This window comes from Lepus europaeus, chromosome 1 (genome assembly GCF_033115175.1).
Source record: "Lepus europaeus isolate LE1 chromosome 1, mLepTim1.pri, whole genome shotgun sequence".
In the NCBI taxonomy this organism is placed as follows: domain Eukaryota; kingdom Metazoa; phylum Chordata; class Mammalia; order Lagomorpha; family Leporidae; genus Lepus; species Lepus europaeus.
In genome coordinates this window covers 48,787,049-48,931,227 of record NC_084827.1, presented here as the reverse complement: position 1 = coordinate 48,931,227, position 144,179 = coordinate 48,787,049, and the positions used below count along the sequence as shown (strand labels likewise).

Here is a 144,179-nt window from a genome sequence, read left to right as displayed (position 1 = left end):
AAATTAAGAATCTCTAGTGCAGGGGCCATTGTCAATAGACCCTTAATCTTTTGAAGACCTTCTGGTGTTTTCCTGTCCATTGGAGTGGGTCAATATCAGGCCCTTAAAGCCTTCACAGAGGGATTTGACTATCAGTTCAGATCCTGGAGTCCAGATCCTGCAGACGTCTGCCATTCCCAGGAATTTCCTTAGCTGCTCCGTTGTCTCTGGCAGCTCTATACACAGTTTTGCAAGCAAAGCCATAATTTCCAGGGGACAAGACGTGTCCCAGATGGGCTACTACCTGTTTAGAGATCCCCATTCCCCTAAAAAATTTAAGACCTAAGTGGTGTTTTCATCTAGGTTCTCCTTAGTGGGACTTAGATGAGGAAGTCATCTACATATTACAAAATGGCTCCAGCCTTTAATTTGAACTCTCTGGGTTCCCTGGAGAGGGTGTTCTAAACAAGTGAGGGCTATCCCTAAAGCCTTAAGCAAGCACTGTGCAGGTGTACTGTTGAATCATATTTGGGGATGGACCAGTCCATTGAAAGGCAAACAGATATGGGGATTCTGGGTGTATGGTTATGCAAACGAAGGCATCTGTCAGGTCTAGGGCTGTGAGCAAAGTGGTACCTTCAGGTGTCTGGGCTAAAATAGGATAGAGATTTGGATGAAATGAGATGACAGTCTCATTTATGGCCATGAGGTCCTGAATCATTTGGTATTTCCCATTTGGTTTTAAAACAGGCAGAATGGGGATATTGCAGGGGGACACTGACACTATTACTCAAAGGTTGGAGTCCCTACTCCTTGGTTTCTGGTTTTAAGACGTGTCAGTGTTGATAAGGAAACCTTACCTTGACTTTTCAGAGCACTGTCATGGGGCTGCCATGTGTATCCCATGTAGGTTTGTTCTGAACCCAGATCTGAGGATCTAGTGTATTTTGGATTTCAACAGGAAGATTGACCAGCTTGGATCTTGTCTTGGTACTCATTAGCATCAAAATAGAAGATTTAGACTTAGGGATGGTTAATCTGAGAAAAGCTGAGTAAAGGAATCAGACATTATGGTATCACTAAAAACTGGTAGAGATGAAAATATCATCTATGTGGTAAACTAGGGGCAAAGTGATTAGGCAGGAATGGGAATTGCCTTAAACTCTCATGATGACACAACTCTTTGAGGATAGGGATCCCACATCAGAATTTAGAAGCGGCTTCTGAATCTATTAGAAAATAGATATTCTTAACTGTAATGGAATGCTGTAGTTTATGTGAGATAAGGTATATACCAATTAGTTTGACTTAGCCATTCCACAATGCATATATATTTATTTCAAAATAGCATGTTATACATGAAAAATATGTTCAGTTTTATCTGTCAGTTTAAAAACCATACAAATATCCTTCAGATACCTAGGTAACTATACTAAACAGGCAGCAAAGCTGTTTATAAATTTTTGGCTTACATTGTTGGTTAATGTATTCCTAACATTAATAGAATGACACATTCATATGATTATGCTGTTCCAGCTGTTCTGAAGTTTATTCTGAGACAGAAGATTGTGCCCAGTGATCACCCTATGTCCTAGATAATTTTTCTTTCATGGGGATCTCAGCCAGTCTTCCTTATGCTTTATTCCTTATAGATTGGTCTTTACATCCCTCCCCACCCCACCCCCCAAAAAAAAAGAAATGGAAGAAATCTACAACAGAGACCCAAGGTCTCAATCAGAAACTTTGGCTATTGACTCTCCTTTTGTAGAAGGCAAATTACACCTGCTTCAAAGATAAGAATAGGCAAGTTCACTAGTGATCACCCACATGGTTAGTTATCTTGCACCTTTTTGGTGAGGTAAGACCCTCTCCCTACTGTTACTGGACAAATGGAGAATTCTCCCTGGCTCCTGGTATTTGCCAACTTATCCTAGGAAGCATTTAGAGAGAGGGGGTAGTAGTGGGGATGGGTTCTAGTGTGATTTAAACTGCCTGCCCTCCAGAGAAAGGGTGCATGTCTCTAATAAAATATACCATCAAGCAACAAGAGGGGGTACAATAAATATCTGAATCCATGCAAAATGAACTCCAAATAAGTTTCTTTTGCATCCAAACTAATGGACATTTGGACATTTACATTAGTTTACTTCCAGTTCTGAATATATTATGCTGATGTACATTTTCCATGTGACATTGAGTAATTGCTAATAAGTGCATTTTAATGTGAGAAAATAGACAGCAAAGGGCTTGCATGAGCAAACCTCTTTTTATCAACTTTATATAAAATTTCCTATTTAGAATTTCTTAAGATTTCAAAACTCAATATACCGGGACCCTAATGTGTAAGATGTGTCTAAAACTAATAAAAATAACATTGGGTCCTCTAGACACTGAGGCAGAGCAGAGAGAGTGTTGCACATGTAGTAACAGAGTGGCTGTGAATCATGCTTCCTATTTAATAGCTAAATGTCTGTAAAATGGGAAGAGCTTCCTTCAGAGGGTTTGGAGGATTAAATATATTACAAGAAAATACTGAGAAGAATGTTATGTATTAATCATTCAATAAATACTGTCTCTTCCTCTTCCAATCTTTTTGTTCTTTTTTTCTACTGCTCTTCCCTATCTTCCTGCTCCTGCTCCCTGTCTTCTTCTTCCTCTTTCTCTTAGTGTTGTTCAATTATCTAAGTGAGCCCTACTTAAAGCAATTGCTTCATTGAATCTTCATGACCATTTTTCACCTAATGGGGATGAATGTGATTTCTGAAATGGTCACCCAGAAACAGTCCCACACGAGCAGGTGAGGCTGATGAGTGTTGTCCTAAAGTTTTGACCTGCAAAGCATTGCTGCTGGACACAACCAAACCCTCCACCTGTTCTGCAAATGGTTGAAAAAATATCACTAGAAGACTGTTTTATGATGTGAAAGTTATGTGAATTTCAGATTTCAGTGTCCATAAATATACCTTTTTGGAATATAGCCATGCACATTTGTTTAGTATTGTCTCTGGCTGGTTGCACATAATAATGACACATAAGTAGTGCTGACATGGATTGTATGTCCCATAAAAGGTAACAAATTGCTATCTGACCCCATGACAGAAGAAGTCTGTGACTCTTGTTCTAAAGAAATGGAATAGGTATGCATTCTAGTTTGTTTCTGGAGCTTTCTCTGGACAGGGCATTTTGCAGTGGGGGTGTGAACAGCAGGGTTAGAATGAGTATGGTGCTTCCTAAACTACTGCACAAGCTTTCCAGGAGACAGGGGATGGGATTTCTGATACAGTTGCCTATAGTTCTGATACAAGACCTAAATCCACCTCTGCTCTTCTCATCATGCCATTAACTCCTGAGAAAATGTAGTGAATGACACATATATCCAAAGGAGTTTTGTTACCAGCTTCCTCATGCTTTTAGACAACTTTATCTACAGAGAGATCAAGGCATTGGTCTGTGGCAGATTAGTACAGTAAGGTTTCACTGAAACAGTCCCTGTGGACAGCTGAAATGGACCTGCATTTCAGAAGCATCCAAATCCTTCCCCGCCCCTAGTCTGTTTCCTTGGGCAATCCATCCCCTCTCTCAGCAGGCTGGGAATTCAATTGTTTTTTTAGCAGAAGGACTGACCAGATAAAATATCCACTTTCAGACTCATTGTAAAAGAAAGAAAAAGAAACAGACCGAAACTGATCACATATTCCCTGATAGTACCTCTGATGGAGCCATACTGGTGTTTTACCCATATAAGTAATGCATGTTGTTTCCAGTTGAAGATAATCAGCTATTCCTGTGAGGATTCGTAGACTAGATTTTACTCCAAAAAGAAGGGAGCCAGGTGAGTAGGAAAGGGTCGGAGGTCCCTCCCTCCCCCCACCCTCGCCAGAAGCCTGTGCCATTTAGTGTCCAGTGACTGACACTGAGGAGATAGGATGAAAGCCATTGGATAGACTTAAAGCTGAGATAGTCAGACTAGACAGGCCAGTGATTTAATAAGTTAGAGCACACTGTTCACTGATTGCATGGGCTCTCCTGACTTTTCACAGTGGCATCTAATTCCTCTCCTTTCTCGTTGTTTTGCCCCAGTCTATTGTTCTCATTGATGCCCCAGTCACTCACTGGCTAGAATAAATGAGTCCTTCTCTGCACAGCTCTGATTAGCTGGACATTCATTCAGCGGAGTGCTGATCCTGTGCCAGGCGCCACGCTAAGTGGGTGAGACACAAAGCAGAACAAGGAGTATGCCCTTGTTCTGAGCACCCTCAGTGAGGTGCTCCCAGCATCCCAGCAGAGGCAGATTTGTAAACAAGTGTAGTGCAGCGTGGAGGGCTCCCCAGAGATGCCTGTCTGTGCATATGAAAATCGCAGGCTGGGGAATGAACCAGTTGGTGAGTGGTTGCTGCTCAAGAGAACTGACCTGCGCTGGGCACAGAGGAGGATCTTCATCTGACTCAGAGCAGGTGTCTGGAGAGGCTTCCAGGGAGAAAGTCGGGACTTGAAACATGGGAACTGGAGGAAAATAAGAGCTATGCAGGAGAAGCGATATTTAGGAAGGCATGATCCCGAAAACAACAGTGTACTCCAGCAGCTGCAGGTGGATTGGGATGCCTAGAACAACATGTGTAGGTGGCAGGGGATCACGTTAGAAGCATAAGGTGCTAGGTAGAAAGCCTGAACGTGAACCTGGGGACCCAGAAACCCGAGCCTGGGAGTCGTGTGGTCAGGACACGTGTAATGATGCATGTGGCCGGAGGACTGCAGGAACTGGAGCTGGAGGCGGGGAGCCTCATTAGAGCTTTAGGGTGCCCTGGTGTGGCTGCCACCATCCACAGCAGGTGGAACTCGGGGGAGGCTCAGCCCTGCCGATTTCCTTGGTGAGACTGGTAGGGCGGGCTCTGGGAGTCTCCTCAGATGTTCTATTGTGCAGTGGAGATGAGCTGATTTACATTTGAAGATCGCATCTTTTCCTAGTGATGATTTATTGTTTCTACTTTGAAACATGCGTGTTGTTAATAAAGCAGAAAATTTGTCTTAAACTGTAGTCTCTTTCTTTCTCTTTTTCCCCCCAAAGCTGTCAATCTATAAGAGAACAGTCCCCAAAGGATGACTGACAGAGCTCTCATCTCTGCTAGGGGAAAAATACCAATCTCTTTCATAAATGCGTTGCTTTGGCCAATTGCCAGCAAATAGCACAACCTTGAATGTTTAAAATGCTCATGTCTTGCTTGATAGAAAATCTCTCATTTTATGCTGAAATTCTTAGGTTCACGAATGTTGTTCAGAGTGCAAAGGTGCAATTTCAACTTTGTTCTTAGTAAATTCTAGCTAAGCAAAAAATTCCTTTTAAAAAAAAATTGATGAATGCTACTGTTCAGGTATTATACACTTCTGATAATTATGTCTCCTGAAAAAAAGCATATAGAAAGAGTTCTTTCTTTACAGAGACATGAAGGAGACGGCTGGATAAGCACTCAGATATCCATCAGTTTAACCCAGACATTGCTAAAGCACCCCAGCTGTGTTTCCTAACCACAATGGTGGCAGCGAGAGCTCCTGCTTACTTTCTCCATTAAAAATCTCAGTGTTGGTCATTTAGTTAGAAAGGGAGTAGTCGTCGTGTCTGTTGTTGTTCTTTGTGCTGTGCTGTATTAGGATGCACGGAAGTCGGGGTCTTTTAAAGTACTAAGGGCTGCTGCTACTTAGCTTTCCTATGTTTATGTAGCTTTATGTGAGGGGGTAGTGACCAAGAGAATCTTCACTTTTCCCACTGTTGCCCCTGCAGCCTGCTATGCCAGTTCTGCTCCCAGAAGAAATCTCGGGCACTTAATCCACTCACTGGAGGTTCATCAGAAGTCTTCCAGACATTTGAGTTCCTGGAACGCTTCTCCTTTCCATCATTACTGTGTCCAATGTACCCATCAGATACTGCCAGCCCGACTCACACCAAAGCTTTGCTGTTCTCTGGCTCAGCCTGCAAGCTCGGCAGCCTTTGCTTCCAGAGCGCTTTAGAAGAGCCTCAACTCTGCCTTCCACTGCCAAGGGGGTCTTGAACCTGCCGTTTCTGGTGGGTGGGTTTTAACCCTTCCCTCGCCCCAGCAGTCACGTGGACCTCTAGCGTTCTTTCCAATCCTTGTCAAGCTCCTGCCCCCATGAAAGCTTTTTTCTTTAAACTTTTGAATTTTTTTAAGGATCTATTTATTTGAAAGGCAGAGTTACAGAGAAGCAGAGACAGAGAGAGAGAGAGGGAGAGAGAGAGAAAGAGAGACCTTCCATCCACCAGTTCACTCCCGAAATGACCACAATGGCCAGAGCTGGGCCAATCTGAAGCCAGGAGCCAGAAGCCAGAAGCTTATTCCGGGTTTCCCATGTGCGTGCAGGGGCCCAAGTACTTGGGCCATCTTCTGCTGCTTTCCCAGACTATAGCAGAGAGCTGGATCAGAAGTGGAGCAGCTGGGACTCAAACCAGTGCCCATATGGGATGTCAGCGCTGCAGGGCGTGGCCTTACCACGGCACAGCCCTGGCCCACTCATCATGCTTTTTTTTACCTCTGTGTGTGTGTGTGTGGTGTTTAAATAACAAGATACTAAGGGGTGTGTGTGTTTTGCAGCCATTGAGCTGTTTGGGATGCCCACACCCCCAGGTTCACTTCCCACCCAGCTTCCTGCTAGTGCACATCCTGGGAGGCAGTGGTGATGGCCCAACTACCTGGTCCCTGGCACCCATGTGGGAGACCCAGATTAAGTTCTGGCTCCTGACTTCAGCCTGTCCAGCTCTGGGTATCGCAGGCATTTGAGGAATGAAACAGCAGATGGAAGATCTCTCTCTCTGCCTATCAGATAAAATAATACATATGCATGTGTATGTTAAAATTAAGGTATATATAAGATATTTAGCTTATTATCACAAGTTATTAAATATGTGAAAAAGAATATAATGACGGCATGAGGAAATTGCTCAAGTATGAGGGATCTTCAAAACATCAGTGGAAAAGGCACATCATCTTCCAGTTCCATTTTCCTATGAACTTTTTGAAGTACCCTTGTATTTAATTTTGTTTATTTTGTCAGCTTAAGAGGAAAAAGTAGATTTGTGTTTTTATAATTTTATATATTTTGAGAAAGAAACCAATACATCCATTCAAAGCAGTTTGTCTAAAATAATTTATGTTGTTTCATGAAACAATTACCATATTTATTGTGTTATACCCAAGAGCAGGCATCGAAGCATTTATTTCCTTTACCAAGAAACCCCCATCCAAAGACTCTCGGGACTTTAGAAAAACGGGTTTTTTACCATTTAATTTTTAACTGTATTTAATTTCTCCATTTTAAGAGCTTTTAACTTAATAGGCCCATTGCCTTTCTGTCTCCCCTCCCTGCCTTCCTGTAGAAGATAATTCATTGTTTTGTTATCTTTATTTGCCCCAGCGCTGGTGAGCACACACACTCAGACTAAAACCCAGCTTATCAAATATTTAAGAAATCATATTAAGGTGGCATTTGTGTCTTCTGTGTGGCAGCTGCTGGCTGTGTCACCCGATCTCTGATTCCATTTTGCAAAGAACAGTGACTTGGCTGTTCCCCTCACTCAGGTTTAAAACGGCGGAGGTCAGACTCATTCCCGCAGCACCAAAGAAATTAAATAATGGGAGTTCTGGGTTGACCTCATCATGATTTTTGAGACAGTGCAGTGAAGACAACCCTGGGGTGCAGAGTGTTCCTTGTTCAGTGGGGTGGCTCCACTCCAAACTCCAGTGGTCAGTGATGTCAGCGGCTCTTTTTCAAAGCAATTGTAGCACAGTTGATTGCCTGCTGGACACCCTTAGGGTGGTTGCTGTTGCCATTTGCCAACTATCCTTGGCCTAAAGGCAGACAACGGCAGGGGGCTTTGATGCCATAAACTCAATGTATCATTTTTCCTCATCTAGGAAACTCAGCCCTGTTTCTGTTTACTGCAGGTTGGCCTTCATTCTGGTGGAGGGAGCCAGAGTGACTGGGCATTCGTGGCTCATCAGCCCAGTGGGAAGAATAATTTCATTCTAAACTACCAAAGGAAAGATAATGATGAATTTACTATCACGAGGTGGCCAGCCCTTAGCCCAGAAGGTTCCATTGGAGGTTTTTCACTCTGGTCTTCTTCTTATGGTCACTATTCAGTTTGGCTATAAAAATTACCTGGAGACACAGGTAATTGGTTAGGTTTTTCATTTTTGTTTATTAGAGAAAGATGTGAACGAAGAGAGAGACCTCTTTTCTACCTGTTCACTCTCTAAATGCCTGCAGGGTTGCAGGGGGCAGAACCAGGAGCCAGGAACTCAATCCAAGTCTCTCTCGTGGGTGGGTGGCAGGGACCCAACTACTTGAGCCATTGTCTGCTGCCTCCCAGTGTGCACATTGTCAGGAGCCAGGGCCTGAACCCCAGCACTCAGGGACGGAGTACGGGTGTCCTCACTGGCGTCTTAACTGTTAGGCTGAACACTTGCCCCACGACTCTTGTTTTTTTTTAATTTTTTTTTATTTTTGACAGGCAGAGTGGACAGTGAGAGAGAGAGACAGAGAGAAAGGTCTTCCTTTGCCGTTGGTTCACCCTCCAATGGTCGCCGCGCCTGGCGCGCTGCGGCCGGTGCACCGCACTGATCCGAAGCCAGGAGCCAGGTGCTTCTCCTGGTCTCCCATGCGGGTGCAGGGCCCAAGCACTTGGGCCATCCTCCACTGCACTCCCTGGCCACAGCAGAGAGCTGGCCTGGAAGAGGGGCAACCGGGACAGGATCGGTGCCCCGACCGGGACTAGAACCCGGTGTGCCGGCGCCGCAAGGCGGAGGATTAGCCTATTGAGCCGCGGCGCCGGCCAACTTTTGTTTTTGATAGAAATTGTTGGCAGTGTTGTTTCTGAAACCGAGCGTGCAGCTGAGAATGCACAGTGCAGTCTTTGGTTCAGCACCGATCCTGAGACAACTGCACTTTAGACGTGCTCTGCCCGTTACCCTGCCGTAAAAGTACAGATAGAACTCATCTCCTTCAGGAAGCCTGGGCTGCACACGTCTGCTCATGGGACAGGAACTAAGTCTTCTCCCATCCCCAGATTCTCATCCATGGAGAATGTAATATTCATTTGACGTATTTTATATTCTACGTATATAAGAGTTTAAAGGCCTATGAAATAAACCACAGTAATTGTGAAGCACAAACCAGAATCCTACTTGATTTGTGAGTGCATAAAAATTCCAAGTTTTTTCATCAAGATAGGGAATTAAAATGAAATAGAATGGATAACCTTGTGATGAAGCTCATGGAAAATCCTACCATGTTCCCATTCAGCTAATCAGTGTCTTTCCTACTATTGTAGTCATACTGCATTTATACCAGGAAGCCCACTTAGTTTTGTTTTTTTTTTTTTGTTTGTTTGTTTGTTTGTTTTTTTTTTTTGGACAGGCAGAATTAGACAGTGAGAGAGAGAGACAGAGAGGTCTTCCTTCCATTGCTTCACCCCCCACATGGCTGCTATGGCTGGCACGCCGCACGGATCCGAAGCCAGGAGCCAGGTGCTTCCTCCTGGTCTCCCATGCAGATGCAGGGGCCCGAGTACCTGGGCCATCCTCCACTGTCTTCCCAGGCCACAGCAGAGAGCTTGACTGGAAGAGGAGCAACCGGGACTAGAACCTGGTGCCCATATGGGATGCCAGCGCTGCAGGTGGAGGATTAACCAAGTGAGCCATGGCACTGGCCCTGAAACCCACTTAGATTAACAGCAAATACCTAATCTCTTGCACTGGAATCTTTATATGGATAAATATCTCACTACTGTCTGGTGTAATGGGAAGGCACTGGCATTGTAAGTTATAAGCACACAGCTCTCTTTCAGTGCCTCCAGATCTTACTTGCTATGTGGGCTTAGCAAGACTGCTGCTCTCTGAGCCGCGGTTTATCCATCTGTAAAATGGGAGCTCATCATTTTTTTTTTCTGGAATGAGTTTTAGAATTTAGTGTAATTTTAGAATTTTGTTTAGAAAGTGAACTCAGTGCCCATGTGAGTGTGAATGTTAGATGACACCTTCAGTGGGATCTAGAACAGCACCCTATAAGTAGTTCTTCCCTAAGATGTACAATATTTACATTCAGTGAACTAAATGACAACTATAAACAGATCAGTTTTGTTACCAAAATTTGTGTTTTTCAGAGATTTTGGAGAAATGACCATGAGCCTGAGTGAGCCCCTACTTTGAGGGTGTTGGGCAAACAGCAGTTACTCCATCAATAGTGGCTGTCATATTTATCCAAATTAATGGTAGATAATGTGGCTCTCATCTCTTACACACATTAGAATGTGAATAAGGAATTCTACTCATGATACATTTCTGATTCCCACTGGATTTCATGAAAAGCCCTGTGGTACTGTAAATAATGATGGTGAAGTTCATTCCTCAAAAAAATATTCAGAGGGGCACAGATGCCTTCCTGAGTAATTTTAGATCTGCTACTCTACTCTGTGATGATTGATAAGGTGAGAATTACAGATTTAGAACAGGAAATGAGATTTCAATTGCATATAGTTAAAATTAGAACCAAGACATTTTTAGCTTTTTTTCTTCTCCCCATAATTCTTACTTGAGGGGGTAAAATCAATCACCCCCGTAGTCGGCGAGTGTCTGAACACCCTGCAGTGCCTTCGGTGTGTGTGTTGACTTTTTGCCTGTCCAGCTTAGGCTCCATGTGCCTTTTGTGCCATAGCGGTCCGTACACTGGTGTACCAGGCTCAGGATGAGGTGCCTCGTGAGAAATTCTACCAGGGATAAAATACCAGAGATTGTCAATTATTTTGATTTCAAAATAAATGGGCTACCCTCTGGTTACTACCCTTTCACTTTGTTAGATTCGAATATACCGTATTCCAAAAGGAAGCAACATGGTGCAAGAATGTGCTTTGGACAAATGCTATCCATTGTGTCCAGGCAGAAGAATCTTTTTTTTTTTTTTCTTTTGAGAACCTCTTTTCTAGTATATCCTCCTGTTTTTGGAAGTATGTAGATCATAATCCTGTAAAATGTTTTGTGTTTGAGAGGCAGAGGTATAAACACAGAGAAAAGCAGAGAGGGTGCTCCTCTCTGCTGATTCGCTTCCCAGATGCTGGGCCAGACAGAGCCTGGGAGCTGGCAGCTCAATCCAGTCTCCCTCCTAGGTGGCACAGACCCAGTGACGTGAGCTGTCGCTGCTGCCTCCCGGGCTCTGCATTGGCAGGAAGCCAGAATCAGGACCCAGAACTGGGAATCAAACCCAGGCACCCCACGGTCGGACGTGGGCATCCTAGCCAGCATCTCAGCTACCGAGCCAGACCCTCACTCCTCATTCTTTTCTTAAGTTACCTGTTTTGCATTATATTTGGAAAGAATAAGTTTTTAAAATTCACTTTTTAGTGGCAACTGCTTGATCTTTTAAAAAACATTTTTATTTTAGTTTTTAATTATTTTTAACACATTCAGTGTGATTTGTAGATACAATTCTAAGAACATAATGATATTCCCTTCTTCTTCCCTCCCTCCCTGTGTCCCCCTCTCCCTCCCACAATCCTTCCTTCTCCCTTTTTTTTTAGTTCTTGAGATGACATATTTTAAATCTGTATTACAGTAAGAAGGATTAATACTTCATTGAAAAAGAAGTTTAACAAGTAAAAAGCCAGAAGACCCTAGTTTAGTGAGAATATAGACAATGCCTATAAACAGAAGTTGCATGGAAAAATGAACTTTTCACCCATATATAGTAAATTTTTTTAAGATTTATTTATTTGAAAGGCAGAGTTAGAAGGATAAGGAGAGAGGGAGAGAGGAAGAGAGAAGGAGAGAGAGAGGGAGAGAGAGAGAGGGAGAGATATCTTCCATCTACTGCTTCACTTCCAGATGGCTGCAACAGCTGTGGCTAGACCATAACAAAGCCAGGAACCAGGAGCTTCTTCAGGTTCTCCCACATGGTTGTGGGGGCCCAGGAACTTCGATCATCCTCTGCGGCTTTCTGAGATGCAGTAGCAGAGAGCTGGATTGAAGTAGAGCAGCCAGGATGTGAACCAGCACCCCCTACAGTAATTTTAAAGTAATCACAGATCATGGAAACTGGCTATTGTGAACAGTGCTACCGTAAACATGGTGGTTCATGTATCTCTCTGATACATTGTGTTCAAGTCTTTTGGGTATATACCCAGTAGTGGGATTGCTGGATCAGATGGCAAGTCTATTTCTAGCTTTTTAAGAAATCTCCACACTGTTTTCCACAGTGGCTGCACTAATTTACATTCCCAACAGTGCATAAGGGTTCCCCTTTGTCCATATCCTGGCCAGCATTTGTTGCTCTCTGTGTTTTGGATTTTAACCATTCTGACCGGGGTGAGGGAATATCCCACTGTGGTTTTGGTTTGCATTTCCCTGATGGCTAATGATATTGAGTATTTTTTTCATATGTTGATATGTTGGCTGGCTGTTTTTATTTCTTCTTTTGAGAACTGTCTATTGAGGTCCTTTGCCCATTTCTCAACTGGATTTTTTTTTCTGTTGAATTTTTTTTTCAGTTGTTGATATATTCGGGATATTAATCCTTGGTCAGATGGGTGGTTTGCAAATAGTTTTTTCTGTTCTGTTGGATGTCTCTTCACTGTTCTGATCATTTCTTTTGCTGTGCAAATGATTCTGAATTTGATACAGCCCCATTTGTTTAGTTTTACTTTTGTTGCCTGTGCTTTGGGGGTCTTGTCCAGGAAGTCATCCCTACACTGTCTTGAGATGTTTCCCCTACATTTTTCTTCCAGCAACTACATAGTCTCAGGTCTTAAGTTTAGATCTTTGATCCATCTTGAGTTGATTTTCTTATATAGTGAGAGTTTGTTCTTCTACACATATACATACAGTTTTGCCAACCCCATTTGTTGAAGAAATTGTCCTTACTTCACTGTATGGTCTGAGCACTGTTGTCAAAAATCAGTTGGGTGTATGTATGTGGATTGATTTCTGGGCTCTCTATTCTGTTCCACTGATCTATGTATCAGGTTTTTATGCCAGGTCTAAGCTGTTTAAATTACTATGGCTTTGTAGTATGTGTTTTCTTTTTTTGAACAGCAAATATTTTATTGGGGGAAGCAAAGATCTATACTCCACAGATTGCATGGGGGCCTACTCAGAGGGGAGTGGCCCCTTCCCTGAGTTGTGATGTAGAAGGTTGAAATGCAACCTGTGATGCTGGCATCCCATATGGATGCTGTTTGAGTCCTGGCTGCCCCACTTCCAATCTAGCTCCCTGCTTATGCACCTGGGAAAACAGCACAGGATGACCTACTTGCTTGGGCCCCTGCAGCCACATGGGAGACCTGGAAGAAGCTCCTAGCTCCTGACTCCTGGCTCCAGCCTGACCCATCTCTGACCATTGCTGCTTTTCTATGAAGTAGGTAGAGATATCCCAGAATCTAGCTATACTGCTCTATTTCCCTCCTCATATGGTCAATGGGGGGGGGGAGGTAGGGGTGTCATTTAGCATGCTAAGATACCACAATTAGCACATAATAAGCTATAGGTCAGTGTAGGTGAGCCTTGGTCCCCTAAACTGGTATGAGCTGGACCCAGGCAGGGGCTCTGCTTCTCCTCAGGTCCAAGAAATGAAAGCTGTCTCCTGTAGGCCTTGAGGTGATAGCCAACAATGGTCTCCAGGGCTCTGCACGTCTTCTCCCCTGGTCTTGACACTTTTCTCTGGCTCACCTTGTCTGACTTTTGACAATTTGATGACAATATGCCTTGGAGAATACCTTTTTTTGGTTGAGCCTGCTTGGGTTCTTTGAACTTCTTGCATCTGGATGCCTGTGTCTCTTTTAAGACCTGGGAAATTTTCAAGTATTATTTCATTTAGCAGGTTCTCAATACACTTTTCCTTCAGAAATATCTATAATATGAATATTTGTCCTTTAATGGTATCCTCTATTTTGTTTGAAAGGCATAGTTACAGAGAGGCAGAGGCAGAGAGAGAGGGGGAGAGAGGTCTTCCATCTGCTGGTTCACTCCCTAGATGACTGCAACATCGGCTGGAGCTGCGCCGATCCAAAGCCAGGAGCCACGTGCTTCTTCTGGGCCTCCCACGCAGGTGCAAGGGCCCAAGGACTTGGGTCATCTTCCACTGCTTTCCTTCAGTTCGGGATCTAATTTTGGAGGAGTACTGTGTTCTTTTGGAGGCGTCATGCTACCTTGCTTCTTTGTGTCTCCTGTGTCCCGACATTGATGTCTGCCCATCAGGTGTATTTGTCCCTTCTGCTTTATGGAGTAGGTTTTATTGTAAAACAGTTTTTGGGGGGCAGTGCAATGGCACAGCAGGTTAATGCCCTGGCCTGAAGTACCAGCATCCCAAATGGGCGCCGGTTCTAGTCCTGGCTGCTCTACTTCCAATCCAGCCCTCTGCTATGGCCTGGGGAAGCAGTAGAAGATGGCCCAAGTCCTTGGGCCCCTGTACCCACGTGGCAGACCCAGAGGAAGCTCCTGGCTCCTGGCTTCAGATCGGTGCAGCTCTGGCCATTGCGGCCAATTGGGGAGTGAGCCATCAGATGGAAGATCTCTCTCTCTCTCTCTCTCTCTCTCTCTCTCTCTCTCTGCCTCTCCTCTCTCTGTGTAACTCTGACTTTCAAATAAATAAATCTTAAAAAAAAAACAGTTTATGATTTAGTGGGAATTCAGAGTATCGCTTGTTGCTTTGGCTTTGGTTCTGGGTGAGCCCAGGAGTGTAGTGTCTGAGTGATTTCTTTTGTCTTAATCAGTGGCAGCTGTGTCTATTAGTGACACAGTGAACTTGTCTTGTGCAGTTCATAGGGATAGAAGTATGGCTTCAAGATGAATAAGGGTTTTGTTGGATCTGCATCTTTGGTCTACAGAGAGTTCAGTGTCAGTCTCCCTGGTGAATGTGATAGCCAGGGTGGCTGTCCTCTTGTGCTGCTGGCAAGCCTGCGTGATGTTGAGATTTGTGGCACCAATTGCTGTGGCTCTAGGGCTGTGTGCTACAGATGGATTGATCCTTCCTTTGGTCCTGCTAGGAGAGTCCAGCTGATGCTGTGGTTTCTAATACCTATAGCCCCAGTCCTAGGACTACAGGATGTGAAGTGAACCCTGTTCCAGAAATATAGAGTGACTACAAGGTATACAGGAGGCTTGACTCTGGAGGGGAGGAGCCCAGAGACATGGAGCAGATTCTTCCCTATGTCCACTGGGTATATTCCAGTGGCACCAAGAAATCTGGAACAAATTATTACAGTCCTGGTGTTGCAGGGTACAGTGGGGTCATTACCCAGACATCCCAGGTGGGAGCAGATATTTTTTATGGGGCTGCTTCTGGTATTAGTCCCAAGAAGCTAAGTTGAATCCCCCTTGCTCACATAGCATGTGTGAGCATGGCTCTTGGGCTGATGCCCGATAACTCGCACAGTTGCGGGATGCAGGGGCTCTGTCCTTTGCCTGACACGTTGCCCTGACTCAACCGTGATGCTGATAGAAGAACAGAGGTGTGCTGTGACATTGAACTGCTGAATATGGCGCTCTGTGTGGGGAGGGGGGAAGGAAGCAAGGGGGCTTCTCTGCTCCAGGCCCACTAGTGGCTCAGAGCCCAGTCAGCTCTCCATACTGAAGTAAAAGTCAGTAGGTAACTCTGGAATTAACCTTTCCGCTAAAACTGAATGGCTGTGCACGGCGTCTTCCTACCTTGATGTGGCAAGATGGCGGCTCACAGCCAGCAGCTGGCCATACCATGTGCCTGGTTGCAACAGTATCTTCATCTTTTCTCCTCTTGTCTCATGGAGTCTTTTTTTTTTTTCCATTTCTTCACTGAAAATTTCCATCAGTGAGTTCCCTGGAAACATAATCTTTCCTTTGTTCTTTTCATATCCCAGAGCAGCTGCAGTTAGTGTGGCCATGCCCTATTCAGCCATCTTTAATTGGTCTTGCTCTTTTTTATGGTGATAAAATATATATAACATAAAATATACTGTTTCAACCATTCAGTTCTGAGCCATTAAGTACATGCACATTGCTGTGCAACCATCACCACCATCCATCCAAAATGTTTCCATTTTCCCCAGCTGAAATTTCATGCCTACTAAACACTTAACTCTACTGCATATAGGAATTTAGCTATCCCAAGCAGCTCATAGAAGTGGAATTGTACAATATTTGTCCTTTGTGACACTCTTATTTCACTTAGCAAAATGCATTCAAGATTGATTCTTAATGTAACAGGAGTCAGAATTTCCTTCCTTTTAAAAAATTTATTTGAGAGGCAAAGAGAGCGAGAAAGCACGCTCCTGCAGTTCACTCCCCAAATGCCCGCAGTGTATAGGGCTGGGCCAGGCTGAAGCATTAAAGTCTTGACGGTAGACATTCAGGATAACTAGCAACTTTAAATTTCAGATTTGACTGGGCAACTCGGATCTTTTAACCTGTTGCCTATCTGTGAGTTGTATAGTGGCTCTGCTCCACCGGCAGGGAGCCTTCAGAAGGGAACGCTTGACCCTTTCCCTGGCTGTGAGACTACACCAGGGCTGCACCAGATAATCAGTTCAACCTCAGGCTCCAGGCCATACTAGACACGGAAGTAGTTGGCTTTTCCCCGAGATGAGTTTCACGTGATTGCCCTTCCTATCTTGTTGCCTTTTACCAACAGAGGCTTGCTCCTTCATGTAAGCACCCAGATAACTCCTTACAAAATAGGGTAACAGAGATGCACAGAGGAGGGAAACATGTTCTACTCCAAGCTCAAGGTGGGCTGTGAAGAAAGAGAAGTTGAATCTATTGAACACATTGCACTCTAATGCACATGGAGTCCTTGTGAGGACCAACTTCTCTCTCAGATCCTGGTGTAAGGATGGCTGCTATTTAAGGAACGCTTGCTAAATTTTCCAGCATTTTCTTTCTTTCTTTTTTTTTTAAGATTTATTTACTTGAAAGGCAGAGAGAGAGAGAGAGAGAGAGAGAATCTTCCATCTGCTGGTTCACTCCCCAAATAGCCAGCCAGGAGCCCCCTCGGGGTCTCCCACATGAGTGTAGAGGCCTAAGCACTTGGACCATCTTCCACTGCTTTCCCAGGTTCATTAGCAGAGAGCTGGATCAGAACAGGAGCAGCCATATGGCACCCATATGGGACGCCAGTGTTGCAGGTGGAGGCTTAACCTTCTATGCCACTGTTCCCAGCATTTTTAAAACTTTTTATATGGCTTCAACATTCCATTCATTTATTCCTGCTCCTACAGGTGCTGTAGTCATAAAGGCTGGACCATACAGCTACAGGATGAGCTACCATCTGGGTTATACTTTCAGTTTTAATAAAAATTCCATCTTCCTTTCAGCCTAATTTCTTCTATGATTTTGACATATAGGTAGGTCTTTGGTGATTTACCTGCTTGATGATACAGTGTACTGTTCCACCATATAACTTGTTACAGTTTTGTCTTTGAATCCATTGTCTTTTCAATGTGTAATCATGTGGTGGTTGAATGTGTATGTGGGAGGACTGTCTCTTACCTTCTTAAAGCAGTGGGCCATCTCCCCGTCACTCATCTCCTCCTTCCCACTCAGATCTTTCCTTTTGCCTAACTTGGATGAAAGATGTCCAAACTCATCGCACTTTGACAGTTGCACACTGAAATCGGAGCTATGAAGGAAGAGATGTTGTGAAGCAGGTCGTGTATAATAATAGTTTAAAGCACAGGCTCCAATCAGTGCTGTGCTAAGCCATATTAGGGCTTGAGACACAAGGGGAAAATGGGCCAGGCATCAGTACAGTGGTTGTCAAGACCCCACTTGGGATGCCTGCATCCTGCATGGAGTGCCTGATTGGAATCTTGGCTCCTTTGCTTCAGATCCAGGTACCCGTTAATGTGCACCCAAAGAGACAGCAGATGATAGCTCAAGTACTTGGATCCCTGCCATCATGGGAGATCCAGATAGAGTTCCTGGCTCCTGGCTTTTGCCTAGCCCAGTACTGGCTGTTTCAGGCATTTGGGGAGTGCACCAGCAGTTGGGAGATGTCTCTGTCTAATTTTCTATTTTTTTAAGAAACAAGAAAAGGAAAAAAAAAGGTGTGCGGGGGAATGATTAATACTGATCCTGTCTTTATTTAAACTTTATTTTGTTCAGTGGATGTTTTGCATTAATTTTTTTCCCAAATACTGCATTGAGTGTTACTAGTTTTGAGTTTCTGGTGCCTCCATAACTTTTGTATCTCAGGGAATTGCCTCACATGTATCACCTCTCCCACCCATATTCCAAAGCCAGATTTCCTGGGTTCAAATTCTAGTTTTGCAGCTCATAAGCCATGTGACCTTGAACAAGCTGGTTATACTGTGCCTCAGTTTCCCCTTTTGTAAGGTAGAGATAGTAATAATACATACTGAGTATTCCTTATCCAAAATGCTTGAGACCTTAAATGCATCAGATTTTGGAGCTTTTGGTGTTCTGGAATATTTGCACAGACTTGACTGGTTGAGCATCCCAAATTCCAACTCTGAAATGCCCACAGATCCAAAAGTTTCTGTGTGTAGTGTTCAAGAAGTTGAGAATTTCGGAGCATTTTAGATTTCCAGATTAGGGATGCTCAACCCATACTTTATAGGCTTGTTGTGATGATTAAATAAACTAAGGTTTGTAATGCAGTAGAGGTGATCCCTGGCATAAAATGCCAGACATGCATTTAAGAAGCGCATCCGAGGACAAGGCCTCTAGACTGTTCCAGGTGCTGCGTGATTCATTGTGAGCTGGACCCCATAGATGTGAACTCATCAGACTGCCATCAGCCTGCCTTTCCCTCCATGTCCACTGAAGGTACACACACACACACCCCTCAGCACTGTTCTACAGCCAACAGGGCTGTAGGCTATCAAAGTAGAAGACTTGCTCACTGTGTGTTCTCTTCCTCCCTCTTGTAGTGGCAGCAACCCAAGTACTTGGCCGTGGTCTGCTGCTTTCCCAGGCACATCAGCAGGAAGCTGGCTTGGAAGTGGAGCAGCTGGGACTCGAACCAGTGCTCCCGTATGGCATACTGGCTTCACAAGTAGTGGCTTTACCTGCTTTGCCACAATGCTGGCCCCTAAAAGCACCTTTTTTTAATAGAAAATATCAGCCATCCCCTTTTCTGGCAGGGCAAGGATGCTGTTTTTACATTTTAAAAGTACAAAACAAAAAATGGGAAATTTCTCATTGAAAAGTAAGGAAATGCAGTGCAAGTGAATTTTACAGAAAGATATTAAGCTGAAAATGACTAAATAACAGTTTCAAGTTTAAAAAACCTTGATGTGCACTAATTTATTCCATAAAACCAGGGGCAGCTGTGTGAGATGGCAGGAATTTAATTACCTTGTATAGATTTCTGGTTAAGCAGGTAATGTTTTTGCTAAAGTAGCTTCTGTGTATGAATATAATAACTGCCCTAGGGAAAATAATGTAATACCGTGGAAGAAACGAGCCACATCTTAGAATGAATAAACGGATTTTTCTTCCTGTTTTACCCTCAAGCTTTGAATTAACAATTTGAAGAAAGAAGGCTTCTCACCTAGAATTACTATTTTCCTTCGATGAGTTCTTTTTATATTCTATCTGAGATTATATGCAAATGTAAGAATCTTTCTGCATCTTACAAAGAACCCAGATACACTAAAATTTAAATGCAGTGTTCCAATTCAGAGGAAGCATAAAGAATGAAAGCTGTTCCCTTTAAGGATGTGTGTTTTGTTGTCACAGTTATTCTGATTTGGAGCACTTGCCATGAAATCCTAAGTTACATTTTTTAAAGATTTATTTATTTATTTGAGAGGTGGAGTTACAGACAGAGGGCAGAAGAGAGGGGTTTTCCATGCACTGATTCACTCCCTAAATGGCTGCAATGGCCGGAGCTGGGCTGATCTGGACCCAGGAGCTTCTTCCAGTCCCCCACGTGGATGCAGGGACCCAAGTGCTCGGGCCATCTTCCACTGCTTTCCCAGGTGCATTAGCAGGGAGTAGGATCGGAAGTGGAACAGCCAGGACTCGAAACGGTGTCCACATAGGGATGCTGGTACTGCAGGTAGAGGCTTAACTTACTACGCCACAGCACCATCCCGCCTCCCTCCTCCCAAGTTACTTTTTCAAGTAAAATCTCTTTAAATGGACACATATAATTTTAAAAATCACGATTTTCATTTATATTCTCTTTGGCAACTGTGGGATTCTCATGGTGCTGGAGCCAAAAGCCCTGGCTGAAAGCACGTGGTGGCCTGTGGAAAGGGTGTCGCTGTGTTGTGTCGCCACACAGCGTGCCTTTCTGTGGCAGCAACAAAACCAAAGGCCCCGTGGGAGAAATGTCTGCATGGTTCTGCTGCCTATCTAGCAAGCAGGGGCACTGGTTGCCCTTTGTTGTGGACCCTTTGCCGGTGTTTGTATCATGAGTAACCCTGAGAGGCAGACAGTTTTCTTCCAGAACAGTGAACACGCATGCTCACTATGCCTTATAAAAGATTTGGTTCCCTGAGCTCAGAGCTCCTCTCATGTTAAACAACCAACCAACATGCTGTGTTTGGAGGTGTCATGTGGCCCTCTTTGTTTATTTAAGTAATTGTTGTTTTTACTTATCTGAATGGCAGAGAGACAGAGGGAGAGAAACAGAGACAGACAGAGACAGACAGAGGGAAAGAGATCTTTATATCCACTGGTTCACTCCCCAAACGCCCACAACAGCTGGGACTGAACCAGGCCAAAGGCAGGACCCTAGAACACACCTACCTCCTTGAGTCATCCCTGCTGTCTCCCAGGATGTGCAATAGTAGGACGTTGGAATTGAAACACAGCCAGGACTCAGACCCAAGCACTTCAGTACAGAATGCAGGCATCCCGATTCGGGTCTCATCTGCTGTGCCAGTGCCCACCCCTTGCCTGCTCTTCTTTATGTCACCCAGTAGGGGCTGGAGCCTTAGGGACCAGGGCAATAAAATAATAATGTGGGGCCTGCACTGTGGTGTAGCAGGTAAAGCTGCTGCCTGCGGTGCTGGCATCCCATATGGGCACCAGTTCAAGTCCCGGCTGCTCCCCTTCCCATCCAGCTCTCTGCTATGGCCTGGGAAAGTCCTTGGGCCCCTGCACCACCTGGGGGACTCGCAGGAAGCTCCTGGCTCCTGACTAGATTGGCGCGGCTCCAGCCATTGAGGCCATCTGGGAAGTGAACCAGCAGATGGAAGACCTCTCTCTCTCTGCCTCTGCCTCTCTATAACTCTGCTATTTAAGTAAATAAATAAATCTTTTAAAAAAGTAGTAATGCTCTGGATATGACGAATAGTATGTCTTTGTATCTTCAGAGTCTCATGTTTTTGACTGATGTCCATAAAATTGGAGCAGATTTAACTGGTTAGTTCATAAGTGGGGTAAAATCTTAGGCCCTAATTGACACTTATCAACAGGAACGTCCTTTAAAAGGTACAGATGATAGCTCTTTTTTTTTTTTAATTTTTTTTTGTCTGTACTTGACCCTAAGTGGATGGCGGTAGGTGATGGTGTAACATGGCCTAAATTGCAGTGCCTGGATAAAGATCATTGCCTCAGATGGGAGGAGACCCAGTTCTACATAAGGAAGATAGATGAGTTAGGGAGAAGACTTGGTGTCTTTCAGAGGCTGCAGAATCTCGTTTGTGAAGCTCTTGTGTAGCTAGGGATAGAGAAGATGGATTACCTGGAGCAAACCTCATGTGCAGTGACTCTTGGAGACAGAACAGGTGACCCTAAGCATCATTCAGGTACTGACAGCTCAATGTGGCTGTCATGCCCAGGCCTCACCATTACAGGATCCTAAGTCTGCATTGTTAGGAGTCAGATACAACAGTGCGTTCTTCATACCTGCCTTCCTAGAATAGATACACCTTTAGGAAATGGCTCTGCTACACTACATAGAAACGTCTGTGTTTTGCCCAGAACGGTTAAGTTGAGGGTGTGTCAGCCTGAACAGTGGAGCTAGCCCAGAGCTCTCTCCCCAGCTTGAGAATCAGAAAGCCTCTCTGAAAACAACCACCTGGGGAAGCCTTAGAGGGAACGCTGCAAACGGCACTTCTCACTGGCAGGTGCAACAGGCTGTCACACACACACACACACTTTTTCATGATGAACCACGAGAAACAGATGTGATGGATGAAGAGAAGACATTTCAAATGACTTCGTAATCCTGAACAATTCCGAATGTGCAGTGTCTTTCACACTTTCTCGACTAGTTTTCTTGTTCACCAGTTTTTGTTTGTTTGTTTGGTAGTAGGTATGCTTTCAGTGACTCACCATCAGGGCTGTGTTTTCCTGTGAGAGAGATTGTGAAGACAGACATGATCGTAAGAGAACTTCTCTGTTTCAGAGTACAAATATGCCGGTCAGTTCTAGAAAACACAATGGGTAGTTTTTTGCAGACTCTGCTATGTGCCTATGAAGCTTTCTGTTCATGAGCCATTAACTGTTACTGAAAGCACCCAACGCAGAGGGTGGCTGTGAGGATCAGACGAGATAACATGTGCAACTTCTTGGCACAGAGCCTGGCACATAGTAAGTGCTCAATACATGCTGACTGTCACCATAGCGAGGTAACCGTTTATCAACTGTCAGCGTTTTGGACATTAGGGGTTTGTAAGAGGAAGTCAGATTCTGCTGTGTAATTTGGGAAGCACAAAACAGAGGTGATATGTGGAACTGGTTTCTCAGAGTCAGTGGAGAAAGCTTACCTCGTAGCTGGGCCAGAATAGGATGGACCTCAAAAAAGGGGAAATTTTCGTAGTCTCAGAGAGGAACATGGAGGCCATTTGCAAGGTCAGCTGCCCTCAGCCTGTTATGGAGGAAGCCTGAAGCAGGGTTTACTGCAGTGTCCAGGGTTCCACAAATGACAGGCATGGTTGGGAATGTGCTATAGGGATTACCATTCAGGTTCACTTTCTAACTGCAGCTCTGTCTCCTGAAGCCCTGTGGGAGACATGACTGCTACACAGCCAGCTCTGAGAATCTTCCAGAAAAAAAAGTGGAGCTGAGGTGAACCCTGAGCGGGGAGAGTTTTCTTGGGAACCCCCAATGGGGCCTCAAGCCCACACATCTCAGCTCAGTAAGGTCAGTGTCTGCACCTGTCCAGTAGGAGGCGCTCAGTGTCCATCTGCTGTTGGAAGGAAGAGGTGCTGGGAAGGTTGTGTTTTTATCCTGAGATAGAGAATAATTGTTCCCCCTCCAAAAGCTGGAGGATTACAAACCTAGAAACTCATGAAGTCTTCACTTAATAAATAACACTATTTAGGAGAGGAGAACCCAGGAAAACAGAGTTGGTAAAGTGTTTCTTACAGGAACAGAGAAATGCTCTTTGTTTTCAGTCCTAGCTACCAAGAAGACCTTACAGAGCAATGGTTGCCTTTGGGAGACTAATAAAAATAGGAGCTGAACAAACGGTTGATGCCAGTTACCATTAAATACTGCATCAGTCAGTGTGGACTGTGAATATGTTTTCTGAAATCCCAGTTTGTTACCATGGTTGTACCACTTTTAGAGTGACTATTTCAAGTGAAGGTAGAAAAATAATCTGGTTGGTTGTGGGACCCAGTGGGGGTCCTGTGATTTCCTCCAGGAGCTCCAGTTTACATTATCTCTTTGGATTAAGCCAAGAAAATGTGTTTCTCAGCTTAGAAAAAGTGTAAGTAAAAATGAAACAGTGTAAAAAAAAAAAAAAAGAAAGAAAGAAAGAAAGAAACAGTGATTTCCAAAGATGTCTTCCTAGGTAAACAAAAATAGAGCTTTATACTGGAAGTTAAAAAAAAAAGATGCTAGACCATATTCTATTTGCATGTATGTAGCATGGAATATAATGGTAATGTGGGTGGTAAAATGTTTTAAAAATAGCAGGTAACACAACATGGAGAATTTGACTACAGGAAGACTTGCATGTGTTCATCTTACGAGGTAAATACAGTTGAGGACCTTTCCAGGCTGCTGGACTGGCATGAGGCCTGGCCCAGGTCACCTGCAGCTGTCTCACACATGCTCCTCACTGGTGGCACCCACCCAGCATGAAAATGAGCTTTTCTGATTAAGTCATCCTGAGAGCCTGGGAGCCGAGCAGCGTGGAGTGGGTCAGATGAATGACTTCTAGCTTCCTGAGTGGTTTCTGTGTGACAGTTGGGCTCGTAGCAGGGGTAAGGGCTTCAGAGAAGCACCCCATGATTTGAGGCAATTATCCAGACTGGTTTGTGGCTGGGGGAAGCCAACACCTGCCAGATGGTGCTGGCAGAAAGCGAGCAGGCCCTGTTTCAGCCCTGCCTGATGAGGAGGCTCCAAGTTATGGCAATCCATTGCGTTGGGCTGTTCTGTCACTCTGCACCTGCTAGGGAAGAGGCTAAGCCATTTGTGTCATTCGTGGGCAAAGGATTTCTCATGAACCTTTGGCGTTCATGCTATTCTCCTCCCCACGCTGGAAGAGAGAAGAAATCAGTGTTCATTCACACACACACACATACACACACACACATGATCGTCAAGGCAAGTAATAACCTCTCAGCGAGGGTGTTTAATGCACCAGGTGAAATGAAGCAGACAGATGGACTAATATGATCTGGTTGTTCCTGCCAGAGTCTAGAGTCTAAGATGAAACCAGGCATTTGCTGCCACACAGCACTGATATGGTTTCTGAGGGGGCCGTAGAGCCCACGTGCTCGCTCTGACCCAGCACCTTGGAAGATGGGGCGCGTCTGAATGGTCTGCATGGTCTGGATGATGTGCATCTTCCTTCTGGGGTGTTCCCTCAAGACAGGCTGGTAGCTGAGCTTGAGGACATGTTGGAGATGTCTGGGAAACGCTTCTCCAAGCTGCAGAGGAACAAAGAACGTGCTCCCTGGAACCTGTAGTTGTGTTTTCAGCGAACCTTCACAGTCTAAGTGTATGACTTAGCAGCAGGAGCTGGGCCAAGCCAAAGCCAGGAGCTAGGAGCCTCTTCCAGGTCTCCCACATGGGCGGCAGGGGCCCAGGGACTTGGGCCATCTTCCGCTCCCTTCCCAGGCCATGAGAGGGACCTGGATCAGAAACAGAGCAGCTGGGACACAAACTAGTCCCCATATGGGATGTCAGTGTCACAGGCAGTGGCCCTACCCACTATACCACAATGCCGCCCTGGAAGGGGACATTCTAGCCAACATAGCAGACTTTCCATGCCCAAGGTCGAAGTGAGTCATGAGTCAGTGGAAGAGAACCAAATGAGAGTCCCCAGAAGAACTGACCCAGAGGAGAGCGAAACTGCACCTCTAGGAATACATGCCTTGAACAAGGTTTGTCCAACAGAACTTCAGGGATTAGATGTGGAACAGAAAGGATACTCAAGAGCTGAAATAATAAGGACTTTCTTCTCTTATTGTGAAATAATCATAGGCTTGAATCCATAGGACTAGGTTCAAATCCCAGTTTGAATTCTTGCTACATGATAGTGGATGAGTTTCCTGACATCTCTATAAGAAAACCGAAACAAAGCTGGATGCCTAAATGCTCAGGGTGTGTCTGTTCCTTTTGTGTTTCCTGTTTGAGATGTGGAAAGAAGAAAGCAGTTGAGTCATCCTCCTGCAGGGTTGCAGGTAATGCAAGGGGCCACTCGCGGATGCTGTACTCTTAGAGTGTGATCTGGAGTTGAGACTGCTAGTTCAGTCTAAGCCTGCTGCCCACTTGTCTTGTTCCCCAAGAGCTAAGCCAGAGACCAAGGCAGGCGCACAGGTAGCTTCATTGTTTGGAGATGTGATCCCAGGGAGCAGAAAGTGCAGGACAGGTGGAGCAAAGCAGCAAAGGGAGGAGCCAGCACAAGGATGCAATATTGCTTCAGCTGTTTGATTTCCTGGGGCCTGGGATATGGAGTTGATGAAGCAGCTCAGAGCTGTCTGCAGGAGATGGAATGGGGATGCATTTATCCACTGAACTGTAGATGCTCGTTGGTCTAAACTGGCCCCCATAGCACAGACCTCCAGATACTGCTGGACTGAGTGTGCTTGAGTGTGGGTTCCTGGGATCATGCAGCTGAAGACTAAAGATGGCCAGGGCAGGAAGCAAGGAACGAGGTGAAGCCCTGGTCCCCTTGAACATGTGCAAAGCCTGCAGGACACAGGTCCCTACACTGTCACTGAACTAAGAGGAGCCACTGAGAGGATTTCTGAAGAGGTGCACAAGAGGGGTTCAATACACCAAGTCTGAAGGAGATGCCTGTTTCATTTTTTGGCCTAGAACCAAAGGTGGTGAAATACATAATTTCTTGGGGGTGTCTTTGGCATTCCAAATCTCTGATTCATGAAAATGAAACCAAAACTTGCTAAAAATCTGTTGATTAATAGAATGTGAATGGACCCAGCAAACCACAGCAATGACATTTGCTACTTTTATTCTTGGAGAGATGTCTGCCAACTACAGACAAGGGAGGGAACAAAACAGAGCTCTCCCCAGTGTCTACTTGGAGGACAACAGACCCAACACAGGTGGTTGTGATATACCTTGAAGACAAAGAAAGCAGAAACTGGGCTTGAGGACAACATACCTTGAAGACAAAGAAAGCAGAAACTGGGCTTGAGGACAACCTAATGAAGAGTCAATTGATTTTGGTTCTTAGTACCAGTACCATTACCTGTGGTTTTTGTTATTATTTAATAATTCTCATTTATGGTGAAGCTTTGGATGGGTACCAGAAAGATTTGAGAACAAAGGAGAAGACAAAGAAGAGGACATGGGAAATCTATTTTTTTAAAAAAAGATTTATTTATTTATTTGAAAGGCAGAGTTACAGAGAGGCAGAGGCAGGGGATGGGGGTGGGGGGGAGAGGTGTCTTCCGCCTTTCCGTCTTCTGGTCCACTACCCAAATGGCTGCAACAGCCAGAGCTGGGCCATTTCAAAACCAGGAGCCAGGAGCTGCTTCTGGGCCTCCCACATGGGTGCAGGGACCCAAGCACTTGGGCCATCTTCTACTGCTTTTCTAGGCCATAGTAGAGGGCTGGATCGGAAGTGGAACAACTGGGACTCGAACTGGTGCTCATATGGGATGTTGGCAGTACAGGCAGCTGCTTTACCTTCTATGCCACAGCACTGGCCCCAGAATTCTTTCAGTTTGGCTTGCCCCAGGCAAAATGATAAAGTGATCAAGAGTGTTTCCAGCCCCTCTCTGTCCAGGGTTCTCTCCCAACCCCACACTCGTTATGGTCATGGTCCTCCTAGTGCAGGAACCTAGTGCCCTGATGGACTGCTCAGATGCCTCTAAGCAATCAACCATTGCTTATTGTGAATTTACTATAACACCCTGCGCTGTAAACCTTCCCCAAATGTCCTGTCCTCTGGTCTCTAAGTACTGCTAATAATTTAAAAGGTAATTTATGCACATTGCACATGTTATGCACCACTTCAGAGCCTTTACCTCCTGAGCTCTGGGTGGGTTCTGGCCAACTCTCCCCTCCCCCGGTACTCTTTGCACTTCCCACCTGAAGAACCCACCAGCGCCCATGCCTTGGAATGCACAGCCGGAAGTGCAAGGGGATCAACCTTTGACCAAGTGGAGCCTGAGAAGAATTCTTCTCCCTCTCCCCACTCCATCATTGGGTTGGTTCTGAGCGGAAGTTTATTCAGCTTCTTAGGAGGGTTGTCTGTGGACTCAGCAGTCCTTGGAGGGCAGCAGCTCAGCCTCCTTCTCCATGTTGACTTCTCCCCTTTTGCCCCAATCCTCCCTAAGATAAAATCGTAGCCCATTCATCCTTTCCCACAGATACTTGTAAGTTACACACCATGTGCCAGACATTGCCTGGGCCACTGTGAGTACAGAGATGAACTGTTATAATCAGTGCCTTCTCTGATGTCAGATATTTTCTTGGAAGTGCTGTTGTTTAACTCCCTTTCTTGGGGAAGTGTGGGGGGGGCATCAAGAAATGCCTGAACAATTGTGATCCCACAAGAGAGCAGAGAGGGAAGCTCAGGAGAGGAGCCAGGGTTGGAGCCCCCAAGAGCAGGATGGAGAAGCAGATCTGGGGAGATAAACATCAGAAAAGAGACAAAAGACCATGAGTCTACAAAGGCAGGAACTGAATTAAGGATTAGAAATGGGTTAAGAACTGGAGGGGCTGGCGTTGCGGCACATCCTGTATCGGACACTGGTTGAGTCTTGGCTGCTCTGCTTCTGATCCAGTTCCCTGCTGATGCACCTATGAACGCAACAGAACATGGCCCAAGTGCTTGGATCCTTGCGACTCACATGGAGATCCGAAAGGAACTCCTGGCTCCAAGTGTCCATCTGGCCCAGCCCTGATGGTTGCAGGCATTTGGGGAGTGAACCAGAGAATGGAAGATCTCTCTCTCTCTCTCTCTCATCCTCTCTCTCTCTCTCTCTCTCTCTGTGTGTGTATGTGTGTGTGTGGTTCTGTGTGGCTCCCTGTTTCCCCCTCCCCACACTCAGCCTTTCAAATAAAAAAAATAGTAAGTCTTTAAAAAAAAGAAATTGAGGGGAAAGCAAAAGAAGACAAACATTCAGACAAGCTCCTGAAAGTGGGGGCTTCCTCCTTACTCGTGGTCTGTCCTTCCAGACAGTTACGCCCCCCTCAAAAAAAAGATGACTTTTCAATGAATCATTCAGCAACTCATTTAGCGAATTCATACTGCTTCAGAAAGCTGACAGTTTCATGGAGGAGACCAATGCATGAGTATTCAGAACCTGAGACAACAGATGGAGGTCATGTAAATGCACTTGTGAGGACTTTGGGAGAGAATGAACAAAGCCATTTTCCTCCAGAGAATCTCTGTCCCATGGAGCTTCCTGTGATGATGAAAATCTTTCTGTCCTGCATTGTCCAGCGTGGCAGCCGGTGGCCAGCCATGCATGACCAGTGGGCACTTGAATCGTGCACCGTGTGACTGAGGGAGTCAGCTCCAGTGTGGGTTATTGTGATTTGAGTGTAGCTGGCCACTTGGGACCAGCAGCCGTGTTCTGGACAGCACAGTTCCAACTGCTGTCAGCTGCCCGAGTCTCCAGCAGTGACTTGTTCTCTAGACCATGAGAAGGATGGGCATTGAGGAGGAAGAGGGGGAGGTGTTCCCGGCAGAAGGAGCAACAGTGAGAAGCATGCAGATGAATGTGCTTGTTTGCTAGGGTTGTGTGACAAAGCCACTAACAAAAAGGAGCCTTGGACAGTAAGCACAGGCTGGGCACTCGGAATAGTCACCTTTTACTGACAGTCCGCTAAGCTCCTGGGGCGTTGTTGTGCCCATTGCATAGTTATCTTGCTTATTTTCTCAACAGGTAGGTAAATTAGCCCCTATTTTACAGGTGTGGAGACTGAGACACAGAGTTCATTTAACATAACCAACCCAACACAGCTTCGAACTGACAGAGCCAGGGTTTGAATGAGGGTCTGACTCCAATGGGCCATCCTCTTTTTTTTTTTTTTTTTTAAGATTTATTTATGTATTTGAAAGTCAGAGTTATACAGAGAGAGAAGGAGAGGCAGAGAAAGAGAGAGAGAGGGAGGGAGAGAGAGAGAGGGGTCGTCCATCCACTGGTTCACTCCCCAGCTGGCCGCAGTGGCTGGAGCTGTGCCGATCTGAAGCCGGGAGCCTGGAGCTTCTTCCAGGTTTCCCACATGGGTGCAGGGACCCAAAGACTTGGGCCATCTTCTACTGCTTTCCCAGGCCCTAGCAGAGAGCTGGTTCGGAAGTGGAGCAGCCGGGACTCAAACCGGCGCCCATATGGTATGCTGGCACTGCAGGCGACAGCTTTACCCCCTGGGCCACAGCGCCAGCCCCAGGCCATCCTCTTTTCATTTTATCTCTTGATGCCACTTGTGCATGCCCCATGGGGACTTCGGGCTTTATGTCATTGCCTGTTCTGGGTTAGGATTGTCCTAGGAAAGATTGTAATGAGGTAAAAACAAGGGCGGGGATGGGTTGAGAGGACTGGTCAGAAAAGTGAGGGGTGGCCCATTGGTCCTAGGCTGGAAAGAGAAGTGAAGATGAGAGCGAGCTAGCTATGGGAGACTGGGAGCACCTTGAGGCCAAAGAGGAGCCCTGGTGGAATCGCTGAGAGAGCACCGCGGGCCAGGAATTGTGCCCAAGGCAATGACTGCTGTTCTACTGGACTCTTAGCCAAAGGGCGGCTCCGAGCATTTTTCAGCCCTAGAACTGAGGGTGTTAATTGAAGGAGACTGGCAACATTCGCTCGGTAGCACGCAGCGAGCTGCCTCCTGCAGCAGGCAGAGCCCAGAGTCCTTCCCCGTGCAATAAATGAATTTCTCAGAAACTCGATTCTCTCTTTTTTGACCTCAGCTTCTGGTGCCTTATTTTTGCCTAGCAAGAAAGAAATAAGTAGCATTGACTTTTTAAAAGATACATATTTATTTTTACCTACTTGAAAGGCAGAGTTACAAAAAGAGATTTTTCTATCCCCTAGTTTACTCTGCAGATGCCCTGAACAGCCAAGGCTGGATTAGGTGGAAGCCAGGAGCTTGAAACTCCATCAAGGTCTCCCCCTTGGGTGGCAGGGAGCCAAGCACTTGGGCCATCATTTGCTGCCTTCCCAGGATGCATGGACAGGAAGCTGAATCAGAAGCAGAGCAGCTGGGATGACAGCCAGCATTTCAGCATGGGATGTGTGTGTTCCACGCAGCAGCTTAACCCTCTGCACCACAACACTTACCTCCATTGATTTTGTTTGTTTGTTTGTCTCTGAGGGAAACAGAGAGAACCCACGCCCATCTGCTGGTTTCACTGGTTCCAGGTGCCCACCACAGATTGGAAAGGGCCAGGGCCAAAGCCCAGAGTGAGAAATTCAATGCAGATCTCCCAGGTGGGTAGGAGGAACCCAAATGCTTGGAGCCATCACTGCTGCCTCCCAGAGCCCAGTCTGCATCTGCAGGAAGCTGGGGTCAGAGTTGGACCCGGAGTCAGGAACTGAGAGCTGAACCCAGCTGGGTGCTCCTGTGTGGAATGCAGGCACACGGACTGGTGACTCCACTCATAAGCCAAATGCCTGACCCAGTATCGCTGAGTTTTTAAAGTATTGATCAGGAGCCAGCGTTGTGGCACGGCAGATGAAGCTGCCTCCTGCAATGCCACAATGGCCATATTGGGGTGCCTGGGAGACCCAGGTAGGGCTCTTGCTCCCTGCTCCAGCCTGGCCCAGCGTCAGCCATTGCAATCATCTGGGGAGTGAACCATCCCAGGAAGACCTCTTTCTCTCTCTCTGTCTCTTTGTTACTTTTCCTTGCAAATAAATGAACTAAATTTTAAATTAAACAAGTGTCGATAATTCTCAGCACACCAAACAATGCAGAGACTAGGAGGAAGCAGCATGGCATGTAAAGAGAGTGACTGACACTCATCTGAGTCTTTTGTTATTTTAAGATTTATTTGAAAAGCAGAGAGAGAGAGAGAGAGAGAGAGAGATCCTCCATCCACTCTTTCATTTCCCAAATGGCTGCAGTGGCCAGGATTAGGCAAGGCTGAATAAAACCACTGGCCTAGAACTCCATCCTTATCTCCTACATGGATGTCAGTGACCCAACTACTTGGGCCATCTTCCACTACTTTCCTATGCATTTTACTGGGGAGCTGGATCAGAAGTGGATCAGCTGGGATTCAAACTGGGGCTCATATGGGATGCAGGCATCCCAAGTAGCAGCTTAACCCACTATGCCACAGTGCCAGCCGATCATCTGAAATGTGTTGGAACAGATCCTGTCTGTCTGATTTACATTTACTCTCTGACATGCTTTCCATGAGCTGGAAGTGAATACGAAATTAAAAGTAATTTGGACTTGAAATCAAGGTTATATAGAAGTGAATCTTTGATATATCATAAAAATCAATTGAGAGAACTGAAAATTTTCATGAATTCTTATCAAGGAAATTGACTTGCAAATTTTAATAAAATTATTTTTTCCATGAAACTGACAAATATGGCTTATTTTCACTGGTATAATTTTTTTTTTTGTAAAAGGGACCTCTATCTCTGTGTATCCATTAAAATCACTCAATAATTCAGTTCAACTGCTACTAATATACAAGGGATCTAAGGAAAGTTCATGGAAAATGCATAATATGAAAAAACACACATAGATTTTAAAATATCTTTACACATAAATAAACTTATCTTTTGATTCCATTTTTCCCATGGGCCTCAGAAGAGTCCTCATATTGCCCACCATTTTCCCTCAGAGTTGTTTGTTTAGAAATGGAAACTTTTTTTTTTTTAAGATTTATTTATTTATTTGAAAGTCAGAGTTACACAGAAAGAAGAGAGGTAGAGAGAGAGAGAGAGAGAGAGAGAGAGAGAGAGAGAGAGAGGTCTTCCATCCGATGCTTCACTCCCCAATTGGCCTCAACGGTCAGAGCTGTGCTGATCTGAAGCCAGGAGCCAGGAGGTTCTTCTGGATCTCCCATGTGGTTGCAGGGGCCCAAGGACTTGGGCCATCTGCTACAGCTTTCCCAGGCCATAGCAGAGAGCTGGATGGGAAGTAGAGTAGTCAGTTCTCTAACCAGTGCCCATGTGGGATGCTGGTGCTTCAGGCCAGGGCGTTAACCCACTGCGCCATAGCACCTGCCCCAAAACATTTCACTCACACTGAGACAAGGGTGAGTGTTATATGTGAGGTCACCTACCAGAGGACAGAAGAGCAGGAGTTCACCCTCTGATGTGTTGTTTAAGTTATCTTTCCTTTTCGTAGCCTTATTGAAATATAGTTTATGTGCCGCAAAATTTACCCATTTTAAGTATAATGTGAATTTTAATACACTTTTTAAAAAAGATTTATTTATTTAATTTTTCATTTGAAAGGCAGAGTTAGAGAGAGAGGGAAAGACGAGAGAGAGAGATCCTCCATCCACTGGTTCATTCCCTAAATAGCCTCAATGGCCAGAGCTTGGCAGATATGAAGCCAGGAGCTAGGAGCTTCTTCCTGGTTTCCCATGTGGGTACAGATGCCCAAGCACTTGAGCCATCATCTGCTACTTTCACAGGTGCATTAGCAGGAAGCTGGATGGGAAGTGGAGCAGCTGGGACTCGAACCAATACCCATGTGGGATGCTGGCATTGCAGGCAGCAGCTTTACCTGCTACACCACAGAGCCAGCCACTTGGTACATTTTAAAATAAGATTTTGTTTATTTCATAAAAGGCAGAGTTACAGAGAGTGAAGGAGAGACAGAGACAAAAGAGTTCTTCCATCTACTGGTTCACTCCCAAGTGGCTGCAATGGCCGGAGCCGAGCCAGGCCAAAGCCAGGAGCTGGCAGCTTCATCTGGGTCTCCATGTGGGTGGCAGGGGCCCAAGGACTTGGTCCATCTTCTGCTGCTTTTCTCAGGCCATTAGCAGGGGATTGGAAGTGGACAGAACTGGTGCCCATATGGGATGCTATGCCACAATGCTGGCCTCCAGTTTTAGTACTCCAGTTTTAGTGTGAACTTCACCTTGATCTAGTTACGCACAGTACCATCTACTGGGAAAGTTCCCTCCTGCCTGTTGGCCCCCAGTCATCTCTCCCCAGGCAGCCACCATTATCTGTTCTGAGTCTTATTTTGCCTCTCTAGTAAGTTCCCATATATGGATGGCCTTTTGTTTCTGGCGTATTTTTGAGGTTTATCTACATGGCATGCTGTTGTATGTATCAGTAAGTAGTTCATTCTTCCTTATTCTGTGTAGTTTTCCAATATATGATATCTGCTTTATTTTATCCTTTTACTGGTTAATTTTTGCATTTCCCTACCAGTGTATCAGGATTCCAGTTTTACCATGTTCTCACCAGCATTGGATGTTGTCAGTCCTTTTGAGTATAGCCATCAAGTGGGTGGGTATGAAGTGGTAAGGGATTATAGTTTTAATATGCATTTTCTTTATCATAATTGATATGTGTTTGTTAGACATTTGTATATCTTTTTTTAAAGATTATTTATTTGAAAGAGTTAGAGAGGCAGAGAGGGAGAGAGAGAGAGAGAGAGAGAGAGAGAGAGAGAGAGGAGGTCTTCTGTCCACTGGTTCACTCCCCAGATGGCCCCAATGGCCAGAGCTGTGTCAATCCAAAGCCAGGAGTGAGGAGCTTCTTCTGGGTCTCCCATGTGGGTGCGGGGGCCCAAGGACTTGGGCCATCTTCCACTGCTTTCCCAGGCCATAGCAGAGAGCTGGATCAGAGTGCCCATTTGGGATGCCAACACTGCAGGCAGCATCTTTATCTGCTACACCACAGTGCCGGCCCCTGTATGTCTTCTTTGAAAAGATCTGTGCAGATCTTTCAGCCATTTTCTTCTTTTATTGTGCTGTCTTATTTTTCATTTGTAAGATTTGTTCTATGTGGTGTAGATATAAGCCCTTTATTAGACCTGTGGTTTGTAAATGGGTTTCTCCATGCATGTCCTTGCGTTTTCTTATCTGTGTCTTTTGAAATCAGATGGTTTTAATTTTGATGATATTCAACTTATCAGTTTTTCTCTTTTAGTGTCAGATCTAAGAAACCTACTTAACCAAGAGAGCTGTTCCCTTATGTCTTGTGCCAAGGATGAAAAAACAAAACACAGAAAAAAACTATTGATTTTTATTCTTTGAAACACTAAGAGTCATCTGGATGCTGGAACAAGGGGTTTGGCCATCTCTGTTTGCTTTCTGGTTCAGTGGTTGTGGTCATGATGGGTGGCAGGAGGCTGGATGTGTTGTTGTCATTTTAAGTAATTAAAACTTGGCCCCAGCAGCCGTCTGCCACGCCTTCTGCTGATCCCCAGCCTACAAACCTTCCTTCCTGCCTCTTTGCTCTCAGTTTTCTCTGCAGGCGCCCCAGCCGCAGGCAGCCATGCATCGGGGTAGAATTGCTTCTCAGATGAATCTGTATCTTCTAAAATTCCCTGCACATTTCCTCTGTGCCTAAGAAGGTGGCACTGTGGATGCTCCTTCCAAATTCAAGTTCTTGAACTCTTAGGAGCAGACTTAGTTCTGGAAAATTCAACTCAAATCATGATAAAGTGCAAACTCGGTAGCACAGCATCTAGGATCCCTCCCGTCCTGTGTTCCCGGCCCCAGCTGGGTGCTTGACAGAAGCACACTGCACCCTGGGTCCCTGGTGGCTTTCCCCACGGCTTCCCTCTTCTCTGCCCAGAGTGCACTTGTTACTCTTCCAAGGCACAAGGCAGAGTTTAGGTTCCACCCCTCAGAGTTTCCTTTGGAGAAGAATTTGGTGTCTCCCACACTGGGCTCAGATCCTGCTGCTAATGGACTGCTTACCGCATTGCTTCACGTTTGGTTGTATTCTCATAGCTCACCTCTCTCTCCCAGGCCCAGATTGGAGCACCTCAGAGGTAGGGATTATGTTGAATTCACATTTGAATCTCCCCTGATATCGGAAACTTAATGGTTAGGCAATAAATGTTTTTAATTAACATAATTTGATATCAACCCTACAACTGTCAGTATACTCATTTTTTTAAAGAAAATGCATTTGAGAGACAAAGATCTTCTGTCTGCTGGTTCACTCCCCAAAAGCCCACAACAGCCATGACTGGCCCAAACCAAAACCAAGAGCCAGTTACTCCATCTAGGTCTCTCTTGTGGGTGGCAGGGACTCAACTACTTGAGCCATCGCCTGCTGCCTCCCAGGGTGTGCATTAGCAGGCAGCTGGCATTGAGAGTGGAATCCCAGCTCTCTGAAAGAGAGTGCGGGCTTAGTGACTGCTAGATCAAAGGCTTGCCCCCTAAGTGCACTTAGGCATGCCCCAGTGCTGCAGCTCTAAACCTTCTAAGTCAAGATGAGAACTCTTTCCTCCTTTAAGTGCTGTCATTTTAGAAATGCCCATCTGGTGCTCCACTCGGGCGTCGCTACCTTTTATAGCATCATGCGCTTTCTTCTCCATTTTATAGGCTTGCCCTGCAGTTAAGATGTTCAGTGTCCAGTTGTAGAGATTGCTGTCACTCACTTTCCCTCTGTTGAACAGAATCAACTCAGAAATGGTGAGAGCATAGCTTGTCCCCACCCAACCCTTGCACAGCATCTTCCAACCATGACTGTGATCCTTTGCTTCCTGCTTGTCTTCTTGATAGCTTAGCCCATCTTGTAAGGTCTGTACGGATATGAGAAAACATTGAGAATTTGTATGTTCTCTTCTTATAACCAACTTTGATAAGACTGGGCTTCTGTTGAGGATTGATGGAGCTGCTAAGGCTAGTTTTGGAAGGGTGTGTAGCCTTCCAAAAACCAAAAACAAAACCTTTTGTCTCTGCAAGGCTGTCAGAGGGGTTGGAGACCTACCATCCCTGCTTTATACTCTAGCAAGGGCCTAGAACGCTCTTATGTAAAATTCGTAAAAGCCTCCTTCAAACTGACTACCTGGACCTGCATAAGATACTGCTCTGGGCCTAGTGAGGTTTACCTGCTGGATCCTGAGCCAGCCGACTGGCCTGGGCAGAATCTTCAGCAGTATCTTCTAGATATTCCTGAGCGACCACACACCTGCAACCCCAGGGGATCCTTCTCAAAGGAGTGTGTGCAGGCTCTCCCTCCCATATCACATCTCTTGGCCATTGCATCCATTTGAGGAGTGAAAGAGTAGATGAAAGATCTTGCTCTTTCTGTCTCTCTCTCTCTGTAACTGTGCCTTTCAAATAAATCTTTTTTAAAAAGTCACATTCACTTTCTAAAAATATAAAAAATCATTAATCACAATATAACCTGGAAATTTATTACATCTATAACATTTCTTGTTTTGTTGCATTTTCTTTGTCCTCCTATTTTATTCATTTGTTTGTTTATTTATTTATTTATTTAGGCTTCTCAGTTCTCTTTCCAGAGGATACAAATATTTGCCTTTAGGAATCATACTCAACTTACCCACAACAAATGTCTTCTGAAAAATCAACTGGAGAGACACAAAGAGGTAGTAACTCTAGATTTATTGTTCTTATCAACCAGCTTGATAAGAACCAGACATTTTTCTGTTCTGATTCTTCTTGGGGACTGCGCTCTCAGAATAAGAACATTCTTCCTGGGGCTGGCCTTGTGGTACAGTGGGTTGACCAGAAGTTTGGGAAGCCAGCATCCCACATCAGAGGGCTGGTCCAAGTCCTGGTCACTCAGCTTCTGATACAGCTTTCTGCTAATGTACCTGAGAAGACAGTAGAGATGATCCTAGTACGTGGGCCCCCACCACCTATATGAGAAGCCAGGATGGATTTCTTGGCTCCTGGCTTTGGCCTCGCCTCGCTCCGGCCATTGCAGCCATTTGGGTATGAACCAGTGGATTGAAGATCACTTGCTTGCTCACTTGCTCTGCCTTTCAAAGAGATAAATAAATCTTCAAAGATACAATACATTCTTCCTGATGGCATTCTTACACTGCTCTTTGATTGGCCATTCCTTTGACACCATCACAATGGAACATCCGGTTTTGATAGGGTCTATTTAGATGGTAGTGGAAAGACAGCATGATCTTCTCATAGAAAAAGTGATTCCTGAAATGTCAGCGTCTTTTAGTACAGACAACAAAAGATTCCAAAAATCTTCAAACTGTTGACTTGATTAAATCTTGCATTACAGAGAATATTGTTTCTAACGTTCAGGCTTTTACAGGGAACATGGCCTCCTAAAGCAGTCATCTTTAACTTCCTGGAGACTGAATCATATTCTGGTTGCTCAGAAGCAAATCTGATGTATTTCCTTAGGAGCCAGTGGCCATTCATTGATTTATTTATCTTTGATAAATGCAGATTTTTCACATAGCCCGTTTAGAGAAAATTAAATGCACCAGGAGTTAAATATTCCATGCATTACTCTGCTCTTTTGCTGGTAAACCCTTTGTAATACAGCTTACATATCAGCAAGTGACTGAGGGTTGTTCTTCTGTGAAATAGCCGCTGGGTGGAATGAGGGATTTCCAGCTATTTGGTTTATGATAATACAGCTTCCCCAGCCCCGATAGCAAGCGGAAAATACAATTCTTCATGTCGCGTCAGACTCTATCCCTCATTTTCATGGTCCTGTGGTGATTACATAGGCCCTAGATACCTTAGCAAAATTTATTTTGAAATGTTGCTGTGGAGATTACAGTAATCTGTGACAGGCAGGAGTGATGTCCCTTCGACTTGCTAAATCTGGGCCTTTGGCTGCCTCAGACTCCAGCCCCAGCCCCAGCCCAGCCCCAGCCCAGCCCCAGCCCCAGCCCAGCCCCCAGCCCCCGCCCCAGCCCCCAGCCCCAGCCCCCGCCCCCGCCCCAGCCCCCAGCCCCAGCCCAGCCCCCGCCCCCAGCCCCCAGTCCCAGCACCAGCCCCCAGCCCCAGCCCCAGCCCCCAGCCCAGCCCCAGCCCCAGCCCCAGCCCCAGCCCCAGTCCCAGCCCCAGCCCCAGCCCCAGCCCAGCCCCCAGCCCCAGCCCCAGCCCCCGCCCCAGCCCAGCCCCCGTCCCCAGCCCCCAGCCCAGCCCCCGCCCCAGCCCCAGCCCAGCCCCAGCCCAGCCCCAGCCCAGCCCCAGCCCCAGCCCAGCCCCAGCCCCCAGCCCCAGCCCAGCCCCAGACCCAGCCCCAGCCCCAGCCCCAGCCCCAGTCCAGCCCCAGCCCCGTGTTTGCCGAAAGCCCAGGCTACAGAAATGAGCAATGCAGAAATGCAGCTGCATTCGGTTTAGAAACTCATCCTCTGAGTGACACATGTTAATAGTTTTTATTTCCCTTTTAACAGGTACATAAACATTATACACTGCAGGTGGCGGCTTTATCCACTACACCATAGCACTGGCCTCTGGATTGTCTTTTTATACGTACTTATGGAGTATCATGAGATGTTTTAATACATGTATACATCATATTATGTTTAAATCAGGGTAAATGTATCTGTCTACTACTCAGAGGTTAATCATTTCTTTATTATGAAGCTTCAGAACCCTTTATGGTTTGCTGACGTCACAGGTGGTGGGTTAACCCACTCCACCACAATGCCAGATCCTGGCTTTTTATTTTTATTTTTTAAGAAAAATTATACAGTGCACTATTGTTATCTTTAGTCACCCATCTGGGCAATACAACACCTTCTTTTTCCTTGCTGAGTATCCTAGTTTGTTAATCCATTCACCTACTGGTTGATATTTCAGTTGTATTTTCAGTTTGAAGCTGTTAGAAAAAAAAAACAACACAATTTTTTTGCCCTTTTAAAAATGCTTCATGGACACCTGTTTTCACTTCTCTTGGGTAAATAGTTAAGTGCAGAATTTCCAAGTCATGAATAGGTGTATGTTTAACTGTATAAGATATAGTCTAAACAGTTTTGCAAAGTAGTGGTCCAATTTTGGACTCCCACTTGCAATGCATGTGAATTCCATTGTGCTGCTCATCCTTGCTGATATTTGGGGTTGTCATTAATTTTAGTTTAATCACTCTGTGCATATGAATTCTAGTTCTTTTGGCTTTGGTTTGCATTTCCTTGATGACGTGCAGTATTGGGCATCTCCTCGTGTGCTTGTTGGCTGTGTGTCTTCTGTGAGATGCCTGTGTAAATCCTTACCCAGATTTAATATTGGATTGTCTTTATATTGTAAGATTTATTTATTTATTTGACAGAGTTGCACAGAGAGAGGAGAGTCAGGGAGAGAGAAGTCTTCTGTCTGCTGATTCACTCTCCAATTGGCAGCAAATGCCAGGAGCCGGGAGCTTCTTCCAGGTCTCCCACGAGGGTGCAGAGGCTCAATGACTTAGGCCATCTTCTACTGCTTTCCCAGGCCATAACAGAGAGCTGGATCGGAAATGGAGCCACCAGAACGGGAACTGGCACCAATATAGGATGCTGGCACTGCAGGTGGTGGCTTTATCCACTACACCATAGCACTGGCCTCTGGATTGTCTTTTTATTATTGATTTGTAAGAGTTCTTTATATGTTTTGAATACAAGTTCTATATTTGATGCATGTTATGTAGATATTTTCTCCAGTTTCTAGCTCTCCTTAAATGTTCTTAGTAGTGTGTTTAAAAAAATTATTTTCATCAACTTGGAAGGCAGACCAAGAGAGACAGAGAGTTCTTCCATTTGCTGGTTCACTCCCCCAGTGCCTACAACAGCCAGGGCAGGGCCAGGCCACATCCTGGAGCCAATAACTCCAACCAGGTCTCCCATGGGAGTGTCAGAGGCTCAAACACTTGGGCCCATCATCTGCTGCCTTCCCAGGTGCATTAGCAAGAAGCTGGATCAGAAGCAGAGTAGTCGGGACTCAAACCAGCACTCTGATATGAGACAGAGGTGATGCAAGTGGTGGCTTAATCTGCTGTACCCCAGTGCCTACACCATGGTGTCTTTTGAAGAACAGAAATGTCAAATGTTGATGAAATGCGGTTTACTGATTTATAAAATGATTAGTATTAAGAGTCCCATCTAAGGAGTCTTTGCTAACACGAGGTAACAAAGAATCTGCCTATGTTTTCTCGTAGAAGCTCAGTGGTTTCGGCTTTTACACTTAGAACTGAATTCTGCCGGCGCCGCGGCTCACTAGGCTAATCCTCCGCCTTGCGGCGCTGGCACACCGGGTTCTATTCCCGGTCGGGCACCGGATTCTGTCCCGGTTGCCCCTCTTCCAGGCCAGCTCTCTGCTGTGGCCCGGGAGTGCAGTAGAGGATGGCCCAAGTGCTTGGGCCCTGCACCCCATGGGAGACCAGGAGAAGCACCTGGCTCCTGCCATCGGATCAGTGCGGTGCGCCGGCCACAGCATGCCAGCCGCAGCAGCCATTGGAGGGTGAACCAACAGCAAAGGAAGACCTTTCTCTCTGTCTCTCTCACTGTCCACTCTGCCTGTCAAAAAATAAAAAAAATTAAAATAAATAAATAAATAAAAAGAACTGAATTCTATCTCCACGTAACGCTATGAGTTACACATCAAGATTCATTGTGCCCCCTGTGGATGTCCTGATTTTCTAGCAGGGCTTCTTTTTAAGCTTGGTACTTTTTTTTTTTTCTTTGAAAATAAAATGTATATGGAGGGAAAGAGAAAGAAATGCAGCTAGGAGGAAGGCAGAGAAGGTGGTATCGGCCACCTGGCTGCAGGTGACCCACTGACCCTGGTCATCCAGTCATCTTGCTCCCAGACTCATCACTAAGATGAGACAGTAGGACAACCACCCTGTAGTAAGTCACTTCTGGGGGGCCAGTGTTATGATCACCAGGTTAAGCCACCACTTGTGACACCAGCATCCCATATCAGTGCCGGTTCAAGTCCCAGCTGCTCTACTTTCAATCCAGCTCATTACTACTGTGCCCAGGAAACCAACAGCAGGTGGCCCAAGTGCTTGGGCCCCTACCATCCATAAAGGAGACCTAGATGGAGTTTTCGGCTCCTGCTTTGGCTTGGTACACCCCTGGCCACTGTGGCCACCTGGGGAGTGAACCAGCAGATGGAAGATCTCTCTCTCTCTGTGTCTCTCTCTCTTTCCTTCTAACTCTGTCTTTCAAATACATAAAAATCTTCAAAAAGCAAAAGCCACTTCTGAAACTCTCTCCAGAAAAGACTCCAGGTTTCCTTTGCCTAGAGCATGCTCTCTGTGATGGGATGGTAACATTCACTGATCCATCACATGTGCCCCAGGATTTCCCAGTCATCTTGTGGCTGAGTCACAGGAAGACATCTCAGCCACCACCACTCTTCTGGAAAACCTCGCACACAACTGGAACATGGTTAGGATACCAAGAGTTTTAGAGGCCTTGTTATCGTAGTGGAAGGGTAGCAGGTGCTTGTTACCGTTTGTCTGGTGTTACCAATGCCGCGGTCGCTCGGCTCTCCTGTCCTTGCACCAGCTGATCCTTTGCCGCCCACTGGCTTCATTCCACTCTTGACACCTCACATCCTCTGCTTACTAAGCATGACCTTTGGCCTTTGTTCCTGCTCTGAACTTCTGACTCACTCTTTGTTCCAGACTCGCACTCCCCCTCCACATGAGAAAGGCATTTCTTACCACTTCGCTGTTCACTCTCCCGTCCCTGTGTAGCAGCTAAAGCATCTCACAGACTCTCCTGGCTGCCTGCCATGTTCACACACTCACCCTGACTCTTAGTCTTGGGCAGGATGGAGGGGTCCATGCAGAGAGAGAGCATGGCAGGCATTCAGAGTGGAGTTGTCTCCCCTGTTTAAGATAGCTGTGATTGGATTTGGAGGGGGAGAGGGGGATGAAGACAATACACTTCCTCCTCCGGGGCCGGGGCTGTGGTGTGATGGGTAAAGTCACCGTCTAGGACGTCGGCTTCCCATATGGGCCCCGGTGTGTGCCCCTTGCTGCTTCACTCCTGATCCAGCTTCCCGCTAATGGCCTTGGAGAAGTACTAGAAGATGGCCCAAGTGCTTGGGCCCTACCTGCATGGGAGCCCAGGGTAGAGTTCCTGGCCTCTGGTTTCAGCCTGGCCCAGTCCTTCTCTCTCACTACACCTGTCATCTTTCTTCCAATCAGCTGTCTCTTCCCTGAGGCTGAGCCTACCAGTTAGTCTTAAGTAACTGAGTAGACAGGTTGGTCAGTTCAATATTAATCTCATACCTACGGACTTTACATTTGCCATGCTTTGGTTTTTCTCTTGGATCTCTCAATTATCATTATCTCTCATGATAATGTTTCCGTCCTCCCAAATGCTGTGTGAAGCAAAAGAGATTTGAGAAAGCCAGATAATTTCATGTGTTGCAAACAACTAGATTTCACTATAACACCTTGGTATTTTGATGATCTAACTTCAGTGTCCCAAAGGCTTTTCAGGTTTTTTTTTTTTTTTCCCGCTAAATCCAAAAAAAAAAAAAAAAAAATTCCTTCAGACCAGCTCTGTGGCGTAGCAGGTAAAGCCGCTCCTTGCAGTGCCAGCATCCCATCTGGGCACCGGTTCAAGTCCCGGCTACTCTACTTCCATTCCAGCTCTCTGTTATGGCCTTGGAAAGCAGTAGAAGATGGCGCAAGTCCTTGGGCCCCTGTACCCACATGGGAGACCCAGAAGAAGCGACTGGCTCCTGGCTTCGGATCGGTGCATCTCTGGCCACTGGGACCATCTGGGTAGTGAACCAGCAGATGGAAGACCTCTCTCTCTCTCTCTCTCTGTGTCAATCTCTCTCCCTCTCTCTCTTTCTCTCTCTCTCCCTCCCTCCCTCTCTCTGCCTCAGCCTCTTTGTAACTCTGCCTTTCAAATAAAATAATAAATCTTTTTAAAAAATTCCTCAAAATATCATTCATATATTTTTAGCTTTCTTTTTGTACAAAATATGTCTAGAAGGATTCACAAAACTTAGCAGTGTTACTGCCTCGCAAGGGAGAAACTGGGTTGCTGACTGATGCTTTTGCTTTATGCAATCCTTCCTACCTCTGCGTGTTGTACCCTGTGCACTCACTGCCCACCTTTCAGAGTGTGTCTTGTCTACATTGTCCTAACGTGCTGTTCCATTCAGTGGCCAGGATCAGCATGTGGGGAGCACTACTCACATGGATGCAGTGTGAAGAGGTCCCTGCAAGTTGTGCCGTGGACAACTCTGTGAGGATCTTCTGTAGACATTCAGAAACAATTTGTGTAAATTCTTAACATGAGTGACTAAATCTGATGATTCTGTGTTTTTATTGGCTAATTACGACTAAAAGGATTGGCGGGGCGTGGGAGGGAGGCTCTTCTCATAATGGGCAATATGAGATGGCTAAATGTTCCAGAACTTTTCAAAAGAACTGGAGGCTAGCCTGGTACTTTACATCTTTTACGTGTGTCCTTAAACAAATGACCTGCTACTCTGTTCCGTGTTTTCCTTATCAGTTGGCAGTTTTAATAACATGTGCCTTTTAAGGTTGTTGGAAGATGGAACAAGTTATTTCATGGAGGAGACCCAGAGCGATACATGAAACTAGCAGAGTGGCCTATGAATGGTAGCCAGTGTGATTGGCTTATTTCCTCATCTGTTAAATAGGTATATTAAGACCTGCTTTCCCATTTTCTGTGGTTCTTATGAATATAAAATAAGATAATCAGTTATAGTGATCTGATGAAGGAGATTTCTTCCTTTTTTTAAATATTTATTTTATTTATTTTAAAACAGAGTTACAGAGAAGTAGAGACACAGAGAGAGGGAGATAGGTTTTCCATCTGCTGGTTCACTCCCCAAATGGTTGCAATAGCTGGAACTGGGCCAATCCAAAGCCAGGAGCCAGGAGCTTCTTCTTCTAGGTCTCCCACGTGGGTGCAGGGGCCCAAGCACTTGGATCATCCTCCACTGCTTTCCCAAGTGCATTTGCAGGGAGCTGGATTGGAAGGGGGGCAGCCAGGACTCAAACTGGCACCCTTATGGGATACCAGAGCTGCAGGCTAGGGTGTTAACCTGATGTGCCACATTGCTGGCCCCAAGGAGATTGCTAATCATTATCAGGATGTGTTCAGTCATCAGTTATTGAGGTAAAAACCACCTGTTAAGTGTTCACCTTTCCCTTCAGTCCCTCTGTAGATACTAGTTTCCAGATTCATTATAGATTTCTTTGGTCTAGCAGGAAATCAGAATCTATCTATCTCTCTTTCTATCTAATCATGCTTGCTGTTTAAGCTAGGATTTTATTTGTGTTATTCGTTTTACAAGTGACAGAAACACAATTGGAAATTCTTTAAGCCAAAGTGCAGAATTTTGGCCTGCTTAATTTAACAGTGTAGGAGGTACAGGCATGGCTGGGATCCGGGAGCTGAAATGACGTGGTTTGCAGTGTGTCAGCGCTGCTCTCCTCTGGGCCAAGGCCCTGTGGGCAGACTCTTCCTTTCTGAGGGTGGTCAGAAACTCCAGGGTTTTTTTTTTTTTTAATCTTTAAATTTAAATTCTTAATTAGTTTTTCAATATTCAGTATGATTTATAGACACAGCATATTTCTTAAAGCTCAAGATGGGTTTCCTCACTGTTTGAAAAGATCATTACAGTCTGTATACTTGCTATCCCCAGACTACTTCTCTGAGATGCTTTCATGGTTGCATAGGTGAATAGAAGTAACCCTGACTTTGTTGTCGCATTGCTCATTAGTAGCTGGCCGTGTCTTACTAACCTTCGCTCCACAGCCTCAGACTCAAAACCTGGGATTGAAAAGCACCAGCTTAGGTCAGGGATGGACATTCATGTGCTTCTGCCTGAAGGTCAATATTTAAACTATGAAAAGACACCTGTCCCAGTCAAGATGATGTCATAGCCACTTAGTTACCGAGCGGGGCCGGCCCCTGTGGGCCATCAGAGCACTATGTAGTGTGTCACAGGACATCCCGCCATGGAGCACATTTGTCCGCTAGCCTGCAGAGTGTTAGTCCTGTCACGTGTGCCAGCAACATTGCACCTGCCCATGTTATGTTACTGAAAAGCACAGAACAGAATGAAAGCAATGCATGAGTTTCCTATTCTGGTAAACAGCTGACTTACTAGAATCAAAATAATGTCATCTTTCACTTGAGACAAAAACAAAGGTTTCCTTTCTAAAGACAGAACCTTTTTTAAAAGATTTTTATTTATTTATTTATTTATTTGAAAGACAGGGTTACACAGAGAAAGAGAGGCAGAGAGAGAGCGAGCGAGGTCTTCCATCTGCCGGTTCACTCCCCAATTGGCTGCAACAACCAGAGCTGTGCTGATTCGAAGCCAGGAGCCAGGAGCTTCTTCTGGGTGCAGGGGCCCAAGCAGTTCGGCCATCTTCTACTGCTTTCCCAGGCCATAGCAGAGAGCTGGATCGGAAGTGGAGCAGCCAGGACTCTAACCATTGCCCATATGGGATGCCGGCGCTACAGGCAGTGGCTTTACCCAATACGCCACAGCGCTGACCCCATGACAGAACTTTGTAAAGTAAGCAACAGGAGACCTCCTTTTCTTGGGCCTGAGTTGAAACTTGTGAAACTTTAGGTTTTTCTTTTGACATATATAATAAATGGTGCAAGGGGACATTTGCTCTGTGATTTGATATGAACTTAAGACCAAAGAAGTAAGGGAACTATGGATTGCATTTCTTTTCTACTGATTTTTTTATGTCAGTTTCACCGGCTCTATAGGCAAATATGAAAAGTTGGTTTGAATGGAGTGAAATGAAAGATTAAATGGCTTTGCTGCTTATCATTATTCTCCATCATTTTAACATTTGTTAAATTTTTATTATTAGAGTGATTTATTTGCAGAAGATAACCTTCCGTTTGTCTCATTCAAATGTACTTTCCAATGTCTTTTGCAAATATTTTTTGCTGACAACAAGCCATGTTGTTCTCACGTATTCCTCAGCTTTGCCGGCAGAATGCAGCTCTTTCCACTTGGGTGTTTTATCCACTTTAGTACAGTTAACTTAGCACAACAATTTAGTTGTAGTTCATGATTGCTACTTAAGGGAGAATGACCGTGATTTTCCAGGAGGGGAAGGGCATTGCCGTCGGCACTAAGAGTGCATAGCCATGTGCCAAGCACATTACTGCTCGGGAGAGAGCGAGAGCTCCGTTTGCTGTCGCCGTAGGGTTTTCAGTTTGATTGTGTTCTGGAGACGTCACGCTGTGTGGGGCACGCACGCGGTCACCACTGAAGGGGTACGTGGGAGGAGTGGGTGACTTTTCCATGAGCAGGAGTCAGAGCGTGGGCTGCACCGTTGCTTTGTCCTGCCTGGCTGAGCCTGCAGTGCAGTTTGGGGCTCACGGGCATCTGACTTGCAGTCTTGAGGATAGAGCACAGCTTCCATTATTGGAATCCGTGGCTTCCCGGCACTGCGAGGATTCACTCACTCGGGTTCTTTAAGTAAGTGCTGTCTCTGCCATTCTCACAATTGTCCCCTTTTTCTTCATCAGATGGGTGTGCTGATAGAGTATATCCCATGATATTGTGACAAGCTAAAAAGATTGATTCTCTTATATGAAGTAGTCCCATGGTTTCCTCTATTTTGAAGGACAAAGTTAAGACAGCCAGAGGACATTAATGAATGAACTTACACTAGAAGTTGTATTTCTGCTGCTTAAGACCTTACAGGCATCTCCGTTCGTGAGTGCATCTTTGGGAACGTGTTTTAGCTCCCAGGACATATTCAGAGCTAAGCATTTACATGGAATAAATTGCTTTCACACAGGTATCAGGCAGGTAGGCCAGGTTTCCCAGCACTTGTCTTTGTTCTGATCAGTATATGTCCTAAATAAGAGCCGCTGGTCCTAGTGCCACTTGTGCCATTTATTTTCATTTTCCCTTGAAGCTGACGTGTGAATTCAGAGCTAGAGTTTCAATGGAGACCTAGGTAGATCTGATTCAGTGATCTGGGTGTGCCCTGCACACACAGGAGGATGGACTGGTTTGTGTTTGGATCACAGAAGGTTGGGTGAGCTTCCCTGCCTGCGTCTCAGTTCTCTATGGCCATGAATGTTCCCCGGTTGTACTCTGGAGAGACAAGTGTCCTGCCTCTTAAATGAAACCACACAGTATGGCCGTTTCATTCACAAAACAGTCTTTCTAGAAGTACATTTAGCTTTAGCATATTATTTTTTGATGTGCTTTGCAAGAAATATCCTACTGCAAATTTAACCAAGTTCAAATCAGATTTCAATCGCTAACAGAACATCTGTTATCAGCATTATGTCGTTCTCCTTTTATACAGTTAAGCTCTATTCCACACACAGGCGTGACATGACAACTAATTTGACCATACTAACAAGAGTTTGGGTTTCAAACCAAGTAGTATAAATGTATAAATGGGCTTGACTAGATTGTGGTCATGCTGTCTATCTGAATAGAGGCTCAACTTCAAATATTTAAAGTCTGCTTGTCTTCCTTTCATTGCATTTTTTTTCCTAACAAACATTTAACTACCCATAAATATTAGTGTGTCTTGGGACAGTGAGGAGCGAGACAGGTGCAGTCTGTGCCCTGGAGAGAACTGCACTTGAGTGGGAACAATGGCTAATATAAAAATAGACAATCATACACATCATAAGACCCACAGGAATAATTGAATGATTAAATCTGTGGAAACTACCCCAGTTTGCATTAACAGCATCCCTGCCACCTGGAAAGAGAGCCATTGGCCAGGTCACCTGTGTTGATTTCTCGAGAAGACCTGATGGAGCCTCATTCCAGGTGGGAGTTTGCCCGGGTCCATAGCCAGGGCTGTGTATGTGCTGCTGTTGGTCTGCAGTGTGTGGAGTGCTTCTGTAAGCAAGAGGAGGACAGAGGGACACAGAGACAGGGGAGACACCGGCCCAGAGCTTGTACACGCACACGGTCATTTACCCATCAGTCAGTGCAGGAGACATGACATCTAAAACTAGAAATATCAGGAACGCGAAAGTAGAGGGGAGATGATGTACACTTTGCATGATCAGCCAGCAGTTCTTGGAGATGACTTTTTATCTGCTCTCTAAGGAATAAACTGGACTATGGAAAGAGATGGAGGCGCCTGAGCACTTACAGTACAGAGATTTCAAATGGAAAACGCATCAGGATGGGATCGTGGACAGATTTCGCTTGACATCGCTGCAAATATTTCTGAACTGATCTTAGCCAACTTATGAATAAATGATTATTCCAATCTTGCGGGTTAAATATTTAAAAGGGAGCTCCCTCTTAGAGTTCATGTATAATACACGGCCGATTTTCAGGGCTGCAGACTTCCTCTCTTCATTTCCTTCTTTTTAATACATTATCATTTTTTTTTCTCTTACTCTGTCCTTTGCCAGTTTCCTGCATGAAAATTATTTAAACGTTGCGCACAAATCTTCTGTGGAAGACGAAAGGGAAATTCGGGGGTCTCAGCAGGAGGTGAAGCTAACGTGGCTTAAAATCATGCCAAGAAGGACCTGCGTGCCCGCGGGCCGGGTGACCCTGATCCTCTTCCTGTGCCGAATGATCTGCGCGCTGGAAGTGCCCCTCGATCGTAAGTGTTCACCCCTCGGAGCTGTTGGGCCCTGGAGTCCAAAGCCTCCCGTGTTGTGTGGATGCAGAAGGTGGCTGTGACAATGAGGAGCCCATCACAATGAAATCGGCTTTGACCTTTAACACCTGGTAATTGGCTTCAAAAGGACCAAGGCAGGGGCGGCTGGGAAGCAGTGAGCAGTGCAGAGCCCTGATCACTGTGGATAGGTGGCTCTAGGTAGAAGCATCTGCAAGAAAATGCCCCCAGTCACATTAGACTTGGCCATGCATCTCCTAGACTTCGCCTCTGCCCTCCTGTGCTGAGAATGCCCTGTGCAGACTGGGGCCGGTCTCACTGCCAGCCCTACACCAAGTACATTCCTCTTAGTTCAGACAAGGCACTTTTTGCTTTCTCATGTTGAATCTTACAAATGAGTCTAGAGCTAGGACAAGTGTCTTATCTGGAGCCTCACGAATAGTTGTCTTTGCTTGAAATGTGAGCAGGAGATGGTGCTGCAGATTTTCAGGATTAGTTAAGTAATCTGCAAAAACACTCAAGTAGGATCTGCCCATTCTTTTCCTAATAGTGAAACATTCGCTGCATCCTCCCTGGTCTGGGTGGCCTCTTTGTAAGAAGTAAAGATAATGCAAGTTTCAACCACTCTGTTCCTGCCATGCAAAGCAGAATTTCAACTGTGGATAAATTACTGTACTTCAGAACTGATTCATTCTTTACCCCTAGTCTGTATGGACCTCTTAAAGCCCATTAGCTTCCTGAATAGAACATCTGTTTGGCAAGCTTTCCAAGGTGCCAGGGAGATGGCACTTTCCTGGGGCTGTTCAGCTGTTGGGATGTCATTTATTTTTTTGTCACAGAGATTGCATCTGCCAGTGCGAAGACGTGAAGAAGAGATGTGGATTTTTCCCCCCACACTTCGTTGAGTTCCTTTGCTGTGTTTGTAGAGAATGAAGAAAATAACAGTACTTTCTTGTTTTGACAATGCTCATCCAGTGGTGTTCAGGAGTCCAGAAATGTCTGATTGCTTGAGCTCATCGAAGTAGCATTGTTTATGGAAGCATTTGCCCTAGCAGATACACAGAAGAAAAATGAAAGCACTTGAGAGCAATGCCTTCGTTCTCTCTAGATAATCTCCGTCTTAATCTGACTGCTCAGTCTAACAAGCAGAGGCAAACAGTCACCTGTGGCTAATTCAGTTATCACTGCTAATGGGGATGAGGTGCAACCCTGATGAAAATAAAGTCCCAGATAACCCAGGTGCTCCCTATTAACCTTTGCAAGTAGTAATCACAAGCGGCCATGCAGAATGATTGCAATTGCATGCTCTTATAATTCCTTCCCTGACCCTACTTCTTAAGATCCTTCCCCTGGTACATGAACAGCTCACTGGGCTAGCACCAGCAATCCCTGGGTGACTGAGGAATTCTGAAGTAGAGAGATGCTAAGAGCCTGAAAAGTTCAATTACTGACTTGACTTGGAGATTAACCATGGAGATATATATATATATATATATATATAAATCTGAAATCAGTGTTGGACTTGGCTTGGATGGAGCATTGTCATTCTAGCAACGCCCCATTGTTAGATATGATTACCACATGCATTGTGATGTCTGGGGTAATGGGATCAGACACTACACAGTGTGTGACAACTCACATTAACTGTAAATTTCGGCTGTTTTTCAAATTGAACATAATTGCTTGTCCAGTGCAGCATGTATGGAATGGAGTCCAGCGTTCCTATTTCTGGAAGAGCCTTTTTTCTTTTCTTTCTTTTCTTTTTTTTTTTCCTACAGCTTTGCTTTTGTTTTCCCTTAGGTCTAAAGGGGAATCTACTGCAGGAATCAGCTCAAAACCATTGATGCAGATTTCTTTCCCTTGTACCTTCCCAGCTTCGATGTTCATTAGTTGGAGTTTTTTAGGTCACATTGAATAGACAAGATGCCCCTTTTATCTTCAGGCCTCTAACATTCTTATTACTAACATCTGATTTTCTTTAATCCTGTTTGCCCACTCACCTGCTGATATTGATGGGGAAAAAGCAAAACTTCTTGAAGACTGTAAGTGTCTTTCTATAAATTGCTGGGCAGTGTGAAAATTTGGCCATGTCTTTGTTTTTGGAATTAATACCGTGAATTACATGCACAGTTTCATGTTTTGTGATGAGTGCCTTTTTAAGCCTGTGTGTTGACTGTAGTTCAATATTGCATTTAAGTACCAAGGAGCCAAATGCATTATATTCCCTGCATGAGTTCTGAAGACTCGGGGGTTGCAGTTTCTTTTACCAATATGCTGCTTTACTAACTTCCAAGCTTTGTTCATATCTGATGTAACTCAGTGAGAAAATTCACAAAATTCAGAGGCATGATCTGGTTCTAAATGCGACTGCATTCTTGCTGGAATGAAGATACATCTTCCGGTGATTTTTAGAAGATGGGTCCGTGCAGCTATCTGAGTCAGTAGCTACATGCTCGCTCTCATCCTTCTTAGCCTTTGGGACTGTGTAGAGGTGTTTCTAGGTGCCACACAGCAAAGCAGAATACTGTGCAAGAGATAGGCAGCCCACGCTGACATGAGTCCCAGGAGCTTGCTCTAAGCAAAAACTTCTGGTGCGTCTGACAGCCGAGCAGTATCTGTCACCTAGCTAAAGTCAATTTTCAGGCTTTTTGAATGTTCCTTTGCTGATGGATCCATCAGGAGAATTATGTAAAATCACATTTTCCCTTTCTACAGCAAAGCAGTTGGTAACTGCCATGTAATCAGAGCACACGTTATTTTATGAACCCTGCCAGCAAACCTAGGGGGTAGATGCTACTTTTTGACCTCATTTGCCTCTCAGAGAACTGGGATTACAGAATTTAAGAAATTTGCTTGAGGTCTTAACAGCTAGTAAGACACAAATTAGTTCTTTACTGCCAGACCAAACTGCTAACCAGCCCTGGAGCATGATGGGCTAGGAGAGCAAGCGTTCCCCAATTACAATTGGGGATGAGAAGAACAGTTGGCTTAACTGAAAGCTGAGGGGAATGAGATACTGATAAAAGGAAGGGAAATTGAAACTATCCCATATCCTGCAATAGGTACACAGTACTGTGACAGTAATGAATTTATCTGTTGACCTATGTCCGAAGTGTTGCTTGGATATTTACTTAGAGATGTCTAGGGAATAATAGGCCAGACAAGAGAACATAACCATGTGTGCTAATTTCTGAGATTTTGAATGTGGGAGTGATAGATTTAGTCATGGCAACAATTACCCAAGAGAGAAAAGATGCAAATTTATCTCATAACTTACATTTCATTGAAAGCTGTCATTTGAACCTATGGAATCAGAAGATTTCTCATTGTTACATCAGAAAAGAAACTGTTAATATTAGGCTTGTGTTTGTACTTGTTTTCCCAAACTTTTAGTGTGGGAAAATGCACTTTGCGAATGGCTGTAAGGTTTCTGAAAAGAAGTTATGCTTTGGCTTCGCAGTATTAGGAGACTTTTAGTTGAAAATCTACGGACGTATGTGCTACCACAATAGAACTTATGGAAAATATTGGTAGTGTAAGGCAAGTGATTTTGTTATGGGGAAAAAAATGATTGCACTTATGTTATTAAGTGACTCATTGCTTTACCTTGTTCTTCTTTCTGCAATTAAGTGGTACAACCTCCAACCATCACTCAACAGTCTCCGAAAGATTTTATTATTGACCCTCGGGAGAATATTATAATCCAGTGTGAGGCCAAAGGCAAACCTCCTCCAAGGTGAGTGCTGCTTTCTGTGTGCTGTGGGGATCGTGTGATCTCTCTGAAGATAGGAACGAGTTGGGCAATGTCTGTGGAAGGGATCATGCGATCTCTCTGAATATAGGAACGAGTTGGGCAATGTCTGTAGAATAAGGTAGGCCGATAAGGTAACGCACCACTGCTTTTTCAGACTTACTAGGTTACCCTTTGATTCCTCTAACTAACCTCCTGGCCCTTTTCAGCCCTTCAAAGTTATTGAGGATAACTTCTTAGGATCTGCAGTGTCATATATGTAGGCTTACTTGTTTCGCCTCTCCACTTAATTAGAATGACTCCATTCTCAAAAAAAAAAAAAAAAGATTACTGGATTTCTATACTGATGCCCTTCTTCTAAATGTCAGAAATGGTGGGGAGCAGTAGAAAAAGTCTTCTCATGCTGCTTCTGACACCAATGGCCTCATGACATGGACGTGGGCGAGTCCCTTTTCTCTGGCTTTAGGCTTCCTCACCTGTAAATTAAGGAGGTGGGGTCTAATGACTCCCAAGATCCCTCCTACCTCTACAGCGGCCTATCACATAGTCCTACATGGTTTTTCCAAGCTTGGTAGGTGTCAGTATTCATTTCTCCCTGGGGATCCTGGCATGACATTGCATAGCATCCTGGAGTTGGGAGAAACGTTGGTAATGCAGCCCACACATTTGCAGATGGAAACCAATACCCAGAGATGCTAGGTAACGTATCCAGCGTCCCACAGAGGATGATCCATAACTTTTCCAGTGATAATGTGGGAGTTTTGGAGAGTTGGGTTACTATTAACTGTAATATGGACTTTCAAGTAGTAAAGAAGGGAAAGTTTCTAGGTGTTGCGTTTCCAAGTATGCCTTCTACAGACCTCATTAAACTATCCTACCTGAAGAAAAAAATTTGTCCCAACATGTGAAAAAAGTTGACTTGTATTAAAGCTCTTTGTGTGTCAAAACCTCCATCAAAGGTTTCCTTCAAAGCCATATATGTTCTACCAGGCTCTTGGGAACTCTGTCACACAAGCCCTGATGTGGTGGCCTTGGATGGACTTCCCTTCTGCTTCACACTGACGGAACATCACTTGTAAATCCGCAAAGTGGAATCCCTCCTCCTCAACATGATTGATATTTTGCACTGGACAGTTCTTTGCTGTGGGACTGGAAGCTGTGTTGTACATTGTGGGATATTTGGCAGTGTCTCAGCCTGTACCCCCAGATGCCAGTAGCAGTCCAGAACTACCTGCCCTACTGGTGGCCGTCACCACGCTAAAGACAAGAGCTGTATAGGAAGGGAAGTCCAAGTGGGTCCAGGAAACACTGAATTTAGAGATTGATTCATTCCTTTATATGAAACTGGCTTCTCACTGGCTGTGGTGCATTTAATTACACAAGCTCTGTGAATTTTTACTTAACACAAGCTTTCATATAAATAAAACTGAGGGAGAGAAATCTCACGTGACAATTTGGCATCCCTCCTAATGAGTTCACAAAATTGCATCTAGAATTTAAAATTCGGAAAATGCACTTTATATAGAATTACCTCTTTTTAAATAACAACATTTAAAACACCCCTATTTGTATTTTTAAAAAAAGTTTTATTTGTTTATTTCAAAGGCAAAGAGAGAGAGAGATCTTTCATCCGATGGGTCGCTCCCCAAATGCCTGCAACATCCAGGGCTACACTAGGCTAAAGCCAGAAGCCAGGAACTCCATCCTTTCTCCTGTGAGGAGGGCAGAGACTTAAGTACTGGAACCATCACTTGCTGCCTCCTAGGCTGCACATTAGCAGGAAACTGGATCCAAAGTGGAGCTGGGACTCAAACCCCGGCACTTTGATATGAGATGCAGGTATCCCAAGCGGCACCTTAACCCTGTTCCAAACATCGGCCCCAATAAAAATTATTTTAAGTCTGCTAATACGACTCTAGGACAGTATGCTTGAGAGATCGACTTCTCGTGTTTTCTTAGAAAAGTGACAAATATTTGTGTTAGATTTTGTATTATTCTAAGGAAGATACATACCTTAAAATGTACACATACCACTTTTTTATGTTAGTATTCAACAAAACATTTTAGGTATGGAGCCAATATACTCTTTCACTGCATGTTGGGGCCGGCACTGTGGCATAGCAGGTAAAGCCGCCGCTTACAGTACTGGCATCCCATATGAGCACCAGTTCAGGTCCTGGCTGCTCCACTTCTGATCCAGCTCTCTGCTATGACTTGGGAAAGCAATAGAAGATGGCCCAGCTTGGGGCCTCTGCACCCACATGGGAAACCTAGGGCAAGCTCCTGGCTCCTGGCTTTGGATTGGTACAGCTCGGACTTGTGGCCATCTGGAGAGTGAACCAGCGGATGGAGGAACCTCTCTCTTTCTCTGCCTCTGCCTCTCTGTAACTCTGCCTTTCAAATAAATAAAATAAATCTTTAAAAAACCTAATTATTATTTCCAGAAATCCATAAAACTTGTAAAAATTTGTTGAAGAATAATAATGTCATTTCTCTGGTTAATTAACAAACTTAACCCTTTCTGTGTGGGCAGCTTTTCCTGGACCCGTAATGGGACTCACTTTGACATAGATAAAGACCCTCTGGTCTCCATGAAGGCTGGCTCAGGGACACTTGTAATCAACATCATGAGTGACGGGAAAGCAGAGAGCTACGAGGGCGTCTATCAGTGTACAGCCAGGAACGAACGCGGAGCTGCGGTTTCCAACAACATTGTCGTCCGCCCATCCAGTAAGTGCCACTTGTTGACCAAACACAACCCTTTGTAAAGTGTTGCTCCAGTGTTGCATCATGCACATGCTGCCATAGAACTTCACAAAGTTGGTAGGGAAAATGGAATTAGAAGATGTTTATATTGGTGCAAAACTTTTTAAGTCCATGCATAGTTTTCTCTTTTTTTAAAAAAAAAAAAAACTTTATGTTATTTATTTGAAAGGATGAGTAGCGAGAGGGAGGGAGAAAAAGAGACCTTCCAGCCGCTGGGTCACTCCTCCTGTGCCTGCAACAGCCAAGCCGGAGGCAGGCCAAAGCCAGGAGCCAGGAACTCCATCCACGTCTCCCATGTCCATGGGCAGGGGCCCATGTACTTGGGCTATCCTCCACTATTTTCCCCGGCTGCATTAGCAGGTAGATGGATTGGAAGTAGAGAAGTTGGGACTTAAACTAGATATGGGATACCAGTATCACAAGCAGCAGCTTAACCCACTGTGCCATAATGCCAGCCCCAGGTTTGTTTGTTTTTTTTTTTTTAAGATTGTTTAATTTTACTTGAAAGTTACACAGAAAGAGAAGGAGAGGCAGAGAGAGAGGTCTTCCATCTGCTGGTTCACTCCCCAATTGGCCACAAAGGCTGGAGCTGTGCCGATCTAAAGCCAGGAGCCAGGAGCTTCTTCTGGGTCTCCCACATGGGTGCAAGGTCCCAAGGACTTGGGCCATCTTTTACTGCTATCCAAGGCCATAGCAGAGAGCTGGATGGGAAGTGGAGCAGCTGGGTCTCAAACCAGTGCCCATATGGGATGCCGGCCCTTCAGGCCAGGGTGTTAACCCGCTGCACCACAGAGCTGGCTCCATTCCTGAATTTAATCTGAATATTCATTTTTCAAGTCTCTAAGCAAAATTCCTATGGCTGGATGGAAATAAATTCAGTATGATATGGGTACCAGAGTTTTAAGTGTCATTTCTTTAAATATTTGTTTCTAGTTTTTCTTCAGGAATAGAGGCCTCACTACCATGCTATCATGATGGCTCTTTTTGAGTGGTTACTACCCAAGTCTTCTTTTTATTTATTTATTTGAAAGGCAGAGTTACAGAGAAGCAGAGAGGCGGTGGGGGTGTGGGGAGGGGGGGTCTTTCGTCCACTGGTTCACTCCCCAGCTGGCTGCAATGGCCAGAGCTGCACTGATCTGAAGCCAGGAGCTTCTTCCAGGACCTCCCACGTGGGTGTAGGGGCCCAAGCATTTGGGCCGTCTTCCAGTGCTTTACCAGGCCATAGCAGAGAGCTGGATCAGAAGTGGAGCAGCCAGGACTTGAGGCAGCACTCATATGGGATCCCGGCACAGCAGGCGATGGCTTTACCCCACTGTGCCACAGTGCTGGCCCCTACCCAAGTCTTCTAACAACCTGAAAAGCTTGTTCTCAAAGAACACTGACCATGTGTAGTACTGATCATTGTTTTTTAAAGATTTACTTATTTATTTGAAAGGCAGAGCTACAGAGAGACAGAGAGAGCGAGCTTCCATCCTCTGGTTCAGTGCCCAAATGGGTTGGGCCAGGCTGAAGCCAGGAGCCAAGATTCTTCCCATGTGGGTGCAGTTGAGACATGAACCAGCACCTACATAGGGTGCCAGTGTTGTAGGCAGTGGCTTTACCTGCTATGTCACAATGCCGATCCCCCTTGTTTTTTTTTACGTTTAACACTGTATTTAGAACTTAGTTTCCCATGAATTCAGTGTACACAGATTCAGAATTATGATTTCCCCAGAAGTTTTGTTTGCATTTGTGCTGTTTTGATTTGTCAATGCAATTAAAAAGTTTTATTTATTTATTTATTTAATAGGATCACCATTGTGGACTAAAGAAAAACTTGAGCCCATAACACTTCGAAATGGTCAATCTTTAGTACTTCCCTGCAGGCCCCCCATTGGATTACCACCACCTATAATATTTTGGATGGATAATTGTAAGTTTTAGCAATAGAGACTCTTCCTTCAAGAGTCTTATGGTTGTTTGCTGGCATAAAAAATTGTTATGTCATGTGACTCATAAAATGTTTACCAAATGCCATAGACATGCTCAGGAAAATAGCTGCTCATTGGAATAAATGCTGTGTCACTTCATTCATCCACTCGGTTTTACTGAGCACTTACTAAGCACCAGGCACTGCTCTAAATAAACCAAACACTCTTCTTCTGAGTGAACTCACATTCTGTGCGGTGGGTGGGAATGGGGTTGGGGAAGGAAGAAGACAATGAATGCATGAGAAAAATCTGTGTTACTTAGCACTAAGTGCTTTGAGGGAAAATGAAGCAGATTTTTGAGTAGAAAGCTAAAGGAATAGGAAAGCAAGCAAGACCCTTAAATATCTGAGTGACAAGGGAATACTGGTATGAGACCCTAAGGTGGAGACATCCCTGGTGGGTGTTTAAAAAAAAAACCAAAGAGGCCCATGTAGTCAGATTGGGGACCCCAAAGGGGAGGTAATGGACGAGGTCAGAGAGGTCATGAGAACATCCTGGAAAAGGCTTTGGCTTTTGCTGTGAATGAAGAAGGGAATTTATCTGAAATAAAATAAACAGTACTCTTCCCTGGGTTCACGTGGGAGAATATAGAGCACACGAGAGGGTGGGGAGACCCCTGAGGCCGCTGTAATCCAGGCGGGTGTTGGTAGTGACTGGGACTTGGCCGGCTGCAGCAGAGTGGGTAAGAAATGGGTGGATTCTGGGGATGTGTTCAAGGTGGAGCCTCCTGGGTTTATTGGGGTCAGAGTGAAAGCATGAAAGAAAGGAATCACAGGGATTACAAAGTGTGAAGAACAAATAAGTAATAAGACGGAATTTCCAGTCCCTGAAACAACAGAAGCCCACAGCAAGAGGGAATCAAGATGTTTTAATGTCTTATGTTTTTGGGGTTTTTTTTTTATCTCCAATAATCCCTAATGTGTATTGAGCCTCCACTAAGTACCAGTGCCTTTACTAAGAATTTCACATTAATTTTTATGTCATACCTTTATCAGGTATATCCAGTGTTTCTGTCCACTTTCCAGATGAGGAAAGTGAGGCAGAGAGAAATGAAGTCACCCACGAGGCAGTTTCAAGTTTGTCCACCTCTGTTCCTATCCTTGAGGGAATTGTTGCTGTGTATCTCCCACCTCCAAAATGTCCTGTGCTGATTGATGGGTTAGTTTGTTACCCTAGAGAGAGCTAGCTCATGGCTCTGCTTGGGGGCCAAGAACAGGGGTTTGGGGTGTGAGAGGCCTGCAAGATGTTCATGCGAACATGCCCAGCAGGTGTCAGAATCGTGAGCAAGAAACATCTGGGGCTGAGATCAGCAGTGTATGAGTCATTATGGCGTCAGTGCTGCTTGAGTCATTGGGCCAACAGATGGTGGAGAACAGAACCCAGGACGCTGAGGTGAGGGACTCTGCAGCCTCTGAGAGCTCGGGGAGAAACCAGCAGAGCAGGTGAGCAGGTGCAGCCCAGAGGAAAGAAGGGAACCCAGAGAGAACAATGTGTCGGGGACCAGGTGACCGAAGGGTGTCCGGAAGACAGAGTGAGCCACTGTTCCAAGTGCTGCTACAATCAGTAACATGAGGTCCGAAAAATGTCTAGCAGGCTTGGCAGCACGGAGGGCTTGGTGAGACAAGAGGAGTTCAGGCGAGAGAGCGTTAAATGTATTTGTAGGGAATGTATTCTAAGTGGCTCAATTTGTTCCGAAATCACAGGCTGTATACGTACAATAGAGAACTTGGCTAGAGTATTTGAGTTTCATTTTTGACGCATGAAATCATGTGGTGAGACGATAACAAAGAAATGAAAAACAGTTACACAAATAAATCAATATTTTTCCTGTTATCACGCAACAGCTTTTACGGGTTTGGAAAGTAGCAAACCAAATGTCTGCGGTGATTTATAGCTTTGAGAATAACGCTCTCGAAAGGTCACTGCCAACATGAAGCTAAGTTTTTGGTTCGTAGTTCTTATTCAGAAACCATGACCTTTCTGATCAATAAAGAGACATACCACATGGAAAGTCTCAGAATCATCTGAATATGTAACTAATTTTTCCCCACACTGCACAGCTGACTGTGTCATTTGCATACATCTTAAGCTGTTGGCAAAGCTTCTGACCTTTTAAAGGGATTTGCATCCAGAATATGAGAAAAAATTTTAATTCTATGTAGCATTCTTTTTGCAAGATGGCATTGTAAAATTACTCGGATGTGTCCGGATGCAATGCAAAGGGTATGAAAGGACAAATTGTCACCACCTGAGCATCCCATTGCCTTACACTTGATCTACCCACACCCATCAATAATAAAACACAGCAGCAGAAACAGAAACTCTTTGCGTTCATTAAATAAACACCTATTATTTTTCTGAGTTATTTTTTAAAAACTGCCCTTTCCCTGGGAAGTAATGGCTTAAAACCAGGAATTTGCAAAACCTGCCATACCCCCCATCTTGACCAGAAATTTGGTTAAAACAATGAGCCCGTGCTGTTCCTTCAAGCCCTGGCTCCACGTTCCCCTGTCTTTGCCAGCCCATGGGGGGCGGACTCCAGCTCTTAACCATGGTTTCGCATTTTCTGAAATGTAAGACCAGGCACCTGCCACAGGAGGAGCACACCCTGTTGAGTCAAACCGGCCAAATCCTATCGGGAGATATAACATCTTTAGCTGGACCTGAGCAGAAGCACACGGTTGTTCTAGAAACTGCCAAGTCAGAGTGCTAATGGTTATTCCTTTACTCCCCCATGAGTGTTGAAAGCCCCTGTGAAGGGCCAGGTGCCAGTTCAGTGCGGCAACAAGGGACAAAGCAGATGCATGTGTCTGTTCCCCAGAGCTTAAATTCTAGGGCAGAGAGACAGCCAGTGTATCAGTGCGTATGACAGGTAGAATGCAAACATGTGACATGTCAGAAGGTGGTGGAGGAATTCAGAACAGAAAGAGTAAAGGAGGTGAGTGAGACTGGGCATCAGGGAGATGGGGGGTGGGGCATAGCAAAACCATCTGACCTCACCTCTGCCTCCTGCCTCCACCCTAGAGGAACTAGGGCCAGGCAAGTACAGAGGAATTTTCCTGTGCTGTGCTACTGCTCCTCAGAGGGCTTTATAGAGAAAACCTATGTCAAGTTCATAGACGTGTTACTAGGCGTGTTTCTCTGGCTGATCTGGAGAGCGGGCACGCCATGCTGGAACGATCTGGATCGTTTCTCTGCTTTTCTGCAGCTTTTCAAAGACTCCCACAGAGCGAGAGGGTTTCCCAAGGTCTGAACGGGGACCTTTACTTCTCGAACGTCCTGCCGGAGGACAGCCGCGAAGACTACATCTGCTACGCCAGGTTTAATCACACGCAGACCATCCAGCAGAAGCAGCCCATCTCCGTGAGGGTGATTTCAGGTGAGGGCGCAGCTTCCCGGATCTCTCTTTCAAGGGTGTTTACAAATCCATGCAAAATAGGTTACGTCTTCTCTACCGCTGCCCTCGAAGGCAAGAGGGTCCCTGGCCAGGAAACTAGCAGGGAATGACCCACTGAAGTGCTGGCCTATGTGTTAGAATGTGCACACAAACCCTAAATACTTGATTTTACCTTTTGTAAAAGTGTTCCTATGATTACTGCTTCTATGATGACCGTGTGAATCACTTGGTTGTCTTTCACCTGATACTGGTTGGGGTTGGCTGAGCAAATGACCCATGCGGTGGGCAGCCCTACTGTTGTTTGCAAGAAGACAGCCTTGCTCAGCAGAGCTGTTTGTGTTTACTTTTGTTGCCCCATGCTTTTTGACCCTTCTCCCCTACTTTTGTGCCCTCTTCATAATATTCTGTTTATTTCAGTGGATGAATTGAATGACACTATAGCTGCTAATTTGAGTGACACTGAGTTTTATGGTGGTGAGTTTTGGTGATTGTAACTGCTGTTTCTCCTTCATTGTAGAATGTAGTTCACTAACTTCACATCCATGGCTATTTTAACCTTATTTCTTTATGAACTTTCTAGTTATGTGTTTAATACCTAGTTTTAATGTATTTTTGTATGAAATTTCGCTGTACTTTCAAGCATGTCACTAAAACATTTTCATGATGTATGTATAACAATGAAACTTGTTGTAACTGTTTTCACGTAGAATCATTTCATGTGATTGGGGGAAAAATCCTTCATGAATGTTTAGCATTAAATTTTCCATTTTTTTTTGTCTGATTTGTAAATTTTCCTTGTGAACGAAATAATTGACAAAGTACGTTAACTTCCTTGGCTACTGACTCACCAAAACTCTTATTTTACAACTAACCTTAAATGGATTTCATACTAGAGCATCACTTCCTACCCATTTTCAAAAGCCATTGTCAATATATTTAGCAATAGTATTTCTCTTAGTTTTATTTAAAAGCAAGTCACTGTCTTCAGTGGAAATATTCTGCTTAAAAAATAGAGCGTAATATTTCTTTTAAACAAAAAATAATTTAATTACCCCTAAGAGAAATGTAGCTCTCAGTTACAGAATCTAACAATGAAAATAATAGGATCTGGATATAGAGTCCTCTTAATTAGCTTCAGTCAGGATCTCTGCTGTGTTCACTTGCCACCCGTGAGTTAGGAAGTAAAAAGCATTAAGGTATCATTAGTGACCAAGACAGACCTGCAACAACTCCTGCCTTTATTTTATGTTAAGATTTATATACTCATCGAAAATAATGGGCTTCAAAACAGTTCCCATCGTGAATTCAAAAGGGTTTTCCCCTACAATCTCCCAAGTTCTAAAAAAAAAATTTTTTTTTCTCAAGCAATGCCTTTTCTGGTATTCAGTTTGCTTCCTCTGAGAAGTGGCCATAGTTGACATATGACCTTTCCACTCAGTGTGCGTGAGCATCAAACAGATCATGCAGTAAACTGCAGACGATTGTCAAAGGCTTACAGAAACTCAAGTGGTAACAGGCCCTACCTTCAGTGTTTCTGAGAGGCCTTGGAAAGTCAAGGGCGCATTTCGGAAAGGCCTCCTCAAATAAGAAGGCGGCTGCATCCTGAGATCCCTGAGGTCTCTGACTTGGGCTCTGCCTTTCCCACGAGGAAACCAATTTCAATGCACACCACCAGTATTCTGCAGTTACAGCATACAGTTTGCCAGACCTCTGTCAGTAGCTCTCACTGTTGTGTTTTCTATAAACTCTGCAGTTTGGGGATCTTGATCCGCTTCATCCATAGAATTGGCTAGAATAGCTTCCCCAATGTTAACCAAAATACCTCTTCCGTAAGCCTACCTTGCTGAAAAACCTAACATCTTCCAGAAGATAGACAGTTAATTTTGACTTTGACCTGAGCACTGATCTTAGGGGAAGTGTGCTTTGATAACATGATTTTTCTCTATATTGTGACCTTTAGAAAATGCTTGAACCATAGAAAATTCATAAAAACCCAACTTAAATTAAAGAAATACACAAAAGGGAATAGCCCTCACTATTAATGCCTATGCAGTCAACATTGTTTGTATTCCTGGTTAACTGAGTGAGGGTTAGCTATCTGCAAGACAGCATGTGTGTGCGTGTGTAGCTTAGCAAACTTAACCATCCATGTTAAATGGTTTTGAAAATGGATTAGAATTCTAGACAGCTTTTTTTTTGATAGCGAGCTGTTTCTAGAAATACATATTCACAATGTTTAATGCATGTTGATTTTCTTGTTTGCAGCTAAATCAAGTAGAGAGAGGCCACCAACATTTTTAACTCCAGAAGGCAATGCGAGTAACAAAGAGGAATTAAGAGGAAATGTGCTTTCACTGGAGTGCATTGCCGAAGGCCTGTGAGTTAACACTTAGTGTCCTTACGTACATTGCTTTTTCTTCTCTTTCATTTTTTCTTTTTTTCATGTACTTATTTATTTGAGAGGCTGAGAGATAGAGACAAATAGACAGAGTTCCTATTGGCCGGTTCACTTCCCAAATTCCTGCAACAGTCAGGGCTGGGGCAGGCTGAAGCCAGGAGCCAGGAACCCTATTGGATCTCCCCTATGAGTGGAAGGGACCCAATCACTTGAGCCATCACCTGCGGTCTCCCCAGGTGCACATTAGCAGGAAGCTGGAATCAGGAGTGGGTCATCTCTCAAACCCGGATGCTTTGATGTGAGATACTCGTGTCTTAACCACTAAGCCAAATGCCTATCCTCTGATGTACATTTCCTATTTAAAAAAAAAAAATTAGTGGATTGGTAGAAAAATGTTAATACCATAGCAAAAGTCATCATTTTATGCTAATTCCATCAAGCATCAAGGACAAATTGGTGATTCTTTCCAAGGTATATTCTAGGAATATCCTATTACTGTTAAAATATTTTGACATTGTAATAGAGTTCATTTGAAATAGGTCTCAGTAATCAGATGACAGTGATTTTTGAAATTTGATTGTAGCCGGCGCCGCGGCTCAATAGGCTAATCCTCCACCTGTGGCACTGACACACCGGGTTCTAGTCCCGGTCGGGACACTGGATTCTGTCCCGATTGCCACTCTTCCAGGCCAGCTCTCTGCTATGGCCCAGGAGTGCAGTGGAGGATGGCCCAAGTGCTTGGGCCCTGCACCCCATGGGAGACCAGGAGAAGCCACCTGGCTCCTGCCTTCAGATCAGTGCGGTGCACGCAGCGGCCATTGGAGGGTGAACCAACGGAAAGGAAGACCTTTCTCTCTGTCTCTCTCTCACTATCCACTCTACCTGTCAAAAAAAAAATTGATTGTATTATTTGGCTGTTGTGTAACAACTCAGCTTGAAACTTGGTGGCTAGCTGCTTATTACTGGCCGTTTTTCTGGAAGTTCAGGGGGCTGCTGTGCTGTACCTGCCCCAGGTTGAACGGACACGAGCATCTGCCCAGTGGCTCAGCTGTAGGTTCAGGACTCCCAGGGTTAGCTGGCTGGGGCAGCTGAGCTGTTGGCCATGAGTTCCTCACATGGCTCTAGCACCTTCACCCCAGGCCTTTCTGCAAACAGCAGAAGTGCATGGGGCCTCGCCTCAGAACTGGCACTGTCCCTTCCGCTGCTTCCTTTTGGCAGATCACAAAGCCCATTGTCAGGACACACCTCAACCTTGAAGCCACTGAGAACTGTGGCACCCTTGACAGGCACTGCAGGGGGGCCTCCATCAGGTGTAAGGGCAAGAGTTGCATTAGGTCCATATTGCAGGTGAGTGTCTAGATGATCCCCAGCTTATGTCTGGAGCAAGTACGTGGGTATAGGCACATCTGCTAACAACTTTGCATGCACCCTCAGGCACATGCTGCCCTCCTGGTTTGTGACCCCTGCGCTCTCTGAACTGGTCACTCCTTGGTCTCGGTCTTCCTTGAATCCAGCAATCACTTTACTCCAGGAAGCATGTGGAGGCCTCTGCTGGTCAAGTCAGGAAATCACACCGTACATTATTGCTCAACTCCTCATACTGAAAACCAGCAAAACTCCTTTTAAAAATATGTCAGAAAGCCATCCTTCTCACCAGACATGGTGTGAAAAATTTTTTTATTTGGGAGGCAGAGAGACAGACAAAGCTGCCATCTGCTGGTTTATCCTCAAATGCCCACAATGGCCAAGGTTGGCCCAGGGCCACAGTCAGAGTCAGGAGCTGGGGACTCAATCCAGGTCTCCCACGTGGGTGACAGGAACCCAATTACTTGAGCCATCACCACTGCCTTCCAGGGTCTACATAGGTGGGAATCTGGAGTCATAGCCTGAAGCAGGAACTGAACCCCAGCCCTCCTATGTGGGACATCGGTGTATCTTAGTCACTAGGCCAAAAGCCTGGCCCCAGAATTAAGAATGAAACTTGTCATGTTAGAAAACAGTTTCATCTTCAACCTTCAACCTTTTGGGAGCAGGAGTTCTTATTTTTAAAATTTGGTGACTCCTCTCCCTGCAAATGGTATACACATTGGGTATTCTTTTTCTTTTTCTTTCTTTTTTTTAAGATTTATTTTATTTATTTGAAAGAGTTACAGAGAGAGGTAAAGACAGAACCATCTGCTGGTTCACTCCCCAGATGGCCGCAATGGCTGGTGCTGCACTGATCGGAAGCCAGGAACTTCTGCCAGATCCCCCATGTGGGTGCAGGGGCTCAAGCACTTGGACCATCTTCCTCTGCTTTCCCAGGCCATAGCAGAGAGCTGGATGGGAAGAGGAGCCGCCAGGACTAGAACTGGCACCCATATGGAATGGCAGCACTTCAGGCCAGAGCTTTAACCCACTGCACCACAGCACCGGCCCCCTTCTTTTCTTTTTAAGATTTATTTATTTATTTGAAAGGCAGAGTGACAGAGAGAGGGACGGAGAGATGGAGAGATCTTCCACCCATTGATTCATTCCCCAAATAACCAAAACAGCTGGGTCTGAGCCAGGCCTTTTAGCCAGGAGCAGAAACTCCATCTGGGTTTCCCCCTTGGGTGGCAGGAACTCAAGTATTTGGACATCATCTGCTGCCTTTGCAAGTGCATTAGCAGGACGCTGGATCAGAAGCGGAGTCTCCAAAACTTGAACCAGCTGAGTCACAATGTCTCCTCACCATTTGCATTTCTAAATAGCAAACATTGTGATTTTTCTGAATGCCTGAACCGCACTTCTTTCATCATGATCTTCCCAGCATGCACTTTAGTGCTCGGTATATAGCTCAGTACATAGGAAATGTTTGTACTCAGTGGGTTTTCATTTTGCCCTCATGAAAACCTCCTAAAGTCAGTAGATCAAGTCAAGCATGCATATCCCCATCACTAATGGCAGCCGATAAAATTAAGGCCCAAAGAAGTCAGAGATCCAACATCAGAGGAAAGAAAAAAGTAGGTGGCAAAGGAACAGGGCTGGGAAAGTGAGAACGACCGTCCAGCTCCATGCCTGTTTGGTGGCTTTTCATCTGCTTCCATATCTCATGATTTCATCGCAACATGGTGGGGGGTGGGGGTGGTTTAATACGTGAGTTTGATCTTTCTTATCTATTGGTGTAATCATTTTTTTAAGTATCACTAATAATGAAATGAAGGACAAAATGATATACTCTAATCACCTTCACATCATGAGATGGCTTGTTAGAAAAGGTTCTTCCATTCGCTATAGACTTATGTGTAAACGTTTGAAGGCACAGAAATGTGTATGAGCTCTTTCTCTACAAATTTTACACTCCAGCTGAGGGACAATTATAATTCGGAATCAGTGAGTTGATGGTAATTCTTGAGATTGACACAGTACCTTTCAGGAAAATTTTCCAAGAGTCCCTCATGGATCAGAGCGTTGAAAGAAATAAGTCCCTTCTTCAGTAAAGCAGCTTACGCTACCGTCCACACTGCATTGTTGAAGTGGAAGTTGACGGTGTGCTATAAATTACTGTAGTTCTGATTATGTGAAAGCGGTAACATATGGACCCAAATGTAAGATTTGGAACATTATTTATAAAAATCTGTTGCTAATTAAAATACCTGTGTGTTTCTCGTGATCTTTATATAAAGAATTTGTTAGAAACTTGCATGGAAATAAACCCTCAAGAGCAGTCACACATGAACTACTTTTTTGTAACATTCCTATTTATTTATTCTACCAGGCCTACCCCAATTATTTACTGGGTAAAGGAGGACGGAACACTACCCGCCAACCGGACATTCTATAGAAACTTTAAGAAAACCTTGCAGATCACTCATGTTTCAGAAGCAGACTCTGGAAGTTACCAGTGTATAGCAAAAAATACACTTGGAGCCATCCATCACACCATTGCTGTGACAGTTAAAGGTATGTCATTGTTAAAATGCATTTCTCTTGCCTTCAAGGCAGGCCTTGAAGGGTCAATTAAGCATGCCTTTGATTATGCCCTTCAGTGAAGATAAATATAAGTTTAGATCACATTCATGATACCTTTGAAACTCTTCTTGGTGCTCTTTATAGTGTATCTAAAAATCAGGATAAAAAGCCCCTTCTTCACATCTTCCTCTCTAGTTGTGGAAGGAATAGCAGAAATAGAAAATCAGTGTTCAAATCCCACAGTGATAACTGCTGTCAGCAAGATCCACCAGTGAGTACTGAAATTAGCAGGTGAAACTCTAAGGAGAAACAGGATATCTACATAGCTTCAAAGTGTTCCTCTACCCCTCAAAATTAGTTGCTAGGACAGTTTTAATCTGTGTCCACTGATTCTCCAGGACTCCTTCCATCCATAGGAAGGAGTTGACCTCCCTGCTCCATGAGTGTGGCTGGACTCGGAGACTCACTGCTGTTAGAATAGGGAACAGTCATCTTGCCATGGAGAAGCCTGGTGGATGCCACCTTTGCCAGGTGGTACAGGTGAACATCACCAGTAGTAAGTCAGGACCTCAGGAACTCCCCAGGGTGGTGCATTCAGGGTCCATCACCCATGTAGTGTTCTCCAAAGAACAAAACCTCAGTCTAATCTACGACATAACTGCCCAGTGCACTTTCGAAGGGTCAAGTCATGGATGACGAAGAGAGACCAAGGAACTCGCAGATCAGAGGAGACTGAGGAAACGTGACAAGTTTCCACTGCAGCATCCTGGGATGGGATCCTGGGCGGAAATGGTGTATTAGAGGAAAAAGCTGAGGATATCCTGATGCTGTGTACAGTTTAGTTAACAGTACTGTACCAATGTTAATCTCTTATTCTGATAACCATATGTGCTCATGTAAGTTGTTAACATTAGAGGTGGGGACGAATATATGTGAGTGTTTCATACAATCTTTGCAACCTTTCAAAAGGAAAAGTTTTATTAATTGTTCCCTGATTTTAAGATTATATGTAGCATACAGGGCTCCAAATTTAAAATCATAATTTTTGGCCCTACCTATACTTGTTAGTTGTTGTAAACCTTAGAAAAATCTATCAATTCTTTTTAAAAAAAATATTTATTTGAAAATCAGAAAGACAGAGAGAGAATTTCCATCCACTGGTTCACTCCCCAAATGTCCACAAGAGTCAGGGCTGGGCCTTTCTGAAGCCATGAGTTGAGAACTCAATCCAGGTGTCCCCAAGTGGGTAGCAGGAACCCAAGTACATGGGCCATCATCTGTTGTCTCCCAGGATGTCCGTTAGCTGGAAGCAGAGCCAGGACTTGAACCCAGGCATGCTGATTTAGGATGCAGGTGTCCAAGCAGCATCTTAACCATTGTGCCAAATGCCCACGCCTCGGTCACCTCTTTGATGTCTGATTACTTCTCATGGAAAATCAGACAGTGATACTCACATCCAACAGGTCTAAAAATAATACATATGAGTCTCTTGAAACATTCTTTGGAAAATCTAAAGTGTTCTTCAAAGCACTGCTTATAAATCTACTCACTCTTTTGGAAAAAAAAAGATTAGCAAGTGTGTTGCAAAATACTGATTCTTATTATAAAATAAATACGTTAATTTGCTAAAATATTTCAGTTGATTCAGATTTTTGGTGTTTTTCTTTTTTCTTCCTTCCATAAAGCGGCCCCCTACTGGATCATGGCCCCTCAAAATCTTGTGCTGTCCCCAGGAGAGGATGGGACCCTGATCTGCAGAGCCAGTGGTGACCCCAAGCCCAGAATTAGCTGGCTAACAAATGGCGTCCCAATAGAAAGTAAGTTTCCTTGACTGACTGTAGTTGCTTTATGTCTTCAGAGTGTGTCTGCATCTCAACAGTGAATGAATGGTGATGAAAAATAATGATAATCATTTAGGTTAAGGAACAAAGCCATTTATAAGTTAAACAGAGATACCAAAATACCTCTTGAGTTCTATTTTATTACTTCTGGACATTTATGATGACTTTGCTTCATTTATGCTATTAGTGTAATGGCGCATGTTGACTGAGATGTGGAAACAAGTACTCTCAGTTACCTGGGTCCTGGGAAAAAATGATGAGGTGAGAAATAGATATCATGGAAGTACCTCCATTATCTTCTTTTGTTCAAACTATCCAGTGGTTTGTGGATCCAGAGGCAGAGCTGATGGATAGGAGACCAGGCAGAGAGCAGGTGGATTGAACAAAAGAAAGGAACTCTCTCCAGGAGTTTTCAGTCACAAGTAGAACCCAGATGTCCCCAAATTCTCCAGGCTCTAGGAGTCACCAGAACACATCCTCCGATCCCAGTCTGTACAGAACGCCTGGTCGGTTACCCAGTGTTCCCTCCCTGAGTGTCGCTGAGGTCAGACTTCAGCAGTGCTTATGCAGCCTGGCTGTCTTGTCACCCTCCACAGCCACCACTCCTGTTCCACAGCGCCACTCCCAGAGCATCTTCATTAGCCAGTTTCTCTGTGCTGCCACTGTGCTGCCCACAGCAGCCCCCCAAAGGGGCTCTTCCATCAACCTTTAGAATCACAGCAAGGCTTGGTTCTACAAAACTTGGTTGGAGGCTTGTCATAAAGTGGGTCTTGTACTTGACTGCTCCCGACTGCTCAGCCACAATGGTGAACAAGGAACCTACCAGCTGTCTCCTTTGACCCCGCGTACCTCCAGCTGCTGCCACGGGACAATCAGGGAACCTTGTTCTCCTTTTTGGAGTTCAGCTCTCCTCTATAGATCCAGAAAAACATAAAAGTTTCTGCTTGCACCCCAGCCTCAGTATTAGGATCATCTGCACAGATGTTCTTGATCTTCAGGCTTATGAGGTAGAGCAGCTCGGCTCTGCATGGCCTCCAAGTCACAATCAAATACCAGTTTTCCTTCCACTTAACCCAGAAGCCCATGCAACTGACTCTCCCGAAGTAATGTGCCCTCTTCCCCCTGATGGATCCGGAAATGACTGTGATAGATTTAAAACATGTCCCTGTGTCTCGACGCGAGGGCCTGACCATTGGCAGGTGTAGACTGAGTCATCACGCCCTGGTCCATAACTATTTAGTGGGCAGTTGCTTGTACCACACAGCACAGTAGTTATCAGAAACTTGGAAACAGCCAGCCTGTGTTTACAGTGAGAGGAATACGTTCCTAGAAGAAAGCATCCTGCAGAGGCCAGCTAATGGGGTTCAGGTATTTCTTGTCCCAGTTTTTTTTTTTGTTTTTTTTTTTTTTTGTTTGTTTGTTTGTTTTGTTTTTCCATGAGCATGTCGGTGATTCCGCCGTTCAGGGTGTCCTGCGGCGCCTTCCATTTGCTCATGGTGACCTGCACCCAAGGGCTCCAGGGTGTGCACAACCAGGGACCGGGCCCCTCTCCCCGCTGGAAGGACAGCCCGGGTCTCGGAAGGTGGACAGGAGGGACCCGGCCCCAGCGAGGCCAGCCTTGTCCCAGTTTTGACCATGATCAGACTCAGGGAAACCTGAAGGGAGTACTCTGTATATCAGGAAACTGCTGCCACCCTCAAGCGATGATGAATGAAAACGGGCAGGGAAGGTGGAAGAAGCCCAGAAATGAAAGAGGAGTGTTAAGGCTCGCTATGTGGCTTTCTTAGGAATGCGTGCAGCGTGGCGATGAATGACAGAGCATGCTCGGCACCATCGCACCCTGTTTTGCAGCTCAGAGGGTCTGGGTTGATCCAAGAGAGGTCAAATGGACTCTTGGAAGTGAGACAGAGCTTACCAGACCGCTGGGGAGGAATGCAATCCGGAGGAGGGACAATGGAGACCCAGGGCGAGGGTACATAATAGAGCAGCTCCTGCCTCCTGCATGCCTCAGCTAGCCTTCCCCCCAAACCAGCTGCCCCAGTGGCTTCCTGCTGCTGAAACAGGACACCTGGGACTGGGCACTGTATAAACAGCCCCACAGTTCCGGAGGGCGGGCACTCCAAGGCCCAGGTGCCAGCAGATGGGGTGTGTGATAAGGCTGCACTGACTTTGTCCACACGTGATGAGAAGGCAAAGGAGGCTTCCTCCAGCCTGTTCATCCTAAGGGCACTGATCCTGTTCCTGAGGATGGAGTTACCTGCAAAGGCCTCACCTTTTAATACTGCACCCAAGGCAAGTTAGGTCTCCCCACAGAACCTAGGAGAGCCACAGATACTCAGGCCGTGACACCCACATTGGCAGCATTGCCTTTGAGGGAGCCTTGTGGCTCCAGCAGTAGGAAGAGCTTTGGGATGATGTTCATAGACACTCACTTCTCAGTGTAAGTTTTGGAGGGAAGGTCGACTGTTGAAGGCCTGGATTAGGGGGCAGGGGGTTGTGGCCCAGTGGAGACCAGTCTGACCCTTCCACAGCCACCCTAAGTTGTCTGAGTAGGTCCAGAGCGGAAAACACTAGAACAAAAACTCTTAAATCAAATTCCCGTTCAGTCCATCTCTTCCATCCCAGAAGTGTTCTTTGAGTCCTCACAGGATGGAAAGAAGGAGGCTGAGCAGATGTGATTGGAGTTCTGCAGCTCCCACGCAGCCAGGATCTCTCAGCCTCAGAACAGCTACCCTGGCAGACACGCAGGAGACAGTGCCACACTCATGGCAGCAAAGCAAGGCGCGTGCGCCCCACTCCCCACCCCGGCACTGGGGCAGGTGCTGTGCAGTTATCCTGAGTGATGTGAGGCTTTCCTGAAAGGGGTCTTTCTCCACCTCTGGGGGTCTAGCTGAAAGTTTATGAACTGCCATTGGGACATCTCGTAACTGACACGTAGTGGGCTGAGTTAGGCCCAGGCACCACATGCGTGCTGGTTCTGCAAACCCACAGCTGCTCCCCGTGGTGGTTCATCTGTCACTCTACCAAGGGGCCTCTTGGGTGAACGCTAAGTCTTTTTTTTAAGATGTATTTATTTCAAAGGCAGAGTTACAAAAAGGCAGAGAGAGAGAGAGAGAGGGAGAGAGAGAGAGAGAGGTTTTTCATCTTCTTTGGTTCACTTCCCAAATGGCCACAATGACTGGAGCTGGGCCGATCTGAAGCCAGGACTTTCATCTGGGTCTCCTATGGGGGTGCAGGGGCCCAGGGACTTGGGCCATCTTCCACTGCTTTCCCAGGCCACAGCAAAGAGCTGGATTGGAAGTAGGGCAGCTGGGACTTGAACCAGTGCCCATATGGGATGCCAGCACTGCAGGCAGTGGCTTCACCCTCTGCCACAGTGCTGGCCCCAGGACACTAAGTCTTATTAAACAGCCAAGTTCAAAGACAGCCTCTGCAATCTAAAATGAGGAATACATGAGAGAGAAAACTGTCTAAAGGACGGTAGACTCCTGAGCTGCCTATGCCTCTTGTTTCCCTGTGAGTTTTGAGGCCTCTAAACAGAATTGCCTTTGCTATTTGGGGGCCATTCCGGATACAAGGGACCCCGGCGCTTATTTCTTGGCTGTCATTGGCTGAGTTGTGCACCCCACAGATGCACCCAGCAATGCTGGGCACACAGGGGAAAGGATTTCTGAGAAGTGCGGAGAAGCAAGGGCAGGAAACCAGGGCAGACACTCTGCCACAGTGGTGCTGAATTGGCAACAGGGAAGATTTTTAACCTTCAGGATGGCTTGGAGTAAACCCCAGAAGTCAGCGGGGAGTGTGAGCTGCCTTGCTGACTATACTTTCCACTCCAGAGGCTGCAGAAACTGAGGGTGGACAGCTGTGCGGCTGCAGTGCCACTGCACATGGAGCTGTATAGGGGCCTGAATTTTGTCTCCTGTGCCACCCAGCTAAGACACAGTTGGGGGCCTGTACTGCCAGATACCCGGCCTCCCACTTTTGCCTGGAGGACGATCACGCAAGAACACTGATGGTTCCTCTGCCACTGCAGACTCTGGCTGTCCAGGGCACAGAGACACTGTTGAAGGAGAAGCAGGATCAGAGAGACAGCGGGGGCAAGACTTGGGTCCTGGTAGCAAAATGTGATGCTACTGTGCATTTCAGACCTGGAAGCTACAGCTTTGTAATACTGAAAGGATCAACTCCAAATCCCTTGGGCTCTTACCTCAATGTCTTTGAAAGCTCTGTCCCTCCAGGCCTGGCTGTGTTCCTATAAGCATTCCTTGAAGAAAACACAGGATATAGTTAATGCACAATTTTCCCCAAACCACTCAAGATCTTTTTTTGTAAATGATCTGCAGAAGTCAGGGCCAAGAGCTCAGCAGTAGATTGCTGGGCTGCAGGAGAACTTTGTATTGTGTTGTATTGTATGACCTGCAGCTTCTGGGAGGATGTCAATGTAGAACCCAGGGCCAGAAAGAAAATGAACTTGCTATCAGCAGGAGCAAGCATAGCATTTACCTACTGGCTCCAGGAAGTCCTCCTTCAATGAGTATACCAAAGTCCTTTCTTCCTCCTCCTAGCCTGTGCTGTCCTGGTATGGTCCCCTAGGCCAAGGCCATCAACACCATGATTCCTGTCCCTGAAGGCAGCAGGAGAGTCTAACCGCCCCCTTGCAGATCTCTGATCACCCCCATGCGATCTGTGTTGGCTGTCTCAGACCCTGCTGCATGGAACGTGGGTGAGGTCACGTTATTATTATATTAAAAGGCCCCTTTCCTCCCAGCTGTGAGGATGGAATGGAGCAAAGGCAGACCTCTTCCTGCCATACTTCATACCACACTCTCACGGAAGGGAGAGACTGAAAGCCAATCTCACGTGGTCAGCGGCCAGGAGCCTGGGGCCTGGTCCAGGATGTTCCAAAGGTTCCCCCTTGGTACCTCCATGCTTCCTTTCCTCAAAAGCAGGGGGCTCAGCCTGCGTCTCCTTGTAGACAACAGAATAAGCAGATAAAGAAGAAAACCCAACTCTTTACCCAGAGATTTGTCCTACAGCACTTCTAAGTGTGCATATCCTTGGAAACATTATAATGTTGACTGAACCCAGAAAACCCGAGTATTAATCTCTTTTTTTAAAAAAAAATTATTTTATTTATTTGAAAGATTTACAGAGAAACGTAGAGACAGAGAGAGAGGTCTTCCATCCTCTGATTCACTCCCCAGATGGCTGCAACAGCCGGAGCTGCGCCGATCTGAAGCCAGGAGCGTCCTCTGGGTCTCCCACATGGGTGTATGGGGCCCAAGGACTTGGGCCATCTTGTACTGCTATCCTAGGCCATAGCAGAGAACTGGATGGGAAGAAGAGCAGCTGGGACTAGAACCGGCACCCATATGGGTACTTCAGGCCATGGCTTTAACCCACTGTGCCACAATGCCAGCCCCGAGTATTAATCTCTTTTAAACAAAACATGAAGTGCTTCTGTCTATAGTTTCTCTTCTCCAAAATAAGAGTATGTGTTGGGTATAAGAACATTTTTAAAATCTGTGTGCATAAAGTGACATTATTATTATTCTCATTGTCTAAATGTTGGAAGCATGTATAATTCTAGCCAACCATATCAGATGAGTTCAAAAAAGGAGATTAAAGGGAATTATTTTCTGAAGGTTCTCACCCCAGCTCTGGACATCACTGTTGAGTATTTAAGTTATACATGGTGATTTCTGTGATCTTGAATTTATTTCTGCGGTGTTCAGGTACAGCAAATGAAGTTGGTTATTCCCACACTTGATTTCTTTCTTTTATTTTATTTTTTATTTTTTGGATAATCTGGGTCGGTGTGTGTGCTGGAGAGTCACTCACATGCCAGAGCTAGCACGTTGTGTCCAGAGACCTTGGATGTCTCTGCTGTAGCAACTTCCTCCTTTTTTGTGGTTTTTTTTTTTTTTTTTGACAGGCAGAGTGGACAGTGAGAGAGAGAAAGGTCTTCCTTTTGCCGTTGGTTCACCCTCCAATGGCCGCCACGGCCGGCGCACTGCAGCCGGCGCATTGCACTGATCCGAAGCCAGGAGCCAGGTGCTTCTCCTGGTCTCCCTTGCGGGTACCGGGCCCAAGCACTTGGGCCATCCTCCGCTGCACTCCCGGGCCATAGCAGAGAGCTGGCCTGGAAGAGGGGCAACCAGGACAGAACCCGGTGTGCCGGCACCGCAAGGCGGAGGATTAGCCTATTGAGCCGCGGCGCTGGCCGCAACTTCCTCCTGTGGCCAGCTACCGACTGTGCTCTGTATGCTGCTGAGAAAGCTCCTGGGTTTGTTTGCCTTTCTTTCGTAAGTGTGTAATGAAAACATAGCCCAAACCTCCAGGGAGAGAGATGTGCTTATTCATTAGTCTTACCGATAGGGTTTGTTTTAGTCCTAAACACCTGCCAAAAGTCTGTATGAAGACTGCTCCACTTAGCCTGAGGAAGGCAGATACAGTCAGATACCTTTCAGATAGAGAAGATCTCCCCAGAGTGTTAACAGCAAAGACAAGTGCAAATGTGAGTCACAGAGTGGCTTTCTCACGCGGCTCCCGTGTGTGACTGATGGGTCTCCACTCGGGGAACACTGACTTCCTTGCTTTCATTTCATGCTGGTGTACCATTGTTTTTATTAATTAAAAAAAATAAAATAAAATAAAACCTACCGTCTCTAAGTGTGCAGGAGCTCCAGAGCTCTTTGGCAGCAAAAACTAGAACTCTATACACATCAAACATCATGTCGTGGTATAACTTTTTTTTTTCAAGATTTATTTTATTTGAAAGGCAGAGTTACAGAGAGGCAGAGGCAGAGAGAGAGAGAGAGAGAGAGGTTTTCCATCTGCTGGTTCACCCCCCAGATGGCTGCAACGGCCCCACTAGGCCAGTCCAAAGCCAGGAGCCTGGCACTTCTTCCGTGGCTCTCACGTGGGTACAGGGACCCAAGGACTTGGGCTGTCTTCCACTGCTTTCCCAGGCACATTAGCAGGGAGCTGGATCAGAAGTGGAGCAGCTGGGACTTGAACCGGTGCTTGCACTGCAGGCAATGGCTTTACCGGCTATGCCACAGCACTGTCCCTTCGTAGAACCTTTAAAAGCTGGATAAACTCAAGGAATCTGAGGAGTTCTTATCATGCAATCTGCTGCTCATAAGAGAGATTGATCCCAGAGCTCTGTGCCTCCCACCATCTGAAATCCCCAAGCATTGTGCTCTACTGCCTGGCGTATCCACAGAGGTGTGCAGTTGGCATGGGCACCAAGGGTTCCCTGAGAAATCCCAACACTGAGTACCCAAGTGCCAGCTCCAAAAGTACTAAGAGTCATTGACAAGGACTCTGTGCTGGCATGCCTTGTTGAGAAGGCACCGCTGAGAACATGTGAGTTGGAATCTTGGACAAGGAACATGGGCCCAACCCAGGGAACACTGCATTTTCAGGCCCGTAGCTGCTTGCCACAGTTGTGGCTCACGTACAACACCAGTGTGAACTTGCTGTCCTCTGCTGTGATTTCCTGATGGAATCCATATCCTGTTGAAGGGAGTATGGTTGGTGTTTGGATTCTGGTTCCTTAAGGCAATGTAGGAGTTATTAATGTCATTAACAGCAGCTGTGAGGGAAGAAGCCCATGCCAGCGTATCCCACCACCTTTCCATCTCCAGTTGGGCAAACTAGGGGCTGAGATGACTTCATAAATTAACTACTGATGGGGACCAGGACGTTGAACAGCTACTGTTGTAAGGACATCTAGCATGCGTGCTTGGGAATGGAGGCACTCTTACACTGGGGTGTTCAGAATTCTTAGCTGCTAAAAACTTGTTCTAAGCTTCAGTGGGTGTTTAGGAAGGTGTGAAACATCCAGAAGACTTTCAGGCTGTAAATGTGAAAGAATGTGTGGTAGGCAGCCTGATGCTTCCCTGCCCCTCCCCAAAAATGTCCACAACCTAATCTCTCACCTGTGAGTATGTTACCTTCCATGGCAAAAGGGACCTTGCCGCTGTGATTAAGTTAAGGGCTTTAAAATGGGGAGATTACCTTGGATTATCTGGCCTGGGCCCTGTTTAATCACATGAACCCTCCAAAGCAGAGCACCTGTCTGAGCTGCGGTCACAAATCAATGGACTGCAGGAGAATGATCAGGAAAGATGTGACACTGGTGGCTTCAGAAATAGAGGAAGGGGCCTGTGGCCCGAGGAAGGTCCCCAGGAGCAAGGAAGCGCATGCTTGTGCTGGAGGCTCCCAGGAGGACCGCAGCCCGGCTGGCACCGTGATTGGAGCTCAGTGAGAGCCGTGTCAGACTGCCAGCCTTCTGTAGACCTGAATGATGCTGAATCTGTATTAGCTTTGCAGCCACAGTGGAAAATCACTGCAGGATGAGTGAGGACTGTGCTTCAGTATGGGCATAAAACAAGATGAATAGCCATAGCCTGGTTTATTGTTAATTGAAGTGAGTTAATAAACGACAGGTGAGCCAAGCCTCCGTTAGGTGACAGTGATTGAAGCGTCTCCACGCAGCCCTAAGTATGTCTTAAGCCCACATCCTTTTACCATCGCCAGAGACACAGGAGATGTATGGACAGGCAGTCTTAGCTGACTCAGGTGGGGAGAGCAGTTTCAGAGACGGGTGCTCTTATTCAGGTGTTGTCTCCACAAGCTGCCGCAAGGGCCTAACCCCCTTTAAGTGTTCTTTTAAAACAGGTAAGGTCACAGCCTCAGGTTCAGCATTGCACAAAGGAATTCCTCTCCAATAACACAGCAGTTCCAAATAGCTGGGCCTGGCCCGGCCTAAATCCTCACCTATTACATTACCTCGCCAGCTCAATCCTACTTCAGTGAGGATCAGTCCTGCTCTTAACATTTTTTTTTTAAGTACTTGAGCGATTTAGCTGTCTTTAAGAGAAATTTTAGAGACTTTATTTCCCCTTCCAAGAAGAGGGTCTTGAAAGAGAAAGGTTTGGATGAGTCAGAGTAGTTCTGTAGCTTTTGCTGTCTTCTCTTTTCTTAAAGATTTATTTATTCATTTATTTATTTGGAAGGCCGAGTGAGTGAGAGAAAGAGGGAAGTCTTCCATCCTCTGGTTCACTCCCCAAATAGTGGCAACAGCCAGGTCTGGGCCAAGCCAGAGCCATGAACCAGGAACTCCTTCTAGGTCTCCTATATTGGAGGCAAGGACCCAAGTACTTGGGCTATCACCTGCTGCCTTCCCAGGCACATTAGCAGGAAGCTGGATAAGCCGAGCAGCCAAAACTTGAAGTAACAGGATGCTTTAACCTCTGAACCACGGCACCAGTGTAGCTCCTCGCTGTCTTCTCTTAATAATGCACTTGCCTCCTCATAAATAACCAGAGTCTCTTTGTGAACAAGGCGATACTTTCTGAATTTGTAGCGCAGTGTTTACCTGTGTTTGCCCCCTGCACTTCTCAAAATTATATTCAGTGTTAACAGAATCCATCCACTTGACACTAAATGAGTTATGGAGCATATATCCATGCTAACATAATAATAACTAAATTCTAAGGAAGAAAAAAATTATGGTTTCTGCCTTGATTCTAGTCTTTTTTTTCCTGCATTTTACCCAGAGCCATCTGTGTTTCTGCATTCCTGATTCCTGACTGTAGTGTGGATCTCAAGCTTTAAAAGCTCAATAGAAATCTTTTTAGCAAAGAGGAATAAGTATACGTTGTTTTCTGTTTTTCCACCCAAACAGTCGCTCCTGATGATCCCAGCAGGAAAATAGATGGTGATACCATTATTTTTTCAAATGTTCAAGAACGATCCAGTGCAGTGTATCAGTGCAATGCCTCAAATGAATACGGATATTTACTGGCTAATGCATTTGTGAATGTGCTAGGTAAGCTCTTCCTTTATTACATAAATGGCAAATTAAATTCATGCTATTTTCTTTTCGTGCAGTAAAAATATATTGAACATCTATTGTAAGTAGTTGAAGCTGTGAAGGGTATATGAAGATGAATGCAGACTTTCCCCTATAGGACATTATGTGATCTTCATGTTCTGTCATAACACATCTTTGATAATGGCAACTTCTTTATTGTAGCCATAATCAAATAGGCTCTTCCATTCATGGATAGTTAGACTAAGTGTTGAACCCTTCAAAAAGGAAAATATTATTTGTCTGCTCCTAGTGACTCAATGTTAACTCGTCTTCCATCTGTAGAAATTGACTTGTCTAATAACAATTTTGTGATTGTGACTGTTCGAAAACAAACCATTAATCATAAAGCATAGCCTTTTTCCAAGTCACGGTTGTGCATTTAATTTGCAAAAATATGTTTGGAAAACTATGACATACTCAAGCATATGAGTATCATGAGATTGGTTTATGTGAAAATTGTATTATTATATTGGACAAAGCTATCAAAATACTACACTCGTCAAAATTTATGCAAGAATGGTTTTCATGGTACCAGGGAATTAGACTTAAAATCTTTGAGATTATTTGTGCTTCCTTTGCAAATAAAATGAACACCAGGCAGCCAATCAATTCTTGGTATTTTTCTTTAATGCCTAAAATGAAGGTCGTCACTCACATGGAAAGCTAAGTGAAGATATGGATGCCTGCTGAGGAACAGTGTTGACTTCTGATGTTGTGTTTCACCCTCCTTCTGTTATGCTGGACTTTTCTAGATTGCACATATGAGGGAGAGAGTTGGTATTTATCTTTCTGTGCCTGGCTTATTTGAAGCTCATTTGACTTAACGTAATGTCCTTATGTTCATCCACGCTGTTGCAAGTGACAGAATTTCCTTCTTTTTTTAAAAATTCCTGAAATATAACACTTGCTACCTTTGTCTTTTTGATGATAGGCATTCTAACAGGTGTAAGGTGATATCTCATTGTGGGTTTTTTTTTTTAAGATTTTATTTTATTTATTTGAGAGGCAGAGTTGCAGACAGAGACAGGGAGAGACAGAGAGAAAGGTCCTCTGTCCACTGGTTCCCTCTCTTATAAGACCGCAACGGTTGGAGCTGGGCCAATCTGAAGCCAGGAGCCAGGAGCTTCTTGTGGGTCTGCCATGTGGATGCAGGGGCCCAGGCACTTGAGTCATCCTCCACTGCTTTCCCAGGTGCTTTAGCAGAGAGCTGGATTGGAAGAGAGGTCGAAGGACATGAACTGGCGCCCATGTGGGATGTTGGCACAGCAGACAGAAGCTTAGCCTACTCTGCCACAGCACTAGCCCCTATCATTGTGTTTTTAATTTCCCTGATGATGAATGATGTTGAGCATTTTTTTCCGTGGCTCACTAGGCTAATCCTTCACCTGCGGCGCCGGTACTCCGGGTTCTAGTCTCAGTTGGGGCTCTGGTTCTGTCCCGGTTGCTCCTCTTCCAGACCAGTAACACTCCTGCTGTGGCCCAGGAGTGCAGTGGAGGATGGCCCAAGTGCTTGGGCCCTGCACCCGCATGGGAGACCAGGAGAAGCACCTGGCTCCTGGCTTCAGATCGGTGCGGCACGCCGGCTGTAGCGGCCATTTTGGGGGGGTGAACCAACGGCAAAGGAAGACCTTTCTCTGTCTCTCTCTCTCACTGTCTAACTCTGCCTGTCAAAAAAAAAAAAAAAAAAAAAAAAGAACGAAAGAAAAGGAAAGAAAAATGTCTGTTCAGATCCAGTCTCTGTTTTTTGGCCAGATGATTTGTTTTCTTATTATGGAGTTCAAGATCCTTATGTATATTGGAAATTAACCCCTTTGAGATGTATGATTTATAACAGTTTTCTCCCAGTCCATTGTTGTCTTATCCCTCTTATTGATTGTTCCTTTGGCTGTGTAGAAGCTTTTGAGTTTGATGTTATTATCCCTTTTGTCTCGTTTTGCTCTATTACCCTGGTTCCATTAGTTAGTCATCACATTCATCACTGGTTTCTCTGCCAGCTTATGTGTTTCCCCTACCCCAGTTCAGCTACTGGGGTTGTGATTGGTTACTCATTAAAGAAAAATATTCTTGACCATTGTTTTTGTGCCAAACACGGTGCTAAGGATAAAAGGGTAAATAGTCCCATTCCCTGCATGCAAAAGACTCTCAGTATCATAAGAGATAGAGATAAGTAAGTCAAGAATTAAATTCATGCTTGTATAAGGTATGGGGTGTGAGGTGGAAGGAGGAACCTTGTGGTTTTCCATGTTAGGTGATTGTTAATATGTCTGGTAGGAAAGTTGAAGGGAGAGACATGCTAGTCGTACTTCATTATAAACTTTAATGGCTTTAATACAAAATGCAAAAAATGTACTGTGGGCCTGAAATGTATTCTGATATTTACTGTACATTTTAAAAATGTTTTCAGCCGAACCACCTCGAATCCTCACATCTGCAAACACACTCTACCAGGTCATAGCAAACAGGCCTGCTTTGCTAGACTGTGCTTTCTTTGGGTCTCCTCTACCTACCATCGAGTGGTGAGTAATGACCCTCTTTGTCCTATTTTTTTTTCTTTTTAGTATTTACATGTGTTAAAGCCTACACATTTCAAAATATGTTAGGCTTCAGTCAAAGAACATGCAGGTTGGTGGGTAGCATGGTCGATTAAGCCACTGCTTGTGATGCCAGCATCCCATATGGGCACCAGTTCAGGTCCAGCTGCTCCACTTCCAGTCCAGCTCTCTGCTAATGTGTATGGGAAAGCATCAGAACATGACCCAAGTGCTTGGGCCCCTGCACACACATAGAAGACCTGGAAGAAGTTCCTGGCTCCTGGCTTCAGCTTGGCCCAATCCCAACCATTGCAGTCATTTGGAGAGTGAACCAGTAGATGGAACATCTAACTCTCTTGCTGTCTCTCCTTCACTCTCTCTGCCTCTGTTACTCTGCCTTTCAAATAAATAATAAATAAATCTTTAAACAAAAAAACATGAAGGGGAAGGTAATGCATAATCCGTTGTGCTATTTATTACTAAATTCATTCCTTCATTCATAAATGCTTAACCTGCTGTGTGCTGACTACTTCCATGTGATCTGTTTAGCTGCCCACTCTGCCAACCACGAAGCTATTATTATATTTTACAGTGCTGCAGGCATCACCTGGGACTTTGTGTATTGTAGCTGGATAGACTGGTTGAGGGATATTCCTTGATAATGAAATATTAAATGGGGTGGGGTAGGGTTTGATAAGTTCAAAAACAGAATTTTTTTGGTGACATCATCCTTCAGTGTTGTTTCCAGGTCCCTCCCGTCACCCCACCAAGGAAACCAAAACCCATGAGTGCTAAAATCCCTTGTATGAAGTAGCTTAATATTTGCATGTAAACTATGCATGTCTTCTGCATGCTTTGTTACTTACAATACCTAGCACAATATAAATACTGTGTATATTGTTTTACTGTATTATTTAGGGAACAATGGCAAGAAATGTACATGTTCAGTACAAATGCAATTTTTTCCAAATGTTTTCAATCTGTTTGAATGCACAGATGCGGAACCTCAAATGTGGATGGCTGAAGGGACCTGTGTTTCCCTTTTGAGCCTCTTGGCTCCTCCTGACTTGGGTACAGCCAAGCTCTGCTGTGTCCTTTCATGCCCTGTATTAGCCCATAGGCTTGTGCTACACCCTTGGTAGATAGAAACCCTGTACATCTTCTCACTCTGCTGACTTTAGCATAAGCTGGAAGAGACAGGGCTAAGGTAGCCAGTAGCTCTGGGATATTCACTTATCGATTATTTATCAGGACCCAGACATTATGGAGGGCCTCTTTTACTGCGGTAAAGTAAAAGTAGGTTTAAGACTAAAGGAAAATCACCCCAGCCCACCTTAACCCCAGTGAAGAGCCACACAGATGCTTGTCTGGTGATTTCCTGGGTAAGAGATTTCCTTGCATAATAGACTGGCTCTGCCTCCTCCTCCACTTCTCCGATCTGACACACATGCTTTGTCTCCCCTCCCCTGGATATGTTCCTATTCACACTTTCAAAAGTGCAGTGCTTATAACCTTGACGTCAAAATTTCTTGAGAATTGTAGCCTGCAGATAGAGCTACAAACGCACCACAGTTGGGTTGGAAACTGTCAGAAAGAGCAGTCTTTATTCTGTTTTTATCACCTATTTAGAGATAAACTAGTTAATAATGTATTTATTAAACCATGAGTCTCTAACAGGAAAATTTACAATTTAAACATTGTGTGTTGTTGTCAGCCTAATTCTATAAGCCCTGTTTATTGTTGAAGTTTTCAGTTTTGTTTGGTCTTTCCACTTACCTCCTGACATACAAGCATGCCATGTGCTTATGCGGATTTCAAATATCTGCACTTGACAGCTGAACGCAGACTGTGGTTGTGTTGACCTTGAACGTGGCATCTGGCATCTTCCAATCGTGACGAGTTGTTGTTCGCCTTGTGATTTTTTTTTTCTGCAACACAGGTTCAAAGGCGCCAAAGGCAGTGCCCTTCGTGAAGACATTTATGTTTTACACGACAACGGAACCTTGGAGATCCCTGTGGCCCAAAAGGACAGTACGGGAACTTACACATGTGTTGCTAGGAATAAATTAGGGATGGCCAAGAATGAAGTGCGCCTAGAAGTCAAAGGTGAGACGGGGATAACGCACGTTTTTCAAGCGCTGTGTGACTTGCTGCAGGTTCTCCAGCCTTGCCGATGGCTAACAAGAACTTTGCCTTTCAGACCCCACAAGAATCATTAAACAGCCTGAGTATGCGGTTGTGCAGAGAGGAAGCACTGTGTCCTTTGAGTGCAGAGTGAAACACGATCACACCTTAATCCCCACCGTCATGTGGCGCAAGGACAACAGTGAGCTGCCCAGTGACGAAAGGTACTGGAAGGCAGTTTCTTTCTGTGAATGTGTTCAGCTTCTGAGGTCTGCCGTCTCCAGAGTAAAGAGATCGGCTCTTTCTCCCTACTGTAAAAATGTTTGGACCTGAAGAGGTATCAAGTGATTGAAATAAGACCCTGAGAATGTTTGCCTAGCTTTGTGTGTCGGTCCCCCGTGTAATTCAGGGAGAGAAAAATCCTTCAGGCCTCGGCAGGCACGCATTGTTTTATACCCTGAACAGTGATGTCTTGACAGATGTTCTCACCGTCTTCCTACACAAAGAAACAGAAATGCGATCGCTCTGGTCGCATAGAGAATCCTCGTCACTATTTTAAGTGACATTCGTTGTTGATTTTTATGTCAAGTCAGTGGGAAGGGAAGGAAAAGCAAAAGCAAAAGCAAAAGCAGGTGAAACGTGTGGGAGAGGCTGAGTGTGTTGCAGTCCTGCAGCCTCGAGATGGCAGGAAGGTCATAGCATGTTCCCGTGGAAGCCTTTGATCTGCCATTGTAAGTGCACAGAGCTGTATATGGGGATCACCCTTTAGAGAGGGAGCACCGGGCTCTGGTGCAAATGCGCTGTGTGGTCCTCCACAACTGACTCAAACCTCGGTGCCCACGTGGTGCCCTCCTGTGTGTCAATGGCCCCCAAGGAACTCTGTGACCTTCTCTCCTAGAAGCCTAGAATTTTTTATGGAATCTGAGTTGATAAGGGAAAAGACGAGAATAGGAGACGTGTTGGGACCGATGCTGTGATGCTGGCATCCCATATGGGCACTGGTTCAAGTCCCAGCTGCTCCTCTTCCAGTCCAGCTCTCTGCTAATGACCTAGGAAAAGCTATGGAAGATGTCCCAAGTACTTGGGCCCCTGTGCCTGCATGGGAGACCTGGAAGAAACTCTTGGCTTCTGGCTTCCAATCTGCCCAGCTCAGTCTGTTGTGGCTTTTTGGAGAGTGAACCAGCAGATGGAAGACCTCTCTGTCTCTCCTTCTCTCTGTCTGTAACTCTGCCTCTCAAATAAATAAGTAAACATTTAAAAATAGAAAACAGAAGGAAAATAGAAGTGATCATGAGGTTAACTTGGCTGGTGCTTTAACTTATAATTTAAATAAGAAGAAACTTTATGATTTTTCAGCCTCATTAAAAATCACACATGAATCCTATATACAGTTGATTTTTAAACATTTTTTGTGTTAATTTTATTTGAAAGAGAGAGAGAGGCAGTGATAGAGAGTGAGCTTCCATCTGCTGGTTCACTCCCCAAATGTCCACACAAGCCAAGGCTAGGCTGGGCGGAAGTCAGGAGCCAGGTGCTCAATCCAGGTCTCCCATGTGGGTAGCCAGGACCCAAGGGCTTGAGCCATCATCCCTGACTCCCAGGGTGTACATTAGCAGGAAGCTGGAAACAGGAGCATACCTGGAACTCAAACCCAAACATTCCAGTATGGGAACAGGCATCCCACTGGTATCATTTTTTTTTTTTTAAGATTTATTTAGTTACCTGAAAGGCAGAGTTATGGAAGAGAGAGAGAGCAGTCTTTCATCTGTTGGTTCACTCAGACTGGACCGGTCTGAAGCCAGGAGCTTCTTCCAGGTCTCCCACACGGGTGCAGGGGCCCAAGCACTTGAGCCACCTCCCACTGCTTTCCCAGGTGCATTAGCAAGGAGCTGGATTAGAAGTGGAGCAGCTGGGACTCAAACCAGCGCCCATATGGGATGCTGAAGCCACAGGCAGCAGCTTTACCCACTACACTACAGCACCAACCCCTGCAAGTAGTGTCTTAACTTTTGTGCTGAACACCCACCCCTCTGCTTTTGATTTTTGACCCAATTAGCAATTTCTTATGTCCACAAATAGCATCTAGTCAACTCTTGGTTGACTGATCTAGTCAACTCTTGATCTAAATCTTCCTGTTTCTAGTGAGAAAACAGGTTCCTCTTCTTTGAACTTCCCTTCTCCTCTGAGGTCGAGTGTCCCTTATCTGAAGTGCTTGGGACCAGAAGTACTTCTGGTTTCACATTGTTTCAGATTTTAGATTTTCAGGCTGGGGATGCAAAACTTGCTCAGATATTTTTGCTCTAACTTGGTTGCTTTTATGTCAGTGAAGCCACATCTGAGATGTGGTTGCCTGGCCATCCCAGCGGCTCTGACTGTGCTGTGTTCCCAGGTTCACCGTGGGCAAGGATCACTTGGTGGTGACTGACGTGAGGGACCATGATGGTGGGACGTACACATGTGTCGCCAACACGACTCTGGACAATGTCTCTGCCAGCGCTGTGCTCACTGTTGTTGGTAAGAACTGGAGTAAATAAGACCCAAATGGCTTCCCCAAGTTAGGTTGAAAGACAGAGACCGAGCGTACATTCACGTGAAATGTTCGCTGGTTGGAGTTTGGCAACCTTAGCGTGGGTGAGTTAGTACTTTCTTCTTTGAAAGATGCTTTTGAGTTGATAATTTCAGCGTAAATATCATCCATGGCAGTTCTGGGATCAAATGATGAATCTGCCTCCTAGTGAGATTTTCATCTGAAAATTAGGGCAAATCTTCTACTTTTCTTTTGAAATGAAGGCTTTTTTCCCTCTGTATTGTTACTGCATGGAACCAATGCCCTGCTTATCAGCTAATCATAGAGCTTAATTTTATAATCTTAATCACATTGCAGTCTTTGTCTTCTTGTGTATCTTGTATCTCTCCTTTCCTAATTGTGATTAAATCCTTTATATTGATGTCCTTTCTAGCTCCTACTCCAACTCCAGCTCCCATTTACGGTAAACTAATATGAGTCTTGTTTCGCGATTTTCTGTTAAACAATTTCACATTTGCAGAAGAAAAACATTCATCGCTTTCTTTCCTCTATCACATCATTGTGTTTCTTAATGGAAAACAGTACTGTCTGTTAGTGGTATCAGTCATTTACTGTGGCTTATCACTTCTCCATTATAACCCTCGAATTCTTCGCTGAGTTTATTGCCAGTTGTTTATAAATATTTCATGTGCTATAAATAAAATAATTGCATTTGATAAAAAATCCCTCTTGGATAGTTTCCCTGTCAAGGCTCATAGTGTTTATTGCAAAAGTCATCATCCACATTTTATAGAATGAGAAAGCTATTTTTAATGTCATTCCACGAATTAGGGTTTGACTTCAATCTGCAAAGGTTGTTTTGGAAAAATAAGTGTTGTTTTGAGGATTCCATTTGCAAAAAATTTATACCAGGAAAAAAAAAGAAATTTATAATATTTAACATTTATATTAGAGATGACTGACACACTGTGTAATAGGAGATAAATCACTAGAGAAAGGCCAAAAGGAAGGACATACCTCTGTGTGTGACTTGTCTGAAAATGGAAAATAAATCAGAAGTGATTTCTGAAGCCTTTGTGTTTTGAGAAACTCATCTTTATTCAACACATAAATGCAAAAATTAATTTTGTGGCATAATCTCGGTGGGATTTTCCTTAGTATCTGATTATCCTACGTAAGGCGTGTCCTTTGTACACACTCACTGCTTGATTACTGGCAGCAAGAAAGAGCTCATATGGCCTCTTGCTGCCCCTCAGGAGCCAGAGTTACTCCCAAGAACAAGGTCAAAAAAAGGCCTTTCCCGGGGGCACCACTGGAAAGGCACACTGCTTCTAGGCCCCTACTGCTGTTCTCTGAGAGGGAACACACCTGCACGCCACGTCAGCTACCTGCATACCATCTGATTGAGAATTCCCTTAAGAATTTTACTATTGTTCAGCAACACCAAAGTCGACCATTCTGCATGTTTCAGAAACAATGTTGATATCACCTTTTGCGCCATGCGTTTGCCTGTGTTTGTTCTTTAGCATTGGCTTGTCTCTGTTTCCCATGTAGTAGAAATTATGCTTGGCTCTCATTTTCTGTTTCCCGTATAGTAGAACTTCCACTTGGCTCTTATTTTTTTTTCTGCCTGTGCTTGTTCATGTCTGTGAGAAGACACACGCTGAGAGTGCTGATGAACCATGTATGTCTGCCTTGTTGGTTTGAGTTAGAAATGAGTAAAGCTGCATTTGAAAAACAAGCAGGCCGAACTCATGGGCGGGTTGTCTCGGGTGTGCTGCCTCCGTTGTCTCCATTTTGTTCCAGTTGCATGCTCGTTGACCGTTGAGTGTGCTGTGTCTTGTAGGTGTCCCCTGTGAGCCGTGTCACAGAGGGAGCCTCTTCAGTACGGATGCCTAACCAGGAGGTGTGTGTTCCATCCACAGATGTCCCAAATCCTCCCTTTGACTTAGAATTGACAAATCAACAGGACAAGAGTGTTCAGCTGTCTTGGACCCCGGGTGATGACAACAATAGCCCCATTACAAGTAGGTGCTGTTACTCGCTTTGTCAGAGTCAACGTCATGGCCATTTTTGAAGCAGTTTATAATAAGTGACTGACATTTCTCATTAAAATATTTTCTGGTCTTCTCTGCTGTGTTCCTGATAGCATACAAATAGTTGGTTTTTGAGGCTAGATCTCTTCAGAGATGGAGATTTTCCTGGTTATAGTGTCTAGTAGAGGATATGAATTAATTGCTAATAGTATTGATTAAGTAAATACACCATCACTTCTGTTTAAGACACTTGAAAATCACCTTAAGGATCTACCACAGTAGAAAGGTGGATCTTTCTTGATACAATTGGCGGATCAGGTGCTAAAGGGCACGGTCTAGGGTTGAGTATTTGGTCTAGCAGTTAAGCCTCTGTTTGGGATGCCCACCTGCTGCAGCACATCAGAGGGCCTGGGTTCTAGTCCTGGCTCAGCTCCTGATCCAGCTTCCCGCTAATGCGCACCCTGGGAGGCAGCAGGGATGGCTCAAGCGCTTGGCTTCCTGCCGCCATTGGAGACCTAGAATGAGTTCCTGGGTCAGCCTTGGATGTTGTAAGTATTTGGAGAATAGACCAGTGAATGAAAATTTTCTCTCTTTCTCCCTCCCGCTCTCCCTTCCTTTCTCTCCCTCCCTCCCTCTTTAATAAAAAAGGCTTAGTCTACATATTATAAAACCGAGGCTTGGGAAAATGCTTTTTAAGCACAGATAGTAACAGAACAAACTGGGTGCAGTCATCAGGCCCGTTAACTCCCCACCCACGTCTCTTTCTTCCCATTGCCCTTGCTATAAAGTTGCACGTTCAATAATGCCAGCTCTTTGCCTTGCTGACACAGGCCTGGGGAATAGTCAGATGAAAGACCATGCCCTAAGGCTACTGGAAGAGCCTTAATAAATTAGAATACAGGCAAGCATAGAAGTTTACCTGTAAAACTGAAGAGATACTTCTACAAGAGTGGATACCAGTCACAAGCCTAGAATACATTATCCCCGTTAGACACTATTCCTGTCTGATGATTGCATAAGCCTGTTCTGAAGTGATCCATGTGTTGATTTATTGTACCTCCTGGCCAAGCAGAACATTATCAATGAAATTGCACAATTGCCTCTTCTCTATCTTGTACTTAGTGGTACGACTCTCTGACTTGAGTTTTCAGCACCATTGGTCCAAGCAGGCTGAGCCTCCCAGCTCGTCCACTGTATTAGTCAGCTGGGGACTCTGTATGTGTGTGCTAAAATGATGCTATGAGATTTCAAAACATTTTCAGTCTACTACTATTAACTCATTCATTCAGCAGATAGATATTTATTGAAGTGCTAATTAAGTGCTAGACATTGTTCTAAAACCAAGCAGTTGAAAATCCGTGCCTTTACAGAGCTGGTGTTTTAGATGTGATCACAAATAAGACACAATTAATAATAAATGCTATTGTATATAATGTCATAGATTGTATATAATGACATATATTGTATATAATGTCATATGTTGTATATAATGTCATAGATTGTATATAATGTCATAGATTGTATATGTCATATATTGTATATAATGTCATATATTGTATATAATGTTGTATATTGTATATAATGTCATAGATTTTATATAATGTCATATATTGTATATAATGCCATATATTGTATATAATGTCATATGTTGTATATGTCGTATATTGTATGTACTTGTATATGCGTGTCTATGTATATGTGTGCGCATGCACATACAGCCATGCCACTCAGTCTACCTTCAAGAGAGAACATGCGGTCAGGAGTGTTAGCTGCCAGCCCCCATCTATTGCATCTCCCTGAGGATTAGCAGAATTCACATGGGCCACCTGCTCCCTGGGCTGCTCCAGGGACTGACCACCCAGTGTCCTAGAGCTCAGCTATGCCTGACGTGGAACTCCTCTGCTGGGCACGCTGTCCCCTTGGACTCCTTGCTGACCTGGCTGAGTCTGTGTGGAGCTGCACTACACACGGAGGCTCTTTCTCCCCTCTTCCTCTCTTCCCCCTCTCCTAGCTCGGTCTTCAGACCTGCAGTGCAGACTGAAAGTCTTCCCTGCCTCCTCTCTCCTTTATTGTCCTTGGACTTGTCCCCAAGTCAGTCTCCTGCATTTCTAATTCTGTCTTAGCATCTACTTCCTAGGGGCTGCAAACACGTGTATGAGTCTGTTTATCTGTACACATAGCTATAGGTGTGTGTGTGTGTGTGTGTTTAGGCCATGCCAGCAACAAACCGGGAGACAGAGGAAGGAGGTTGGGGGTATAACCATGAGTAAGGTGACCAGGAAAGTTCACAGGAAGAAGGCAGCGTTTGAGTATGTCCATCAAGGCCTCAGAGGGAGGTCAGCGAGTGCACTTTGCAGTTATCTGGAGGAAGAACTTCCCAGGAGGAGCACAGACCGTGAGACAGGGGCACATGTGCTAGGAGGCCGGTATGACAGCAATGTGTTGAACAGAGGAAGTGATGTGGGAGAGAAAGCCGCAGCAGCGAAGAGCGAGGCGGTGAGAGTGCAGTGTGGCTTGTGCTGGGTCCTGTATGCTTCTCTGGGGCTGGGAAGCCCATGGAGGGATATGAGAAGAGTGAAGAGTGAGTAACTGGCTGTCCCATTGCAAATGGTCTGCAGACTCACGAGAGGGGAGTAGAAAGCCCAGGTAAAACTGAGGTTCGCAACCTACACACTGAAGTGCCCCCTCACTACCCAGAAAATTCGCAGTGTTCCTTGGGATATTTTAAGGCCTAATTTAAAAAACTTTAATGTTTAAAAAACACAGTGATGGGTTGGCATTGTGGTGCACTGGTCAAGCTGCTGCTGGCAACACCAGCATCCCATATCGGAGTGCCAGTTCAGGTCCCACATGCCGCATTTCCAATGCAGCTCCCTGCTAGTGCGTCTGGGAAGGCAGCAGAAGATGGCCCAAGTCCTTGATCCCTGCTGCCCACATGGGAGACCCAGGTGGAGTTCTGGTTCCTAGCTTTGGCTTGGCTCAACCCTGGCTGTTGCAGCCATTTGCAGAGTGAACTGGAGGGTAGAAGATCTCTCTCTGTCTCTATTTCTCCCACTTCCTCTGTATTTTGTTTTTCAAATAAATCACTAGGTAAATCTTTTTAAAAAATTAAAAACACGGTGACATCCGTCAAATACCAAATGAAATTAGCTTGGGGCAATTTTCCTTTTCAGCATTCTATTGCTATTTCAAATTGTGTTGATGTCATGTCTCTGCAGAGCATTTGCAGTGATAAACAGCAGGGACTATGGGAAAATCATTGTGGAATATGAAATGAGGAAAGCAGCATCCATTCTGCTTGCAGGGTTTGGGAGGTTTTGCCATACCCAATAGGTTTTAAATTGTTTTAAAACTAAAATATTTTTAGTTGGATGGATCTAATACTTAATACATGAAACATTAGATATTTCTTTTGGCCTAAGGAAATCATAAAAAAAAAAACACTGAGACACCAAGTATACCTTGAGAAAGTTTGGGAATTAGTTTGCGAGCATGTCTGCTAATTCAACAAGAGTAGGTTGGAATAGGATGAGAGGGCTGGAGAAGCTGAGAAACGGTCAGATTTAGGATCTGTTTTCATGGTGTGGACGGCGGGACTTACTGGGAGTGTTGAAGGAAGGGAAGAACCAAGAAGGACTCCACTCTCTTAACCTGAATTGTCTCTACCTGTTGGGAAGAAGATTGGAGTACGTTTTGATAATATTCAGTTTGAGATGCCGTAATACACAACCACGATGAATTATTGAGTAGGAAATTGGCTCTCAAAGTCTGCAATCCAGGGGAGAAGTCTGCTATAGAAATATGAAATTGATGAGACTGGAAATCACCAGCAAATGAATAGAGTTTGAAAGGAGAATGCCGAAGACTTGGCCTTGGACCATTGCAGCAACATCTATATTTCTAGGGGAATTTTTCTTGAAAGTAAAATGACTCATGTCTGCCTACAGTTGTTCGATTGCCCTGTTAGTTGTTGCTATCAGCCTACTCCTAGGATGACTGAATTTCACCATCTTGGCTTTGCTGTGTCTGTGTGTTGTGGCCAGAATTCATCGTCGAATATGAAGATGCAATGCATGAGGCAGGACTGTGGCACCACCAAGCGGAAGTGTCCGGAACGCAGACCACGGCCGAGCTGAAGCTGTCTCCCTACGTGAGCTACTCCTTCCGCGTGATGGCCGTGAACAACATCGGCAGGAGCTTGCCCAGCGAGGCTTCGGAACAGTATCTGACCAAAGCTGCAGGTAAAGCGAGATTGAGAGATGTGAAATACGTAGAAAGCCTTGACAGCACTTTTCAGAGGTCCTAAGCTGACACATATGTGTCTGCTTAACTTCTAGAACCAGATAAAAACCCCACGGCTGTGGAAGGGCTAGGATCCGAACCTGATAACTTGGTGATTACTTGGAAGGTGAGCAATGAAGCCTTCATCTTTCCTTGGGACTTCTTAGCATGGAGAGAAAAAATGGGAAACTGGTATCTACATTAAAATCCCATGTTGCCCATTTCTGGGTGAAAATATGTATCCTTATTGAAGATGCAATGTTAAAAGCTTGATCTCTGGTGCCAAAATGAATGGGTGCAAATCCCAGCTCTGCCACTTAACTCTAGGACCATCAATCAGTGGTTGGTGACTGTTAGGGAACTCTATGATGGGAAAATAATAGGACTGACCTCATAAGGTTGAAGGAGTTGATATATATAAAGCACCTAGCTTAGCACAAAAAAACTAGCTAGTGTTACATGGAAAACTCCCAGAAGACATGCATCAGGCTATTTCTGTTAGTCAACATTTTTTTTGGGGGGGGGCTTATATGTATTTTCTGGATTTGGGAAATGAACATATATTTACTTGTGTAGTTTTATTTATAACAAAGTAATGTCTTTCATTTTCTACTTTTCAACATAGAAACTAAGTCTTTGTAAAATTTATATTTATTTTATTGGAAAGGCAGGGAGACAGACAGGGATCTCCCATCTGCTGATTCACTCCCCAAATGCCTGCAACATCCACAGCTGGGCCAGACTGAAGCCGGGAGCTAGGAACTCCTGTCTAGAGCTCCTGTGTGGGTGGCAGGGGCCCAAATACTAGAGCCATCACCTGCTGTCTCCTAGGGTGTGCATTAGCAAGAAACTGTAATCAAAGCAGAGCCAGGACTTGCACCAAGGCGCTCTTTATTTTTTTTAAGATTTATTTATTTCTTTGAAAGGCAGAGTTACAGAGAGAGACAGAGTTATCTTCCATCCACTGGTTTCCTCCCCAAATGCTACAATGGCTGGAGTTGGGCCAGTCCAAAGCTGGGAGCCAGGAGCTTTTTCTGGGTCTCCCACATGGGTGCAGGAGCCTAAGGGCTTGGGCCATCTTCTGCTGCTTTCCCAGGTGCATTAGCAGGGAGCTAAATTGGAAGTAGAGCAACTGGGACTCGAACCGGCTCCCAAGTGGGATGCCGGCACTGCAGGTGGCAGCTTTACCCTCTATGCCACAGCACTGACCCCACCAGGACACTCTGATATGGGATGCAGGCATCCCTAACAGTGTTTTCATTGGTTCACCAAAAACCTATCCCTAAACTTGTTTTAGCTGGAACCATACCTACTATTTATAGATACACCTATGTGTATGTACTCATGAACATAGGACATGTAGAAACAGAATAAAACAACAGGCCAAGTTATTTTTAATTGTGAGGGAAACACTTTATAAGTTTCAGTCTCCCAATACATTGGCCCATGGAGTACTATCCCCCAAAAAGGAATATCTAGAGGAATCTTTATAATTGAAAAGCTTTAGGAGTCACCCACTCTTGGCTGTGGAGCTCCACTTTGAAAGGTGTATGTGAATTTGCTGCTTCAAGATAGTAATTTACAACCTTTGAGATGTTGATCCCAAACAACCTTTGAGTCTCATTGCAAACGGAAGAGAAGAACGCTCAGAGGGCCCTGCGGGAAATAGTTTTTAGCCAGTGTTCTAGTGCTGCCGCACCTGTTCCTTTAGGTGTGGGAACTGAGTTTGCTATTCCCGTGTGGTCACTCAGTTTTATCAACTCTGAGTATTTGGCTTTCCTTGTAGCCTTTGAACGGTTTTGAATCCAATGGGCCAGGCCTGCAGTACAAAGTTAGCTGGCGGCAAAAGGATGGTGATGATGAGTGGACGTCCGTGGTGGTGGCCAATGTGTCCAAGTACATTGTCTCCGGCACGCCGACCTTCGTTCCTTACCTGGTCAAGGTGCAGGCCCTGAATGACGTGGGGTTTGCTCCCGAGCCAGCCGTCGTCCTGGGACACTCTGGGGAAGACCGTAAGTAAGCGTTGCTGTTTCCTTTGTACTTTTCCCTGGCAAGATAGACAAGTTCAAGTGCAAGTGAAGGTTACGTCCAAAAGTGCTGAAGTTACGGGGATGGGGTTGCAATTATTTTGCTTAATTTCTCTGAGTTTAACCTCCTGCTATGGAAGAGAGGTAGTATGTTAAAAGTTATTCCTTTATTAAGGTTTATTTATTTATTTGCTTTAAAGGCAGAGTTACAGAGAGAGAAAGAGAGCTCTTCCATCCCCTGACTCAATCCCCAAATGACCACAATGGCCAGGGCTGGGCCAGGCCAAAGCCAGGAGCTTCATCTGGGTCTCCCACCTGGGTACAGAGGCTCAAGCACTTGGGCCATCTTCCACTGCTTTCCCGGGCATATCAGCAGGGAGTGGAATCGAAAGTGGAGCAGCTGGGACTCAAACCCCCACTCAGATGGGATGCTGGTGTCACCGGCGGTGGCTTAAACCGCTGTTCTACGACTGCCCCATGACTCTTTTTCCTAAACAGTTTTTCTCATAAAGTCAAATGAACAGACACCCAAAACAGTCTCCTTTCAATTCTTCAAAAATCGGTTGAATAGGACTAGGGCAGGCTTCAAAGCCAAAGGTATTCAAGACAGTGACATTTTTGCCTAAAGTTCGAAATAACACTGAAACCTGTGCTCTCCTTCCTCCTTCCCTGTCGTCTCCCTAGTCCCCATGGTGGCTCCTGGGAACGTGCGTGTGAACGTGGTGAACAGCACCTTAGCCGAGGTGCACTGGGACCCCGTACCTCTGAAAAGTATCCGAGGACACCTGCAAGGCTATCGGGTAAGTGAAGAGGGCTCTTCCCTGTCCCTCCCTTAGCAACGGGGCTCTTCCCTGTCCCTCCCTTAGTACCAGGACGTCAGCAAAGGCCGCTTGTCGCACACACGTCACAAGGTTGGAGCTGTGGGGTTCCTCTGCTCAGGAACTCGTGGACTCAATGCCTGGTTATCGCATCAGGCAGGGCCACATGGGAAGGACCCCATCCAGAGTCTCACTGCATCCAACGTGACAAGCAGAGGTTTTCTCCAGTATTCTAAGATTCTGCCAGCTAAACAATTAACGTGTACAAAACCGGGGGAAATAATTTTTGGAAAGATTTATTTTACTTATTTGAAAGAGAGAGAGAGAGAGAGAGAGAGAGCTTCCATCCTTTGTTTCATGCCCCAAATGGCCACAATGACCAGAGCTAAGCCAGACTGAAACCAGGAGCTAGGAGCTTTTCCCACATGGGTGCAGGGGCCCAAGCACTCAGGCCATCTTCTGCTGCTTTCCTAGGTGCATTAGTAGGGAGCTGAATTGGAAATGGAGCAGCTGAGACTTGAGCTGGTGCCCAAATGGGATGCCGCTGCAGGTGGTGACTTAACCTGCTACACCACAACACCAGCAAAGGAAAACTAATTTTTAAAGAACTTGAATATAATGAAATGCACCTTGCTTTAAAGCAATATATACCACATGTGTTAAACACACAAAAATGGCCTGGTAATAATTTGAGCATTTTAAAATAATTTAGATTATAATTGAGGACCGTATACCAACTGGGTAATTCTTGTAAACATCAATTGTCTTCCTTTTGGGAAGCACAGAAAAATGGATTCCTAGAAATTTTGATTGACTGACATACACCCAAAGAATTATTTTTGTGCACGAAGTCTACGTGTGTGCATGCATGCGTGTGTATATACACACACACTCCTTGATTTGTTAATCCTGACACCTAGCGTTCACTTTTTGTACTGCATCATGTTTTGTTCCCCCCACCACCACCCAGCACTGCCAGATTCTGATTATATGTTGACTTCTCTTGGAAGTGCCTCTAAATCCCTAAGATTTAAAGGAAACTTAATAAATAAACAATTTAAGGAAACAATAAACAAGTATTCACAAATTCTGGATTTGTGATCGAAGTCAATAGATGCTTATCTATCTCTAAAAATTTTGCTTACAACTTAAGGCCAAGAAAAAGTTTTTAATTACACGGAACAGTTTGGCTTCATGGAGAATGCCTAGACTCAGAGTAGAGGGTCCCCTGTGGCTTTGGGAAAGTCCCTCAATAGCGCAGAATCTCATGTACCATAGGAATAATAATAATAAAAGCCTCACTGTGGTTTTTAGGATTAAAGTAAATCATATATTGTACATGAACTTGTATTAACTCAGGAAAAATATGTAAATATGAGGCAGTAATTTTTATTCTTAAAAAGAGATTTTATTTATTTGAGAGGCAGAGTTACAGATAGAGAGAGGCAGAGAAAGAGAGAGAGGCCTTCCATTCGCAGGTTCACTTCCCCAAATGGCTGCCACAGCCAGAGCTGGGCCAATCCAAAGCCAGAAGCCAGGAGCTTCTTCTGGGTCTCCCATATGGGTGCAGGGGCCCAAGTAATTGGGCCATCTTCTACTGGTTTCCCAGACCATAGCAGAAGGCTGGATTGGAAGAGGAGCAGCTGGGACTCGAACCTGTGCCCATATGGGATGCCAGCCCCACAGGTGGAGGCTTAACCTACTATGCCATGGCCCCATGTAATTTTTATTTTAGGAACATTTTATGCAAGTAAAAGACTTAAATCCTTCTATTGCTATCCATTTGCTTGGTGTTCTGGAGAGGACCTACTGGGTCTCGTGCTATTTCGTTTACTTCTCTTCTACTCTGAGAAAACAGGATAGCTCTGCTTTGTCACATCATCTTAATTTAACTTCCCTCTGTGTCTCTGGGCTTCCATTCCTCTGGGCTCACAATCAGTATCCATTGGTTTTGCTAGTAACTTTCTTCGAAAATGCACCAAGGAATTTTCAAGAAAGACAAGTGTCTTCAATCTGTGAGTGTGAGGAATCTTGTTTGCTCCGTCATGCTTTTCTGACTTGCATTCTTGCTGGTGCAGATTTACTACTGGAAGGCACAAAGCTTATCCAAAAGAAACAGACGTCACATTGAGAAGAAGATCCTCACCTTCCAAGGCAGCAAGACACACGGCATGGTACCGGGGCTCGAGCCCTTCAGCCACTACTCCCTGAACGTCCGCGTGGTCAACGGCAAAGGCGAGGGCCCGGCCAGCCCGGACAGAGGCTTCCATACCCCAGAAGGAGGTATGGGGTGGCCAGGTCTCTAAGATCTCAGAATGTAGGGTGTGGCCCAGGAGGCTTCCCATAAAGTATATTCTAGAAGCTCAGGGCTATTTTCCCAAGCACCCACAAAGCTGGCAGAATGGCACTCATGCTGCCCTCAAACACCCTCTCCCTCGACTTACACATTTTCTCCACATTTATGCTTTCCAAAACCTCGGCCATTTGGTGTTCACTTGGGTCGTTCACTGACCTGGGGCAAGTTCTAGAACTTCTCCGCACCCCAGCCGTCTCACATGGGAGGCGTATGACCTCACCGGGCTAAGCTAAGGAGACCACCTAGAGAGGAAGCTGTTCCTATCTGTTGGGGGATGTTTCCAGAGCTTCTTTCTCAGCACACGTTCATAATCTGGAAGTTATGTAGATGTGGAAAGTTGTCAACTTGCGCTGAGTTAGAAGGTTGGACGTCTTGGCTACGTGGGTTGGAAAGAGAAGGGGGAATCATTATTGCAAGAACGGGTGGCTGTGAGTGGGGAGCAGAGAGGGCCCAACACACACGGACGGGAAGAGGCAGACGGGAGTTAGGGCACAGATGTGCTGGACTCTGGGGGTACAGGGGAGAAGGGATCAAAGGGTAAGAAGGATAGGAGTGAGTGGGAAAGACCCTGGAGCTCTATTTTGAAATCTGCATCTAGACAGCCATGAAAATAGACCAGACAGCTTCTGTCTGGACCCCTTAGATCTTTTTGATAAAGGAATTCACAGACGAGTTCTGTCCTGGCTTAGGATTCAGAGCTCCTGATGTTGGCGGCTGCCCAGCAGCCTCCAGCCCTGTGGCCCAACTCCCATTCCACGGCAGGTGCTTATCCTCAGTGTCAGTCTGCTCAGAGGCTCAGGGCTCCTTCCACTCCAGGCTTCCCTGCCTCCAGTCCTTTGGAAGGTTCAGGGGAAGGTCACCCAGAAGAGATGATCTGATCAAAAGGGTTCAAGAACAAGGAAGAGGGGACAGCATGTCTGAAGACATAAGGGGTTCCTTCAGGACACTGAGGGTTGGGTGGTAGGAAACGGTGAGAAAAGAGAGGAAGATCAGCCAGGGAGGACCCGTATCGTGGCTGATCTTGGATGCTGTGGATGTTAACCTACAGCCCAGAGGCTCTTACACTGGGGACTGTGGCCCCATAAGAGAGGAAGTGGCATTGAATAGGTATAAGGAGCCCTATGAGTTTCCTAAAATTGCATGCAAAATGTGTGTGTGTGTGGGGGGGGTGGTTCTAGAGAGAATTTTTGGCTGCCCTCATTGGGCAGAGTGATGGAAAGAAGAGCAATGCCATTACTGGTTTTCTAGAGAATCTGGGAGGGAGCGCTATCATGGGTGATCATAGTGAGGAAGTGGATAAAAGGCCAAGGAGAACCTGACACCCCTCGGCCTTCCTTCCCGAGGGCCAGCACTCTGCCCATCACACTCAGCTCCTGCGCACCTGTCAGCTCTCAGGAGGAGGACAGCCCTGCACCAGGGCAGGATGGCCACAGCCCAGAGCCCCTCAGGCAGAGCGCTCTGTGCGCAGGCACCTGGTTGGCACAAGCAGGCCTCGATGGCCCAAAACACAGCTGCTCCCACACAGCGCTCGGGCTGGAATGATTTCACTTAGTAACCAGTTTGCATTTAATGCAGCACCACTTGTGAATCATGGAAGTACTCTCACCGCTAAAAAGTACTGGATTTGAGCCCATGTAAAGGCAGCGTTATTGTGTGTATTGAGAGGATGGTTGCATTGAACCTAATGGAATTGATGAACAAAAAGGGAGATGAAAATAGCTAAACAAGGACTAATGTATTTCAGATGGGTCAGGAATGAGTTACAATTGACCGGTTGTGTGAGCGTGGGGTCATGTACTGTTTTAATGCACTCTGAAATATTCATAAGCCTTTGTATTGACTGTTTCTCATTCAAAGTCCCCAGTGCTCCCTCATCTTTGAAGATTATCAATCCTACGCTGGACTCTCTCACTCTAGAATGGGACCCACCAAGCCACCCCAATGGCATTTTGACTGAATACACCTTAAAATTCCAGCCAAGTAGGTTGTTGGGAGGAGAGGAGGGGAAATATTTTTTTAAGAACTGTTATGTTTTTAAAAAACACTTTTTTGTATCTAGAATAGATATATAAACCTTCAAGTATAATTTCAGCAAACTTCAAAACATGTTTTTTTTCTAAGATTTATTCATTAATTTGAAAGTCAGAGTTAGAGAGAGAGAGAGATCCTCCATCTATTGACTCACTCCCCAGATGGCTGCAATGGCCAGTGCTAGACCAGGCTGAAGCCAATAGCCAGGAGCTTCATCTGGGCCTCCCATGTGGGTACAGGGGCCCAAGCACTTGGACCATCTTCTGCTGATTGCCCAGACACATTAGCAGGGAGCAGGATCAGAAGTGGAACAGCCAGGACATGATACCCAGTTACCATACAGGATGCTGGTGTTGCAGTTGGTGGCTCCACCCACTACACCACAAAGCTGATACAACTCAAATCTTAGTTTTTAAAGAAAAATGATGTGTAGACTATTGAAAATTAAGTGATCTGTAGAATTTTGAGGGTAATGGAAAAAAATGTAGACAAAAGACCTAAAAGATAAGATTATTTGGTGCAAAAAAATTTCTTTGAATCCAGTGCATTTTCCACAAGCCTTTTAAAGACCCCTACAAAGCAGACCGTTGAGGATAGAGTCCAGGTGAGTACTATCTTCAGTCCAGGCAGCCATTATCTGTAATTAGAAGATGGCAAGAAGAGATTTCATTGGCAAAAGGCCTCTGAAGAAAAGATTTGGGATTATTTAATAGTTTGTGGCTCACCTCCAAAACCACAAAATAAAAAATGCTGGTATCGTTCAACCATACAATTGCCCTGGCTTTTAAGCCAGTGGGAACATAGCCCCATATTGTATTGTAGTATATTATACTACACTATCGGAGCTGTCAAAGGTTATCACTTGGTTATATCAGGCCAGGAGTGAGGAGGATTAGAAAAGTCAGTGTAAGGCAGATGTGACATTTCTGGTTGACATATTTATTTACAATAGTATTCCTGTCACGGTTAATGGAGAATACACTTGCCTGTTATTTTCTGATCGACAGTTAACAGCACACATGAATTAGGACCTCTGGTCGACTTAAAAATTCCTGCCAACAAGACACGCTGGACTTTGAAAAATTTAAATTATAGCACTCGGTATAAATTCTATTTATATGCACAAACATCAGCAGGATCAGGAAGTCAGATTACAGAGGAAGCAGTGACCACTGTGGATGAAGGTAAGATGGGTATGTACAAAATCCATGGGATGATAAGCCGTGTGGGGTTAAAACAGTTCTAGTTTATGCTTTCCTTCCTGCCATGGAGTATCCTTCTTACCCAGTTAACACAAACACTAATTTGTAATTTCTCCTTCTCATATGTAGTGAAGTCCAAATAGTTATTTATTTCATATTGGAATAACTAATGGTATTTTTTTTTCATATCCATGTGAAAATATTGGGATGGGAGTGAGAAATTACAATATTTGCCACACTGGAATTCAAAGTTAAGGCGTTGTTTTTCCCTGTCTGCAACTTTATGCATACGAGTATGTGTTAGTACATATTCATGTAGTACATATAGATGCACACACAGATTTGCATCCCCACATACACATAGTATATGTAATTCTAGTCCTGGTTATGACTCACTGCAGAAAAACCGTTAGTCCTCACGCTGACTTGGGTTTCCTAGCCAAGAAATCAGGACTGTTCCTAAGTAGTGTATTTATTTTATGTTTCAGCAAGGGACTTTGTATTTTGGCATGCCATCTGGTACAGAGACAGAAAAATAACCTGATTAATGTCTTTATAAAAGGCATTTACATGCCCTTTCATACATTTGGAAAAACATTTTGACAGTTACAGATTCAGCGAAAATGATCGAAAATATCGTACAAGATTATCTGGTTTTGCATGTTGCTAAACTGTAGAATTGCTTAAGAGGTATTTACTTATCTACCATAGCGTAAGAAACTGACATTTCTCACCATATGTGGTTTTGAAATATCCTATACCAGCTTAGATACTAGACAAGCATGAATAATGCATCCTAAATAGTATGTGGATTTGAGTCCTGTGTAAGTTTGGGGACACTGACAAATCTTTGTCCCTGGTACCTAATGTGGATGGTACCTTCATTCCTCTTGCATGCCATAGTATTTTGATAAGTGTTTTGTATCGCTATACATGCTCACAAGTGTATTACATCTAACTATATAGTGTCCTGTTTCTGTTTCCCTCATTAAAGCTGGTATTCTTCTACCTGATGTAGGTGCAGGCAAAGGTAAAATAACTCATCTGCATGACTTTCTACATGTGTGAAATTTGCAATGTTCAACGTGGGGAAGTGCAGCATGGGTAAAAAAGACAAAATAAAACGTGCTTGGAACCACCAAACTAAGGAGAAGATCTTGGCTTTACAATTAATGTTTAATCTTATTTACAATTAGAAAGCCACGTACTGAATTCTCCCCAAATTTTTTTATCAAGATTTATCCCTGGTGCAGATCCCAACCTTAGCTTTTAATGACACGATTTTGGCTGGATCAGACAGGAGCACCACTGTGGATTTGTCCCAGATCCTCCACATGGCCATGCCACGTAGCAGGAATTCAGAAATACCAGTCCTGTGTTGAAAAGATCCTGTGAGGATCCGGGTCGGCCCAGCTTCCTGTTCTCATCTGATACAGCTGCACTCCTGTCAGACACGCTGCTGCCATCACATGCCACTGTCCACTTGGAATTCTGGGTTAGCACCCCTCCCACTGGGCTGGGACTCCTGCTACAGAGCAGCAAGACTCCCCACACACTCTGCTTGTTGTTTTTTTCCATCTTGTCCTCAACAGGCTGTTCAGGGTTCCTACTGGGGCAGAGCCAGCCGTCCTCAAGGGGTCACTTGTGTTCTCCTTTGCCTCGGACAGCTCCCGAGGTCAGAAAGGCTTTTTAGGGGGGATGGTGCTTGAGATGCTGTAACCTATCGTCCACCTGTGCAAATGCCAGAGTGCTTTAGGTCTCTGACCCTTGGCTATTGGTTGACCAGTTGGCTTTTACAAAGCTGCAGTGTCCTGGCCACTGGATGTTGTTTTTCTGAGAGTGCTCTGGGTCATGGGTTTTCTTGGGCTTTGTAGGCCACACAAGTGCAAATAGGAACGAAGAAACAGAAGACCAGGAGCTGTATGTGCTATGCCTGATTTTATTCAATTCTTGTGAGCTTGGGCTTGATGCATTTCTTCTGTTTTCTTAGCAGTTCACTTACCTTCAGAGCCTTGGTAAATTATAAAATGTACATTAGATAGATTTTTGGAGTGACTGGATTGGAAGTGTAGCCATTTCCAGCAAACTTGATCATGTTACATTCGTGTATTAGACTTGAAAGAACAGACACTTGAAAATTCCAAACTCCCACAACGTTGTGGAAAGGTGTGAGCATATTTCTATGTATGCTTCTTTTCCAGAACAATTAGGTAGCAAGTAAACTCCTAGGTTGTTGTACAATACTTTCCTGATGTCTGCTCATCAAAGCTTTTAGGTAGAAGCCAGGCCTCTTTCCTCCATGGTGGCCACGTCCTTGTGGCTGTGCCAAGAGTTGGTGGCAGAGAAATTGTGCATCCCCCAGGCTGCCTGTGAGGAAGTGTGACCTTCTGTGGAGCTCTGGAAGAAACATCACTTCCTGCTTTTGATCAATGAAAGCTCAAAGACATTTTTATCAGTAGAGTTTTGGGTTTGACTACTTGACGAATCTAAAACTGTTGTGCATGACAGGAGTCCCTCAGTATCTGTTGAAGATTGGTTCTGAACGCCCCTCAGATGTCAAGCCCCTTGGATGCTCAAGTCACTTCTGTGAAACGACCTTGTGCCTTCAAATCGCCCCTAAATGACTGCACTAGCTAACACACAGTGTGGATGTTATGTAGAGTTGTCATTGTTTGGGGGCACTCATGACCAGAAAGATAGTCTGCCTGTGATCTGTGCAGACGTGATTTCCTTGTGGAGTATTTCCTATCCCCAGCAGGTTGTATCTTTGAACTTGGAACCTGCAGACGTGGAGGCAGCTGTGTCACTGCAGAGACAGGCTACTATGGGATGTCTGGAAGCTTGTTAAGCTCTGGTGTTAGAATCAGCTGGACCTCAGATAAGGCATAATGTTTTTAAAAAAGCTGAATCTGCCCTATTTTCAATATTTTTTACTAGTGCAGTAGTAATTAAGCATTACTGACATAAAATGAGATCGTGTTGCCATGAAGACTGTTAACTGCTTCAGCAGAATTTGTGAATCTGAGTGATTCTTCCTTATTCTTTTCAATCTAAGAATGAATTCGGTGTGCCTCTCTGTTTCCCTTCTCTGTGTGAGATTTAGTTCTCTACAATTCTTACAAATTTTAATTTTTAAGTATATCTTTTATATTTTAATTTAAAGCAGCATAGCAGGGGATAAATGAGATAATAGCACATTGAGGAAAAAAAATGTTATCCTTAGCTATGGAAGCATCAACATCTAATGTGACTTCATTACAAATTGTCATTTTTTTTCCAAAAGTGATTTTAATTCACCTCTACTTGAAGAGGGGAAAAGAAATACACTGAAGTTTGTATTTTTATTGTTTTCTTACAATATTTAAGAGATGTTAAGGAAACCTAGGCTTTGAGTGTGTGGTTACAGAGATTAAATGGTAAAATAGAAGCCAAGATAACTCAATTAACAATATTATCCTAGGGCCTCAATGGGTGTTTTTTTGGTTCAGTGAATAAGTGAATGAGTGGGGATTAAAGGGAGGGAGAGTTAGAAGTCTCTATGAGACAAGTGACCAAACAGCATAACTTCCGAAAGTGGTAGTATTGTCTCTCAGTGGCTTTAAGAATAAGCTAAATAAAAGTTTCCAGTACACAAGACATTTTTCTTAGCTACCATTAACAATACAGTGATGTGAGTTAGATTTTTGGAACGTATTCATCGATGTCCACCATCGCCCCACTTCCCAACCCATCCCCAGATCTTAGATGCCGCTATACCACTCTCTGATACAGAGCCTTTTCTATGTGACTTGTGGAAATTCTACGTGTACGTGAGATCACGCAGTATTTGTCTTTCTATGCCTGGTTTGATTCAGTTAGCATAATATCCTCCAGGTTCATCCGTGTTGTAGCTTATATCCAAATTTCCTTCCTTTTTATGATCAAAAGCTTTTCATTATATATATTTCCCATCATTTATCTATCCATTCATCTGCCAGTGGACCCTTGAATCGTTTCCATAATTTGACTGTTGTGGCTACTGCTGTGCACATGGGTGAGCAGGTACCTCTTTGAGACACTGATTTTATCTCAAACCTGCAAACAAAAACAAAGTAGTTGTAGGAGAAACTCTAGAAAGGAAAAAGAGCCTCCACAAAGACCACTGTATATGAGGAAACAAATTCTCCTCTGTTAGGAATATTTTATGGTTCTGTCTTAGCTTTTTCTACAGATGGTCCAAAACTAAATTCCTCATTTCCATGATTCCAAAATTTTTGAAATTTACACACAGGTCCATGTTATTATCTCTGTTGATTGATCATATTCCTGTTATGATCTATTTCTTTAAGAAGCAAATCTCAGAAAGCTAAAATGAATTAGGTCCCCAAAATAACTCTGCATAATTCAGTGATCGGTTTTGCTTTCTGTCCTTTCCTTATTCTTAGCACAAAAAAGCGTGAAATATGCATGTGTTGCTAAATTAAATTTCAGAGGTCAAGTACATGATTTAACTTCTGTTTTTAGTATTTATTTACTTATTTCAAAGACAGAGTTACATAGAGAGGTAGAGACAGAGACAGAGAGATATCTTCCATCCGATGGTTCATTCCTCAAATGGCCACAACAGCCAGGGATGGGCCAGGCCAAAGCCAGGAGCCAAGAGCTTCTTACAGGTTTCCCACGTGGGTGCGGGGGCCCAAGGATTTGGGTCATCCTCCACTGCTTTCCCAGGTGCATTAACAGGATGCTGGATCAGAAGTGGGGCATCCAGGACTTGAACCAGTGCTGCAGGCCAGGGCGTTGATACGCTGTATCACAGTGCCGGCCTCGTGATTTAACTTCTTTAATGCACTTCTCTTTTTGATGTTAAGACAGATTTTTTTCATTAAACTTATTTCAGCAGAATCCTTTAGCTTCTAAGTTATGCAGCACATTTTAAACTTTAATTATGGAGTCTGAATAAACCCACTGATACTTTCTGAGTTACTACCTTAGTGCATTTTCTCTGGGGTAGTATATTGATTTTATTTTTTAACTACCCAAGTTATACATAAATAGATGAGTTTTAATTTAAGCTATCCAAATAGAGCTGATAGAATCGGATTCAGTTACTCAAATACTATTTGTGAATGACTTTAGGTACTGTCATTACTCAGTAGCAAGCAGCATTCATAATTTGGATTTTTAAGAAGCTGTTCAGATTACATTATGAATTTTCAGAAAATGCTGTGTAGCAAATACAACTGGTTAGGCTTTCTTGCTCTCTGGGGTGTGCCACGTAAAACAGGTCTTGCTCCTTCATTTCTTCCTCCTTAACCTCGGGTAGAGTGTATCGGGCAATCAGAACTCAAAAAGTAGCCATGTGGTGTGGAGCCTGATTTTGAATTTGATGTCCCACAGGGACTTCTGTCCCCGGGAATCCTCCACAATTCCCCTGCCTGTCTTACATCAGTAACCAAAGACCGTGGTCTCCTGGGACTGTGTCTACTGGGCGACAGTTCACATGGTTCAGAACCCATGGAGTAGAACCCAGACATTTTAATATCATACAGGATACTTTGATATCAAATTATTTCCCAGTGCCGTAATCTAGTCGAAGAAAACCCTTTCTGTAAAGAGAGTGAGGTGTGAGCCAATCCTAAATTTCAGCAGTGAATTTGAACTTAATTTTATTTACTACTTCAGTGGATCTAAGCTTACTTTATATTTGCATGGATGGCGCTGAAAGAGGATTGTTTGTTTTGTTTTCCTGTTGTGTGTTTAGTTCAGGCAGTAATTCCCAGGATCAGCAATCTAACTGCTGTGGCGCTGAGACCTATGTCAGTATCAGTTGGGAATATGAGGGCCCAGAGCCTGTGAACTTTTATGTTGAATATGGTATAGCAGGCAGTAAGAAACAGTTTCATTACCAGGTCTTTAATTTGGGTTTGCATTTCAAGAGAAGAAAAATGTTGTTAAGGATTTACGGTCAGTTATCTTGAAAAATAACTGGATTCAATTAAATGAATCAGTTATCTAAAAAAAAAATCATAGTGAATTATGCACACAGTGTAAATATTTTATGTATAACTGGAAATACCATTTTTCATGTTATTTATAATGAAGGGCATAAATTACATTATATGTGTTATTTTTCATAGTGTGGTACCTACAACTGTCTCTATACCCACAACACATAAACAACAGTAATAATTATATTTCTCAAAGTGGGAGCAGCAGAGAGGAAAATTTCAAATTTGACCTCAAAGGAGCAGAAATCAAACCAACTTGAAAATACTCATTTTGCACAAACTAACCCAATAAGGTTTAAACAAAATTGCGTAGAATGAACCTACTGGAGGAACATGCATTGTGTTACAATATTCGACATAATCCCAGGTCAGTCACTCAGCTCAGACCCCAGCCACCTCTGCTGGGGGAGGGGGCAGCTGTGATTCTCAGCATTCAGGGAAGCCCAGGGTCCCTTTCAGAATGTCGTGTGTCCTGTGTATAATGACCTGTGCGGTCAGTGAGTATTTGTGACAAAATGTTGAACATGGGCCAACTTTCTGCTTAAGGCGTTATCATGCAAATAAATGCTTTTAGGGGCCTGGCGCCATGGCTCATTTGGTTAATCCTCCGCCTGTGGAGCCAGCATCCCATATGGGCGCTGGGTTCTAGTCCCGGTTGCTCCTCTTCCAGTCCAGCTCTCTGCTGTGGCCCAGGAAGGCAGTGGAGGATGGCCCAAATTCTTGGGCCCTGCACCCGCATGGGAGACCAGGAGGAAGCACCTGGCTCCTGGCTTCGGATCGGTGCAGCGCGTTGGCCATAGAAGTCATTTGGGGAGTGAACCAACGGAAGGAAGACCTTTCTCTCTGTCTCACTCTTTCACTGTCTGAACTCTGCCTGTCAAATAAAAAAAGAAAAAGAAAAAGAAAAGAAATAAGTATCCTTTTAGAAAGACCCATACTCATATTTGAGAAAGATTGAATCTCTAAACTGGATAAATTTGATGGCCTTTAAATTTGCCAAAGATTCATCTTGTGAATCTTAAAAAGCAATTCGTCCCATACTTCACTTAAGCTGTTTAATGTATGATCTTTCTTTTTATAAACATTTTTACAGAAATTCAACAATTTCATAAGGCAAAGAGTAGATAAAGAAATTTCTTTTGTATTAAAAACAGGAATAAATATACTTATTTTGCAATCTGGATATCTAGCCAGTTTTTCTTTGAGGATATTTTTATGTAGGTCCTCATTTTAAAAAAAATTATTTTTATTTATTTGAAAGAATTACAGAGAGAGGTCTTCCATCCTCTGGTTCACTCCCCAAATGGCCACAATGGCCAGAGCTGAGCCGACCCGACGTCAGGAACCAGGAGCTTCCTCTGGGTCTCCCATGTGGGTGCAGGGACCCAAGGACTTGGGCCATCTTCTACTGCTTCCCCAGGCCATAGCAGAAAGCTGGATCTGAAGAGGAGCAGCCAGGACTAGAACCGGCGCCCATATGGGATGCCAGCACTTCAGGCCAGGGCTTTAACCCACTGTACCACAGCACTGGCCCCTGTAGTTCTCCATTTTAATTGATTCATTTGACCTGACTAGAATTACAACAATCCAAAATGGTAAACCCACATATCCTAGATTTTATTTCTAGCTTATAAGGAATTTTCCTTGCTTGAAGCATAAAGTGACTTCCAGTTCCTCAAAATACTCAAATTGGTTGTTTTTGCAACAATTCCATAGGCAAAGCAGAATGGAGAAAAGAAATTGTGAATGGCTCTTGTTCTTGGAACTTCTTTGGGTTAAGGGGCTAATACCAGGATCAGCATATACCAGGATCAGCATATACCAGGATCAGCATACAAAGTTCCAGCTGGTGCTCGGGGGCGCTCTGGTTCTCTGAGTGCAGAGAATGAGTCTGAGACAGGCCCGGTGAGGTACACAGCACCCCAGGGCTGGCTTCACAGTCAGAGGTGGAGGCTGTGTCTTCACAGGTGGAGACGAGGCTGGTGGGGCTGTGTCGTGGTTAGGGAGGGCCATGAACATCTTTCTGTGGGGCCCGCTGGGTTGGGAGTTTCAGTTCCTAATTCCCTTTAGCTGTTTGAGTCAAATGAATTACAGGATTGAGCAAGTCAACTTTTGCCACGGTATTACCAAAAACATATTTAATATGTTAATGTTTGACCTACATAATGTAGATAATTCCATTTTTATATCCCTTACATGTACAAAGTGCCCCTCAGAATTCAACTGAAGTTGAAATGCTTTTGCATTTGAAAGTAACATCAAAAAAATCACAATTCTTTGTACCAAAATGGACTACAGCACAGCAGATCCCAACAGTGTGTGTAGATAGCTGATGTTTTATTGAATTTCCATGGAACAAGAAATTTTGCAATTCATGTATTACATTTTTATCACAACAAATTTGACTGTTCTAACAAAAAGTTTTCATGTGAAATACAAGAATGTTCCCATTTGCTTACAAGACGAGAAGCAACCCTTGCCTACTTCTGTGTAAATGAGGATTTTGTGGTATGCATTCAGTTTTTGGTTCATGTCCCTAACTGTGTTCAGTCACTTCATGCCTTCTTCAGGAAGTATTGTGTAGCCTGTAGAACTCATAGACAAGTTGTGTTTTTTGTGTGTCTTTTATTCACAAAGCAGGATGATTTTTAAAGTAATTTTTCATAATTGAGGAAACATCCAATCATAGGTGGCTTAAAAGAAGAAAGAAATCAAAAGTAATATTCCATAATATCCAACTATAGTTTTTAAATCTCCTTCTGCTAAAATCATAATTTTCTTTAAAAAATTTATTTATTTATTCAAAAGGCAAAGTTACAGAGAGGCAGGGACAGAGAAAGAGAGAGAGAGAGAGAGAGGTCTTCCATCCACTGGCTCACTCCCCAGGTGGTCACAATGACCAAGCTGAACTGATCTGAAGCCAGCAGCTTCTTCTGGGTCTCCCACATAGGTGCAGGGGCCCAAGCACTTGGATCATCTTCCACTGCTTTCTCATGCCGTAGCAGAGAGCTGGATTGGAAGTGGAGCAGCCGGGACTCAAACCAGAGCCCACATGGGATGCCAGCACTGCAGGTGGCGGCTTTATATGCTACATCACAGCGCCAGCCCCTAAAATCATACTGTTTTAACAAAAATATCTTCCCTGCTATTTTGTTCCTTTTTGCTTCATGTCCATTTTTGTACATACTTTTAGGAAAATGCTATATTACACATAAAAGGGAACTATCTCATCAATTCACAGTCTTATAAGGTTTTTGTTCGTGTTGCTGATAACATTTAATTTGGAAACATAAAAGCTTAAGTAGATATTCTGTGCATACTGTCCTCAGCTCTCCTCTAGGCTGGGCAGGTGGTTTTGTCATTCAGTCCTTACAGCAATCCTGTGACTGCCCTCTTCCACCTCGTGTCAATGCTCAGAGAGGGGTAGGACCTCCCGGGGTCACCAGCAAGAACAGGGTGAATGTTGACATGAGACGCTCAGCCTTCCAGCACCAGGAGAGAGACCCTCACTACACCCCAGGCCCAGGCCCACACCAGAAGGGAACGGATCCTCTTGGAAGTGACTGCTTCCGTAGCACCTAGTGTCAGCTACTCTGCAGCCCTGACGGCTCCACGTGCACTCCCGAGTTGCAGGAGAGTTATGTGCACCCTCAGAGTCAAGTGGCATCATTTTGTTGTTGTTTGACCTCTTACAGGACACAAGGCAGGCCCTTTAGCAAGCTGACCCTTCCTCAGTGGTGTGATGCCACTGTTCCAGCAGCAGCTTCCAGGCAGCTGGAGGAGAGGGATTGTGTTGGGTGGGCTGTTCTTGTGTCCCGGGGATGAAGAGACAGGATGAGGAGACACACCACTGGTTGTCACTTTGTACGCACAGGTGTGACCATCAGGAGGAGTAAATATTGATTGGGCTCTGATAACTTTAGTTAGCATATTCCCCCTAGGAGCTAATGCCGTCCCCATTCTAGAATCTTCCACTTGGTGTCGCTGCACCTCCCTTCTCCCTTTCTGTTTCTGTGGCTCTGTGCTTAGCACTGCCGGGTGAACACTGGTGTGAAGCTTCATCGTTGGCTCTTACTCCTCTACACCAGGCATGAGAGCATACTAGCTGGCTAACTTTTGAACTCTGCATTCTTGAGCTGCTTCTCTCTCCGAGTTTTGCTCATTTCAGGAACCCGGATCCAACTTTCGTCTAGGCTTCATAGATAATAGGACACTGTCTCTGCCTCTTGTAGTCTGGGCTTTTAAGATCTATTTCTCTTCTTCTCCTGTAACACACATTGAAGACCAAACAAGACTGCAAGTGTCGGGGCTGGCACTGTGGCGTAGCAGGTAAAGCCATTGCCTGCAGTGCCTACATCCCATTTGGGTGCCGGTTTGAGTCCCAACTGCTCCACTTCCGATCCAGCTTTCTGCTATGGCCTGGGAAAGCAGTAGAAGATGGCCCAGACACTTGGGCCCCCGCACCCATGTGGAGCCCTACACTGGCTCCTGGCTTTGGTTCAGCAGCACAGCTCTGGCCTTTGTGGTCATTTGGGGAGTGAACCAGCAGATGGAAGACACCTCTCTCTCTCTCTCTCTCTCTCTCTCTCTCTCTGCCTCTGCCTCTCTGTAACTCTGCCTTTCAAATAAATAAATATTTTTTAAAAAGAGTGCAGTGTTCCAAGGCTGTGTTGCTTCCCCATACTGCTGCATGAATCCATGAGTGCCACCACACCTGGTATTGCCAGGTGTGACCTGCTGTGACATCTCATTAATGCCACACTCGGCTGCCTCTCTTCCTCTACCAAGTCTCTTCTCCTCATATCACAAAGGATTTAAATATTTGTTTTTTACTAGGACCGACAGCTTCTCTGTTAAACTTTGGCCCCCTTTCAGCATCTTCCTTTCTTCCTTCCTTCCTTCCTTCCTTCTTTCCTTCCTTTCTCTCTCTCTCTCTCTCTCTCTCTCTCTCTCTCTCTCTCTCTCTCTCTCTCTTTCTTTCCTTATTTCTAGATTTATTTATTTGAGAGGCAGAGTTACAGACATTGAGAGGGAGAGACAGAGAGAGAAGTCTTCTGTCCACTTGTTACAGCCAGAGCTGGGCCAGGCTGAAGCCAGGAGCCAGGAGCTTCCTCCGGGTCTCCCACGTGGGTGCCAGGGGCCCAAGCACTTGAGCCATTTTCTACTGCTTTCTCAGGCCACAGCAGAGAGCTGGATCAGAAGAGGAGCAGCCAGGGTACGAACCTGTACCCAAATGGGATGCTGGTGCCACAGGCAGAGGCTGAACCTACTAGACCACAGTGCCATCCCCTTAGCACGTTTCTAAGTATTCTAACTGAACAGGACATTTTTATGCATAGGGGATTCTTCCTAAGTATGCTCCAACAAATACCCATTTCTGCTCTCTCCTGTACCCACCTTGTGGTGTTTTTTCTATGATTCTGAGAACCCAAGAGCATTTTCCTCTGAGACCCCCTACTGTGGGGCACGGGTTGTCCCTGACACAATAGCAACATGATAACAGAGGAGTGTTGTTAAACTTCTGAAGCAGGGGGTGCTGAGGCATAGTGGGTAAAGCCGCTGCCTGCAGTGCCGGCATCCCATATGGGTGTGAGTCCTGGCTGCTCCACTTCTGATCCAGCTCTCTGCTATGGCCTGGGAAAGCAGTAGAAGATGGCCCAAGTCCTTGGGCCCCTGCACCCATGTGGGAGACCTGAAAGAAGCTCCTGGCTTCCTGCACAGCTCTGCTGTTAACGTCCAACTGGGGAGTGAACCAGCAGATGGACAATCTCTCTCTCTCTCTCTCTCTCTCTCTCTGTGCCTCTCCTCTCTCTGTGTAACTCTGACTTTCAAATAAATAAATAAATCTTAAAAAAAAAACTTCTGGGAAACAAAGCACATCCATCTCTCTGCCTTATTTCCATATTCTTGATATGTGTTTATCACTTTATGGATTATGTAATACATGGAGATGATTTTATTACAAAATTTTCACCTAGAGTGAAAATACTCTTTCACTCTTTCCCACTCGTTCCTGTTAATACCAGCCAAGGAGACTCGGAGTCTACAGCCATGGGTCTCATTCTGTGAGAATGAGACTGTGGCTGTGTGTGCAGGCGTGTGTGTAATACGCGTGGTTGTGGTTGTGACTTGGGTGTGTACGCTGCAGCTGAGATGATTTTAGTGTCCTGAGAAGGCCTGAAGCTCTTGTAGTCATTCTGAGCTTTAGATTCCTGCTGTCTGAATGGGAAGTCAATCGTGGTTACTTCTACTTGCACCGTTTCCGTTTCATATCACCCTCAGGTGCATTCGTGCAGATGTGTGTGCGTGCACGTGTGCACCTGCTAACATGTTGTGCCTGCCCAATCTTAAAGTAGGATAGGCAGATATTTGATTCTTTTTATTCCTTTTTCTTTAGCCATGGAGGCAAAAACTCAAAGTCCATTTGGATATTTATTTACCAGCTTTCGAAGAAATACATCCAATCTTTACATAAGTGCATAAAAGCAAGCTGCCAGCCAGTTCAGTTTTAGCAGTCAATATCTTTTTTTTTTTTTAAGATTCATTTATTTACTTGAGAGGCAGAGTTACAGACAGAGGGAGAGACAGAGAGAGAGGTCTTCCATCCACTGGTTCACTCCCCAAATGGCCTAAAGGCTGGAGCTGCGCCAATCCTAAGCCAGGAGCTTCTTCTGGGTCTCCCATGTGGGTGCAGGGGTCCCAACACTTGGGCCATCAATTGGGAGCTGGATTGGAAGTGGAGCAGCCGGGACTCGAACTGGCATCCATATGGGATGCCAGTTCCAAGGTGGATGGCTTAACTTACAACACCACAGCACCGGGCCCGGCAATCACCCTCTTTGTAGGACAATGCTTGTGCTTGTATTTGAGCATTTTACTACATTTCGCCCTTATCAGTAGCATTCAGTTTGAGTAAAAATGTAAATACTAAGACCAAGTATGACAAGGCTGTACGTCATTAAGCCTACCGCAAACAGGAACTCCTTAATTTCAATCAGGTGCTCAAGAGACCACTTGGTTTTTAGTTCAGCATGGAAGTAATGCACATGGAGACCATGTGTGAATTGAAAGAAATACAATGGACTTTTAATTTTTTTTTTTTTTTTTTTTTTTTGCTTCTCAGTATGGGCAGTCCCTATAGTGTTGGATTCTTTGTTCAGATGTCTGCATATTTGCTGTCCTGATGTGTTTTCAGGAATGCGTTAGAGCAGTGGAGCATAATGTCTCAGTAGCATGTTCTCCCTAGTCACATAGACACAGGTCCAATTCCAACTCTCGGGCATAGTCGTTCACCACTCTGGGCATGGTCATTTAATGCCTACCTCAAAGGATCATCGTGAAGAATAAGTGAGATTATGCACTCAGGACCGGGCCAAGCATTTAGTACTGTTAGCTGTCACTGTCTTCAGTTCACTCACATCATGATGGTTGTGGTATACGAGTAGAAGGGGGAACCTGTCTCTCTTCTTCATTGTTTAAGATTTATTTATTTATTTATTTGAAAGAGTGATAGAGAATCTTCCATCTGCTGGTTCACTCCCTAAATGCCTGCAATAGCCAGGGCTGTGCCAGGCCAAAGCTAGGAGCCCAGAGCCTCTTCTGAGTCTCCCACATGGGTGCAGGGGCCCAAGGACACAGGCCATCCACTGCTGCTTTCCCAGGTGCATTAGCAGGGACCTGGATTGGAAGTGGAGCAGCCGGGACTCAAACCAGCATCCTTATGGGATGCCAGCGCTGCAGAGGTGGTTTAACCTGCTACGCCTCAGCGCCAGCCCCAGAACCTACCTGTATTCATGCTTCACTTGTGAAATGCGCAATGCAGCGTACTCCCCAGCTAATGAGGCACATGGGACTACTGGGGAAAGGCCCCTGGCCTTTGATTGTGTTCCGGATCATGCATTTCTGCTTCTTTGATTCTTTAAACATGCTTCCATGCATTTTTTGAACATTGCTCTTCACACTTGATTTGCAGCATTTCATTTTCCTCCCCATACTTAGTGTGGAGAAAAAAAAACGCAGTGAAGTACTGCTTCTGTAACGTGCAGCAGAGCCTGGTACACATGCGGTCAAGCTTATTACCTCTGCAGCCAGCGATCACACACATCCAACCCAACCATGGGAAACGTATCCAGAAGGAATTCGGTCACATTCAGTGCATGAAATGGGCATGCTTCTGGGGTCAAACGAAGAAAGACTTCTACCTTGATTGTGGCCAAAAAAGAAAAATTAAAGGCCTTTAAAAAAAAAAAGAATTCACACCCATGAATTGAAACAAATCCGCATGGGCATGTCTGAATAGCCATTGATGCTGCACTTTGTCCAGTATGATCGATACATTCGCGTCATTCCAGAAATGCTGATTATTCTCAGGCTTGCTTAGGAGTTTTGCACACCATGCCTAGTTGAATAAGGGGCTTCATGTTTATTTACGCAAACAGATGTAAAGAATACTTGAACATGTAAATGAGTATTTTCTCTTCAAACTGGTCCTTTCCTCCAGTGATGAGACCACTGACCAAGATATATGTCCAAGTGTTTTGAAGGGTCCGGATCCTAAACAATAACAAATATTGGTTCTTTTGGCTTTTCAGAAATTGCTGTTCAGAACCAGCTCTTGTAAGTGAGATAAATATTTTGGATACAAATTCTGGTGTTATATAAAATAATACAAGTGCTCGGTCCCCACAAGAACTGGTTTTCTCGTGCAGACCGCTTTCTTTCTTAGAAGATTCCCGAAACATTTTAAAAACAGCAGCGTCATTGCCATGACATTTTAGCCTCCAGAAGTGGTTTTATTTGAAGGAAAAATACTCTATTAAATGTATATATTCTGTTCTGTTTTAAATCTAGTTTTATATTCTTATCATCGTACTTAACAATGCAGAATTTATCCTGTAAACAGTAAATTTTTTAACTGGTTTGGGAATTTGTTTCTATTAAGAACATAATGTTCAGCAGGGTTTATAGCATTTAATGTTATTAGCACATTTCTCTATTAGAATTTTTTAGGTGATGATTTTTCTCCTTAATTTTTGCTAAGAGAACATTATTATTATTATTATTATTAATTTTTGTGATAGCATTTTAAATTTACATAACAGGGGCTTAATGCTCCACCAAATACTGATGAAATTTTCCTAAGTTAAATTTATAATTCCTGATGGATAACCACCAGGTTCCAGTTTGGGGCCATGTGTAAAACATATAAACAGACTTATAGTATAGCTATTTTTTAGTATAAGAAATGATGTTGTTTGCATTTTCCCCTTAATCCATTCCCACCGACTCCATTGGTTTGTTTTCCAGCCATGGCAAGCCGGCAGGTGGATATTGCAACTCAGGGCTGGTTCATTGGTCTCATGTGTGCTGTTGCGCTCCTCATCTTAATTTTGCTGATTGTTTGCTTCATCAGAAGAAACAAGGGTGGTAAATATCCAGGTAAGAAAAAAGATTAAAATTGCTTTATAATGTTGCATAATTACTCATTATGCTAAAAAGACATCATGGGGTAATCACAGAGATTGCAATAGGAAATCTTGCCAGAGCCCCGTACTTGGATTTCCTGTTCAAACAGTTTTTGAGCCCTTTTTATATCATGGCAACATGAACACTGTCAAAGATCAGAAGGCCTTTGGAGGAGTTAATGAATCTCTTCTCTGAAGACATGAGTGCATCTGCTTCTTTAGGATCCGCGTAAGCTGTGGATGCTCAAGTAGCACTTGAAACCAACTGAGGAGGGCTTAGCGCATGAAGATTTCCAGGGGGAGCAATGCATGCATGAACCAAGTCTTGATACAGTGATATGTCACGTTCCTTTGCCTGTAAGGTTGATGGTTTCTTCAAGTTAGTGTGTCCAGTGAAGACAGACTTCCAAGAGAACAGACTTACAAAAACAGTTTGAAACCTGGCTAAGACATGGATTGATAAAATAGGGGGGATATCTTAGAAACAAGGATTGTTACATCATCAGGTGGTGCGACAACCTGATGTGTTAGCATATATGTTATATGATGGCACATGTGTTAGCATATGTTCATTCAATTGGGTTGCCTCAAAATGGCAAAAACATCAAAATATATAAATGGCCACCTTATATATATGTGGCTGTATGAAGGTAATTCTGACATTTGTGGAAAAATTGGAATTCAAAGATAAATTTGTTTTGGTGCAAAAAATTTCCAGTTCATGCAGTTTTTTGATAATATGCATTTTCCATGGATTTTTTAAAAACTCATTGTGTTACACATTATTGAGAATTATTTTCCACTGCTGTGTAATCTTAAAAAGTATACTCATAAATTTTGAATGAGGAAACCCAAGGTTCATGGATGATGATGTCATTTTTGAAATGTTTTAGTTAAAGAAAAGGAAGATGCCCATGCTGACCCTGAGATTCAGCCAATGAAGGAAGACGATGGGACGTTTGGAGAGTACAGGTGGGTTCTGTGCCTCACCTACTCTGTCTTCTCTGCCCCACACAAACTGTGCTCAAGCCCTCGCCCACCAGCAACGTGCTCCGCCTGGCATTTCGTATTTCCTGTGTTCCTTGTAGATGTCTGGGTGTTTACACATCTCTCACAGTTAAAACAGCCTCATTTTTCATTAAAAAAAAAAAATTGTCCTCCGTGTTCGTTATAGATTTGGAAGCAGAGTGAGTCCCAGAGTGACTGTATTCAATCAGTCCAGCAAAAACAGTGTTACCACGAGAATTAAAACAGGGAAGACCCTTCAGAGACTGCATTGCAAAGGAAACGATTTGTCCATTCCTTGATGTACTTTTATAGGATCAGTGTTAACAGATTCCTTAATTTCGGATTTTGAGTTCATTTTTCTTTAGCAATCACCTACACACACACGCACACACACACACACCATACTCCACAAAATGATGACTCGGTTGTCTTAGAAACTCTTCATTGTGAATAAATATCAGCCATCTGGCACTTTGACAACCAAGTATATTCTTGGCTTGTCACCACCACCAAGCAAAAATCTTAACATAACCTATATGCCACATTTTCTTATAAACCTCCTCTTTCAACAAAGATGCTCTTGCCTAGGTTTGTAGATCTTTTCAAAGACAGATGAATGATAATTTTGGATATGGTTAAAATCAGAAAGGAAACATTTTTATGTATTGAATTATTGAAATGTCCATGCCCCAAGAGGATACTTCCATTTATAAAAAGACGTTTACATATTAGCTTTCCATCTTTAGAATCCTCTTGATGATTAAAACACAATTTCTAAAAGATGGAGAGCCCATTTTAGAGGCTGTTTTTGCATGAAGAAAAGGCTTTTAGGAGAAACGAGATGTTAGGTTGTTGTGATTGCCAGGACATTTGTAGATAAGATATTCATGTTAAATCTTACCTGTCTCTGGGCTCAGTTTTGGTATTGCCATGTCTGTATCACAAAGAGTGAAATAAACCAAGGATGAGAAATATAGAACTGGTTGAGAACAACCAAATGCTTTCAACAAAATTGTTGTCAGACCAGATAGGTCTGTCTAGGCAGAATCAAGTGCTCTGCCTTTATTTCCTTGGCACCCAAGATTTCCTGTTCAGATTTTGTCTTCAAAAGAAATAACTGTCATTTCCAAAACTTCTCAGAATTTCTGTATCTGATGACACAGAAAAAATGTTGAGTGAGGGGCGTCTTGGTCTCAAAGGCTGGCTGTGGGATGGAAGTGTGTGAAAACCCCACCCTGTTCATGCAAACATTTTTCACAACGCACTAGAGCAGCCCATAGGTGCCCCCTGGCGGAGGACAAACGTGTCTCATGCAGGATGAGTAAACATCGTCACTAATTTAATTCATTCTTCTCTGTGTTAAGCAGGTGAGCTGATAATTACTAAAGAATTTCTTACGTTAGAGTCCTTGTAGCTACAGTTCTACACAGGATATGCATGCCACTCCCTGGTTTTTGGTGATGAGGCTCAGTCTTTAATATGGCTTGACCACTTATTTGCATGAACTGAAGATAAACTGTTGCTCTTCATACATTGTCCACATGTTGATGGGTCCCTGTCCTACACTGTCATTGTCATATGTCCATGAATCTGGCATGTACTGCTCACTTCATGGGTGTCAGATTGCTAACTTGCTGTGATAGTAACATGAAACTGATCCAACTTAAGGTGATTTTCTCGCCATGGCGTGGCTATGCTACCTACCCCATTAAAACTTGATTCACATAGAGGTTGAGCTTTGTGAACTGATTTGGAATCAAAGGACTAGTTAGTTCTACTTTCTACTCAGTCATTACCCATGATGCTTTTAGATATTGTACTTAATTTGTCTAGGTCTCCATTTTTTTTTTAACCTATACAATAAGATACTATTCAAGTATTAGATGATCTCCAAAGTATTGTTTCTGATTCTGGGATTTCTGTGCTCTCTATGAGCTATCTACGAACAACTTTGAATATGATTTTGTTTCTGAACAGTACACAGCAAGTGTTTGGTTACCGGCCTCGTAATCACTGGGCTCACATATGGTTGCTCATGTTTTGGTTTGATATTTTTTTGTCCAAATGTTGATTCATGTGTGCTGGGCTTGTGAAACGTTTTCAAATGGCTGATTGGCTTGGGCCTTGAGCTACTCAGCAGATAAAGACTTTTCTTTTGGGCCTATTGAGTGCAAACCCAGTTGGTGTGACAAAAACACTCATTCCTCTGTGTAATAACATTGTTCTGGGAGGTGCCAAGGGAAATAAGGTTCTGTCTGGTACCTTCAACTTGAAACACAACACAGTGATGGGAATTGGTTCAGATGAAGCTGATAGTGCCTAAGGACAATCCCACAAGTGAAGTCACATCCCCCAGTTTCCTTTTCCTATGGTGTGGCTTTGTCCTGTGACTGACTGCCCAACATGTCCTCAGAAATTTTTCCCCTTGGTTTCTTTTCTATCTAATGAAAGCAGAAGACTTTTATTATCTCGGATGTCAGAATTAATGAAAACGGTTCCAGCTGTTTATTATAGACCTCTACCTCTTTTTAAAAAAATACAGTATATTTAAATGTCATTTTCTTCCCTAAATTTCCAGCGTCATTTCTGTGGTTTGCACCTTCTGGAAGTTTTGAGCTCTGTGTTATTGGCTGAGTCCTCTTCTCTTTCTTTCTGAAAAACAGATGATTAAGCCAATCACACACAAAATTGGTCCTATTGCCTAAGTGGAAATTAATTGCTGTTATGATTGGCTCATCCTGCAGCCTGAGGACGAAGCCGTTTCTACACGGCTGACTCTGAACCAAAGGGCATTTCATAGTGCAGAGACGGACGGGACCTCAGTGGTGACCAAAGTTGATTTTTTTTTCATTTGCTGTAACCCTGCGCCCTCATTCCAACACCCACCGTTAAGCAGTTACCCTCTGGTGGAAGCCTGCAGCTTTTTGTTTGTTTCTTTAATTATACAGACAGTAGCATCTACATCATCCTTACTAGCATATAGGAAAATCAGAAACAATGCAAGCAACTGAGTAAGTACTTTTTTTTATTCTTTAGAACCATTCTTTTTAAAACCTGAATGAACCTACATCACAAAGCATTTGCCCGTGGTATTTGGATTGATAACTTAACTGTGTGAACGAAATGGATGGGCACAACCCTAAACCAACACTGCTAGGGGAAAAAAAGATTGAACTCCCTAAAATCCATTCTTAGTGAAAGTAAGAGAAAGGAAAATATAGTCCAATGCTTTATCTGTCAATATAAAATTAAGAAGGAATTTTTTTTTTTTTTTTGGACAGGCAGAGTGGACAGTGAGAGAGAGACAGAGAGAAAGGTCTTCCTTTTGCCGTTGGTTCACCCTCCAATGGCCGCCGCGGTTGGCGCGCTGCGGCCGGCGCACCGCGCTGATCCGATGGCAGGAGCCAGGTGCTTCTCCTGGTCTCCCATGGGGTGCAGGGCCCAAGGACTTGGGCCATCCTCCACTGCACTCCCTGGCCACAGCAGAGAGCTGGCCTGGAAGAGGGGCAACCGGGACAGAATCCGATGCCCCGACCGGGACTAGAACCCGGTGTGCCGGCGCTGCAAGGCGGAGGATTAGCCTAGTGAGCCACAGTGCCAGCCAAGAAGGAATGTTTTAATGTTAGAATTCTGAAAATTTTTCTTTTAGTGCCTACTATCCCCATTATTGTTATTTTATCACAACTGCATTCCACCAGTATTAATTGAGTGCCTACTGCATGCCAGACCTTGGGGATACTGATACCAATAGACCGTGGTCCCACATTCAGTTTAAGCTCTTGAAGGACACAGGGAAGTAAAAGAACAGACTGGGAAGAGTGCTACGAAAAGGATACAGCTAAGGAGGCAAGGGGACAGGAGCAGCAAGCAGAAGCCAGGTGCACGGTGTAGAGGCATGGTACAAGTGTCCCCAGGGGAAGGAGAGTAAGACCAAGCTGTGATAATGTGATACCAACTTTTCTTTCCATTCCACTGTAATGGTTATGTATGAATGTAAGCATCAAGAATGCATTTATGGCTATATACACTATATTTTGAAAAATATTATTAATATACCTAATTTTTATTATTTATTTTAAAACTCATTTAATCTTTGGCCTTCCGGGCTGTGCACTAACATCTGATTCTTCCTGTCTTTTGTAAGTTCTCATAAAAATGTTGCTATTTTTTGTTTTGTAAAGCTCTGAGTAATACATAGGTCAATATATGTATGGTTTCTAAAGTACCTTCTATAACTCATCTGGGAAACTACCCTTTCACACTTAAAAATCAACAAGGCAGCTTCCCTTCGTACAGTATTCAAAGAGGTTTATTTACTGTTTATCATTAATCTTTGAGTTGAAAATGACAAGCACTGGTACAGCACTTCACACAGGCTTGGAATTGCTCACCATGCCTGGAAAGTTCTGTGCATTTGTGCTGAGCACTTCCTTAGAAACAAGGTCTGAGGGAGCCCGCATTGTGGTGTGATGAGTGAAGCCACTGCCTGCAGTGCCGGCATCCCATATCGACACCAGTTCGAGTCCCAGCTGCTCCACTTGTGCTCCAGCTCCCTGCTAATGTGCCTGGGAAAGCAGTGGAAAATGGCCTAAGTCCTTGGGCCCCGATACCCATGTGGGAGACCCAGAGGAAGCTCCTGGCCCCTGGCTTTGGCCTAGGCCAGTCCTAGGAGTTGTGATCGTTTGGGCAGTGACACAGCGGTTCAAAGATCTATCTGTCCCTCTCTTTCTCTCTCTCTAATTCTGCCTTTCAAATAAATAAATACTTTTTAAAAATAACGAAGAAGAAGGTAGAGGCTTAAAAACCAGAGAAGAGGTATGATGGGAACAAGCCTGTATATAAGTATACCTCAAAAAGTTCATGGGAAATGGCATTTAAAGGTGAGTTTATTTCAGTATAAAATATTTTTAAATTCATGTGCAGTTTTTAAATAGTACACATTTTCTTTCTTTCTTTTTTTTTTTTTTTTTTGACAGTCACACATGAATTTTATTGAAAATGTGAGGCAAAGTATAAGACCGCCATAAAACACACCAAACACTGGAGTAGCAGAAAGGGTTTATTGGGAGAAACCCGACAGACCGGAGGGAAGGGGCAAAGAAGGAAAAGAAGGAGAGCGTAAGAGAGAGATAGAGAGTGAGAAAGGGAGAGAGAGCGATCAAGAAAGAGAGACAGAGATGAAGAGAGAGATCAGGAGAGATGGAGGGAGAGAGACCCACGTGTTCAAGAACAGGTCCTCTTAAAACTTTGCCAGGGAGGGGGCAGGGAAGTAGGAGCAGTGAATCCCATTAGGATGGGGGTGGGGCTGACACCGGTGGTTAGGCCATGTGATCACCTGGCTTCCAGCAATGGCAGTGGGGGCTAGAGCCTAGGATGGTGTCAGGGTGTAGATCGCGCCATAGATAAGACTGTGCCATTTATTAACATTCCCCCCTTTTGTTTTTTTATAAAGCAGGAGTTGCATGGGATTACGTTAGTCCCAAAAGTCCAGGAGGGGTAGAGATGATGATCTGTCTTTAGAGCTACTTCCTGCTGACATGGGGCAACAAGGTACTCTCTGCTGGCATGGGGCGATGTCTCAAGCCGCTGTTTCTTAGGTGGGGAGCCGAGTATATCCCTGTAGCAGCATTTGGTTGACCACCCGGTTGGTGAAGGCCTTGGTTCATTCCATTATCACCTCCTGTAAACACTTAGACATGGTAGTATGAAAGACAGGGTGAGATTAGCAACCAATGAATAGTGCACATTTTCTATGAGCTAGAGTGCTGTTTAGGACATCTGCCATTCTATGAGTCTGCTGTGTCTCCCACTTCCCATGTTGGATCGTTCTCTCCCTTTTTTATTCTATCAGTTAGTATTAGCAGACACTAGTCTTGTTTGTGTGATCCCTTTGACTCTTAGACCTATCAATGTGATCAATTGTGAACTGAAATTGATCACTTGGACTAGTGAAATGGCATTGGTACATGCCACCTTGATGGGATTGTATTGGAATCCCCTGGCAGGTTTCTAACTCCATCATTTGGGGCAAGTCCGATTGAGCATGTCCCAAATTGTACATCTCCTCCCTCTCTTTTTCCCACTCTTATATTTAACAGGGATCACTTTTCAGTTAAAATTTAAACACCTAAGAATAATTGTGTGTTAATTACAGTGTTCAACCACTAGTACTAGAACAAAAAAGACTAAAATGGATAAAGTATTACATTGTACAACAACAGTCAGCACAAGAGCTGATCAAGTCACTGTTTCTCATAGTGTCCATTTCACTTCAACAGGTTTCCCCTTTGGTGTCAGTTAGTTGTCGCTGATCAGGGAAAACAAATGATATTTGTCTCTTAGGGACTGGCTTAATTCACTCAGCATGATGTTTTCTAGATTCATCCATCTTGTTGCAAATGACCGGATTTCATTGTTCCTTACTGCTGTATAGTATTCTATGGAGTACATGTCCCATAATTTCTTTATCCAGTCTACTGTTGATGGGCATTTGGGTTGGTTCCATAAGCCCTCTTTTTATTCTAATACTTGCCTGCTGTTTCTTCTGGGTTTTTGTATATTAAAGTTTTTTTTTTAACTTTTATTTAATGAATATAAATTTCCAGTGTACAGCTTATGGATTACAATGGCTTCCCCCTCCCATAACTTCCCTCCCACCCGCAACCCTCACCTCTCCCGCTCCCTCTCCCCTTCCATTTGCATCAAGATTCATTTTCAATTCTCTTTATATACAGAAGATCAATTTAGTATAAAGATTTCAACAGTTTACACCCACATAGAAACACAAAGTGAAACATACTGTTTGAGTACTAGTTATAGCATTAAATCACAATGTACAGCACATTAAGGACAGAGATCCCACATGAGGAGCAAGTGCACAGTGGCTCCTGTTGTTGACCCAACAAATTGACACTCTACTTTATGGCGCCAGTAACCACCCTAGGCTGTCGTCATGAGTTGCCAAGGCTATGGAAGCCATCCAAGTTTTCCGACTCTGATCATATTTAGACAAGGTCATAAAAGACAGAGTGAGGATAGTAACCAATGATCCTAAGACTGGCATTAACCAGGTCTGAACAATTATACAGCATTAAGTGGGGAAGAGGACCATCATTACACACAGGTTGGGAGTAGAGCCATTGGTGGTAGAGTAGAGGTTATGATTACAAAGGAATGAGGCCCAAGTGCACTAGACAGGGCCTAGAACAAAGGACAGAGTCATTATTAGAGGAGCTAAGAAAGGTGCTGTCTAAGCTACAAGTAATTTTTCTGATTGAGAGGCAAATAGAACCTGATAGAAGGGGCTTGATAATAATCTGTTGGGCTTTAGGCCTTGTAAATTCAGAGGCCCAGGCCTATCTATCTCTTCACATGGGGTATATCCTAAGGGAGGTGTGAACCTCCTAGGGGAAGGCACTCTGTTGACTTTCATTACTTGGCTGGCCTTGGAGAGAGCTGGCCAGGTAAAGGCAGGTGGCATCTCTAACAAGAAATTTACAGTTCTGCCTGCAATGTTGCTGACCCTACTTGACCATACCCTCAGCTGCAGTGGTCACTTTGGAAGTTGGGCTGAGTGAAGGGCTTTTCAGCTTAGAGCCAATAAGATCTGTGGCTCTGACCTGGGCATCCTTCGACTCCAGGGCAGGTCCATTTCCAGTGATCCAACTCTTGGCAGAGCTGCCAGGGCTCTTCACAAGCTGACTTCTGCTGAAGCCCAGGCTTACCACATTGAAAGCCACTGCAGTGGAATGGCCTGTTGGGTCTCCTTGAGGGCAGATCACTGTACAGAACAGCCATTAATAGGCCTGCCACCCATTGCTTCTGATGCCGAGCTTTCTTTTCCTCCTGGTTTGTGTTAAAGCAGACCAGAGGATGCAAGTCAAGGGAGTGCCCAAGTCCCATCTCTAATCTTCGGTGGCCTGAACTACAAGTCTGTAGTCACAGGCATGTTCTGTAGTAGTTTTTCTAAGGTAGACAATGCCCATGAGGAAAATTATATTCTCACTTTAAAACTTTCTTTCCTTTTGTGTATATTAAAGTTTTTATCATGGATGGGTGTTGAGTTTTGTCATATACCTCTTTCTGAATCTACTGAGATGATCATAAGATCATTTTCTTCTGAAATGATGAATTATATGAATCAGTGTGGTAACCCAAAATAAACTTGGATTCTTGGAATAAACCAAACTTGGATGTGATAACATTATCTTCTTAGAGACTACTAAGTTCAATGTGCCGACAATTTATTTGGGGTTTTTTTCATCTATGTTCAGGAATGAGATTAAGCAGTGATTTGTCTTTCTCGAAGTTTTGTTTTTGTTTTAAATGGACTTGCTTAAGAGCAGGGAGATATACTGACAGAGAGCTGCCATCCCCTGGCCCACTACCCTGATTTTTTTTAAAGATTTATTTATTTATTTTAAAGAGTTACAAAGGGGCAGAGAGAGAGAGAGGGAGAGACAGAGAGAATCTTTTATCCGTTGGTTCACACCTCAAATGGCTGCAGCAGCAGGGAGCTGTACCAATCTGAAGTCAGGAGCCTGGGGCTTCCTCCAGGTCTCCCACGTGGGTGCAGGGGCCTAAGCACTTGGGCCGTCTTCCACTGCTTTCCCAGTCCACAGCAGAGAGCCAGACTGGAAGTGGAGCAGCCAGGACTTGAACAGGTGCCCATCTGGGATGCTGGCACTGGAGGCAGCGGCTTTACCCAAAACGCCACAGCACCGGCCCCCCACCCCAGATGTTTTAGATAGCAGTGTTAACATTAGCCTCAGGAGTGGTTCCTCTGATGTGTCCGAAGTTTAGCATATCCAAAATTAAGCCACCAATCTTCCATCTCCCAAATGCTCCACCCCACAGCAGTGATTCCAAGCTTCTTGTGACTCAAACGAAGTCTTAGCATCATCTTTTCCTCCGTTATTTTATAACCAGTCCTTCAGAAAACCTTGTTGGCTCTGCCTTCAAAATGGGTCTGCAGTCTGAGCATTCTCAGATTGGTCCTACTCTGATCCAAGGCCTCTCACTCCCCGATTATTGCCAGAAGCCCCCTTAATCCCGCAGTGCAGGGGGATGGGGAACTTTGTACACAGCACACTAGTAAACACTTCAGACTTTGTAAGCCACATGGCCGCAGCTGCAGCTCTGCAGTCCTGCTGTTGGAACCCAAGGCAGCCATTTAGAGTATGTAATAAATGGGCCTGTCCCAATTCTGCTGGAGTTTACCAACCTCCGCCCTCTAGGGTGAGTTACCAACACTGATGACCAGGTAATGATGTTTAAATGTAAGGAGGAGCAAGAGTTTGACCTAACAGCTCAGATGCTCACATCCCATGTGGGAGAACCTGGTTTCATTCCCAGCTCTGGCTCCTGACTCAGCTTCCTGCTAATGCAGACCCTGGGAGGCTGCAGTGATGGCTCATGGCTAGGTTCCTGCCATGCACATGGGAGACCTAGATTGCATACCCGTCTCCTGGCTCCAGCCCGGCTGTTGCGGGCATTTAGGGAGAGAAGCAGTGGATGGGGGAGTACATTCTCAATCTCTCTCTCTCTCTCTCTCTCTCTCTCTCTCTCTCTCTCTCAATTTAGAATGAATAAATGAAATATAAGGAGTTCATGCCACTCATCCTGCTTCTCTCTTCCTCTCTGACTTGCTCATTCATTTCTAGCTACCCCAATTGCCTCCTGCTCCCAGAATATGCCAGGCCTGCTCACACCTCAGAGCACTTATAGTGCCTGGTATTCCTGCTGGAATCTCCCTCCCAGCAACTCTCCTGGTGGACTGGCTAGCTCAACTCTTCCAACAGAAGTCTTTGATCACATAGAAGTAATCCCTTGACCTAAGGCATATCTAGCTTTCTTTATTATATTGATTGTTAAAACTGTAGGTCCTCTCACTAGAAGTGAACTCACCAGGGTCATAGTTTGAGTCTCTTTGATTTGCTGCTGTATTTCTAATGCCTAGAAGAATATCTGTCTTAAGAGTAGACACTCAATAAATATTTATGGGATGAAGGGATGGGTGGGTTGAGGCAGGATCAAAGAAATGCTGTAGACTAGAATTTCCTGTATTCCTTGGAATACTCATTCTATAAACGGGACAGACTGATTGTTGGAATCTAGGTGACAAAATTCTGCTCATTATTGAACTCTTCAGTGGAATGAACTGTGTCATCAAGTTACAAACAGTATGTCACAGGAAGTAGTCAAGCAGAAACTAGAAGTTAATTATTAAAGCCCCAAAATGTTGTCAGATCTATTTTGTAACCGGTTGGACACCGGATACCATGTCCTCTGAAGTGTCCCAGTACAGGCCAATCCAAGGTTCTGGAATACTGTCCCATTTGTGTATAAGCAGTGATGAGAACACGGTTTACTTAACTCATGACAAGAACCTGTGTAGTGTTAACCAGGCCATTTTCTATCACATATGCCAGTGTCATATTGTAGCATTATTTCTCAGTCTTGAGATTTTTTTGTGGAGAAAAATTGAAACTCCTAGTAGAATTCATTTGTTCACACACACCAAAAAGCAAGGATATTTATACATCTTGAAATATTTGTGTCTTGGCAGGAAAAAACTTCGCTCTCTCAACCAGAGGGAGCAGTAACGTCTTAGCACAAACTACCAGTGAGACACTGCAGCTGGAGAGACCTCTTTATTACATTAGTGCTTTTTTATCTCTCACTGATATTGTGTGTGTTTTCTAGTTTGCCTTGCATTTTTATTCTTTGAAACGAAACAAAACCACTCTGCCTTGCAAGAAGATGGAAACAAACATTTAAAAAAAAATCTGGATTACATCATAGCCCTTATTCCCCCAAACTGTTCCCTGTTGAGGAGTAGGTCAGTGTGCACCCCTAGTTTTGTGGCTGTGTGGCTGGATGTTCTGAAACATAACGAATACTCTTCTACTTCCAGAAATTGTACTTGGGGCCTCAACAGAGAAATAAGCAAATAATAATAATAATAATAATAATAATAATAGAATCCTATAAAGACTTGTTCGAGTTCCTCCTCAGAGTCCCAGCCGATATGGAGAGACGGCATAACCCACTTGGGAGAAGTGGGTGAGGGGTTGGCTCAGTACAGAGTGTTTTCCTTTACGTGTTTGCAGGCATTCCCATTCTTTAGAATATGCTGGCCAATGTCGTGCTTTTAAGTTCAAAGCATCTCTCCCCAAATTAATAACTCTCTATGCATTAACCAAAAATCTTACATAAAAGATTACTGTGTACTTTGAGTATAAGGATTTTGCTTTTCTTCTTAGGCAATTTTCATTTGTTTCTTCTGCATCCTTTTAATGGGATTTGTAGGTCTCTTGAAAGGTAAGGTTGAAGTTTACAAGTCCAGTTGAACTCAGTAACAACATTATTTGAAATGCAGAAATTGGCTTCTCCTTTTGGCTTAGAAAAAAAAATCACATTTCACTTTTAACCAAGATCATGCTCCATCATATCCAAGGAATCAGAGATGTTATGCAATTTAACGTACTAACTTCTTGCCATGAGCTTTGCCCTCACCCTCTGCCCGTTGAACTCAAAAATAATGATGATTTTCAACTGTTCTCCATTCTTCCTTTTGTTAGTGCTTGTGATTATTTCTGGATTGCTTTCAAATCAGGAGGAACTGCCATTGAAATTAACACGCACAATCAGAAGTCATGCACTCTACCGAAGACTTCATGATGATCCAGCCATTTCTGCGCCAGATTGTCATTGCCATCCCATCCCAAATCATTGGCGTCAGCCTGACCATTAGATTGGACTATAGAGCTGCTCAGGACTCCACACGCTTGGTTCATTATTTGCATGCGTGATCTTTCAAAACAAACAAAAAAAAAGGTACCCAACTGCCATGATTAACAACAACAACAACAAAATGTTTCCTCTTTTTTTTTTTCTTCCAGTGATGCCGAGGACCACAAGCCTTTGAAAAAAGGGAGCCGAACACCTTCAGATAGGACTGTGAAAAAAGAAGACAGTGACGATAGCCTAGTTGACTATGGAGAGGGAGTGAACGGCCAGTTCAATGAGGACGGCTCCTTCATTGGACAATACAGCGGTAAGAAAGAGAAAGAACCGGCCGAAGGGAATGAAAGCTCCGAGGCGCCTTCTCCTGTCAACGCCATGAATTCCTTTGTTTAACCCTTCAGCTCTTTGCCATGATCCCATTTCTCAAGAATTTCTCTTAAGCACTTGTTTGTCTCAGCCCTCTCATACTATGAACATCGAGGCGGAAGGTCTGTTTTCTGCTGTATGTTAATATTATGAGAACAGTTAGAGCAAGAACAGAATTCAGCCAGGTAAATGTGAACTGGAGTGCAGAGGGCACACCTTGTGTCCCAAACAGCTGTTCTTCGTTCCTCGGAACTGAGAGATCAGCAACAGGTGATGCTGTCTCCTCTTCAGGACACACTTCAACATGATGCATGAGAAATGCTACCCAGTTAAAGGACATACCTGCGTGTGTTATGAAAACACGGTTTGATCCTTTGTTGATACTCTACTCAGCTGAACCCACCCCCTCCCCCCAATGTGAGTTCCGTTTTCATTGTCAAGAGTGTTCCTGTAGTATTCTCTAGAGCCTCAGATGTCTTTGTGGACATTGCCGTGCAATTGGTGACTCCGTGTCTAGCTGTCCTTAGTCTTTCGGGGAGGCTGTTAGAAACAGTGTGTACAGTCCCTGCTTGCTAAATGAGTTCATTATGACAGTTGCATTTTGCTGATGCTCAGTGAGAGTCTACCACCTGCTCTTGGCTCCTGACACTTCTAGGCTTCTTAACCCACCAGGTATTACGGCAGTAGCAGTGTTCTTTCTACCTTCTCTCTCTGTTCCGTTGTTCGTAGGCCTAAGCAACGTGTGTGTATGGCGATGCATTTCGGTATTTCTGCCACACAGAAAGAATCAAAAACAAATCACTCAAATTTCAAGGTTGATTCCAGGAAACGCAGGGCAAGACACATGCAGTGCCTTCAGACAGTCAGCATTCCACACCACATGAGCTGGTACAGCCAGCGCTGGCCTAGATTACTGTCACTGTCTAAAAGTAACTTTTAAAAAGCAGAGATAATGAAAACTGCAATGCCAGGGGGGAATAGGAAGTAGGAAAATAAAAATCATGAGATGGTTTTTCGACAAAAGCATTTCCCCATAAAGTCTAGAGAGAAAAGCTTTATTACCAACTGGAACTCATGGCGGTTTTGTGGTCTTTTATAATTTCTATAAAACAAATCTCATTCAGTGACAAAGATGTCAACATAGTAGCAAATTAATAGGAAAACAAGCAGGTTATTCCAAGACTAAAAATCCAACAGCAGCATTCCAACAGTAGTACATTGTTTGCTAAGACTAAAAGCTACGTGAGCTTCTAAAAATTGTGTGCAAATAGCTGTGGACACATTTCAGAATCCAAGAAACCCCAACAAGTGCTTAAAAGACCAACAGTCAAAGCGACTACATCTGCCATTTAAAAAAATCAATCTAGATGCACATATATATTCTATCACGTTCATCAACACTCTCTATCAAGTGGTTTACCTCCAAATATGAAAATCTATAGCAACCTATGGTTGAAGGAATGCTCAATTTCATTTGCCAATAAATTGGTTTCTCATAACTTGCATCAAGTTTAATTTTAAGTAAAGCTTTTTATATGTAGATATTTTGTTGAATTTGTAAATACACTGAAAGTGTAGATGCTATATGCTTATAGGTGTGACATACAAATAAACATGCAAAAATGTTCATGTTGTACTGTATAAGAAATGAGCCCACGGATGCAGTGATGGGATTGGAAGGCAGCTGCTGCAATATCTTTTGGGTCTCCCCACCCCTTTTTTGCTGTGAAACTGAAACAGTGGATTTTTCTACATACTGACAGCAGGCTTCCAGCTAATCTTGCAAGCTTTCCCTGTGAGGCACAGTGGGTGTGGTGCCCTGGGACCTTTGATACATGTAGGTAAAGCATCATTTGAAGACATCCCAAGGAAAGGTGGTCCTGACCACTTCCATGTCTCCATTTGCCATCTTTGTAGACCAACCTGTCTATGGGAAATACAAAAAAAAAAAAAAAAAAAAAAGGAAGTGGGCTGGCCTTGGCATCAGAGCACAAAGATAAAGTTCCTTTTGGCCAATATTTTGCGAGAACAATGAAAATACAGGTTTACTCTTCCCTCATGGTAGATGCTAAACTAAACTGTGTATGAAGGAGTCACTTCGTAATAGTGCACCAGATTTTGTATTAAAAAAGAAATGTGGTTTTAATAGGCCCTCTCTTCTTTTGTAATTTTTCATGTTCCCCGTGGAGTATGAGTGTCCAAATGATGGTGTATGTAATAGTGCAGGCAAGTGTGGTGAGATTTCCATCCAAAAAGTAACTATTAAAGTAGTCTTGAGCTCTTTGTGATTTTTTTTAACTTTTTATAGCATATCTCCTCATGTGTTAAAACAGTACAGACTTTGATTTTTTTACTTTGTAAAGTCCATTATTGGCAGATCATTAAACAGCACACCGTACCCAGCGTAAAACAGAGCTAATATAACAGAGTGTCTCAAAAAAAGTATGAGAAGTAGGCGTAGCCATTTCCAGTTGGTCGAGAGAAGGCCCGAGAAATCAGGCGCTGTCTCCTTCCCCAGAGTCCGGCTCCCGCTGCCTGCCGACCAGCACGACCTGCAGCTCCCAACGGCCCGCATCGCCACCCTCCCCAGACGCAACGAACCTGCATATCTTAGCTGTCAGGCTCGATGAGACAGCTTGGACGCTTACAAGTGGCCCGTGTATGTCTCCCCCTCCTTTCTTCTAAGTGTCTCAAAGCCGTCCGGCTCTGCAGATAGCCCAGGCACGGCCCGTCCTCACGTTCCAGCACCTGCATGTGACCCCCGTCTCCCCTGGTCCCAGCATGGCACCTGTGGGACCTGCTGGCTCAGAGCCCACTACCCTGCAAGGCTACCTGCCTAGCCTGTTGTATGGGTGAAATGGAAAATGCCATCCGAGCACTTAGTATTTCCACTATGGAGACCATCTCTGCCACTCACTTCCGGGCTCCCCAGCCACCAGCCTCCTGCCCCACGTGGAAGGACAGATTACTGGACCTCAGCTCAGGCCACGTCATCACCGGGTGGCTGGCCGAATGCAAGTCTGACTGCCAAGTGCATTTTTCCACTCGTGGTATAAATCATCTTGCAGAGATGGTTTATGATGGCCTCGGGTTCCTTTTCATGGCTGATTCTGGAAATGGCTTGTAGAGAGGCAAGAGAATGGAGAATTCTCTGCGGCCCAGCTAAGTGAATCTCTCCTGCTCGTGAGAGTTCTTTGAAGACGACCACCAGAGGGCGCCCGTGCTTTATTCAACGCGAAAGAAACAGGACTGCTAGAAAAAGCAATGCAAACCAACCATCAGAATGTAGCCTGCCCATGCAGAACACGATGGCCAGCTGCATCCAGGGAAAACGGGACTTGCCACTTTCGCTGGCAAGTTCACAGCGTCCAGGGAGTGACCGTTGGCGCTGTGGGCCTTGTGATTCCTTGTGTTCATTGTGGCTTGCGCAGGGGCAGGGGGCGGAGGAGCAGCTGCCTCCTGGGTCCTCCCAGGCGTCCCTATCACTGTGCCGGTGGGTGGGGATGAGGGAGGCTCCTGTCTTGAAGTGGCTTCTCCCCGGCTCTCCAGAGGGAGTTCTTTTGTCTTCCACCAATGGTTTGATATTTGGTGATGGCGTGGCACACACAAAAAAGCACAATTTACGCATGGACAGCTCTTCTTTTTCACTTTGAAGGGAAAAGTGTGTGTGTGTGTGTTTAAAGATTTCATTTATTTATTTGACAGAGTTACAGACAGTGAGAGGGAGAGACATAGAGAAAGGTCTACCATCCACTGATTCACTCCACAAATGGCCACAATGGCCGGAGCTGGGCCAATCAGAAGCCAGGAGCTTCTTCCAGGTCTCCCACGCAGGTGCAGGGGCCCAAGGACTTGGGCCAACTTCCACTGCTTTTCCCAAGCCATAGCAGAGAGCAGGATCGGAATTGGAGCAGCCAGGACTCAAACCGGCGGCCATATGAGATGCCAGTGCAGCAGGCACAGGCTTAACCTACTGCGCCACAGTGCTAGTCCTGAAAAAAGTATTTCTATTTAATAAATAACTGATGAGTAGAGGTGGGAAGGCCCCTGGTAGGGAAAGAGATGGGGATTCGCACTCGCTCTGCCCTCAGCTCGCTAAGTGACCGTGTGTGCATGGACCTCCAAATGTCCCCCAAGCCAGTCTCTGTTTCCTCCCAAGCCTGTTGATCTCTAAGAAACCCCTTTGCTTCCAAAAGTTAACCCATGCCTGTGGTTCCTAACAGCAACCTCAAAATCCTGAGCGCTCACGAAACCGTGGTCACTAAGTAGGGAGGATCCAATATGAGCAAAACCAGTGGCAGTGCAGGCTCTCCTGAGCCTGGAGGCTCTGTACGGAGGCAGCCGTCCATCAAATAACCCCTTAAATGAGTGCACATGAGCTAGAAAGGGACGGCACACAAGTGAGGGCAGACCTGGGGAGGGGCCCATGTGGCTGCCCACAGCGGCCAGCGTGCCTGCAGAAGATACAGGGCCAGGCCTGGGGATGGCGCGCAGGCGTCTGTGTTTCTTAAAGGAGCCCTGGAAAGTGGGCAGTGATTGCCATCATGGGCCACGTGATCAGATTTGTGTGTCGGGAGGGAGAGTCAGGGACTCCTGTCAGGAGAGCAGACTGGTGAGGAGTTGCGAAGGATGCTGGGAGACCTTTGGAAACCACATGGGACTTTAGCCAAGAGATGGTGGAAGTTGGGTGCCCAGAGATACAGAGATGAGAGTGGGATGCTGAAGATGTTTAGGAAGCAGGGGAGCAATGCAGCAATGCATTGGCTGCAGAGCATTTGACATCAGCTTTATTGCTTGGAATGAAGACCTCTGGGACCTCCAGTTAGAGTGGTAGGAGTTGGAAATATTCAGATAGGCAGAAAGCCCAAAAGAAAGTTGGAAGATGATGAAGATGTGTCATTATGAGGCCCAGATGCGATCAGCTAAGGAGATAATAGAGGCTGTTCAGAAGCTCCCAGATCTAATGGAGAGGAAGAGAGAGAGGGACCTCTGACAGGGGCCACTAAGCGAGAGCCAGGGAGGAAATAAGGGGAGTGTGCTGTCTTGGAAGCCAGTGAGACAGACTTTCCAAGACAGAGAAGTCAAACAAAATGAAAAGACTTCTTGGATTCAAAACCAAGGAGGCCATCTGAGGCCTTGAGAAAGCTGTTGGGTGGTGTGTGGCCACAGCCTGGAATGGGATTAGGGTGCATGACAGTGGGAGGTGGGGGGTGAAGAAGTTTGCCAGTGCACAATCGGGTGACCCATCATCCAGTGCCAGACTGAGCTCCTTGGCCTCAGCACACCTGTCATAGCATACTCCAAGCAGCCCACCCTCTGCCACTGCCTCTCCACCCCCCCCCCCACACACTGATGTCCCCTCTACTGTGTTGCTACCCTTCCTTTCCCCAGCACAGATTGGAAAGCCCATCCTTTCTAAGCACGGCCGCTTTGCCCTGGCGTCCCGTGCCCTTCTGTCTTTCCTGGATATACATAGAAACTCCCTTTGAGAGGAGACCTGTCTCTGGTCTGCTTTCCCTGCCTAACCCCTAAGGAGCTGAGCTCAAGTGCAGATCAGGGTCCCTAGCCACTCATAATGTATGTGCTAATGCGTCAATCCTCAACATTGCCCCTGGCACCTGCTCTTTTTCTTAGAGCTTAACATTCCTCCCTCAGTAACTCAGTAGCTGTTTCACATCTTCTCCACCTCCCTCTAACGTTACACCCTGCCCCTTCTCTCCACCTACCCCAGCAAATCACTTGCTACAAAATGACTTTTTAAAAAAAATGAGAATGTCCTCATCTTCCTGCTAGCAAGCCAAAATGCCTGCCGTGTTTGCTCCCATTCTCTGCCTCTGCCTCCTGTTAAAACAGGGAGCGGTGTCCCTGCTGGGTAGCCCCAGTCTCCCTTTCCAGAAACCTCTCCCCTCTTTGGCCCAGTGTTTAACTGCTTCCCTTTAACTAGATAGATACTCTCCTGACATTGTAACAGCTCAAGTCTCTCATTGGAAACAGACCCTGGACCCCCTGCATTGCCCACCCTTCCACCCTCTTCAGTATCATCCTCTAGCCCCCACTTCAAGGTCAGAAAGGTTGAAATAATACCAGGACAAGATTATGAGGATGATCACAAAAGCTGCTATTTGCTACACAGTTTGTCCTTTGTTCCTTCTATAGCCACACAACCTCTGTGGTCTTGCTCAGGCTGTGCTATAGACACTGTCTTCAGCTGTAACTGTTTAGCTACTTAGCTCCCTGAGTGACTCAACAATATTCTTTTTTAATCAGAAGATCTCAGCCTGCACATTGGGATCACCTGGGGAGCCTTAACAGCCTAATGGCAGCCGGCCTGCACCCCCAGTGTCTGTTACAGTTGTCTGAGATGTAACATGGACATCACGATCTTTTCATAGTCCCCAAATGATTCCAATGTGCAGCCAAGATGGAAACCAGGCTGAAGAATCAACTTGTTCTCACACTATTGTGTGTGCACCTAAAGTATTTCATGAACAGTATTTTGAATACATTTCCTCACACAGCCCAAAAGTTGATCTCAAATTCTCTTGTAGTCCTCTCCCTGAAACACATAGCTAGGGAAAAAGGACCCAACGCACAATGCTGATGGGAATACAAGGTGATACTTTGGAAAATGGTGCAGTGGCTTCTCACGATGTTAATTATACATTTACCATGTGACCTGGTAATGCTACTCCTAGATACAGATCATAGAGAAATGAAAACATGTCTACGCAAAGACTGGTACGCAAATGCTCATAGAAGCATAGATCGCAAAGGCCAAGAAACCCACTCAAATGTTCGTGAACACATGGATGGATAAACAAAACATGGTATACCCACACAATTAAATGGTGTATTTATGCTGTGAAATGGAATACTGTTGAGCTGTTCTTTTAATGCTAATGCATGCTACAAGGTGGACGATCCTCAGACACAGTATGCAGAATTAAAGAAGCCAGGCCCTCCCCCCTCCAAAAAAAAAAGCCCTATATTGCATGATTCTGTCTATTTGAAATATCTAGAAAATGCCATCTTGTGAACAGAGGAAGTCGATTCGTGGTCACTGTGCCAAGTAATGGGGATGAGGATTAGCTTAGGGTAGCAGGAGAGATCTTGCGGGCTTGCAGGGGAGATGGAAATGTTTCCAAACACTGCATTGATGATTGCACAACTTGGGAAATGTACTAAAAAAAAAATCATTGAATTTTCTACTTGAAACAAGTGAGTGTATGGTAAGTCGCCCCTCAGTCAAGTTGTCAGAAGGCACCATCCCTGGGCTGAATGGTGAATGAGGCTGTGTGTGAATGAGACTTGGGATAAGTGTTCACCATGGGAAGGGCCACTTCACCTCCCCGTCCTTCTGCATCCTCAAGGAAACACCACAAGACAGCAGCTCTCCAAGTGGGGTCCCCGGAAGAGCAGTGCCAGCCTCACTGGTCCCAAATGCACACTTGGGTCCCACCGCAGAGGTCCTGAGACGATGGGGAGCAGCTGTGCTTCAACCAGCTCCCCAGCTGATTCCATGCACACTAATAATTGAATCTGTTAGACCTGGCTGCTCTCCCAGCTGTAGGAATAACAGTGGGCCTGATGGGATTACAAGAAGAAACTAGGTTCTTTCGTGATGGCAAAATGCTTGAAATAACCCAAATCCCTATCCACAGGTAAATAGATGCCTAAGTTTTGGTGTTTCGTACCAATGAAATATTATCAAACGGAATGGACTGCACATATAAAGAACTCGTTCTGCTGAGGCAAAGAAGCCAAACGCAAAGGTTTCCTTGTTGTGAGGCGCAGGGTAAAGGGGTCTGCCAGGAGAGAGCACAGCAGTGATTGCCTGGGGCTGCTGGGACTTCCAGGGACTGGAACTGCTCTCTCATTCTGCTCGTGCTGGTGGGCCATGGGTGTGCTCCTTTGTCAGAACCCCAAAAACTGTGTACTTCACGTGGGTTTTATTGTATAGAAGTTGTATCTCAATAAATTTGATTTTGAAAGGAAAATAAAACTGGGCCTAAGTGACTCCTCCCCTTCGTTCTCCCTCTTCTTTGCCTACCCAAAAATCGGGCCGGAGTGTTTGGCTCTATCCTGTCTCTGTGTAGTGAAAGCAAGGGGCCTGGAGCCAGGCCTGCCTTCCAGAGGAAGGCCTGTGGGCAACTCTCTCCCTCCCATCCTGCTCTCTAGCAGGGATGAGGCCATCTGGTAGCCTTGGCTCTGTGTACACATGGATGTCCCCCAAGATCTGCACGTGGAAGAAGGGGTAGGGATCAGGGAACCCAATTTTATGGCGGATCATCAACTCCATGATTTCCATCCCATCTTAGGAAGCGATAGCTGATCTCCACCTGTCTCCTTCCTGCATCTGTGTTCCCAAGCTGGCTCTAAACTCAGAGGCCTCTAAGCCCTGACAACCTTGACCAGGGTCTCTGTTCATCCCATCGCCTAATCCCATCACATGGTGGTTATGATTTAACCTATTAATGTAGGGGGAGGGGTTGTATAAACATTTCATCGATCCTCCTGCTCCAACCCAGATGATACCACACTGACTCAAGGAAAAACCCATGGAGGGGGGTCATCATTTTAAGGAAGGGTGTGCCACGGCCATTGTTTGGGCCTAAGTGCTCAACAGCTCCACTCTGGGAAGCATGCCCATGGATCTCAGCTCTTTACCCCGCTCAGCCAAGCCCAGTCTTAACTGTCCTTTCTCTGGGCAAGGAGAGGAGGAAGAGAAGGAAAAGTTGAAGACCTGGATTGGCTCCTTTGCATCCAATTCCTCCATAAAGCAGTGATTCCTTCCTGTCTAGCAATTCTTCCATCATTGGGCCCAGAATGAATGTCTAGCATTTCAGTGAGGGCCAGAAACATGAAAGCAGGGATCTCCCAAGTGTAGGAACCTTCATTTCAGAGCACTTAGAGAGTTTTGTGCTCAAAAAGTCAGGATCTAGGGCCAGGCCTGAAGTAGTACACAAGGATGCTTTAAACGTTTATGAACACAATAGAATTCAAAGATGAGTTTGGGGGAGGGCTTTGGTGGCGGAGTTCAGACACCACCTGGGATGCCCGCATTCCATATTGGGATCCCTGGATTTGAGTCCCAGCTCAGCTCCTCCTTCCAGCTTCCAGCTAACGTGCACTCCGGGAGGCAGTAAGTGATGGCTCAAGTAGTTGGGGTTCCTGCCACCCATGTGGGAAACCCGGATGGAGTTCCCGGTTCCCAACCAGGCCTGACTGTTGTAGGCATCTGGGAAGTGAAGCAGCAGATGGAAGATTTAGCTTTCTCTCCTTTTGTCTTTCTAGTTAACTATTCAATAAATAATTTTTAAAATTTATTTTAATGCCAACAATATGGAAATCCATGCATAGCTTTTTCTTAATACACATTTTTCCATGGGCTTTTTTGTCGATCCCTTGTGTGAACTGTACAGATGTCATTCTGGGCTGAAATAAAGGAGCCCCAGAAGAGGATCTGGGGACAGAAAAGAGTTTGGAATGGGAGAGGACAGAAAAGGGCGTGGTTGACAGAATAATGTCCTCCCCCTGCAAACAGGTCCACATCCTGATTTCTCCCATCCAAGCACTAACCGGGCCCCGACCCTGCTAAGCTTCCAAGATCAGATGAGAGCTGGTGCGTTCAGGGTGGTGTGGTCAGAGACTCCCCTGATTTCCGGGCCTGGGAACATGCGGTCTTATCTGGTAAAAATGACTTGGAAGGGGTGATTGAGATAGGAATGTTCAGATTCTTAAATTATTAATTAATAATTAAGTTATTCTTAAATTATTAATACTAAATTAATATAGCACAAAACCCTAGACATTTTATATATACATATATATAAAACATTCTCAACATTGGAATTCCACTAAGTGACCTTTGTCCCCTTTCAGAATATGTAAATCTAAAAGGCTTGTTGAATTCTTGCCACATTTTATTATATCGTTGAGAACTTTTTTCCCTGCTAAGTGTATCTGCAGTTTTAAAATGAAAATCAAAGTGATAACATGATTCAAATTTCAAAAATTTACCTAATAATCATGAAGAGGACCCCTTTAAAATTTTAAAAAATGTTTCATTTGAGAAGCATAGTGTCCACAAGAGTGCTAAGAATCACCCCAAATCCCCATTAAGCGCTGGGGTCTCATCTCACTGAGGCTCCAGAGCTTCTTAGTGCTGGTGAGCTGTTTCAAGGTCTCCACACAGCCAGTCAGGACGCACAGGCTCTCTGTGCCGGGCGAAGCCACCCCCGCACTCAGGACATCTCCTTGTCTCTAGGCACATATCTGTGGGTACAGTTTCCTCGGCCCTGTGCACCTGCGGCCACCACGGGGCACAGCCAGCCAGAGGAGGCCGTCGCACAGTTTGGTTTTGGGGAAGAGGATGGGCTGCTCCAAGGAAGCTCTCCCCAGCTGCCTGCCAGGGAGGTACCCCGTCCCGAAGAGGAGACACAACCTTCACCTCACTCACACTGAACTCCAGCCGAAGGTGCTGACGTGTGTACTCACCACCAGTGAGTTTTCACAGTTAAATTATACCTAAGGGAGTTAGGCAGTTTCGAAGTTTCTGTGACAAAGAAATGGAGCTGGGATTCCACGCCTCTGAGCTTGAGTGTTTGTCTCTCTGCTCTTCAGCCTGTCCTGTGTCGACTTCTGAGAGGAGAGAGAGAATGAGCGAGAACAAGAGAGCAGGGCGGAGAGGCGGCAAGATGGCGGAATAGGCAGGAAGCACACTTAGTCCGGGGGGAGAGAAAGTTTAATATAAGTGGAGATACTGCAGGGTCAAGGAAGAGTAGGGGATGAAACAGCAGAGGAAACTCTTCCGGAACTAGTGATTCACAGTGGACCTGCGTGGAGAGCGTGGGAGCCCAAGTTCGGGACACCAGCGGCAGACTCAACGCACCAGCGCTGGAACGCAAGGTGAGCCGAACCTCCATAGCCCGAGATACCAGCAGGCAAGCGGAAAAAGGAAGCTAGAGGGAACGAGGCTTGAAACTCCGTGGGGAAAAGTTCACCAGGCTAACTAGAAGAGAGAGAAAAAAAATAAAAAAAGTGACTGATACGGACACAAGTTTCTCTCTCTCTGCTCACCTCTCAAAGGCGAGCAAGACAGAGCAGGCGCCATTTTGGACATACGTCATAAGCAGGGCGACCTCAGGTCTGCACCAGCCCTGAGCCTAGCAGAAAAACCTGACTCTGTGGGGAGGGGTGAAATAACAGGAGATTAGCATCTAACTTGGCAACCCAGTGGGAGACTGCAGGAGAATTGGAGCCCACACTGAGGGCAGCAGAGATTCCCTGTGTGGTCCTTGGGAAAGAGCTTCTGATCTCTGGCTCCTGTGGGTATATCATTTGCCTGCTAACTACCTCCAATTACGTTCAGCTGTGCGGAATTACTTCCCTTTTAAATCAAAAAAAGAAAGAGAGATTTACCACACCTAACCTGGGAGTGTCATCCTTGACACACCCTCAACCCTGAGGAACCAAACACAGCTCTCAGTCCACACTCATCTCAAGCCTCTAAGGCTCCACTGAAAGCAGACAGTCCACTTAATATAGAGCCATAGTGTAACAAGAAAAAACACCACAGTGAAGAAACCAAATATCTCCAACATGCCAAACAACAAACGCAAAAACCAAGCTAACAAGAACAAGGAAGAAACTATGACGCCCCAAAATGAAAAAGACACCCCAATTCAAGATTATGAAGATGATGAGATCGAAGAAATGCAAGAAGCAGATCTCAAAAAATTGATAAGAACATTAAGAAGTTCTCAAAAACAAATTCTTGAACTACAGAAATCCTTCATGGACAAGATAGAAAATCTCTCTCGTGAAAGTGAAATATTAAGGAGGAATCAAAATGAAATGAAACAACTAGTGGAACAAGAAACTCTGATAGTGACTAGAAATCATAATGAAATGAAGAGTTCAATAGATCAAATGACAAACACATTAGAGAGCCTTAAAAACAGAATGGGCAAAGCAGAAGAGAGAATATCAGACTTAGAAGACAGAGAACAGGAAAGGAAACAGGCAAACCAAAGAAAAGAAGAAGAAATTAGAAATCTAAAAAATATTGTCGGGAATCTACAGGATACTATTAAAAAACCCAACATTCGGGTTCTAGGAGTTCCTGAAGGCATGGAGAGGGAGAAAGGATTAGAAGGCATTTTCAGTGAGATACTAGCAGAAAATTTCCCAGGTTTGGAGAAGGACAGAGGCATCTTAGTACAGGAAGCTTATAGAACCCCTAATAAACATGACCAAAAGAGATCCTCACCACGACATGTTGTAATCAAACTCACCACAGTGAAACATAAAGAAAAGATCCTAAAAGGTGCAAGAGAGAAACGTCAGATCACTCTTAGAGGATCTCCAATTAGACTCACAGCAGACTTCTCATCAGAAACCCTACAAGCTAGAAGGGAATGGCGAGACATAGCCCAGGTACTAAGAGAGAAAAACTGCCAGCCCAGAATACTATATCCTGCAAAGCTCTCATTTGTGAATGAAGGTGAAATTAAGACTTTTCATAGCAAACAGAAACTGAAAGAATTTGTTGCCACTCATCCTGCCCTGCAAAAGATGCTTAAAGATGTCTTACACACAGAAACACAGAAACATGGTCACCAATATGAAAGAAGGTAAAGGAAGGAAACCTCACAGCAAAAGATCACAGGAAGCTCAATTTCTCTTTGACATAGAATTAAACTCTGATGCTCTGTTAAAGCAATGTGTTAAAGTAATCTATTATGTTCTCTTGATGTCTGTTAAATTCTAATTGTTCTAAAACAGCTGAATTTTTATTAAGAGCTATGGGTTATTTAAATATGTGCTTTTTTCAAAAATTTGAATAATCACCTTGTAACAATGATCAAATTTGGTCTATGTTATGTCATGATTTTAAGAAATCTTATTTCAACCAGATATTTTGGATTTTGAGCCTTCTTGGCATTCTTGACAGGCATTCAAAAAATCAAAGTTTCAAACAATCTGGTCTCTAAAATTTCCAGTAAATCCTGGACTCTGGTTTTTCCAGTTTGGGCCCAACTGAAAAAATCGAAGGACCTATGTCTCTCATCTTATAGAGACACCAACTAATCAGTCTATTTGGAGTATATTAGAAGGACTGTCAAGATGTGATGTGGTACCAGACTTTAAGTTTCTATAATGGAAAATGCTATTAATACAAATGTTTGAGAATTAAAAAGTCTAATGATCTTGTGTTACTAGACATGATAGTTATCTTAATGAGAAAGCCCCAGAGGCTTAAAGGGTTAAATACTTGTAAAATCCTACAGGTGCTTTCAAAAATACTGTGAAGTAAGCAAGTGCCTCTTGTTGGTTGATGAGTTTATAATTTTAAACATGGCGACTTAAAGTCTTTTGTCATCCACAGTTATATATGATCTGCTGCTCATAAAACTAAAGCGTTGTTGGTTCTGTGTTTAGCTGTCCTCCTATAGGTTCCTATGGACTTTTTCCAGCCACTTTTATTGTATTCAGTACTTTGGGATGGCTCTGTAAACAGATGAAGCCAATAATGTATTAACAGTACCAACTGAGAGAAAGTATGGTTAACTGAGGTTACTAAAAAGAAAAAGCAATTCAAATCAATTGGCAATCTACAAAAAGAGTTAAAGATTTTAAAAGCTATTATTAAAATTGCTATATTGGTCTAGTATGTTATGTTATATGTGTGTACATATTGTATGTCCACATGGGGAAATTTTATTAAGAGTTTTATTTTAAATGGCTTATAGATAAGATTGTCCATAAATTTAAGCTGCTAAAATCAATCAAAGATACATTTTAATTTGTGGGACCTGAATCTGTGTATCATATGTTTTAGACTTGTTGGTAGAAAGAAACTAAAAACATTTTAGATGGTTGTGCTTAAGTTTACTGGCTAAACAAACTACACCATGTTAGATATTTAAGAGGTGTTTTCAAATACATGATTCTTAAAATTTATAGAAGGCATTGGACCTTCTGGTAAATGTTTTCTTAAGTTGTTATCTAATGGTTGAAACGGTTTGCTAAGTATTCATGTGATATTGCTATTGTCAGCAAGCGATCTAGGACTTGCTCCCTCATTTCTCTATTCTAAGCCCAACTTGTTCTTTCATTTCTCTCTTTTCTTCAAGGTAGGAAACTAATTCTATTATGAAGGAAACTGTAGGATGCACAATTTAATCTTTAGACCTTATAAAAGAGATGGCTAACATTTTTCTGCAATAGCATAGCCAAAATAAGAACTCAAATAATAATCTCATAGCTAGATTCACTTCGCCATCAGCGAAGTATATAGTAAGTAGAAAAAACCTCCCTTTCAGACCAAAGGGAAAGAAAGTTTTAAAGTGAGAATATAATTTTCCTCATGGGCATTGTCTACCTTAGAAAAACTACTACAGAACATGCCTGTGACTATAGACTTGTCGTTCAGGCCACCGAAGATTAAAGATGGGACTTGGGCACTCCCTTGACTTGCATCCTCTGGTCTGCTTTAACACAAATCAGGAGGAAAAGAAAGCTTGGCATCAGAAGCAATGGGTGGCAGGCCTATTAATGGCTGATCTGTACAGTGATCTGTCCTCAAGGAGACCCAACAGGCCAGTCCACTGCAGTGGCTTTCAATGTGGTAAGCCTGGGCTTCAGCAGAAGTCAGCTTGTGAAGAGCCCTGGCAGCTCTGCTAGCCAAGAGTTGGATCACTGGAAATGGACCTGCCCTGGAGTCGAAGGATGCCCAGGTCAGAGCCACAGATCTTATTGGCTCTAAGCTGAAAAGCCCTTCACTCAGCCCAACTTCCAAAGTGACCACTGCAGCTGAGGGGATGGTCAAGTAGGGTCAGCAACATTGCAGGCAGAACTGTCAATTTCTTGTTAGAGATGCCACCTGCCTTTACCTGGCCAGCTCTCCTCC

At 44.5% G+C, this 144,179-nt stretch overlaps 1 protein-coding gene across 1 annotated transcript; it reads left to right on the top strand.

Annotated features, from left to right (window-relative positions):
• Positions 1-55,141: 55,141 nt before the first annotated feature.
• NRCAM (neuronal cell adhesion molecule) lies at positions 55,142-130,758 on the top strand. Its single transcript, XM_062198923.1, is given in 30 exon segments — positions 55,142-55,295; positions 57,121-57,243; positions 60,510-60,680; positions 61,116-61,172; positions 62,964-63,075; positions 66,836-67,020; positions 68,715-68,846; positions 78,568-78,711; positions 81,161-81,272; positions 83,227-83,393; positions 83,488-83,635; positions 85,801-85,925; positions 86,372-86,401; positions 87,864-87,965; positions 92,018-92,215; positions 92,312-92,382; positions 94,042-94,267; positions 94,967-95,082; positions 97,179-97,383; positions 99,314-99,436; positions 100,495-100,671; positions 101,684-101,719; positions 106,433-106,468; positions 106,471-106,557; positions 108,396-108,464; positions 108,496-108,584; position 110,135; positions 115,986-116,117; positions 117,037-117,115; positions 129,055-130,758. Coding segments are annotated over 30 exon segments (3,630 nt in total). The 5' UTR covers positions 55,142-55,156; the 3' UTR covers positions 129,293-130,758.
• Positions 130,759-144,179: the final 13,421 nt, after the last annotated feature.